Source organism: Python bivittatus, unplaced genomic scaffold, assembly GCF_059951505.1.
Source record: "Python bivittatus isolate LINGU-HERP-01145 unplaced genomic scaffold, Pbiv_v1 ctg000350_np1212, whole genome shotgun sequence".
In the NCBI taxonomy this organism is placed as follows: Eukaryota; Metazoa; Chordata; class Lepidosauria; order Squamata; family Pythonidae; genus Python; species Python bivittatus.
The window spans coordinates 42,762,501-42,867,962 of record NW_028277074.1 but is presented as its reverse complement, the minus strand read 5'-3'; the positions used below and the strand labels follow the sequence as shown (position 1 = coordinate 42,867,962).

Genomic DNA, 105,462 nt, shown 5'->3' with positions numbered 1-105,462 from the left:
ACAACTGTGTAGGGCAGTTTGAGCAAACCAGCTAGTCATGAATTGGTCTTAGTCTTCCATGGATGATCTTTTCCCCCAGCATGCCAATGCTGTTAAATATTCAGGAATTCTTCATAAAAAGCAGCTACTCCTGAAATTTTTGTTTAACTACAAGCAGAGTTTCCAGGAGCCCTTGTAATGAGATGGCCAGGACATCCTTCAATAGCTCTCCCCATCCTCTGCCACCAAGGACAAGGACTTCTGAGGCCTGTCTGGGAAACTACCATTTGTGATTAGTTCTGATGACGGCAGCGAATGTCTTTGACTCTAGAGCCAGAGATGCAGGGAGGACTCTTTCTGAAGTAAAGCAGGTGGCTACCAGAAGAGGCCTGCACGCCGCTTCCTGTGATTAAAATGTTTCCTGTGACTAAAGCTATATAGAAAAATAAAAGAGCTTGTTTGCCCAAAGTTTTCTTTTACAATCTCAGCAGAGTCCAGAGAGTGGGTACGTGGTTAGAGTGTCTTTAGGAGCAAAAGTAACGGTGAGGTGCCTGGGCAGAATGGACCCGTTCCGGCCTAGAATGGAGCCCTGCCGCGAAAAAAGGTTAAACAAGCAAAGGCGCAGAAGGAGGGCAAACCGCAAGAGTCGCGCGCAGAGTCTTAAAGCTGTAGAGCCTCCGCACCTTTACCCTGCCAGAGCCCGCCCATCCCGCCTTAGCAACCGCGCCGTCTCCAGCGTCAACGAAAATGGGGCGGCTGCCTTCAGCAGGACGAATAGCGGCAGCGCGCTGGAATTCGCCGGGCTTGGTCGTCACAATGGGACCGAAGCGGCCTGATGGCCCGAACCAGGTGAGGCGGGGCGCCCGCGGAGAGCCGCGCAGGGGTGCTGGCAGCCGCCTCTGGCCTTGCATGGAGGATTCCCAGGATGGGTGGAAAGCGGGCGACCCGGCTGGCCGGCTAATTCCATGATCCGCTTCCAGTCGATGCACCCCGGGGACTGAGTTCCCCCCCTTCTATGGCTACGGGGCCTCGGGGTGCGAATGCCAAAGAGCAGCTTGATCTAACGGAGCAAAAATGAGTGAGAACACCCGCTTTTCTTATTACGTTTTCGTAGGTGCTGCACTTTTTGGTTGTGTAATCCTTTGATTTTGGGAGAAAATGCAAACATTCTTCGTTGGAAGTTACAGCATCCCAAAAATGTAGCTAAGGAATTTTAGAGGTAAGATAATCGATAGTTCCACGTGCTCTCCATTGCCTTCTTGCCAATCCCTACAACATGCAACAAAGGGCAGGAAACTACCAAACCATGACTTGCACGCATGCTTTCCTCCTGTCCTGTTTCTGAAATGGCTGAAGGTAAACAAGATAATTTCTCTCAGCATAATTCTGCAGCTACTGGACATTTGCTTTTAGGGGAGACTTTTTTTCAGAACAGCCTGAATCTGTGTATCCGAATTCAAAATTTTTGCTCTATATTTATTAGACCTTACTCCCATGTTAATTTGCATAGACTTTCTCCTGAAAGATCTTGCAGTTCTGTCAGGATTTTGACCTGCTGATGACAGCAACGGCAAAAGCCTTTGGATCAGACTTTTGAGAGTCCATCCAGTCTAGTCTTATGCGTCCACAGAGTCAACCAGAGGTACTCAGCAGCATGACAGAAGGTTGATGGCCCTTTTCTGCTGTCACTTTTCATCAGAAATGATGTCAAAGGCAGAACAAGACTTGCACCCAGGGCTACTCCAAGACATCTTAGTATCCGAGGCAGAAGTTGATATTCAGCAAGCAAAGTGTATAGTACCAGGGCTAGTGACCATCTATTTACAGTGACCATATTTTCTTGGAAAAAAATAAAGGACAAACCTGAAAAAGGGGCAAATCTGAAAGAGGTTGATAAGGATAAAAAAATTTAATTGTTTTTGTTCATAACTTTGGTTTACAAAGGAAAATTCAAGAGCAAAACCAAAAAAAACTTTACAAAAATGCATATTTTAATAAAAAAATATCTAAAATCAAATAGAATATGTAGATTTATTTTAAAAAAGACAATTCGATTTCCACATTTTTCACATGATGTGAACGACTATGCATTAAGTGGTACCATTTGTACAGTAAAAGTTAAATGACCAGAATAAAGGACAAAAGTGAGTTTTTGAAAAATAAATCTAAGGGACAGCTTTCTGAAATAAAGGACTGTCCTGTATAATAAAGAATGTATGGTCACTGTACCCCTATGGCATATGAAGGGGAGTTCCCACAAACATTGTATTCTTTGTTCCAGCTCAAAATCAGGTGCCTCACTCTATTTAATATAACAAAGGGTTGATCATGTGCAAACTTCCTGTTCAAATACATTCAGAGCCTTCTTGCAAGAGAGAGAAAAGAAAGTTCCAGTGTTTTTCTCACTTTATGCCATTTGTTAATTTCAATTTAGTGTGAAGATCAGGGAATCTAGTGTGTTGAACAACAACTATGCAGAAATCTTAGTTTCAGTTTTTTTTCAAGTAGGTTTTCCATGCTTAGGTTTGTGCTTTCCCCCAAGAAATATAGTCATAGATTGCATGTGTTGATTTAGACTGGATTCAAATATTGCAACAAGCCATGATTTGTATAACATGGTTTGTGAATTAACCACAACTGGCTAGATTCCCAGAAAATTATTAAATACAAGATATTTTAACTTAGAATCATATGCAGTCCAGGTTGTGGGCTGTATGTAAGATGAATGGGAGTGGTTTTTTCATCATCATCTGCACATGGAAGTTAGTTATCTACCTTAGAAGGTCACTTCCCACTGGAGGACTCCGTTCCTTTTGGAACCCTGGAATATCAGAATTCTAAAATATACAGAGATCATCCACAGATAAGGAGGCTGTCCACTGCAGACAGTCATGCTTTGTAAATATTTACATGGAACTGAATGCTACATTATTTTCACAACTGTTTCCAGATTTGATAATAGCCTCTTTCTTCGCTTAAAAATATAAAACTCTGTGGTTACAGAACAGTTTCTTTCCTGAACAGCTCAGAAAAAGTATATGTAAATGGAAGAATAACATGTATCGAGTGGCTCTAAAAGAAAAAAAGAAAGTGATTAGAAATTGTAAAACCATCAAAATCACTGCAGCTTGAGGAAAGGCAAAGATACCTAGATAAATAACCATGAAATGGTTTGTTTTGAGTTCAGTATTTTCAGGTTCATTTCAAAAGTTTATAAAGAGTTCACTCAGCCATTTTTTCTTTCACAGGGGTGGGGAATATATAAGAACGTCCTTTCTTGAGCTGTAGCTTATCCTGATTGTTAAGATTTTAACAGATACAACCATTTGTGCACACCATACACTTTAATTATACAAATATAGAAAGGATTCCGCGCATAAAGCTGCAACAGCCCCCACCCCAAAACACTGTAAAACTTGTGGAGTTACCTATGTGTAGCTTTTTGCATTTACAGGTAGTCCTTGCTTAACGACCATTTGTTCAGCAACCGTTCAAAGTTACTACAGTGCTGAAAAAATGGACTTACAACCAGTCCTCGCATGATCGTAGCAGTCTGTCCATGCTCATGTGATAAAAATTTGGGCTTTTGGTGACTGGCCTTCATTTATGATGGTCACAGTGTCTTGCGATCACAAGATCGCCATTTGTGACCTTCCTGCCAGCTTTCAATAAGCAAAGTCAATGGGGAAGCTGGCAGGAAGTCGCAGGTCACGGTCATATGAGGTCCTTGCTTAATGACCTCATCCAGTTAGGGTTGTTAAGTGAGGACTACCTATATCATCATCATCATCATCATCATCATCATCATCCTGTCTTTTTTATATATAACTCAAGATGGCAAACATACCTAATACTCCTACCTCCCATTTTCCTCATAACAACAATCCTGTAAGGTGGGTTGGGCTGAGGGAGAGTGACGAACCCAAAGTCACCCAGCCAACTTTCATGCCTAAGGCAGGCCTAGAACTCACAATCTCCTGGTTTCTAGGCCAGCAGTAATATATTTTTCTATGTACAGCCAAGTCTGTAATTCATTAGTTAAATCTGTTTCTCAGTAGTAATTTCACATTCTGTGTTAAAGCAGGGCTGAAAAGGATTCACAATGTACCTAGTACAACCCTCTGCCATAAGGTTAGGTCCTTTGTCTATTTAATGCTAGCTCTAATGACACAGACAGTTTAATGCAAAACGGGACTTGAACAGAACTGATTTCTAGCTTCCTACTATTCCCAAATTTTTGTTTGAACAGTAAAATCCATCACAATTTCTAGAAGTGATACTTTTCACCATTGGCTGTCATGATCTGTTTGAGTGAAGGATGTAGGGAGGCCAGAATAAACAATGGTCCTTAAGAAAACCCAAAGACCTAGTAGCCCAAGAAGAAAAAACAGGAGTCATCTACAACATACAGTGTAAGGACTGTAACAGCCCCTGTGTAGGACAGACAGGCAGAAGACTAGCAGAGTGCATCCATGAATACCAACTAGCAGTCAGAAGACATGATGAAAATTCCTTAATCTCACCACACATGGACAGACTCAACCATAGTTTCAACTGGAAAACTGCGAGCATCCTAGACCAAGCTAAATCCAAAAACATTGGGGAATCCCTGGACGTTTGTCATTCAGACACATACGCCATCAGTAGACACATAGAGATAAACCACATTTACATACCATTCAAAGAGACAATAAGAAAGCTAAGAAGGAAACAAAAAGACCAGAACACATCCTCTCTAGCAGCTTACACTCAGATAAGCAGGGATTAACACCAGACAAACAGTCAAGCAGAAAACAATACCCTAATCAAGGAACTACCAAGGAGAAAACCACACCCCCACCAACACTGGCAGGGCAAGCTAGGAGCAAACACCTCACTCACTGACATTGATGATGTTACCTAGCTGGGTAATGAAATGTCTGCAATCAAACAACCAAGCTCAGAGAGCACCAAGGACTCTATAAACAATGGTCTTGTTTCATGCATTTGCCAAATCATACAATGTTTGGTTTGAGCTTAGCATATAGTGTGCAAATTGTTGTTTATAGAGCATTGTTTATGACTTAGTGTGTTGTATGAGTCTAGTCAATTGTCATTTGTTCAGTATGGTCCCATGCAACACGAAGCATAGTTTAGCATTCACTATTGATGAGATTAATTCTTGGAATGGTGCATGGCAGCAAGCATTGCTGGTAGCAGTTTGCATATTCCTCATTTTCCTGCCTGGCAACTCAGCCCCACATTTGTTTTTGCCAGGAGACAAATTATTTGGTGCTAAACCAAAGAGTAAATGTTTGCATGTGCCCTTTATTGTATATATACATTGAGTTTTTTGTGTATTAACTTGTTAGCACATCAGCCGCTGTATTGTAAATGGTTGTCAAGGTGACTGTTGTGATCTGGATATATAACAGATGCCATATAATTGAAAAAGTAGGATAGAAATGAAAAGGTTGACAGGCTGAGTGATTGAAGGATTAACAAATAGGGAGCAGAAAGCCAACAAGAGTTTTTGAGTTCTAGTCATTTATTAGCAAAATGATTTTTCCCACTTAGGCTACTGAAATGCAAACAACTGGGCTGAGCTTTTGTGTAAGCTCAATCTAGATGTGGCACTGAAAACAAATTCCTAGGTTTGAAATGGGCTTGGATACATCCTCCCCCATTTTTTATTTTTTTAATTATTTTGTACCCGACTGTGGTAGATACTGGGCTTCTGGTGAAGCCATAATCCAGGACTGAAGTCTGCCATCTCTGACATGGAGCAATTGTGAACAATAAATAAGTAGAGGCCAATCATTTCTTTTGAATATGGCACCCATAATCCCTGCTTGGAGTTCTGCCTCCTGTTTCCCTGTGGTTGGATTTCCAAAATATACATCCTAAAATGTGGTTTACTAATTAGTGTTGTGAAAACTCAGAGAACTGGATTTAGCAAACTATAGCTTGGTTAACCATGCTATAATTAGCATGCTATAGCTTTAATTAACCAAATTAAATGATTAGGAGATGATTCAGTTTAAGATGGGTTAGAATTTTGCTGGAATCCAGCCAATATGTCTGAAGGTCGAACCTGAAGGAGGCTTGGATTGGGGGCCTTTTGGCTCTGATGAAGGATAACTTTTGATCACTGCTTTCAGTTATATGTATTGTTCTGTTGGAGTCACAGTCTTGGAATTTTTTTACTGCTACCGTTATCTGAATTAACCAGTTCTTTATTGGTTTAATTCATCTTGTTGATATCATTTCCTAAAAGTTAAAGAGACTCTATCTTTGGCTGGTGTGGGTCTTCCGGGCTGTGTGGCCGTGGTCTTGAAGTTTTGTTTCCTAACGTTTCGCCAGCACCTGTGACCGGCATCTTCAGAGTGCAGGAGCATAGACAGGAGCAGTTCTCTCTGTGCCCAGGGTGATGTGACCCTTTTGTGGGCACAAAAGGGTCACATCACCCTGGGCACAGAGAGAACTGCTCCTGTCTGTGCTCCTGCACTCTGAAGATGCCGGTCACAGGTGCTGGCGAAACGTTAGGTATTTATACCCACAAAAGGGTCACATCACCCTGGGCACAGAGAGAACTGCTCCTGTCTGTGCTCCTGCACTCTGAAGATGCCGGTCACAGGTGCTGGCGAAACGTTAGGAAACAAAACTTCAAGACCATGGCCACACAGCCCGGAAGACCCACACCAGCCATCGTATGCCGGCCGTGAAAGCCTTCGACAAGACTCTATCTTTGTTGATGTCAGTAAAGGACAGTGAAGACTATAGACAAAATTATTAGCTAAAATTGCCAGTTTCTCTGCTCCCAGAAGGCAGGCAATGTGGTTAGCACAGAACAGATATAACATAATTCAAATATCCACCTTCTACATAAAAATCTTGTGGCACCTTAAAAATTAGTAAAAATTACAGCATAAGCTTTTATGGTCTGCAAAAGTGGATTGTAATTTGTGAAAGCTGATGGCATAATCAATTTGTGAGATTTGAGGGAGTCTTTCCATTTATTGTTATAGAAATCAATAAATGTATAAATACTCTTTTAAGTCTAAATTTGCTGAGGTAGCCTTGAATGAATGGTATCAATATAATAAATTATATTTATTTTTATTGGTGATTTAAGAGGAATGGAAGCACAAACAAAAAATCAGTGTGATTAGAATGACGGGCAACGTGGGTAATTAGCTTGCTTGGAGTGAACGTGAGTATCCATTAAATACCTTATTCCTGAAATTCCTACTAGACATGTTTAGTATTTTTTGACATGCTTGAAATAGCATTATATAATAGTGTCTTACAGCAATGGCTTTGCAAAGAAATTATTTTACATGCATGGCTGTTTGGATATCCATGTAAATAGCAAGTCATGTTAGCAACAGTGCAATAGGGTAATGTCTGTCTCCTACTATGGCTGGAGGGTATCCTTGGCAGAATTACTCATTCCATTCATTCCAACAGGCAGGACCAAAGAATATCTTTGGCAATCCTTGCAGGGTAGTAAAGATTAAGCTCCCCAACAGTTCTTCCATCCTTCCTGCTCCAGGAAGCAGGCCACTTGCAGGCGCTCCCAGCTGATCTTGGCTTTTCTTTCTCTGCATAGAGTGCCATGGCCTCTGAAGACCAGGAAGTCCTTCATTATTCCTGAAAATATTGGACGAGCTTTCAGATGTTTAGGGCCATCGTTCTCAGGGCTCTTGGGCTCTTTGAACAAATGGCTTTACCAGGAGGCAAACCATCCACTCACGTGGCCTATCACCCCAAGGACTATCCTCAATGACTAATTAGTTTGTTAATGGGAGAAGTTCCCTGTGCTGCTTTGCCTGGGTTGGTGAAGTCTTCCTTAATTTATTTGAGGAGCTAAGGGACCCAGAGTCAGAGAGGTTGGAGCAACAGAGGAGAACAGCATTTTTCTCTTCCTTCTTAATCAAGGCGATCACCCTCCATCTGTATTTTTACTATAGGGAAGAGATGTAGTGCTTGTCAAACACTCTCCCTTCATTCCCAGGGATCACTTGACTACAGAATGTCCCAGGAGGGTCTGCCCTCAAAAGAACCCAGAGATAGCAGTGGAAATCCTCCTTTGAATCTTCACTCTCTTCCCCATGAAGGCCCAAAAGAAAAAGAAGCACCAACACATGCAATCAGTTGAGGCAGGGAAGAACATTACCTTGGCTGGTAGATGGATTCCCTGGATGCCAATGTTACCAATGACTCTGACTCCTCCAGGCTTTTAGAGAGGAGGGAGAACCATTGGAGGACGATGACAACAAAGAAATGGCCCTCTTGGACTCTTACTGTATATAGCACTTCTTGTGCAACTGTTTCACATTTTGGAGAAGGCCCACAAGATTCACAGTCACAGGGGAAACCAATCCCAGCGTCCCACCAACCGGTGGTTAGACTCACAAATGTCCAGAGTCTTCTGTATAGTGTCACATCAAGCAGTGGGAGTCAGGCGGCATACAAATTTAAGAAATAAATGAGTATCTCTTTGCCAGGCACACTGAGCAAGAATAATCAAGACCCAGCTATAAATATAGCCCTTCCACTGCAGCCAAATGCTACTATATTCCCTCTCCACAGGCTCTGAGACCTTAAATGTCCCACTAGTAGATGTTCCAGTAGCTTCCTTGATTTCAAGCACCGCTTCAAGGAATCCACTTCTTAAAATTAATGGAAATCTTACCTTTTTTTTCAGGCTTGTGCTGAAGCCTGTCAAACTTGCTTTAATGAATAGCAGATGAATGTTGTCCTGCACAGGGACAAAAAACACTTCTTTCTACTCATTTTTGAAGAATGCACAGTCTTACCTTTTAGTCCCCAAACTGGCTGGGAAGTTGTTCTCTACTGCTACCAAGAGGCTCCCCCCAAATCTTGGTTCTGCTTGCCAGAGGGAGTAGAGGTACAACCCAGCTAAGAATATCCTTCATTCACAGTAGATGTGTCATAGTCCAGTCTCTGTGAAAAAAGCAATATTGGCCTGTTTTGTTGGAATCAATCAAGGATAGAAAGTATTGCATGGTGACAGAAAGAACTAGGAGAGGAACAAGAAGTGTGAAAGACGAGAAGACGATGCAATAAAAGGAAGTAGGGAAAAAGGAATTTTGGACACAGAAGGGCAGAAAAGAGGAGTACATGAGGAAAGGGGATAATCAAGATTGTTAGAAATACCTTATCTTATTTAAAGGGAAGCTGTATGTGTGGATGGGTAAAACCAACGAGAGAAAATAGACAGAAAGTTTCTGGCTAATGCAAGTGGAGCAAAATAGACAGAAAGCTTGAAAGCAAGGAACTAAGGAAACAGTGAATGCAAATGCAAGGAATTTAAAAGACAAGTCTTTGAGAAGGCAAGACTGAGCGGAAACCTTCTGTGTACTGTAAGCCCAAAAGAACAAGTCGGTGTGCTTCTGGCCAGAAGGAAGTGGATAGGGGAGGAAGTCTTGGATGGTAAAGGACTGTTTCCTAGAAAGTAAGGAGAGATTCTTTCATAGAACAGCACAATTTCTGCAGAAATCTGGGGACAATATGTGGAAGAAAATGTATATGTATGGCGATACTTCAGGATAGCACAATGGACTGATCTGGTATATATACATACAAGAACACTTCCATGTGTAAGGATACCTCTACATATATGGAAAAGAGGTTGGGTGGTTTTCCACTAAGATATGTTAACCAAAGTCCTTGTCCTTTATTCCAGTAAAAATAAAATTATTTTTGTATCTTCTGTACCATAATCTCTAAGATTCCTACTATCATTCCCTCATTTCAGTTTCATCCCAAATAATTTCATCTTTTTTATTTTTCATCCCACTCAGTCTGCCAGGGGTCTCCTGGTTTAGCCCTTCCCTACCTACTTTTGAAACCATCTTTTCCCATCAATATTGTTTTGTATTTTCCTAGCCTCTTTTAAATGTCCCTTGCTCTCTTTGACTACCTACGTACTTTGCAACTATATTTTTTCCTTCTGTACATGTTTTACAGTATCATTTTCTCACCCTCATTACTGCAGCACTCATGCATTTTTTCTCACCCACAGCCTCTTTTATTTCATAAGCCAACCAAGCTTCCTTTTTTATGATTCTCATTAGCAAACTCTGAGGTACTCTGTAACATAAGCAGCTTCTCTTTCCTTATGTCTCTTTGCCATTCGATTAATCTGTTGTGTTATACTTCTTCATACAGGAGTTGTACTTTTGCTTCCTCTTGTTTTTTAATTTTTACTCTATTTTTTTTCATGTCTGTCTTTCTTCCCAAGGTCCACTCTTGACCTTCCAAAAAATTGTCCCATACCCTGAATCACTCAACTTTCTCTCAGTCCCCCATCATAATCATTTAAATCATGCTTATCAATGCTTTATTTCTCCAACTGTATGTAGGAATAGACCAATCCTTAAACCACAAATTAAAAAACAACAGGACTTTTTCTGAGCAGATACACAACAGTCAACACTTTAATTCATTCTTTGGTCTTTGGAAGGCCCAATCACTTTTTCTTTACTCTCTCACATCGTTCCCATCCATTTGTGTCACCTAACAGAATATTCCCCCCGACTTCATTCAGAATGTTGCACAATTTCCCCTCAAACTCATTATTTCATTATTACTATTCACTGAATTGTAATATGAATCTATCACCACCCTATAAATTCCCATTTTCATTTGCATCAGCAACAATCTAGATGACATGAATTCATACTTTCTGATATATATTTTAGCCCTTTCATTCATAACTAAATCTACATCTTCATTTCCCTGCATGTATTAATCAGTTGCACAAGATCTGAGGTAATGCTGATCAACAAATATTAAGTTGTCCAAATAAAGTATATCACAATTAATTTACTCCTATATTGCATTAATTAGATGTTATTGTTTTGGCAGATTGGCTATTCAGTAGTTTTACTTAATCAAATTGCATAGAAGTTTCAGCAGTTTTCAAAAACTTACGTTGGAGGAATGGAACAATCAGCCATTAATATGATGGCTGAAAGTTCTACGATTTATAGTATGTTGCAGGGATATTACTACTTTTACTACTGAGTACTTTGTATATTAGTGACAGCTTTTAAAAAAGAAAAGATAAATTAATAGCTAGGGGACATCTAAATAACTTTGCTATAGATAAAGCTTATTTCCCTTTACAGAGGCTGTTTTTGATGGAAAGTCTAAAAAAGAGCATGAAAAATCTCATTCACTTGTTGCTTTTGAGAAAGCCATGGAAGCAAAACAAAGGAGGACAGATGATGTTCCGTGGGACTTGAATGTGCAACTTCTCATTTCCTCTGCTAAATGGCTTCAACTTCATGGGCTCAAGAAGAACAAGCTGACCTTTACTCAGATTTTTTCCCAAATTGGATTCCAACACAAAGAAGGTATTTCCAAAACATGACCATGGAAAGCTATCTCATTTGTCTTTTGCTTGTTGAGATGTTCACCTGTTCCTTTTGTTAATAAGCAGCAACATGTATATGGGCTTGCAGCCGTATTCTTATTGCAACGTCTTACTTAGGAGTTACTACTAAGTAAACTTGTGACAGACTGGGGTGCAGAAAGAATATACATGATGTAAATTATACATGAACTTCACTTTTATATTGTAGATTATGTCTCCATCTTGGGGAAGCTTGTGTCTTCACGATATGCAAATGGTCTGTATCGTCAGTACAGGGCAGTATCCGATGGCAAGCTCTATAATGTAAGTGTGATATATTTATATTTTATTAGGGTAACTAATTTCTTCCTTTTCTGAAAGAGAATACGCAGGCAGAATGAAGTGGCTTAAGCATAGAACTAACTTGTGTCTAGCATGTCTGTTGCTTGCAAACATCTGAGGAATCTTTGAATTATGGACTCGGGAAAGGCCATCTCCTAAAGTAGAGCCTAAGGCACCAGAGCAAGATGTAGCTTCCCAAACTTTTCCCAAATTCCTTGGCTCTATCTATCTATGTGATTGGTAGGAGTCAAAACAACTTGATAGCACATAATAAATCATTCAAATCTAAATAAAAACAGGGGAAGCTCTCCAAAATAGCTTGGTCTTTAGCAGCTTTCAAAAGACCAGAAAAGAGGGAGTTATCCTGATCTCCATAGACAGACTGTTCCACAATGTTTGTGCAGCAGAAAAGCAGCAGCTCCTTGCCCCCAAACTCCTGAAAATATGGGATTTGTAGCACTTCTCCCTGCTAGATCTAATTTGGTTGGGCTGAAGCGGGATAGTGAAGGTGGTCCTGAAAATATCTGGGTGTCAAGTCACGGAAGTATGGGGGCTCCTGCATTTTGAACCAACTGCAGTTTCCAAATATTCTTTATTGGCAGTCCCAACTAGAGTGCATTACAGTAATCTAGATGGGTGATCATAAGGGCATAAGTTACTGTTGCCAGTTCCTCTTTGGCAGCATTATGGCTGGCATTAGTTTGATCCTGTGTACAATTATTCAGCAGATAATACTGTTACAAATTCTTTTCTAAATCAGCAGTTCCTCTTTCGATTACATAAATTCAAAGGATGACTGTGCTGGAAAATACTTTTGACATATTTTCACAAAAACAAACACTCTTTGGCCATTCTTGGTCTATATCTAAATGTTGATTGGGCAGTAAATGCATGTAAGTTAAAGGGCATTATAATTCCAAACATTTGCACAGCTTATTGCCCACACTAGTCCTGAATAATATTTCTTTGTTTTGGGCAATGTGACTAAATACTTCTTGCAGAAGAGTGTCTCCAATTTGGCTCCTTATTGGAGAACTCAGTTTAATATGTCTTCAGCAAACATGGAGCATGATAGGCCCTTATTGATTGGAAGGAAGGAAGGAAGGAAGGAAGGAAGGAAGGAAGGAAGGAAGGAAGGAAGGAAGGAAGGAAGGAAGGAAGGAAGGAAGGGCTTTTACATTTCTTAGCTTTTCCGGTCACTATCTTGAAATGTAGTATTCTTTTTATTTAAATACAGCTGACAGCCGAAAAGAGCCTTCTGCTTCATTTTACAAATTGTCTAACTAGAATGATTGAACTGTACAAACAAAGAATGGAGTGGCTAACTACTGAAAGTCGGCAGATATTTGGAGTAATACAGGAACCGAATATCACTATTGCTCTGGATTTTGGAACTGCTTCTATAAATGAGTTTACTCTCTGCCGAGAAGCACTTTCTATGGTCTTAAAGCAGCAAGTGGCCCAAATTGATAAATTTAACTTAATCCGGTAAGTTTTCTGTGCTTTATTAGTGAGATATGCTAAAATTCTTTACCACTGTGCTTTAAATGGCAACCAGCTATTTGGAAAGACATGTAAAGTATAAATAGCTGAGGAAGAGAGTTGCACGTTCTTTATGTATCTTTTAAACTATTTCTGAAATGAGAAGAGATTCTCGTCTGTTAATTAGGCATAATAAAGGTGAGCAACTCTTTGCCTGTGATGGGAAAGTGACCAAGAAAACTAGCTGGAGAGGGGGGCAGCTCCCAGAAGTTGGATTACTGCCTTCTTCTTCATTTGTACAGTGCTTTCTCAAAGACAGGTGCCAGACCGTGTGAATGAGCAGAACTTTGTCACTAATGTGCAATTCTATCTGAGAGTCTGAGGACATGCTCTGGACATTTGGCACCCCGATCATATGTCCGTCTAGACATCAGAGAATATCCTTGTCTCTTCTGCTCCTAGGAATTCCCAGACTGAAAGCTGGACGGGGACAATATATGTATTGCTTTCTCTTGGTCCTCATAAGAGGATAATGGAGCATTTCCTCCAAATATTTTAGTTACTTCCTTTGCAGGGGGGCTCAGGATCTCATGAAATGGCAAGAGAAAGCTGTTCCTGTTACAAAGGACTCTATAGAAGCCGCTGTTGAATGGCTCTGGACGATGGAATACCTACCAGCTGTTTGCCACACCGGATCTACAGAAGCAATCTTGGAAGCATTGTTGGATCATACGGTAATTTCCTATTTCCAGAAGTCTTCAGTTAGGACTAAGGATACCCCACTGAGAGTTGAACTGCAAGAACTACAGGAATGAATTATGAAGGGCCCAAGTACTAATAAAAGAACACGGGGTTTATTTAAAAGGAATTTCTTTCAAGTTGGTCTGCAGGCTGAAGTTTACCAATAACAGATGTACATGACAGTATCCTGTTCTGACAGCAGAAGCTTTGTTTCTAACTTCCCATGGAATAAGGGTGGGGGGAGGGGAGAAATATTTCTATGACACCAAGGAGCTTTGAAATATATAGCCCTGGTTGGAATGATCCCTTTTGGTATATTACGTGGAAATATGCACAAACATTTTTTCTGTGCATGCAGTCTTTCATGGGAACATCAGTTTTCCTAGAAAGTCTAATTAGAGTGGTGCATAAAAGATTGTGAACCTTTTGAATGTTCAATATTACTGCATAAATATGACCTAAAATGTGATCTGTTCTCCACCCAAGTCCTAAAACTACAGAGATAAAGAGAACTTCATTAAACAAATTAGTGAAAACCTTGTTTGTTAATTTATTTATTGAGTGAACCAAAGCTACATATTTGTGTGTGGCAAAAGTATGTGAACCTTTGCTTTCAGGAATTGGTGTTCCCCCCTTGGGCAGCAATACCTGCAACTGAATGTTTTCTATAACTGTTGATCAATGCTGCACTTCGGCTTGGAGGAATTTTAGTCCATTCCTCCCTACAGAGCAGCTTCAACTCAGGGATGTTGATGGGCTTCCTGGCATGAACTGCTTGCTTCAGGTCCTTCAACAACATTTTTATAGGATTAAGGTCAGGGTTTTGACATGGCCATTCCAAAACATTAACTTTCTTCTGCTTTAACCATTCTTTGGTCATGCTACTTGAGTGTTTTGGATCACCATCTTGCTGCATGACCCAATTTCTCTTGAGCTTCAATCACAGACGGATACCCTGACATTTTTTGGTAACATTTGTTGGTACAATTCAGAATTCATAGTTCTACCAATGGTGGCAAGCCGTCCTAGTCCAGAGGCAGTAAAGCAGGCCCAAACCATGATACTGACACCACCATGTTTCACAGATGGGATAAGGTTCTTATGCTGGAATACAGTGTTTGCCTTTCACCAAACATAACACTTTTCATTCAAGCCAAAAAGTTCTCTTTTGGCCTCAGCCGTCCACAGAACATTCTTCCAGTAGCCTTCTGGCTTATCCATGTGGTCTTTTGCAAACTGTAGATGGGCAGCAATGTTCTTTATTGGAGAGTAGTAACTCTCCTTGCAACCCTGCCATGTACACCATTGTTGTTCAGCATTCTCCTGATGGTGGTCTAATGAACAGTGACATTCGCCAGTGCAAGAGAGAACTTTAGTTCCTTAGACGTTACTCCTGGGCTCCATGAGAATTACATGCCTTGCTATTGGTGTGATCTTGATTGGACAACCACTCCTGGGGAGAGTAACATTGGTATTGAATTGCCTCCATTTGTACACGATCTCCCTGACAGTAGACCGGTGGAGTCCAAACTTCTTGGAAATAGTTTTATAACCTATTCCAGCCTGGTGAGCAGCGACAACTGTTTTTCAGAGGTCCTCAGAAATCTCCTTTGTTCGAGCTGTGACACACTTCCACATACCTGTGTTGTGAAGATCAGACTTTGATAGAAAGCAGCCCTCTTCCCTGTTAAGTATGGAGGCTATAAATTCAGCACCAGTGGGGTTACTGGAGATTAGTTCATTGAGCACTGGCATCCATTCCTAACCACAATGAAGCCAAAATCAGAAAGCATGCATTGTAATGACATGACGCAGGTTCACATTTGGGTGATAACACTTGCATGCAAGTATGCAAGGGCTGGTGTTTGCATCACAGCATTGTGACACGTATTTTCTTATTTGCCCCTCTTTGCCCCTCTGCAGATGTCTATGCCATAGATTGCTGACACAAAGAAGCCAAGAATTACATTAAAGCTGAGGATCACACAAAATTATATTACAGACAGGGAGATCACTTTGTTCAGACAATATCCAACCCGAAAGAGGAAATAGCTTGCTGTACTTCTTCCACAGAATTATAAGCATAGTAAGTCCAGAAATTGTAAAACACTCTGGTAACTCAGCATAAGGGAGAAACATAAAAAGAACTGAAAGTTCTCTTTTCTAGGAAATGGAAGAATTAATTAATTAATTAATTAAATTTATCAGGCCACCCAACTTCATTGTGACCCTAATGGTGCACAATATAAAAACCATTTAAAAACATAAACCAAGGAACAACAGGCATCTGGGGAAAAAAAGTCTTTAAAAAGACCAACATAATATGAATCTTCTCATATAAGGCCATGTGCTCCATATCAGTCAGTGAAACTGGTTTCCTAGATAGAACATGACAAAAAAATTATCACTGTGTCTAGAGCCTAGAACCTAATCACTCTTGCAACACTGGTTGTTGTAAATGTGCACTTCTGTAGGCATAGGATACAGTTCCTGCATTGTCTGTTGTAATGGAATTTGTTGCCAAACTTCTAGAGGGCACCTGGTTGAAGAAGTTGACAAAAAGACAATTCATTCTGTGGAGAAAGAAATAACTATAAGTATCATATAAAAGAGCAGCTGATAAATCATCGGAAGTAGTGCTTTGTGAAGTGAGTAAAGTCACCTTCTGAACTTACTGCTTGAGCAATGAAGCAGATGCAGCTCTCAAAGACCCAGAAAAACCACTTCAAGCCCCTTTCCCAGGCCTCCAGGCGTATGTGTACATGCTGAGAAGACACTCCCACTAGGACTGCTGCTGAAATAAAGGATAGTGATCCTCAGAAAACTAGGCTAAGGCCTTGAAACTTCAGAATGTCTTCCTCGATGCTTCAAACAATGAGTTCAGAGGAAATTTTTCAATTGCTTTGCAAAATACCTCTCCAAATGGTTCTCACAGTCCTTGTATGTAATATTGATGCCATGCAGATGTCAGGAGCTATTCGTTTATGCAACAGGATCCAGCCAATCTTGAGTTAATTCCAATTCCTTCAAGTGACAGGATCTTCAAACAGCTCATACAAGGGGCAATGCGGCCACAGAATAGTCATTCTTCATCCTTAGTCATAAAAGCGTTAACTCATATTCCATGTAACTTTATCTTCCTAAAACTGATCTTAGCCATCATGAACAGTTATTTGTGTTCCTAAGCCTGTTTTTTCCTGAGAATAGATGTCCTGGGGATGTATTATTTCAGTCCACAAGTGATATCACTTGACTGAATGTTCCCTTTTAGAAAATAGTTATCTGCTTTCAGAATGCTACAGCCCATTTTTCTTTGTTGCCTAGTTTTAATATAAAGTAATTCAGTAATGTGAGCCCTTACCTTCAGTCTGCAGTAGTATGTCCAGCCCCCTCAATAATAATACCCCCTACAAGAAAATGTATGCTGGAACTGTGGATATAGTTTATAAAATCAGTACAGTTCTGTTACAAGACAACCTAGATGTTTCAATTAGAATTTTTTGGTAGTTAGGAATAAATATTTTTGCACACTTCTGCTTCTTTTAGCTAAATAGTGGTGCACCAGAATCCTGTTCCATGACTATTGTAAACTTTATTTCTTCATTTTTAAATAAAAAGTGAATTTTCCCACAGGCCAATTTCAACACTTGTGGGGGCAGTGCAGCTAGAGAACACACACTATCTTAGCCTCAGTCGTTATAGAAGTAAATGTGAGCCTAAATTACCTGCATAAACTAAGTACCGGTGATGAGGCATATCTTTTAACATCTCTTTTCAGAGACAGAGTTATTTCTTTAGTTGGGAAAAGCTGAGATTATTTCCTATTAACTTTTCCTCTGTTCTGCCTTCATTCCTTTTCCAGTGCTGGGTAAACTGCATTGCAACCGTGTCTAAGAATGTTAAGGGCTTTTTGTAAAGAGTAGCCAGGTAAAGGGACCAGAAAAACCTGCACACTACCTTTAATTGCTAGCAATTAGAAACAAATACCAATAGTGTACTATTTTTGTATGAATTATTCCTTGCACAATGGATGTTGGACAATAAGCATCCTGCATATGAGTGTGTCCTTGAATGGAACATGTTAAAACTGTGGAAAAAATGGAGATAGAAATCTTACGTGATGGCAGATATCAACGGGACATCTGAAGTTAGAGGAATGTATTTCTGATTTACCAGAAACTAGAAGAATCGCCCATTTCTAACCCAATACTGGGTCTTTTCCTAACGTTACACTGCACCTCATTGTGAACATGCTTTCCAAACAATGAGGGGCAAACATAGCTAACATGTAGTCACAACTCCAACCTTGCAGAAAGATTGAATGTGTTCTTCATTCTGACTGGTAGTGAACAGATGCATAAGGCTTTTGTTCAGCCTATGATGATCTCATCACTACAGTCAGGATGGTGAATGATTTTCTATCCTGAGTAGAAAAACAAGAACAACTCTGTTGGATCAGACTAAGGTGCCTTCCCTTTCGCATAATGACTAGGCAGGTCCCATTGGAAAGGAAGCTAGGAGAGCAATAGATTCTTCTCATAGAAGGTCCTCAATGATTGACAATTGGCAATATATGGCGTTTCAGACCAGGGGCATATAGACATCCTGATGTTTTGTTGAGAAACTTTAATATTTCATTCCTACTTCCAATTTAATGCCAGACAGGGATAAACAAGAGCTCTTGCATGAATTTGCAGCTAGGATAATGTTTCACACTATTTAAAATCAGTGCTGGTTACAATATAAGTCCACATATGAATTGAGCATGAAGATCCATATTGGCAATGTGAAGACTGTTGCATATCTAGCTTTTGCTGACTTTTCAGTGTGCTAGGGTCACTCCTATAATTTTAACAGGTTTTGTCAGTCAAAAAGTACAAAGGCAGTATAGCTGTGCTGGGCATATGGAGCACGTGTAGGCCTTTGGCCTGGAGGTCTATAACTGTTTTTGCTGAATGACTTCAATGGTTTGTCTACCACAGACAGAAGCTGTATACTATTTTGTTGTGGGCGATATGCCAGAATGCACGAAGCACTTGCTCCTACAGAAGATCTCAAGAAGCCCATGTCCAGTCCATACCGTATCTTTCAATGCGAGAGAAGAAGAAACAGTTGCTTTCTTAAAGGAGCTGAGTCAGCTAACCATGGGCAGGTATGAGGTAAATGTGATATCTAATGATGTCAGCTCTATAAATCCATACGAGAATAGGTCCCTCTGTAGTTGCTTAAACTGATGCTTTCTGGATAGATTAGACCACATTCTCCACGTTGTTTTGGGATGATGGAAGCTGTAGTCCAACACAACTGGAATGTATCAAGTTGGAGAAAACTAGAATATACAAATTCTTGGGATAGCACTCATTTCTCTGTAATTGTTTGACCTCCGTGACAGAGCCGATGCTGTGGTTTGCTAGAAAGCCATATTCGCTGACAAGATAATACCGATTGCAAACAATAATTGACTAAGTTCACATATCTCATTAAGCTAAAGTCATACAAACCCCATTATGGCTTAGCATGATGTGTGAAACCAGCCCTAGATAAAAAATAATTATGGCGAGGAGTGGCTTGGTAGTCATTTCAGGGAGGCAATAATGGTGAAGGCTCAACCTGTATTTAGCTTGCTATTGAAGCAATAACTGTCAGATTGTGTTGGAATAATTGTAAGGGTTGTATCTCCTTGGTGCTCTGAGGGCATATCTGTACAGTTATTTCATCTTTCCAGATAAAAACACTTAGAATGGCTTCTCCAATTGGTTCCCTCAGATGTGCTAAGCTGCACTTTCCTGAATTTTCAGGCATGATGGCCTGAGGAGTTGCTACGCTGGCAAGGATTTATTTATTTATTAAATTTATGTGTAGCCGCCCATCTCATGAATGTGACTCTGGCTGGCATACAATAAAAACAAAACAATAAAGACGCATCTTAAAAGAACCATAAAAAAACAATAAGCATGCATATAACAAGACCTTGGGAGAGTGTTTAAAAACTCATACATAATAGAGCCATCTTGCAGGCTCCCTGTTTTCAACGGATCCCCAGGTCTGCTGGAAAAACCGTGTCTTGAGAGATCCCTGGAAGGCCAATAGGGTTGGGGCTAATAAAAAAAATTTTAAAAAGTGGTTGTAAAGCTATGGTTTTGTGGAGAAATGTTAGCAGCTGACTATGCAGTTCTGCAGTTAGAAAGGTGATGTCAATGAACTAACTATGGTTGGTAAAAAAGATCAGAAATTTTCTGTTAAATACTATGGCAAATGCCCTGATTAGCTAGCATATGATAAAGAAAATGAATAATGCAAAAGTGTTGAGTTATATAACTTGATTTTTGAATGACTGTTTTGGCATCCTCTTCTAAATGATGTTCCAGAACAGATTTTATTAACTAGCTGATAAAGGCATGAGGGTACAACATCATGTTGCCCATGTCTGTTTACCAGCTGCTTTGGAATTTTAATTACATTTTTATCTCCCCAAGGAGCTTAAATTGGCATAGACTGTTCTCTCTCTCCTCTATTATACGAACTATGTGAGGTAGGCAGGATGGGAAAAGGAAAGATCCAAGGTCATCCAGAATAACAACAGCAGCAACAGAACACTATTGTTTTATTTTTAACACCTTTCCTCTTAAAGGAGGCTGCACTGTGATTTTGGGTGCATATTGATGTCCTATGATTACAAATTAATATGCTTTATACTTCAGGTTCCATGCATTTGCTGAGAGGACTGATGATGTGTTTGTGATGGATACTTCACTCAATAATAAGAATGAGAAAGCTACCCTGAATTCAAGAAAGCTGAAAGGAAGACTCCCTTTAGGTAAAAATAAACAAAATCAGTGCTACCCATTGTCCTTAAAATCTTCAAAATAGCATTTTTATCAGAGATTGTAGAGGTATATTGAATGAGGAAGAATGTTTGTTTCAACAAACTACTAAGGGAGAAAATGCCAGAATCATGGTTGTTTAACAAGAGAAGAATAACATGCTAGATTAGATGATGTGTGTGTTTGCCCATTTGAACATGAAAAAAACTGACAGATGATGGCCCTTCACCTGTGGAATTTAACCTGACCTCCAAACATTAAGTGATCTAAGTAATTTAAAGCTGAAGTTGAAAAGTATATGAGATAAAATGAACCAAGGCAGGGCTCAATATTAAATAGGATTCTCCTAGAATTATCACCAGGAGCTATGAAAACATAGTCTTCCATCTTACAGCTTTTCCAAGCTAATGCTAAGGTCATTGTATTAAAAGCTATTGAAAGATCCTCAAGAATTTTCAAGGCCACGTTCTTCTGTCTTCATCTAGATGCAAGTCATCCAAGTCAGTTTCTGTGCCAAAACCAGATTTTACATAAGCTCCATTATATTTGCATCTAACACTACCTAGAATTGCTGGCCACTTACTTGCTTTAACTGTTTGCTCATGAATAGAATATTTGCAACCAGTTACATTATCATATAGTCTTCACCTGAAGTGGTCTCACTACTGCCCTGTCTTGTAATAAGATAGGACACTCCATCTTGCCATGAGACATTTATTATCAACTGTAGGGAGTATTGATAACTACTGTAAGCGAGGGTTGAGCAAACTATTAATATACTACACTTCTTACAGCTCCTTAACCATGTCCTCACATCACAATAAGTGGAATTCAGCTCATAACCCAGATTTGCAGAGTCCTCTTAAGTGGAATGGTGGTAGATTTATGAGACTAAGAATTCTCTGAAGATAACCAGGATATTTAATGGGAAAATGAACCACTAGCACACTTCAGATCCAAAGAAAGGTATCAAATGTCATTGAAAACTTGATCAGGAAATTTGATGAACTTTTGATGAAATATTTGGGGAAGAGAAGAAATCAGAAATATTGGGGAAGACTGAGATCTCTTCCATACCACCTTGTTTTCACTCCCCAAACTCTTGAACAGTTTAAAGCTTATCTATATTTCTCCTTACTATGGTAGGTCTTAGTAAGAGCCCCATAACTCCAGCTAACCAGTTGGAGAGCTCTAAGACCCTACTTCCTGTGTTAAATTTATTAAAAAAAAAAAAAAAACATAGTGGGTGAAGCTGACAAACTGCTGTCTGTCCTCTGCTCACTTAAAAAAAAACAACTGTTACTAAAAACTGGAAGTCAGGGGTGGAGAGTCCAGGAAGAGGTGTTCTCGTTATTAGGAAAATGGGTCACTCCAAACTGTATGGAATTTCAGCATTTCAAGTGGAAAGTTGCCCTTGCAGCAAGTTCTGATGCACCACAGCTGAACCAAAATCAATTGGCTCAGTTCCTCAATGTAGATGAGGCACAGGACCTAATGGAGCTTATTCTGGGAGTGTTGCAAATGTTATCTGCAAAAGTACCTGAGAAAAACCACACAAGAGTCAAAAAGAGAGAACTGGGGAAAACACTGAGTGGGTGCACGCTTTCAGTTGAGAGACAGTGTTGGAGATGAACTACAGTTCATACCAAAATGTTTGGATTTTTTTCTAAGGATATGAAGATAAGATCATAAGGTAGCAAATTAAGCCACTGTTCCTCATCCAACAGGAGAGACTCTTGAGTGCCTTGATATGATGTTCTTGCTATGGGCATGTGATTGGTATTAGCCTTCAAACTCCCTAAGGACAGCTTTGCTCAGTTATGGTGATTCCAACAGCAGGAACTTTTCAGATTCATATTATGTGTCTGTAACGTGTATGCACTCAGTACATGGAATACGATGACTTCACACTGATTCTCGTTACGTATTCCAAACTCTCTTCCCACACCCCAGCTGTATCTTTCCTGCATCTTCTGGGGAGAGCTGACCAGGTGTGCTGCCACGGGTCACTTTAAAAGAAATCCTCTCTGCCACTGATTTACCATGGAAGAGGTAAATGACATCCCCTTCCTTCTGTATTCTGACTTTGCGAGAAGGCATTGCTAAAGGCAAGATCACCTTCCAGAATGAGCCCTGCTGATTCATTAAGAACTTTAAATCTTTATTATACAGAGGCAGGTCACAGACTTACAGCTGAAAAGGAAAAGAAAAGAGAGAAGGAATGACAATGATTTTTTGAAGAGGATGGTCTCAGCCAATGGCTTTCTGCAGCCCAAGATCTCACACAAGCACGCACACCAGAAGAAATTTACAAAGCTCCCACTCCATAAAATAAAACAGAAACGCCACAGCAGATGCTAGCTGTTCAAGTTTACTAGATTCCAACCTGGTTGCTTTGGTTGTGACTTTGCAGCCAGCCTCTGAAAAGCAGCAAACAGAAAAGGTGAAAAGGTTCTTGAATTGAACTCAACTTCCAGTGACTGCATTCATGCAGGTTTCTTGGCAACATTTGTGAAGTGATTAGCCATTGCTTTCTCTAGGACATTTTTCAACTTCCCAGTCTAGCCAGCAACCCTAGAATTACCAGATCCAAGAAATAACCAGGACCAACCTTTCTTAGCTTCTAAAATTAGCCAAGGCTGGTCAGGTACTACTACTAACTGAAGCTCCAAAAATTAAACTTGAGCCCTTATGAATGTGAAGCTTGTTAGCTATCACTAATTCACACTCTCTATTATTTATATTTGCAAGAGCACCTTAAATAGTATTTAGTACACAACTATGTCATCATGGTCTGGATTGTAACAGCTCTCTTACAATGGTAGAGCACACAAAATTTTGAAATTTTCTCTAGTTTTTTCTTCTTCCTCTAATGTGATATATGCCATCATTCGCTAACAAAGCCCCTCCAGATTCTATGTAATGGGGGAACCTTTGCACAAAGAATTAATGGACACAAATTTGATATCAGGACTCAAAACAAGGACAAAGTAGCATCAAAGCATTTCAGTATCCCAGGATACTCTATAGCAGACAGTGATTGTTTTGGAAAAACAGGACTTCAGTTCTACCATTGAGTGAGAGGTTGCTGAACTCACATATTTCAAAAGATTTCAGGCAATCCCAGAGGGTCTCCACAAACACAATGAACTTTTAACACATTCAAATTCTTAATTGATGAGGTATTGATAATCTGTCTCACATGCATAACCAAATTATATCCCCCCTCTCTTTTCCTCCTGCTGCCTCACCCCAACTTAAATCCTACATCTGTTTAGCTACTCGGTGCATTTAATGAAGTGAATTGCAGCTCACGAAAGCTTATGCCTTTTAATAAAATTGTAGTTGGAAAATGTGCTACCAGACTTCTTCTGATTTTCAGATGCTTTCCTATTTATTGATACCCTATAAGGGAGAAATAAAAAAATATATTGGAAAAGATTGCAGCACGTTATGTTACCTACCACTTTTGAAATGAATGTAGGACATTCACAAAGCAATTCACTTTGCTGTATGGGAAGAAAAATATGTTATTTCAGTACTGCTTTCAGTTATTTGAGCCAAACGCCCCCTATTTCCTGTGTTTTAGGGAAGAGCGAAATTAATATTTTTTTTCTGAGAAAGTGAAGTGGGGAAGATCACCTGTTTCAAAATAGAGATCATTTGTATATTCTCTAGGTCTGTTTTAAGTGAACATGTAAAAGTTTCCAGAAGAAGAAAGAATTGTCTGTCAAATTGTATATTAATAATAATAATAATAATTAAAAAAGAATTATTAAGAGTGAAGAACAATAAGCAGTTCCTGTTATAAACACTATAATTTCACACAGATAATTTGCAAATGCTACTTATTTAACAACTCAGGCAACTGAATTAGGACTGCATGCTCTTCCCAATTTATTTGGAAGAAGTGATTTGGAGTTTGTGCAAAAACAATACCTCTCTGGAATTCATTAAAGCAGCCCATCTTTTTTTTTTTTTTTGATCAACCAAGTGATCCTGAATAAAAATTACAGCAGCTTTTAAGAGTCCTATTAACTTTAACGAGTGGACTATTTAAAGAGTAGCATCTTTTTTCAAGCTCCTGCCTTGATGTTGTAGCTTCTCCTCATGGAAAGAAAAGCTACTTTATCCCCTAATTATTTTGCCTATCTATTTCTGTACTATTTCCATCTCTACAGTATCATTTCTGGGGGGTATTGTGGCCAGAATTTGTACTACCGATACATCAGGGAACTATTATATAGACTATTTTATTTTTAACTCCCTAGTGATTCAAAGCATGAAATTTGCTTTGTTTTACACATAGCAGCTGCAAGTGGTGTCACAACAGCAGCATTTGGCAGTGGCTTGAAACAGATGCAGTAGAAGCTGGAGAGGAACTAGCTGTGGGGCAGCAAATTTCATGCCAGTATAGTTTGGATAGGTACCCGCAATGGGGAAAGGCCCTAAGAAAGTGGGGTGGAGTGATACTATGAATTGAACATGCAAAGGCAGTGCCTGAGCTAAGCAAGATGAGTGCCCCCTTGATTGATTTATTCATTTTGGAAGGCGGCCCAATTCTCAAATTACTCTGGGCAGCTGACATAATTAAAAGGGAAGAAAAAAGGGGGCAACATTAAAAGAGAAAAGGGTAAGTATTTTATGTATTTATGTATTTACACAATTTATTCGCCGCCCATCTCACTTTTCCAAGCGACTCTGGGCAGCGTACAACAAGGTTAAAAAACAGTCAATAAATGCATTAAAAAGTATGAAAAAGATAAAAACCCAAGCTAAAAGAAAAAATAATAGGCAAAAGGATGTTAAAAATCATGGAGCCACCTCACTAGATCAACCAGGCCTGCTGGCACAACCAAATCTTGAGGGACCTCTAGACGTATGCTACTATCTGTCTCCAAAAGGCCCTTTTATAGGTTCAGAGGTCCATTTCAAATTCTGGTCTGATTCTGACAACCCAGCTGTAGATAGTGTTTCTCTGTAGGTTAAGAATGGCAGAATTCCGCACAAATATTTGAATTCTGGTAGGGATACTGCATAATCCACCATTCTGAGAATAAAAGACTTGGACAAATAGACTAGAACCGGCCAGCTTATATGCAGGGTTGTTGTTGTTGTTGTTTTGGTGCCCTCAAGTCAGCTTTGACTCCTGGCAACTGCCTGGAGAAGTTCCTGAAATTTTCTTGGCAAGATTTCAAAAGTGGCTTGCCACTGTCTTCTTCCTAGGGTAGAGAGAGAGTGACTGGCCCAAGATCACCCAGCTGGCTTTGTGCCTAGGGTGGGACTAGAACTTACGGACTTTGGGTTTTAGCTCGGTGCCTTAACCACTACACCAAACACTATACTCCTATATGCAGTACCTTTCTGTGGCCCCGTTTTTTTGGAATCCAAGAAGCACTTACTTTTCTCAGTTGGCAAAAAGATGGAGCATAATTTCTGGTTGTTCTGAAATGGCTATCACAGGAAAATTATGGATGATTTGAAACTGATACAGAGACAAGAAACTTTGAATAAAAGAGTTGGATGTGCAGTAACATTGCAGTTCTTTGGGAGAAAGCTTTTCAAAGGAGGGTTCCATTTTAACTTTTGTTCAGACGTGGATATGTCTAGGTCTGAACAGTCCTCACTTTCCTTCCCCAGGAAGGAAGGAAACTAAGGAATACATTTTATGGACCTTTGCTGTTTGAACATGGGCTGCACTGTGTGATTCTGATTAGATGAAGTTGCTATTTTTATGTATTGTGGTGTAATAGTTGTAGATGGGTACCCCTTCACCTTTGTGCCTTTGTTTCCCTTGTAACTTTGCTGATGTGGACTTCAAGCGATCCCCAATGACCTTTTCTTCTTTTAAAAAAAAGTCTCCAAATATTGTTTTGATTTATTGCTAACCCCTAAGTTGATGCTATTTTTACTACATGTATTCATCTTTGTTATCCCTTTTATCATCAGCTGTCTTGTGGATGCTTGCTCTCAAAGGTGGAGTCAAAATCCATTTGATAAATAAGCCAATTAAAGCTTTCCCACCCAAGTGGGGAGAAATTAACTCTGCATGTTTGGTTGATTTCCTCCAACCCCCAGATCACAAGGCTAAATTGCAGATCTCAGGAAGGTGAGAATAAAAGAAAATTACATACCATTGACCTAAGAAGAAAGGATATGAATTTCTCATTCTTTTATTTCAAAATCATTTTGGACTGTGAAGCTCCTGACAGGAATAACTTCCTAATTCCCCTTAATTTTGATTCAGCAGCTGTTTAATGATTTCCTACATCTAACAAAGTTTCTCTGTTGGCTTTCACTGTTAGAGGGAAGTTTTTACATCTGCTTCTCTCTGGGCATCCAGTTTATATTTCAATAGTTGGGCTAAGAATTCTTAAAATTATGTCTGTGCCTTTTTTTTTATGAGTGAATTGCAGTGTGGATTCAATCATCCCCAAAGCGTAATAATCTTCTAGAAATGCTCAGTATGCTGCATCTTATTAACACATTAAATGGGAATACAAATAATCCTGGCCATTTAGCTGGCATTATCGCTGTACTTATGATGTCATTCCTAGCTATTACTGTGTGAGAGAGCTTTTCGTCAGCAGAAAAGAGAGCGCAACAATGCTTTTGTTTTAATGTTACCTTTTTTTTTTCCTGTGTACTTAAAAAGAACAGCATTTACATGCTAACATACTTTGTTTAAAGTGTGGGGAATAAATAACAAAAGCTGGTATAAAATATTTAAATTGAGAGAGTGAGTGCATAGCAAGTTGAGTGTATCCATGCTAATAGATAGAGATGTCATGGTCTGTCGCTCTGAAAAGTTTATGAGGGTGTTGGGAGTACGGCTTTAGCAAAGTAAGATGGAGGAACAAGGTGTAGGAATTTTGGGTCAGTGTGGCTGCAGAGAGGAAAAAGGTGGGTGGATTGAGGACTTTGAGTCCCATTCAGCTTAATTTGGGTATACTCGACTGTCTGCCTGTTTGTTCTCTCTGACACATTGGAAGAAAATGATTGGGTGATGCAATCAGACCAGAGCAGCACCAACATATAACTGCTAAAATAAGGTGTGGATTTAGAAGGATGGAAATGGAGAGGCCTCCGAAGGAATGGTACAGTACAGGCACATCTGCCTCCAATCGTCCACTTGGGACAGCATTGGGATAGAAACATCAGTCTGTGTAATGGCCCAGCTGGTCCTGAAAATTACATAATTTTGAAATGCTTCTCGCCATATGTTTTGTTTCTGCTGTATGTAATTTCTGCAGATATTTGGAGTGACCTATTTGAACAGGATAGTAAGGTCATTTTAAACAATTTACCTCCTATTCACAGCATCAGTTGGAAAAAGGACTTTTTGTCAGTCTGCCACTGCCTCTAAGTACAAATTCTTAAGAAAAGCTGGGAAATGTATACCACCAGATTGTAAATAAACCTTTCTGTTTCTATTATCATGCTTGCTCTGCTCCAAGACTGGAATAAAATAGTCATCATAATTAAGAATGGAGTATTATTATCCTTTTCTTTTCTCTCTGTTTGAGACCTGCCTAAATCATACAGTTATAGAACCATAGATGGCTAAATATCTAACACAGAAGTTTGGTTTACACATTCTACAAAGAAGTTAAAGATGCTATTTTGTACACAGAAGTGTCCCGGGCAACTTCATATATTTATTGCTGAATTTCTGATTTCCAAAGGAAATCAGTAATTTCCTTTCACCGGTGCTCTTGATCCTGTCGTTTTCAATAATACCATGATGGGCAGCGAGGGAAAAGACAGTTTGGTATATGTTTTTAATGTATTTATTCTTTTGAATTGTTGTACGCCGCCCAGAGTCACCTTGTGTGAGATGAGCAGTTATATAACTATGATAGATAAATAAATAGCAGCCTAGCAGCCATCAGTTGAATCAGCTTGGATCAATCTGCAGGGACAGTTGCAGCTCACGTGACTATATTGTGGGCAAGCACAACCATAGTCCTGATCCCATCTAAGGAAGCCGATTTCCCAGAAGTTGTTTCCAAGGGAAAAAGGGTTTAGGATTGGATGTGAACCTACTGGCAGCAAAATGATGCGGAAGGCCTTTTCTATTCATTTATGTGTGGGAATTGACATGGGTTCCTATATCAAGACAGATAAGGGAATTGAATAAAATTTTCCAGAGGTTTGGTGCCCTTCCAATACATAGAAGCTTAAGCTAAATGTTGAATAGATAACTTCTAAAGTGAAAGAAACTAGTTAAAGCCACTATTGAAAAGGTCCAGACTTTATTCAGGTGGAAGAAATAGGAATTACAACTTTCATTTTTAATGTGTATTATTCACACATCCTTAGATCTGTGTGGTCCAACTGCTTCAAAGGCAACCTTCCTAGAAAGTGTATACCCTTTATGTTCCTCTCTTTTTCAAAATCTGGTTCTTAGTTTACTGCCATTGATACAAAATCTTAATTCTTTTAGTGGCCATTACTGCATTGTTGGAGAGCGAATCCCATTAATCAAGTATGCATTGTGAGAGAAAATGGTTTATACTGTTGTGTTTTCCATTGGGATAATTCTGTGTTCTGTTATTGGGGTGGGGTGGGGGTCAAAAAATTCCTTTTCTTTGATAGAACTCTAGGTAGATCTCAGAGGCAATTAAGCTGTCAGTGACAGCAGTGCTCATTTCCCACAACTTTTTGTAGCAGCTGTGGAGTGGCAATCAGGGAGTACTCATTGGGTGAAATACATACCTTTGATGACTTATTATGAAATAGAGGTATCCTGAGATGAGTCTACAGAGGATCCAAACTTGGAAAAGTATTGGTGAGAGGAAAGTTGATCCAAGTCTCTTGGGAGGCTATGGGTTTAGGTGGCAAATGTTGGTATTTTGGGATTTGTTTTCTGGGATAGAAATGATGGCATGCAAACATTGGCTTTGACATGTTCTTATGTTTTCTTTCAGAGAAATATATATTTCAAAGTTTCCAAGCTTAGGTTTAAGGGAGAAAAACGTATATGATCAGTCAAGGTTGGGAAATTTGGGCAGGAAACTATTGTGCAATTCATTCAGTTTCAATAAGGAAATGTAAGTCTTGGGAATGTATATTTGCTGTATGTAAATGCTTAGACTATGATAGCCTATCCATCTTCGCTTTTAAGGACTATTTTCACACTTGTTCAATATCAAGATTGGCTCAGAATTTATCTTGTTGAAAAATGCAGTTCTTTTCAATCCCATCCAATTCTCAAAGTATTTGTAAAAGCCTTAACCATTTATGCCTTGCAGGCATTCATGCAGAGTTAATAGGATTTAAGAGGCACAAATGCAATGATCACAGCCATTGTCAGGAAGCTATGATGATAAGAATAAAAAGATACGCACCGTGACACCACAATGCAAATGCTGCGTTTCATATTTGCATCCCAGTGTCAGGTGCAAATATATCAGTTGCAGGATGTGCATGCTTGTTGGAAGCCCTCTGGGAAGATCGCAAATGGCAATCACGTGACTCGGATGCTGCAGCTGTCATAAATACATGCGCGGTTGCCAAGTTCCCAAATTTTGATCATGTGACTGTGGGGATGCTGCAATGGTTGTAAGTGCAAGGTCCGGTTATAAGTCACTTTTTTAGCACCCTTGTAACTTTGAACGGTTGTTAAATGAATGGTCATAAGTCAAGGACTACCTGTATTTTTATGAAAAAAGAATCTACAATACAAAGGCTCTTGCAGAAAAGAAGTTGTTAAAAATGTGGATTAATCATCAAAACATTCTTATGGAAGAAAGACAATTATGTGTAATATTAATAATGATGATTATGAAATCCAGTAGAAACAGGTTTTATTAATTTAAAATAAATATTAAAAATCTTTTTGCTGAAAATCTTGAGTATAATTGCTTAAACTCAGTTGATTGCTTTGGGATTTAAATGATCAAAGTGTGTGCAAGATTGCAATTCTTGTCTTTGCTGCTGATAATTAAGTCCACCTAAAAAAGGGAAGAACAAAGCTTTTACAAAAGAGAATTTAAAAGATTGTAATAGGCTTTAACACTGTTACTTGATTTCAGCCCAAACAAATCTGTACCCTTTTAGTTAAGACAATAATTTTTAGAAAATGTTGCTTAAGAAGCCAGGCAGGAGAATTTCTCTCTTGAATATTGTTTTTCAGCATAATTAAACTCCTTGAAACTTGGCATTCTGTCTTCTGTGATAAATATATATTCTCCCCTGGGTATCTTTGTTTCTCTAGAAATGCTTTGTGCACGGGAATAAGTGTGATCAGCTCTTTTTTCATTGTTGAAAGACAAATTTAGGACCACCTAAACTTGCCTGAACAGTAAGATCTTCCTCATGGGCCTTCCGAAGCCCCTTTGTCTGAAACACACAGGTAGCAATTAAGGAAGAGTCTTTTCTGTGTCCTGCATATGTTTCTGCTCATCTTGCCAGATCTACATGAGAGAGCATGCTCTGGGTCCCCTCTATGAAACAGTATCATCTTGTTGGACTCAGGAGTTACGTCTTCTCAGTGGCAGTGTCTGTCCTATGGAACAGTATCCTCCCCAGAGAGCTGGATGGCCCTGACCCTCTTAGCTTTTCTCAAGGCTCTGAAGACCTGGCTGTTTCCCCAAGCATTTGGGTCAGGAGGTTAGGCAAGTTCTGCTGCTGATGTGGTTTTATGACTGAGATGTATTGTTTTACCTTGGGTGCTATGGATTATTGTTTGTAACTCTGGGTTTTAATCTTTATACACCACTCAGACTCACTGTTTTGAGATGAGCGGCCATAGAAATTACATATACGTATATGTATATGTATATGTATATGTATGTGTGTGTATATATATATATATATATATATATATATGGGGAATGCAGTGTCTAGCAATGCTTGTGTGGGACCAGCTCATTCCTTCAGAATAAGAATTCCATTCCTGTGTATTGTGTAATCTCACCCGTGTTTTTTCAGAACCAAGTCTTGTTGAATTCTGTGGGCTTTATTCTAGGTCAGGTGGTATAGGACTGCAGGCAAAGTGATTCTAATGGCTTTGCCTTTTTCTTTTAAACATGAGACGTTTAAAAAACGGATGCTTTGTAAATTATCCTTTGGGCTTCAGAATTGAAAGACGTATAAATATAATGATCATGGTACTTATTTTCATTTATTGTTATTAATAAAAATCATAATAAATGGAATGGAGCAGAGTCCTCTCATTTTTTTAAAATGTATAGAATTGGCTTTTGCTCATTTCAGTAAGCTTTTTTTTAATTCAGATGAAGGAAATATAGGAGAGTCCCAGGAGATGGCAGTATACAATAACATATAAAATAGCACAATGAAAAGTGAGAAACGAGACTGAGAATAGCTTTACTACTTCTCTTAGAATTGCGCTGCAGTTTATGGAAATTATGCATACATTATTTTTATTGACTTATATTAATGACGGCAAGAACCCATTGCTGCCAGATTTCTGACATATGGCCCTCTCTGAAGATCTGCTGTGCTAGCAAATCAGCTCATGAAATGGTTCACACCAACTGTGGTGCCACTGCGGCATCATAAAACTTGACATTATTCTGGCACCGAAGGGAAAAAAATGGTTCTTGCACCAAGTAAAGCTGGTGCTGATATTTAATAATGGAGAGGTAGGCTCTAATTGGTTTACAAAGCCCATTGAGTAGCATACTCTAAGGTGTATTTAATTGAAAATTGGATATGCTTTCTAATAGACGTTCTGTCCTTGTTCCTAGTTCATCTGTACATATTAGTGAAACATTCTTTCCCAACATGTTTTTTTAAATAAATTGTTATAGTTTCACAACAAAATGCTCACCATGATGATAAGATTTGTCTCTTTCAATTCCCATAAGGCAAGTCCTCTTAGTCTCATGTGTTAAAAGAGAGAGAAGGAGAGGAAAAAAAGAAAACCAGCAGAGTTTTACAGCATTATATTGACTGGCAGGTTTATGGCACGAGCATTTGTGGAATAGTATTCGCCTGCATTAGACATACTTAATTATATTGCATTCTTGATTCCTGCAAGCCGGTCACTTTTCTGTGGTGTGTGTGCTGATGAGGGCTAGATGTTCATTCATCGCAGTAATACTTCCATGTGTGGGAGAGTTTGAGGCTTGAGCCATTGGAATGAATTGTGGTAATTCATTTATGTAAAGAGAAAGCAGAAGTGTTCGCTAAGAGACACCATTAAGGTAAAGGTATAGGGCTAACTTCCTAATTCCTGCTAAGCCTGGACATTTCAGAATTGACCCTGGAGGGACTCCTTTTCTTCATAGAAAGGACTCTTCTGTGGTGGAAGCTGTGTGAAGGAATCTTGGAGAGGACCGTTTTTATTGATTTCTCTTCTTGGCACACAGCCACTTTCCATACTGTCTTGAAAAGCTGCATGACCTACCAACACAGTTTCCCTAAGCTTATATGGTTGTGCAGGGGAAAAGAAGAAGAAACAGTGACACTTCCTCCTTTTTCCTCACTTGGTTCTGTTCCCAGTTCTGTTCTTTTTAATAGAGTATGCCTGAATAACCTGGATGCCTGGATAGCTTCATCAATTTTCTAAATACATGTTAAAATAATGTTTGATTTAAAAAAAAAGGCTCAGGGCACAATCCAGAGAAAGGTGTACATGCTTTAATTACTCTGAAATTAATGATTGATTATGTACCATTAAATCAGTGTTGACTCTTAGTGACCATATAGATTTTCTCCATGACAATCTGTCCCTAACCTGATTCTGAAGGTCTTCAACCCATCACCATTGTAACTGAGTTCATCCACCTTGCTGCTGGTTGTCTTCTTCTCTTTCCTTCCACCTTTCCCAGCATTAGAGCCTTCTCCAGAGAGCTAGGTCTTTGCATACAGGTAGTCCTCAACTTATGACCACAGTTGGGACTGGAACATCAGTCGCTGAGCGATGTGATCATTAAGCAAGTCACGCCTGATTTTACGACCTGTTTTACTGCAGTTGTTAAGCAAATCATGTGGTCGTTAAGTGAATTCAGCTTCCTCCATTGACTGCTTGTCGCAAACCCTTGGGAAGGTTGCAAATGGTGATCACGTGACCCCGGGATGCTGCAACCGTCGTAATACATGCTGGTTACTAAGCGCCCAGATTTTGATCATGTGACTGCGGGGATGCTGCAATGGTCGGTGTGAGGAAAGGTCGTAAGTCACTTTTTTCAGCACCATCGTAACTTTGAATGGTCGTTAAACAAATGGTCGTAAGTTGAGGACTACCTGTAATGTGCTGAGGTATGATAATTCTGAAATTAATAAATTAATCATATTTTATGAAAATATTTATTTTCATAAAATATGAATCCAGCATAGAATTGGTTCCCCAGAATTACATAGCCATGAATAAACTCTTTTAAAAAAGGGTAGTGATTTGTCATAGCTGCCCTAGGGTTATCAAATGCAACAATATTTAAAGATTATGAAAGGCTGGAGAAACTCTTTTGTCAGTATTACCTAATCTTTTCTCTATGTCTTTACCTTCCCTCAAATGCAGGAACAGGGGTCAGAGAAGATGTCTACCTGATTTGGAAGGAACTAGAGGAAGCCAGGAATATCTTAACCCACATACAGAGAATTCTCATAGAGTTTGAGAAGTCTGAAACAGTGACAGGTATTTTATAAATGCATAGTTGCAAAGGGCTTGATTTATGAATAGTATGAGTTAAGTTTTACTGGAAAGCACTCTCAGTAAGTGCCATCCATGAGAGAGCAATCTGCAAATTGTAAATCTGTAAAAATGTCTAAATACTAGAATAAAACTTCCCATGACTTGGCTGGTTTTACTTCTGATTTACTGCTGAACTTGGGAACAGGTAGCAGAGCCGTACTGGAGAAGTTAAGAAGATCTAGCCTATCAGTCCCTCAGCGTACATGCATGTATATTCATTGACTGATGCTGATAGCTACTGATGGTTCAAATTATTTTCAAGATTTTCACCTTCCCTTGTTCATGTGCTGCAGCTTGTCTCAGAAGATCTGGGTTCAATATAAGCTCTCTCTCCTGTGGAAGAAGATGTTATAAAAATAAATGCTTTATTTGTGACCTTAGCAGACTTACTTCCCATGATAAAGGACATTGTTGGTCCTTTTGGGAATGGACTGGGATTATTAAGGAATGGACTGGGATTATTGGAGCATATTCAGCATTACTTGGCTTTCTCCAGCTTAGCCAAAACACCTTCCACTTGTGTAGGGGGAATAACCTCTCTCAAAGTCTTCTGCCCAGTTTTTCCCCCAAAACCAAAGCTTCCCTACCAATAGCCAATTCCCTCTGTCCCCTCTATAATCTTGGGTGAGCCTGCAACCAGCTGGATTCCTCCTAGCCCTCTTGGGTTTTGGGTGGAGCTCATCCCTCTGGGTCTTCGCTTCCCATCTGCCAGGGAAGCCACTCCTGGACCGTTCTTCTCCTCTCCCCAAACAAGAACCAACACTTGCCCTGCACACTTCACTTCACTTCACTCTCCAACTCCTCTCCAGCCTTTTGTCTCCAGCTTCTCCATTCACAACAGATGCATACTTTTAGTCTCCTCTCCTCTCCTCTCCTTCTCTCCCTCTCTTCAAATGTTGGTTTTGCCCTTCCAGGCCAAAACTGATCTGCTTTTTCTTCTTTTCCTCACTCCAGTGTCTGGCTCATGTCAGCAGCCATACCAGGCCACAAAATCCATATGCCACAATCCCAGAAGAAGGCAATTGCAAACCATTACAAGTTGTTGCCTAAGAGAGTTACATAGACCTGCACAAGTCCATGGTGAACAAAAACTGAGTTCAGTTCAAAGGAGGCTTACCTGTAAAGTAATAATGTTTCTAAGGAAAGAAGAATGTATTGATTAGTCAGGTACCATTAATAAATAGGTGCATACAAATATATCTATTTAAAATTAAGTCTTATATTAGCTTCAGACTGAAATTAGCACATGCTCATTCATTAATATTTTTATACAGAATGTGAGCCAAAAGCAAAGGATTTTGTGAATTCCAGAGAGTGGCTTCAGAAGAATGGTTTGAAAGCACAGAAGCTGACCATATCTAAAGCTTTTGCTGATGGTGCTTTTCGTCATATAGATGGAGTTGTTGATATAAAAACCAAACCAGAGGATGAATCTTTTCAGACAAATGCTGTAAGTAATCTTCCCATTGTGGTCTAATAATTTTTCTCCTTTTTTGTGGAGTGGGGGGCATGGGGAGGATCCATCCATCCATCCATCCATCCATCCATCCATCCATCCATCCATCCATCCAGGTTATGTTAGTTCTATGGTAGGCGGCTTCATTTGCACTTTTGGCCGCCACCATGTTGATAGCCTTACAGGATCCCATTGCTTGTCTAGCAAGATTTCCTGCTATTATTAAAACTAGTTAGGGACTGTGACTGAACAGGGTAAAGAGTATGGCTGCTGTCTTCTTAATCTTCTAGGAAGTAACAGGAGTGCAACATGTGCACATACTTAGCCAAACTGATTCTGGGGTTTTCAAAGAAAAAGCATCCCAAGCATCACATCTGGAATGACTTTGTGCTACTGTTCTCAAGAAATACATTGGATTCAGTCTGATCACAATAGCTAAATGTAGTGCTCATTGAAATAAAGGAAGCTAAGTTAAGTACAGGTAGACTTCATTTAGCAACTGCCTCATTTATCATCTGTTTGCAGTTACGACAGAGATGAAAAAGTGCCTTTGTGACCAATCCTCACATTTACAACCTTTGCAGGTCTATAAAGTAAAGTAAAGTTGAATACATTAATCAGTTGATTTGGATCCTCCAATTCATGTTATTGAAATGCATTGGGAGGTAGGTTTTATTTGCTTCCTTCAGGTGGAGGCTGCATACAGGTAGTCCTCGCTTAACAACTCTAATTGGGACCAGCAACTCCGCCGTTAAGCGAAGTGGTCACTAAGTGGGAAATCATGTGATCGTGACTGTGCTTTCCAGCTGGAAAGAGACAAAACTACTCAGTTTCACACCTTTGGTTTTCGTTTGCCTCCTAACCACTCCCCTCCCCTTTGGAATGCTCAAGTGGCTGCTTACTGTCTTGTACACATCAAAAGCAATGCAATCGTGTTGCAGCCCAGGGCTGGGAGCTGCAGGTGTGCTATGCAAACAGCTTACTCTCTTGAAATCCCTTTCTGTCCAATCTCTCCTGTCTGCAGGGGGGGGGGGGGCGGAGAAAAAAAGTGAGTGATTTCTGTAGGCAATCTCTCCTTTGCCTGACCCTTTCCCGCTGCTGGTGTGATTGCATTGCTCTCAGTGTGTAGAAGAGCAAACAGCTTTCTCTCTTTCAATCCCTTTCTATCCAATCAATCTGCTCTGCAAGGAGGGAAAAAAAGAAAAAAACCACAGGTCAAGTACAGGACACTGTATACTGACTGTAATGGCAATTACATGACTGAGGGATGCTGCAAAGGTTGTAAATGGGTCATAAAATTATTTTTTCAGCACCATAGTAACTTTGAACAGTCACTGAACCAATGGTCAGTAAGCGAGGACTACCTGTACTCAAAAGACATCAAAATGCATTGTAAGGATGAAAGTTAGAGAGAAATAGTACTTTCCTATTTTCAACTCCCTTTTAGTGTAGAAATGCAAATAACTTGATTCATAATAATCATTTCAGCAACAAAGGAAGTGATTTCTTTTTTCTTTTTTTCCCACAGCAAACTGCAAAAGTTTTGCAGCAGGACTTTTAAAATGTATTTCAAGCTCATCGATCTGTGTGGGCCTTTCTCCAATATGCTAGATTGTAGTTCACCGCATCCTAGTCAAGGAACTTTCTGTAGGGATTATAGTTTAATATATTTGAAGCGCGTTGGCTCAGAGAAGGCTGATCAAAAGTGTACAAGGCCTCTAATTCTCTTATCCTGTTGCAAAACACTTATTCAGTTCATTCAAAGCCCATTTACATATATTGATGTTAAAACTTGAGCAGATTTAGGGAAGCTTAAGAAATTAGACTTCCAAAGATCACAGAGGAAATCTTTGTTCTTTTAGGAGTCGAATAAGAAAGTAATCCATGCCAAATATTGCAACAATTTTATACATACTGTCTTGGAAGATGGGTCTATATTTCATGTACATTTGGATAAAGACCGATGCAAAAAGTTTGAACATAAGGTGAAGAATGCTCTTCATCACATGGAAGAAAGGTCAGTTTGCTTCCTGATATATCTTTTCCAAAGACAGGTCTTGTGATGGAGAAAGGACCGAAGTACACTATTAAAAAGAGTTTGAAATGCCCAAGGACTGTAATTGTTTAAAAATTGAGCATGGGCAATGTTAAGAGTTCCTAACTGCAATATGAGGTGCCCATGTACTGTATTCATTTATGAAGATTCATCTGACCAGCACAATTGCATGCCATGACCCTCAAACTTAATCTAACTTTTAGATTTAACTGAATTCACCTGTAAAAACATCTCTTTTATTCTGTAATACCCCATATTCTATATATATTTCACTAAAAAATGGCCAAGGTTCTGGAAGTAGAGACCCCAGCATATTCATAAATCTTTAAGACATTTGCATCATGTTGAAATAATGACCGTTCAAGTCCAAATTTATTTTTTATCTATGAGATTTTGAATAAAACAGCTCATAAGAGTTACTAGGGACCTTCTAAAAGCACAGAGCAGCTATTATTTCTTTAATATTGAATATTTATTTTATACTATCAGTTTTCAGTATTTATGGGATGAATGTTAATAATGTAATAATAATACTGAAACACTGAATAGTGTCTCGTTAAAACTGCCATCTTGAGCTCTGTGCTATGTTAAGATTTATTTATTTATTTAGTTTATATTCCACTTTTGTTCAGAGATAGAAAGCGAAGTCCAATTTCAATTTACGCTCACAACAACCCTGTAAAGTAGATTAGGATAAGGGAATGTTTTGGCACAGTTACATGGTAGTATGGAGACTACAGTCTGATTGTTCCTAGTCCTCATTCAATACTTCAGGTCTTGTTTGCTGGGAATAATGGGACCTGTATTCCCAATTCAATGATACCAGATTTTGACAGCTGCTTTAACTCACTACTCATGACTAACACAGATAGAATTTATAGAGCCTAGAAACTATATTCCTGCAAATTAGCCAATAATCTTTAGTACATTTTCCTATTTAAAAGTACTTTTAATTAGTAATATTTATTGTTTTTCTGAAACAAAGTGATTTAATTGAGGTTCTTTTGTCCTGTATATTAAATGAGTAATAAAAATAAAATCATTTAGGAGAGTTAAGACACTGGGAAGTGAGCATTTAAGACATTATTCTTGCTATGCCTTTCATTTTGTGTAAAAAGTATTCTTCTATAGACTTCAGGAGCTTAAGAAAGGAAGCCGAGCCCTCTTTGGAGATATTACAGAAGACCGCTTTTATATCCTCATTGATGTGTCTCAGTCTATGATATACAAACTGCCCGTGGTGAAGGAGAAAATATATCAGCTCATAAGAGTGAGTGACAGCTGTTTTGGCAAAGACAAGGGTTCTAATGTAGAATGACTGTATTTTCTTCCAAAAGGGATCTAGGAAGTTACCTTGTTGGCTTCTCTAGCTGAATATGTGCTGCCTGGAATGAGTTCTGAGTGGAATCTTTTCCAATCTTCCCTGGAGATGTTAAGGACTGAGCCAGAACCTTATTCTTCCACACCAATGTTCTAGTAGTTTTCTCCAAATGGAAGGTGGGGTGGTGGACAATAAATGAGGACATTCCCCATCTCATTGTTCTCCAGTGATGGTGTGATCATTCACTATGCTGGGTGGGAATTCTGGCAATTATAGTTCCCAGACTTCTTTTGAGTACCCCACAAGGAAAACTGGATTACAGGTAGATCTAGTATTTCTAAGAGATAGTGAGCATTTCCAAAAATCTTTAATACATATTTTCTAGAGAAATGAAACATTCTCCTATAACTGACTGCTTGTCAAATATGGTGGCTGAGTGGAAGGGTGGGCGGGCAAGGGAATATAATGTTTCTCATTCAGAGAAATCATTCAACAGAGGATTTCTTGCAGGAACAATTTCAAAACAAAACCCGATTTAACTTTGTTAAATTTGATGCTGAAGCTATAGCCTGGAAAGACAGACTTGCTGAAGTTAATGAAGAAAATATAGAAGATGCTATAGTTTGGATAAAAGGACTTCAGGTAAATATAGAAAAGACTTTAAGCAAATGGAAGTGAGCTAAACTATTGCTGGAGCTCTCCTTCCCTTCTTCCACACTGTGTAAATGTATTTGGGTTACAGTAAAACTTTGTATGAAGGGAATCCTTGCAAGTAGACAAATAGAATTTAGGCTACCTTCATGATTACATGGTAATCAGTGTTTTCATAAACACTGTTATATTTCTATTATATTAATTATATTAGTTTCTATTACATTAATACACTATCCATGCTTACCAGAATGTAGATTTGATTTAAAATAACTTTCCTCAACCTTCTGTTCTATAGTAATATTCATATGTGTAGGTAAATAATGAGAAAGAAACTTGGTTCAGAAGGACATTCTTGGTCCAACAAATGATTTTGAGGGATATTGGGAATGTTCATTTCCTCGCAACAGGATAGTGTAGACCAGGGTTTCTCAACCTTGGCAACTTTAAGATGTGTAGACTTCAACTCCCAGAATTTCCCACCCAGCATGCTCACTGGTGTAGATACCCTCAGTAACTTAAAGCAGGGCAGACAAAGGGCATGGTCTGAAGATAATTATTAGGTCTGGATTGAGGGGCCCAGTATCTACTGTACATTTGCCTCACCTACCAGAGATTCCCCAGCCCTGTTGTAGAGGAAGAGAGAGAACTCAGGAATATGTTAATCTTATCTGGAAAGATAATTTCTGAAGCGGCTTCCAGAATACCGCCATATAAATATGATGTATAAATAAAATAAATAAAATAAATAATGCAGTGCCAGTAGTCTCATTTAATTCAAATAGCTAGCTGGTTTCCATTTAACAGTTCTTTTCCCTTCCAGCAAGCTACAGAAATGTATTTTTGTAGCCTTTCATTAAAGTACTGTTACTTCCAGCTATAGAGCATATAAATGTTTATGTATTACTCTGAAAAGAATAATGGGATTTTAAATACTAGATTATCAATATAACCATTATCCACCATATGAATTAGATTATATAAAGAGTTAAAAAACATGCCTCACCAACATAGGTGAGAAGTAATTTTTATAAACCATTTCATAAATCTGGCCACATTAACCTCTCCATTTTCCACCGATTGCCTAGGTTGGGACTACTACAAACATACTGAGAGCACTTCAGATTGCCTTTGCTGATCATGACACTCAAGCCATTTATCTTCTTACTGATGGGAGACCTGATCAGGTATCTATGAAGAAGCAAATCATGTCAGGACAATATGATGATGTAACACTGGCCACATGACAAAGCAGAGCAATGATGTACACCAAGGATGGCCAAACTGACTACAGACAGTTCAAGGAAGGCATACGTGCCTGTCTCCTCCTGGTCTTTTGTTCCAGCCACACACTGGAACCATGAGAGATTGGGAGGTGGACATGGTGACAGAGGACACAGACAAAGAAGCATTTCCGTATCAAAAGTAGGGCATTCCAAAATGTGATGTCTAGGGAAAAATGGGGTTATGTTTAGGAGGGGAAGCAGCCATTTTGGAGGCTGCTAATTGAACAAGAGTCTTTCTCTGTGATGGACTGACCAGGGAGAAGAAGTGGGGCAGGCTGCTGAGGTGGCAATATTCTTAGGAGGATGAAACTGCAGTGGAAAAGTGTCAATAGCCACACTGTGAAAGGAGGGTTTAGCTTGTACTAAACAGAGATAACTTTAATGGGTACAAGAGACAGAAACAGGATGATGGCAAAAATGGAAACTCTCAATCTAAGCATAAAATACAGAAGTGCTGCCAGAAACAGCAGTTGTACATTTAGCTTTGCCTCTCTTAACAACTAGTAAAACTGATGCCCTGTTGTTATGTGATGGTGTTGGTTACTTCTTTGCATATACCACTAGCAGTCAGTGGTATGTGTTGGAGAACATACACCATCAGAACCTGAGCTTCAGGTGAACAATGATGTTGAGACTTTGAACTTTTGGAAAATGTATAGTTCGTTCTGTGGAATTTTGGTTTCCTCATTACCCTGCAGAGTAGCACTATTGTAAATCAAGGTTAGAGAAGATTTAGTCTGTAAGTAAGTTGTAGTCCTCTAAATCTAGCCTCTTCCCCAGGTCACATTCCCTCACAGGTTCAGCTCATGCAACTGTTGTTTTTTATGTTGTCTCGTCCCTCAGATGTAAAATTGAGGGACAGGATGGGGGAGGGAGTCTCTCTAAATATATTTTTTGTTTGTTTGTTTCTTTTTAATTATGTATTCAACAGAAATAGGAAATATATCTGTAAATCTGGCAACTTGTATATTGGGTCAACAACTTTCAGATTGTTTATGGCCACTATTGGAAAGTGAACCTCAACAGATTTTTGACTGAGGTCTGGCTACCAGGTGTGGGCTTCAGAAGTCTGGACAACCACTGGATGGCAGCAAAGATTTATGTATCCATTTGCTGCCATCTAGTAGTCATCTGGATTTTTGCAGCCAGTTCTGTTAGGCTGAGATACTCTGGCATTCATCAAGAGGAAACAGGCTTCTGGCCCTGGTCTAGTTACAAGAAGCAAAGAACAAAAAGCAAATTAGACTTTGTTCAACCCTCTATTTTAAAAATATAACCTTAAAAGTATTGACTATTTTGGGGGGAAGTAAGAGGATTCTGTAGGAGGTAGAAGATCAGCATATTAAATGTAATGTTATAAAATTTGATATAGTGTAAATATGTGTTTTATGTATGTAGCCACAGTAGGAATGTGAAAGGTAGTTGACCTATAGCTTGATTTCTGTTTTTTTTGGGGGGGGGGAGAGGTTGCAAATATCAGTATTTTGCTACACTACATGCAGGTGGCTACTATCTTTGGCACCAGGATGAAAAGTTCCAAACTATAGTAGAGAGCATAAGCTCTCTCCAAAATGGCACTGACTTTTAGTTTTATATTCACTTACAGGATTATAGATACACTTCTTGTACCTAGACCAGGATTATAGATATAATGTTAATGTAAATAAAGAAAAATGGAAAAGAAATATGGAGTTGGATCCCAAGTTGGGTGCCCCTGAAATCATGATTAGCTTTAATGATTTCCTGGGAATTAACTGGAAGTAACGTAGTTTGGAATCTATCCCAGTGAGACTTTAACAATTTAAGATTTGATCTGGACAAACTTTCTTTGTTCATTTAGTGAACTTCTATAAAGATATATCTAAGGTTTATATATCTAAATTGTCCTGTATAGGCCAGAACTGATGGATTGTGACTCTTCTGGATTTTTCTTCATTTTGCTGTATGTCCTGGAGTAGACATTCCCTTCATTCAAATTTGCTTTGCCACTGAACAATTGTTGCTCCTAAACTTTAACCCATGTCACCATTGATATGGTGATGTATTATGTTTCCTATTTAGCACTGAGGTGTATAACTAATTTTACTGGAATTGTCCTGGAGGGAAAAGATAATGTTTTCTTCTGGGGAGTAACAACAATAGATGGGGAAGCTTGTAGTAAACAGTGCAGTGCTTAGTTGGGTTTTGGTAGCCATGTAGACCAAGCAAGGCCAGGTAAATCTGAAACTTCTTAGTTAACTAAATTATTGACTGGAAATACCTCAAAATAGAAATTAGAGCCACTTTTACGAGACCTTTTATGCTAGAATGTAATGTTCATCCACTGGAATTTGGCTTCTGATTTAAGAAAGTCCCAGTCAGTGAGTGCTATGGTAATAATGGTTAAAGGTTTCTATACTACCTGATTTACTGTTAAGGATAGTTAATCTTTTAAGTTCTTATTATTTGGCTATCTTTGGATTTGCACATTTCCCTTTCCTTTCTCTTTGGACAGCACCCCAATAGAATTTTAGATGAACTCAAACTTCAGCGAAACATTCCAGTTCACACTATTTCATTTAACTGTGATGATACTGGAGCCAATAAATTTTTGCATGAGCTGGCCAATAGGACAGGTGGACGATTTCACTACTACCATATTTGTCTGACAGATCCTGATTCCCCCAAACCTTCTGAGGTAAGTCTTTAAAGGTGAAAACTGAAACTTTGGGAGTGTCCCCTTTTCACATTAAGAAGCTTGAGAATTATTTCTGTCAAAGCCTGTAAGTGCTCCAAATACTTTAAAAGGATGTATTTAGACATAAAAAGCATTTTTATAAAAAGATAAAGCTAAGTGCTTCCTCAAAATAATCAGTTGACAGTATATTCCCATCTCCTTTTAGTCTGTGAGAAAATAATCCAGGCCCAAATTAAAGGACAGAACTGTAACAGTGTAATATCACAGTTGGCACCAGATTTTGAGCAAGATATCCTTCATTCACCCCCCAGCCTGAGTGGGCCCACTGGGCAAAAACTCAGCACGGTTGGGCTTGCTTAGTACCTTAGTACCTGGATTAGAAATCCAGAGCGAAACTCAGCACTCGAGGATGACTGTGGAATATCGGGGTTGTAGATTAGACTGAGAAATTGAAAAACATTCAGGAAGAAGAAAGTGGCAAATAATGTCTGTATTTTTCCCGAGTAAGCTACATGATGTGTTGTGAAATGACTAGGAGTTGAGCTCAACTTGGAGGAGACTTTTATAAGAAATAACAATAATAGATACTTTAGCTGTATCCCAGGGTCACCACAAAATGTAACCCTATTATTCTTCATCATAGTTGGATGACCAAAATAATAGCTTTAACGAAGGTAAATGTCATATGAATTTCAGGTAAGAGTCTTCTGCTCTGGTTATTTTGTATCGGTGAAATTTTAAACAGTTGAAAATTACACTTGGGGAAGAGCCCTCAGAATTATGAGTAAAGTACAGAAAAGGTTAGGTATGAAGAGAAAAGAAGAGTTCTTAAAAATCAAAAGAACAAGTATTTTAACCCACCTAGAGAGCTTTGGCTATTGGGTAGTGTAAAACAAACAAAAAAGATTACAACAAACCAACATTAAGAGTCAAGATGAAGTCTTTTTCTTTTGCATTGATTGTGTAAGTGTATTAACTGGTTCAAAAGTAGATCAGCTCAGTAAAGCAATGTTGAATTGAGCCATACATTTTCATTTTGATACCATTTTTAGTTTCTGGCTCAAATCATCATATTTTCTCCACTGAATGTGTGACACTTCAGGATAATTGTTACTCTGTGCAAGGCAAAATAGTGGGAGAAAAAGTTACACTAGGCTTTTGGTTTGGCCTGGAGGTTGTGACACTTTGGGGATTCATGAAAGCCAGGAAGTTGTTTAATTAACATATGGGAAGTGTTGATATCCAAACCAACAGGAATATGGTGATAATCAAAATAAGGGCATTTATTTTAGGGACTAACCCCACTAAAATAAGTCAGAAAGGAGTATTCATGTGTGCATATTGGACTATATGGTGCCTACAGGACTAATTAGTAGCACCTGGGCTATTTTGGAGATAAAATTATAGAAATCTCTGGCTAGAAAATTTTACATTCTTATAGTTAAGGCAAAAAAGGCTGAGGAATGCTATAGATCAGTGTTTCTTAAACTTTTTGCTCTCAGGATCTTTTTTCCACTCTTAAGAATTATGGAGGACCCCAAAAGAGCTTTTATTTGTATGCGTTATATTTATCAATGTTTACTATTAAAAATTAAAATTGACACATCCATCGAATATTTATTGAAACTTGTAAAAATAACAATATTAAACCCATTAGATATTAATATAAATAAAATATTGTTCATAAAAAACCATATTTGTGAACAAGTAAAAATAAGAGGAGTGACATTGTTTTAAATTTTTGCAAATATCTTTAATATCTGGCAAATAATGTTGATATTGTGGGCCTCTGAGAGGGTCTTGGGGGCCCCCCAGGGGTCCTAGGACCACAGTTTAAGAAACACTATAGATTATTCTTCTTGGGAAATCAGTGCTCAGAAAGAATAGGGGAAGCAATGAATTTTTACCTCAAAGCCTGCTTAATACACGAAGCAGTTGTACTGTATATAGATGATGCCTTGTAAACATTTGCTATTTTTTTAAAAAAAATATTCTGTGCTGTTTGTGCTGTGCAACAATCATAATAAATGGCTTACCTTTTGGCAGTGTGAGGAAATATATTTGGTTAGAAGAGAGATTGAACAAGGAGAAAAACAACTGAAGAAAGTACAATCCTTTCGCACTGGCAGCGTATTGATGGATTTGTTTAATGGAGCAAAAGACCTTCACAATAAGTATGTGCATTTGCTGCCTTCCTTTGGTTCTTCATTCTTTGGCTATTTATTTCATGATTTGACTTGTCTACAATGTGCCTATGAAGACTTTTGTTACAGTGATTTCTATTTTGAACCGATGACGGTAAGGAAAAAAAAATCATTGGGGTCAATGAAATCAAGCACTCCAGGAGAAGAAAGAAATGACCAGAAAAAGCCAGTGCTCTTATTGCTTAAAATAATAATGAACTGGAAAACATAATGCTCCTCTGGAAAACTTCAAGGCCTCTTTATTCTAAAGGCCGCCTGGCATAAATATGCCGTACTTCTCTATAGGCTTGTCAGTTTCACTCCTTGGATCTCAGGGTTCTCTCCTTTCCTCTGACAGCAGCGTGGGCTTTCCCCTTTTTCTGCTCCAGGGCAGTGTTTTTCAAACTTGGCAAGATATAAGATGTGCAGACTTCAACTCCCAGAATTCCCCAGCCGACTTACAATTGTGACGTGTGGTAGTTTTCCCACAGCTGTCCTATCCTGCTCATTACTTGGCAACTTGCTTTAGCTTCCTTCTTTGTTTGGGTATCCAGCTGTCATGAATGTATTTGACACCCTTGTCACATTGTGACCTAGATGCTTCATTAGGACTATTATCTTTTTTTTTTTTTTAAATAAAGCAAGTAGTTCACTTTTGTTCTCTTTTATTTCAGTTCCAAGATAGTGGCTAATACTTTCCAGATGTTTTATTTCCACTTTCTTATTTAAATTGTTTGCTGTTTCCAAGCTCTCTTCTCTTCCGCATGTGCAATTAGATTATCAGTACAACAGAGAATGTATGCATGTCCTCCGTTTTTAACTCTTGTGTATAAACATGGATCACCTTTTTTCAGTTCAAAGCCAATGCTTTGGGATATTTGATTGAATTCATTAGACCAGGCTTTGGCTTTGCTTTAGTCTATATATTGAGTTGTGCAATTTACATACCAGTTTTTCTTTCCTTGACTCTTCAAAGCCTGGTGGTTGATACATGTAGATCTCCTCTTTCAGAGCACCGTGTAGAAAGGCTGTCTTAATATCTAAGTGTTCTGCCTGCAGTTTTCTAAATCCTGTTACTCTAAGTAGAATTCTGAGGCTTGCATGTTTAACTACTGGTGCAAAAACTTCATCATAAACCTTGCCATATTTATACGTATAGCCCTTTGCTAGTAACCTAGCATCATAGCATTGGACATTTCCACTAGCAACATGGTTTGTTTTGAAAACTCCCTTCCAGCCTATGGCTTTCTTGCCCTTTCATAGTTCTATTAGAACCCATGTTTTTGTGCAAAGATTCCCATTCCTATGCCTCAGCTGCTGTAGTTCCCGTGCTTTCTTCCCCCATGAATGGGCGTCAGACACATCCTTTGCTCTAGCTATGCCGTACATTCTCTCAAGTGGGATTCCTTTATTAGATCTTTGACAGCTTCTTAACTCTAATATTGAGTCTACTTCTGGTGTGTCAGTACCCCCTTCTGAATCTGATACTATTTCAGATTCTTCAGACTTATTTTCAGGAAATTTTGACTCTGCTTAAGATGCTACTGGTAAAACTAGGCTGTTGTGTCTATCTAAATATTGTATCTAGATATTGCAGTTTATCTGGGGTTATCCTTTCTTCTTCGTTAAAATAAGCAATGCTGCCTGGGTTTACTTTTCCATTTTTTAAAGTCCAAAATCCTGTGGCCTTTTATTGCTATTTGATAGCCCAGCATTACTTCTAATCGGCTTCTATAATTAATTCCTTTTTTTCTCTAGGGTTATATGCATCAACTTTGCATCCAAATATCTTTAGGTGTGACATGTTTAGTTTGCTCCCCTTCCATAACTCTTATGGGGTTTTATCTGCATCTTTTGTTGGTAAAATATTTTGTAGATAAGTAGCTGTGTTAAGTACTTCTCATTGGGTAACCAAGCAAAAGACATCATGTTTAGCAGGCTTTGATTCCTTCTTTCAGCAGCCCTGTTGTGCTCAGGTGTGTTATTATACATGCATCCTGCTACTCTGGTTGCTCTAGGTTGCATAAATTCCAGCAAATTAACTTCACTGTATTTTCTTTATATCATGTCCATTCTTAAGTACAATCTCACACCTACACTACATAACATAAGCCTTATGTAATTTGCATCCAATTCCACTACATACATCCTTCTTGGAATATTATGTTCCTGCTGTCATTATAATTTATTAGGCATTTCAGTTGAATACTGCCTTTTCCACATTTATCGACATTCCATTAGCTAAATTAGCTTCTTCTTGGTGAGATTAATCGGGGCTTATAAATATACCTTTGTTGCAGATATATTGAGAATGCACTTCTAACCAGCAAAAATCTGTTTTTCATTTCAAACTCATAATCATATCCAATTTCAAGGAATTATTTGCTAACATATATTCTTTGTCTGTACCTCATTGTTTTTAAGTCCCTATGCAGACTTGACTTTTCTTTTAGGATATTTGATCTCACTATCTCTTTCTGTTGTGTGAGTTTTAGTTCTTTAAAGTCCATATTCCCTTTAATATGTTCATTTCTATTACAGTAATGTTGGAGTACATTTTCCCCTTTTATCTTGCTTAGAGGAATCCCTTCAGTTGCATCATTCAGAGCATGCTGCTATGCCTCTAATTGCCAGACGTTCTCAAGGGAAATTTTATCATGAAGTCTGGTTAAACAACATACAATATATATCTACAATATATTTACAGTTTTTTGGTAACAATCTTAATAACAATTCATTGATTAAATCATTAGAAAAGTTCATGCTGTTTAATTTTAGTATCTTCTAAATAGAAAGGTACTCATTGTCCATTAAACTTCCATCCCCTGATAATTTCAGATTTATGAGTTTTTTTAATATTAAAGTATTATTGTTCATTCCATAGTGTGCCTATATCTATCTTAGCTTGTCCTAGATCTCCTATCCTAAAGCACAATTTTGAATCTACCATATGTCAAATTCAACTTCAGAATTATTTTAAACTTAAGTAATATATCCTCTTTCATCCAAGTTGTTCTAGCTTGGCTTCTGGACATGGCATCTCCAAAACGTCAGAGAGGTCCAACTTTTCAAATAGTGTCTCCATCTTCGTGCTCCAGATGCTGTTCTCCTTCCCATCTATATGACATTTTCTGGTTCCAGTGTAATCATTTTCAAAACATTGCTAGCTTTGTAGGAGGTAAAAAATGCTCCTCAGTTAGGGCATTTTAAGTCTTAATGAGTTTGTGAGCTCTGGATGCTGGCTCAGCTGTATGTTTGACCAAGTACCTGGAATAAATGAGGATTATTATTTTTAAATGACTGGAATGCACCCAGTTCTCATTGTTTAGTTATGGCTCATAGTCCTTTTCTTGGAAAATGACTGTTGGTAATTTCCAGTTCAGTTTACACCCAGTACACTCCCAATTAATCCTGTATCCCAATCACAGCAAGCACATATGCAACACAGTTCAGCTAGCAAAAATATAGGTTGAAGTGTATTTATTAAACATCAGCAAATATCAAAATAATTAACTAGCAAAATGGGACAAAAGGCAGACAAAACTGGGAAAGGGAGACACAAACAACAAGCAAGAGATACAAAGGGAACTTAATACCAGCAATCAATATTATCAATATTTCTCTGTTTGTGTATTTCAGAAGGCATAGAACTTTCTAGAGCCACTGAAAGCAATATTATGGATAAATAGCATGGACAGTGCCAGAGGGAGGGGCTTTTGGTTATTCCAGCTTTAACTCTTTTATATATATATAACAGCAGCAGAAGAGAGATGAACGGTAGGAGAGTAGGTGATCCTGCTATTTTGTGCTATGAAAGAAACAGTATGGTGGATGGGGACGATGTGTCCAACAAAAACCTGATCTGTGGATTCGTTTTAATGCAGTTCACCTTTCTCAGAGTACTTTCACCCAAATATATGTGTGTGTGAGCTGTGGCCTACGTAGTGACTTGTCTGTTTCTTAAACAGACATCGCAAGCAGACTTTTGCTACAAGCCCAGTAACCACACAAGTTGAGGGACTGAATCCCCCATCTCCAGATAGGCCCCATTGTGCCTCTGAAGATCCTGCATCAGCTTCATCAGAACCTGGTATGGATGGATTTCAGGCATTCTCTCAGAGTCCAACCACAAAGAAGACAGTTTTATATGCAGGTAAAGGAGACTACAGAGATTATTCAGTTGAAACATGTCTCATTCCTTGAGATATTTTGAGCATAAATTTTCTCTTACTTCACACTGCTTCATATTGATGCTCACTGTAACAGCCCTTGAGATTCCCAGGCACTTGCAACCTACATTAACCAGACAAGTCAAGGATCTGAAAAACCACTACTGCCTAGGTGATTTAATAATGCCAGAGCTGCTTGTGGCAAAATGGTTTTAATTATTAGATCCCTTTTCCTTACTTCATGGTATGAAGTCTACCAGGCAAAGCTTGTACTATGCAATTATACATTATACAAGGAAGACAAATTCCTTGTATATATTTTATACTTGGTCATTAAAGTATTTGTATTTGTATTATATCTCATTCAGAGCAGCTTACTGGGTGAGGTGGGGTTGGAGTATAGAGAGTGCTTCCAGATGGGAAAAGTCCCACTTGTAAACATTTATTTTTTTCTACGGCTTTTTCTGACCAGTTTCTTTACACATGTGCACAAACCCCTCCCCCTGCAATCTTAAGAAATAAAGAAAAAAGGGAACAGCCACATACTGTAATGTTCTTTAGGAGATAATGCTAAAAGTCAACTGTCTAGAAGCATCCTTGGGCTTGTGTTTTAAGATTGGGCTTGGTTTTAAGACCAAGTTTTGCCTTGCTTTTAAAAAGAGGATTTACCCTTAACTTGGAATTTAAAGTACCAATTCTTTTTTTACAATAATTTTTATTAAAGTTCAAAAATACGAAGATAAAAAACTAATACTAAGAAAAATATAAAAAATAAATGTGATTGGGAAAACGTTTGCCTGGGACAATTCTTGCCTAAAAGATGTTAAGAATGATTGGTCATTTTGAGACTCCTTTGCCATCACTCATTTAAGCATGTGTGTGAATGTCTTTCTGTAGAGCCAACAAAGAGTAGCATGCTTAGGACTCAACGCTATGCAGCCAAACCTTCTGAGCAAAGTCAAAATGGAAGAACTTCACCTGAAAGAAAAGGTAAGTTCTTCAGGTGAGGTGAACATCTTTCGGCACCAACAGCTTTAACAGTTGCCTTTTCATGCTTTTTTTTTTTTAGATTTTTTATCCCACCTTTATTGTTTTTATAAGTAACTCAAGGTGGCGAGCATACCTAATACTCCTTCCTCCTCCTGTTTTTCCCACAACAACCACCTGTGAGGTGAGTTGGGCTGAGAGAGAGGGACTGGCCCAAAGTCACCCCGCCGGCTTTCATGCCTAAGGTGGGACTAGAACTCATTGTCTCCTGCTTTCTAGTCTGGGGCTTTAACCACTAGACCAAACTGGGTTACTTGCATCCCTCCTGTGCTCATTTTCCACTGATTCTTGGGCAACCATTTGGTTCATTTTGTTCTCTCCATACAGACTGGCTAACGTAACTGGGTAGTAAATGGCACCTGATGTTCATCCCTGGGTGAAATTTTTTTAATACACTACATTTTTATCTAATCTTTCTTCCGCTGAGTTCTAGGAATTGAGCATGTTCATTTCCATTCATTTTATCCTTGCAACAGTGCCATGAGAGATTTAAGATGAGAGATGATGGCTGACTTAAGGGCACCCTTGAATGAATATCTGAACCTGCTTTAAGCCAGGAAAACCTACATTCTAACCCAATATCATGTTTATTCTCTTTTAAAGTTGTAGTCTTGGTGTGTGGTACTCTGCACACCCCAGGAGTTGAGTTGCTTCCTCTGGCCTGACTTGCTATAAATGCATCTGGGTTTGCCCTGGATCTTTCCCCTAAACATAGTTGGTGTGATTTGCCTAAGTGTATTCCAGCTGTCACACACTGTAGCTTTCTCACCTATTCAACTTGTTTTCAGTTCTCTTTAGTCTTTATATTCAACCTTCTAGTCTGGATCTTATTCTGCTGAACTTCTATCTTTAGCATCCTGTCTTCCTGATCATCCAAGCAAACTTCACTGACGTGTGCAAACTGTAAAACAGCTTTTTTTTTTCCCCCCTACAGAACAGAAGGCCCCAAAAGGTGAACAAAAGATAAATGAAGAGTAAGTATATATGCAATAAAAAGGGTAGGTTCCTTCTTTAGAGAATTAACCATCATTATTGGATTGGTCACTACGTGCTTCTCTCATTCTCTCTTTTAAAAGCTCTTTAGATATCTCTTCAACTCAGTGGCTAAAGACTCACAGCTTGGTTGCTAGGAGACTCACCATAATGGATGCCTTAGCCCCAACAGCAGTTCCTCGCACAACTACTTACGTTCCAATTATAGATAAACATGTCGTTTCCAAAGTATTTGATGATGTAAGTCTCTCTTTATGCTTTTTTGCGGCTTTTAAAACATTGCACTCTCTATTAGTCCAGTCACAGGATGCAATTAGATCTGTGCTGCCTATTTTCTCATTTTAATTGTGGGGGAAGGTAGGACATAGCAGAATCTAGGAATATTTTCTCATAAATCCCTTTGTTGTGAGGCTGCTGTGATTGGGGCTACCCTTTTGGTTTCCCCAGAATAATGGTAGGTCATCCTAAGAAGATGGTAATATAGTGGCTGGTAGAGAAGAGTACGCAGGGAATTGGTGAAGTTATGTCTCAGAAGAAGTGCCATAGGCACACAGCTGGGCCTGCGGTTTTCCCTTTACCAGTAGGTGGCGCTGTGCAGCACTGAAGGTTAAGAATGATGGCCAGAAATGGCATTCCCCCTTTGCATGTAACAAGCTAGCTAGAAAAGAGATGATGAAATGTATAAGGTTTGAATATGATCTCTGAGAGCTTTAAATAGCAAAAATAATAACCATACACTGCTTCGATGGAAGCTAAACAATAGCACGGGTAAATGCTGTCTCTGAGATTTGCCAGAGATCTACAGCATTCTTTTTCTGCCAATGTTCTCAGAGTGCTCCATAATTTGAGATAGTAGCTTATATCTTATTGTTGCTCCAGTTATGCTACTGCTACATCAGCTTAGCTGATGCTCACTTTGTTGCCACAAAGTGAATACCAGGCAAATTTTGAATACCAGGTTAAATGTTGGGTTTTTTTGTTAAATAAGCGGGTCGTGTCCTTTATGCTGCTTGAAGTTGTCAGTTTTATTAGTTATTAATATTAATTACTTTTAGCTGCTTTTAATATCATTTTAAACCATACTGAGAATTTTATTAAAGGGGAATATGTAATACCCGTAATAGTCAAATAAATTTTAGATTGCATGGGAGGGAGCAAGGGGATTAGATTCCAGGCCTTTATGTACAGGAATATTAAAATGTTTTGCTTGTGTTATGCTGCAGATTTTCCCTTTCGCCCATGTGAGCAGTGATAAGAAATGTGTCACCCTGCTTAATCCTCAAGCATTAGATCTTGCTATCTACAAAAAGAAGCTGCAAGAAGCAATAAAAACATATGAAAGGCAAGTCTGATGACAGGATTTAACCTAGTGGATATTTTTCTGGTCTGAGAACTCAAGATCGCCTATTGTTGGGTTTTCACGTTATGTTTTATTGATGCTTTTATTATAAAATGAGTTAATAATGAGGTGTTATTATTGTAGGGTGCATCTTTTAAGTTAATGTTCTATGCTACACTGCCCAGAATTTTTTGAGTGGATGCTGTACATTTTTTTTATAGATACTGATCGATCAGGGTGATTCTTATACTCAGCAAGAGGAAATGCCTCCGTATAGCGTCTTTAATTCTGACAGACAGCTTGATATCAGATCAGTGTTTGTTGTGGCTCTGTTGTATTATGAATCTAGTGGACTTTTTTAGCAAAAATATTTTTGAGAGAGGCAGCTGTGTTAGCTGTTTAGCAAAACCAAAAGAGTTTTGTGATTTCTGAAAGATCAATATTTTTATTTTCCTGTGAAATTTGAGGATCACAGTCCATATCAATTGGAATAATAAATGTGTTTTTTTTAAGATGCCACAATGTCCTGTTTTGCTTTCATTATTCATCGATAGTTGGAAAGCCTAGGGCATAAATCAATGTAATTTGCAACATGTCCTTAGCTTTTATATATATTAATTATCTATGGAATTGGTTTTAGGGGCTTGGAAATACTGTATTTTTTTCCGGAATTTTTAACTCCGGAAGGATGAGGATGAAAAAAGCATTTTTAAATTCCACTTTAAAAATCTTGGCTTAATGTCATAGGGATTTCTTTATGACTAAAATAGAACCAGGATTCCTACTGTTAATATTTTTTAAATGGATCACTTCTTTAATATGAATAATCCCTCCAGCCACAAAATAACTCTTTTAAAAACTGAAACCTATCTCAATAAGCTGAAATATAAAAAAAGATGGGGTTCAATATGGGGTAGTTTATAAATGACCAAGCATTAACACCCAATTTATTTCTGGGAATTGAATTTGCAAGGGATGCAAAATGCATTTCTAAATTGCCATTGGTTAAAAGTTTAGTTGACATCTGCTAAATTGTGCAGTTTGTCTTTATATGCAAAAAACTTACACGCAAAATGAAATTTTGCAAGCGGGATGATCTTAACTTGCTCTCTAGTTAAATATTTTAAATGTGATTAGCAGGAAATCTCAATGAAGCAAAACATGGTAATATGAGTTTACGTCTTCTAGTAGGAAGGAATGTTTCTGTCTGGCATTGAATGGAAAGGAAGAGCACTGGAAACAAATGATGCAAATTGATCACATGCATATAAACATAAATAGGGGCAGCATGTGCCTATCAGAAATAGATGTCTCAACTGTCCCAGATTTTATTTTTGTTAAAAAAAATTGGAACGTGACACAACAATTATCCTGGACTAATTACAGTGCATAAGTGTAACTGGCATGCAATAGTAGCTTTAATTCCACACTGCCAGTGGGAGACATTTGTGGTTATAATGTTAAAATTATAAAATTACAAATTTTCTAATAACTTTCTAATAGCCCTCTGATAGTTGCTTGCGTAGATCCTGTCAATAGGGTTAGACCTGAGTGGTTGCCAGTTTCCAGGATGAATGCTTATTTGCTCCTAAAGTCTCTGGCGACCTAACTAGGGTTACTTTCTAAGAATGGATCATCTGAATCTTCTGTTCTACAGTTGTGGTTCTCTGCTTCCTTCGCTCGAACCCTTAGTGAATGGCATGATCTTGATTAACTTACAAGGTGATTCTTCTTGTTGCAGAAATGGCTATAATTGAGGCAGATCTGTCTAGCACATGCTTAAGATTCAGAAAGCCACAAGGACAATCCTTTGGCATCTCCTTTTAAACAGTTGGGTGATGGGAAGACCTCATTCAGAGACCTTGGAGAGCCATTGCCAGGCCCAGAGAGGACCCAATGGCGGCAAGATGGCCAGAGAGGACAATCCTGGAACCTGTTTCTATATATAATGGAATTCATAAACTCATTCTTATGAATAGTTTATTCATTGCCTTTGAACAAGTGGGTTGCACTCTGAAAGATTGTTTTGTTTATCTTTATAGGCGCCTTGATCAACTTATTTGGAGAGCATTACCACAGGAGGAAAAAGAGAAGTAAGATGCCACATTCTGTTTCCTTTATCAGATGTTAATTTTTAAAAAGTGTTAATGGGATGGATGTTGCTAATGGTTGGCTTGTTTGGAACACACTATAGGTATTAAGCTTGACAGACCTTTTGTATATATTCAGCAGTTCCCACATTCATACTGGATTGGGTAATGAATCTGGAGATTTTCCATTTTGAGTTCTACTAGAGTTATACTCCTCCAGGTGAAACTGGGCACAATTTGGGGGGTCCACTTGTGGCTTCTGCTTTGAGGAGAATCTGGCAGCTGTGGCCAAGAAGCCTTTGCATAACTCCATCTTGTGTGCCAGTTGTACACATTCCTGGATTGGGAGGCCTTTCTCATAGTCACTCATATTTTAGTCACTTCCTGCTTGGAGTATGGCAACATGCTGTACTATTGGATCACCGTGTACGAATGGGCTGCCATTGAAGACCCTCTAGAAGCTACAGTTGGTCCAGAATGCAGCAGCATGGATAGTTGTATGTGCAGCACGGTACACCCATGCAATACCACTACTTTGTGAGTTGCACTGGCTTCCCATAGACCTCTAGTGCTGGTAATAATGTATAAAGCCCTTCATAGCTTAGAGCTGAGTTTGCAGGACTAATGATTTCCAGTTATGTTGGCCTGTCCCAGAATGGGCATACTTTGGGTTTCCACTTTGAAGATGTCATCTAATGGGACCCAGGTTTACCTTCTCTGTCACAACACCTGCGCCTTGGAATAGCATATCTTCCTGAGATTCAGATGACCCTGATCCTGTTGGCCTGCAGACTTAGCTTTTCCCTCAAGCATTAGGCTAGGATGTTGGATGACCCTGCCTAGTAAAACATTTGGGATCTTGAAGATGTTATGTTCTAGCCTTGGTTTGTGTTTTATATTGTGCTTTTCTGTTGTGTGTATGTGTTTATTTCCTACTTTATTTTGCATCTTAATCCTATGTTAGTTGCCCAGTTGCAATTTATGAGTTGAGCAGCCATATATATTGTATAAATCAATCAATCAATCCCTACCCTGTGAACACAGAAGTGAATATCCTTATATTAATGCCCAGGAAACAGATATATTCTTTCTTGCATTGCTCAGAGCAAGTCATATGAAATCCCCAGTGATTCAGTTACTAATCAGGGCCACATCCACTTAAATTCAGGCATACTATAAATTCAAATCCCATGAAAATAATTCTGCTCCCCAAATTGGTGGATGGGGAGAGGCTCCTAACAGAAGAATGTCAATGGCTTTTGCCTAAAGAGAACATATTTTAGGCTCAGAAGGGATATTTTCCCCATTTTACATTAGCTTGGAATCCAATGACTTTTCTCTATTTCTAAGAACTGTATCAGAACTGTTTTCTAAGATTATTCCTGGAATATTAGTGATATTTCTTCCATGGGGTAATATTTATTCTGGTTATATGAAAGTATAGTAATAGAATTAGACTAAAAATAAGATCTGTTGAGATGGATTGGGCAACAGGACCATTTTGTACCATCTGGACAATTTATCATGCATAGAGGAGAAAGCTTGAGGTTGATGTGGTTGGTGGCAGTGATCTGTGTGGTAAAATCCCTTGTAGACAGAGAGGTGGGAAGCTGACTTGTGAGTAATAGCAAACACTGGACTCCAAAGATGTAGCAAACATTAAGGTCAGGTTGAAAACAAAAACAGACTCGTTGAATCAAATCAAATCAAACCTTTATTACGGTCATAGACCAGCATAAGGAGGGTGGGGTACAGTCAATTAAAAAGTATAGAAGATACATCAGAGTCTAAAAATAAAGATTATGAAAAGACAGAAGATATAAAAAATATATTAAAACAGAAAGCATATATAAAAAACAAGAGTCTGAAAAAATCTAAAAGGGGGGTAGGAGCATTAGATGGGTGTAGGGGAATATAAAGATTAGTATGTCAAAGACTAAATCTATCAAATTACAGAGCACTCTAGTATGTGAACTAGATGGTCATTAAGTCTAGTTTATGGCACAGGTCATCATCTGACAAATTTTAAGTGCTGCTCTGCAGAACATGGCAACATTGTTTGTTGTAGCAAGGTTGATGTTTGAAAGAAGCAGGGAGGTGTAAAATTGTCCTGTGCGCCCTGGGTGTTAATGCAGTAATGGTGAGATGAGGCTAGTATGAATGTCTCCAAGTTTTGGGGAGTGAAAGTTTGTGTTGAGGAGATGACCCACCATGGAGTTTATACAGAAACTGAATAAGAGTGGGGCCAATATGCAGCCTTGCTTGATGCCTTTCTCAGTTCCAGTGGCACTAGTGAGAGTTATATCTTACTTTGAGTGGTGTCCCTTCATGTAGCATCTGTATTAAATGAAGTAGATGTCAGTCAGTCAAGGAGGCCTCCAGTTTTTCCCACAATTTAGCTCAGGATATGGAATCAAATGATGCTTTGAAGTCTTCCTTTTTTTCTGGGTGCTAATAATAAACTAAAAACCAAAATAAACCATAAGGGAGGTTGCAGGAGGAGTATTTTTCAATGAGATGATGGAGTACTAGGCACTGACCGACTAGGCCTTCTCTAAAGTCAGCTTGCTCTTCTGCAAGTATGTTTTCTTGTTCCAGCCAGCCTGGGAATTTCCATTGTAGGTGTCTTATATAGAGTTTGCTGATTGTGTTGAGGAGGCTGATTGGTCTATGATTAGTAGGATCATCCTTTTCCCCTTTTTTATATATAGGGACAATGATCCCATGCCCCCAATCCTTGGGGACACAGCCATAGTTGTCAGTGCAGATAAAGAGTGAGGCCAGAGTGGGGGCCAAGAAGTCCAAGTTGTTTTTAATGGCCTCTGCACTCTTTGAAGTGTCAGCAGTCCAAACCAAGAACTCAAAAGGAATTTCTCAAAATAAAATGGTGGGGGAGTCTGTTCATACAGGCCTTGATAAGGATAATACCAGCAGGTATTTCCTCCGCAGACTTCTCTTTGCTGTTGTCCTTTGATATCTGCTGTCTCCCACCACCTTTTTCTCCAACCCCATGCCTGCCTTTAAGCTTAGCCAGCCCTGAGTCTGCAGGCTCTTACAGTTAGAAGCTGTGGCTTACTTACAAGGAGGCTGGTGTTTCCCCTTCACCACAATCTGCTTGACTGAAATTGGCCAGGGAGGTCTGTGGAGTTATTCTCTTCTGCTGGTCCCTGAATCTGACACCTGCTCAGCAGGGCTGTCTTGGCTGTGAGAAGACTGGAAGCCCAGTATCCACAGCCATTTCCTTTTTTTTTTTTTTTTCAAGGCTAGTGGAGTTAGAAGTTGTGAAGTCCTAAAGCTGAGTAGCCCTGCAAGGGCTTATGCTTATGCTTCTGCTACTCATCAGGGAATTCTCTTCCTAGTGGCCACTGATCAATTCTTTTCCTCAGAGCACGTCCATCATAGAGTGTAACCTGATACAGATACAACTGTCAATTTTTGTCAATAAAAATGTCAATTTTTATTTCTCTTCTCTTCTTTTGAATGATCAGAACTGTGTATGTGTATGTATGTATGTATGTATGTATGTATGTATGTATGTATATACATACACTATATATATAGTGTCATTTGACAGAAGGATCATTGAAGTGGTTCCTCAGACTCCAGTTTATCAACACTTATCCAGTGGCTGCACTCAGCTGCATAAATCTGGACAACTACAGTACTAGATGGAACCCAAGAGATAGAAAATATTGTAACTCTTTGCTGCCACCTAGTGGTTGATAGGCCAACTGGTCAACAAGTCAGTAATCATTTTGGAGAAAATACAGATGAATTTGAGAGGTCCACGCAATTCAACATGTCTCTCTCACACACCAAAACTCCTTTCTTGAGCTCGGAAATACTGATGCAGTGGCTGCATCTGGGCTGCACAAGTCGTGGTGGCTACTGTGTTGCCATTAACAGAGATGAATTGTTTGCTGTCATCAAGTGGTTGTTAGGTCAGCCGTCCTTGGAAAACAAATAAGAAAAGAAAAAGGTTGACTAGAGAACTTGGGCCTTACAAGTACCTCTTTGTTTGGTGTTTGGCAGTTGGTGGCAGCTTCTCATACTGTTGGTGACCTCACTTCAGCCAGGTGAGACAACAACAATTGTTGTCCTTACATGGAGGAGCCATATGGACAGCAGAACAGCATGCTCCCATTCCAAATGCCTGCTAACAGCACACTGTGGGGTAGCATGATTTATGCCATTGTGATTTCCTTCCAACTCTGGGTTGGATAGAAAACATAGCAATGGTGCGATGGAGATGAGCCCCAGAACACATCTGGAGCAGATGTGGGAGAGTAAGCATGGGAGCGGTAGGAATCTTTTTTCCCCACAGATGCTTTCCTCTCAATGAAGAACACGTTTGGTAAAATTAATAGATATAATTGGTAGCAATGGAGGCGAATATGTGTAGCTCAGGGTTGAACTGTGGAGTCCTTGGGGTTCTCTGAGCTTGGTTCTTTTCCTGCAAACGTTTCAGTGCACTGAGGATGTTACCTAGCTGGGTAATGAAATGTTTGCAAGAAAAGAACCAAGCTCAGAGAACCCCAAGGACTCCACAGATATAATTGGTTTTGGAATGTTAGTAGCATAATATGTATAAATAATAATGATACACAATTAAGACATAACCTTTGTTACTAGGTTTGGACAGGATCGGCCAGTGTCCTATGTGGAACATAAAGAATCTTTGCTTGAAGCCTTAGCCAATTCAAACTGGCCTGTTGCCAATGAGGACATTGTGTTGTTGGAAGATGAGATTCTAACAGGGTTATCATACCTACAACAGGCTACTGAACTTCAAATAACGTCCAAAGAGGAACCCCAGAGAATTTGCCCGCTCCATATCTGCCCCAGTAAAGAGGTTGGTGGTTACTATTACTTATAATTGCTGCTTTTGAAGAAGTTTCCAAGGCAGCCTTCACAGAACTCGTTCTTAAACGTATTGAAATGGTACAACAAGCATTAAGAATGAAAAGAAAACATGGCACCTGATAAGCAAACTGGTACTGAAGCTAGTTTTCCAAGATGACCCATCTTGTGAATATACTAGTAGCAGGGCTTATTTTAATTTTATTGACAATTTTTGTAGCCCACCCCAATTTGGAGATGTTGGGTAGTTTTCCACAGAATAAAAACATCAGGTAATATAAGATCACAAACACACACACCAGGCACCACAAAACATTCAATAAACGTTAATCTTGGCAAAATAAAGTTGCTTTGATCAACCTGAAAGACTAGGAGGGGGGAACTGCTCAAACCATGGGGGGTAGAGAGTTCCAGGACATGTGGGCCACAACAGAAAAGGCCACACTCCTCTAACCTTGTGTGGTGGATGGACTTTCAGCAACATCTGTTGAGTGACCCTGTCTAGAGTAACTACCCGGGCTAATGTTCCTGGATGTTTATTGTATACAGCAACTTGGAGGGATTTAATCTGAATTTATTTTGCTCAATTCAGATACTGGTTCAGGCTTTCCAGAGCATTTACACCTCAGCCTGGACTAGTGATGTGTGCCTGAATATCATCAGCATACTGATGACATTTCACCCCAGACCAATGGATGACCTCTCCCAGAGAGCTCATATATATGTTAAACAAAATAGGCAAGAGCTCCAAACCTTGTGGTACCCCACACAGGAGCAACAACAGCTGTGAGGCTAGCCCTCCATGACTACAGACTAACATTGCCTACTCTATTTGGAGTACACTGTCATACCATACTGCCCCCTTCTGGATGGTCAAGCAAGATGCCATATTTAATGGTATTGAATGCCACTGAAAGATCTAATAGGACTAAGAGAGGTGCACTTCCCCACCAGAGTCCCCATGAAAATCTTTGACTGGGACAACCAATCTATTTCCATTCCATAACTTGGTCTGACTTGACAGGGATCCAGATAATCCATTTGTTTTAGGATGGTATCAGCTTCTCCGGGAATACTGGAGACCAGGTAAAATTTATCAAAAATAGCCAGGTCCAAGGAGGGCTTCTTAATGAGAGGATGCACAACCACCTCTTTTAAGGCAAGTGGCACAACTCCCTACCCCAAAGAAGCATCAATAATTTCTGTGATCTGGCTTCACGTCTGGCTGCCTATGGCCCACTGGTGTCAGAGCTCATACCAAGAGCTCATATCCATTTTCTCAGGCCCAATAAGCTCTAAGGAATACCATTTAACAACACAGGATCCAACTTCACTCACCACAGTGGATTATATTTTCTGACAAGTTTGTGAACAATTAGTTTATGATGGACAAAATGAAGACAAAACGTAATCAGTAAGTGGCATTGCTTCCTAGAGTTTCATACTTATGTACAGATTTAAACTTAGATTTTTTTCCATTGCCCAACATCATTTGACAGACTGGAACTCGTTATCCACATCCTGCTCAGTGCAATATTTGTTGCTTTATAACAGGATTAACCTATGGCCCTGTAGATGTTGAACTAAAACTTCCAGCACACTGGGAGTTGTAGTTCAAAGACATCTCTAGGGCAACAGGTTTCTTACCCCTGCTCTAAGAGACAAAGTATGCATAACACTACAACATTTTATTATGAAACCTCCTGAAACTCTCCCTAGTTTATTTCCTGAGGAACCTGAACTACTTATCCTGTAAAGCTTTTGAGGGCACTTTGAAAGAGACTGGACGTTAACATAGCAATGCTTTGTTAAAACATGGCTGCAATGTAATGTGTAGTTTGGCCCTAACATTTCTAGTCCTGAGATGTATTCTCCCTGTTTTTTTCTCCTACCTACAGTTCAATTCATTGCAGTAAGTAGGGAGGCACCACTGTCATTTTTGTATCAGATATTGCCTCTTACACAAGCAGGCATTGTGCTTACATAGAGTCTCTTGATTGTGGCAAGTAAAAAAAAAAAAGAATGAAAGAATCAATAAATGAATGTGTGAGTAATATTGGAAATAGCTGTTAAGGTTGCCTAAAGAGGTTCTAGTATGGTCTTTGGCCAAGTCTCCAAGATCTGTGCTATTTAAACAGCTCTGAGAATGTTTTATGGTGATATTTCCCTGAGAAACCAAGGCCAAATAATGAGAACAGTGAAATTCCAAAGATATGATGGCTATTTGTAGTATTACTAGCATTACTTCAGATTTGAATAATGCTTTTCCTGCAATCTCGTGTGTATGGATATATCCAAACACTGAGTATCATGCAAGCTCTTTATTCAGAAGGTGCCTGCGGTTACTAAGGTAAGGATTTGGGAAACTAAGCCACACAGTTAGTTTGACTGGAGGAGCTTATAAGCCCTGTAAATGAATGAACGAGTGGATAAATTTGTTGATCCCTTAACCTTTGCTAAAATTATAAAATTGGTGACTTTATGTGCATAATGGAGGTACTCTTGGATTTTTCAAATAAAATAGAGATGTGTTGATTTCCTAAATTATTATATTTGGGGTGCAAGGGACATGAAGCATCTTTAGGTAGCTTTCAGAAGACTTTAAATATTTATTTCAAGGAAATAGGCACCTTTTATTTGGGTAGGAATGATGCTTTGCTTTTTGATTGATTGATGTAATATGTAATTGAAATGGACAGATGATAAATGAAAACTTTTGCCTAGCAGGATTATGGTAAATCAACCATTCAGTCAGAGAAATAGGAATTATTGACAGGAAGGTTATTAAAATGCTAATAAAGACTTTTTAAAGAGGTCTTTGGCAGGCATAATATAGGGAGCTTATCTAGCAGAAAAAAACCAGACCTCTGGGAGATTTCCAATTATGTGTTTCTTCAGATCCTTAAAAAAAATAAATTTGAAAAGCTTTCTTTTTGCTTGCTTGTTTTTTGCTGCTATTCAATCAGCTTCTTCTGTTCCAGTTGTGTTAATGTGCCATACCCTGTTCCAAAGATCAGTGTACATAAGATTTTAGTTTTAATAGTTGTGCACAGAAATGATCAACCCATAAACAACGCAAAAGCAAGATACAAGAGTTTGGGTATTAGACTTTATTTAAGAGTCTTGTTCCTAGTCTGATGTGTAGGGACAGCAATCATATCTACCAAGGCAAATCCTTTATTTCACCCACAAGTATCTATACAATTATTTTGATAATGGAGATATTGGCAGGAAATCTCAAATTTTGGGGTACTGTGGTCCTTCAAACAATAAACACATTTGTTTGGTCCCTCTTCTGCCTCCCCCTCTCCCCAGTGAATAGCTTAGGAAGTTCAATCCCATCTGTCCCTCTAGCCTTACATCTAGGGTTGGTGGAAGAAAAGGTTGCAAACAAGATTCTGAGAACAAACAAGCTCATCCTGGCTGTTGGAAGCAGGGTGGTGCAAATGAAATAAGTGTAACAGACAGATTGGACATAGGCAGAGCTCTCCCATATAGTCCTCTGCTCTGCCTGGATATGCACTTGTTCAAGCAGGGGGACAATCAGTTTTGGCAGCCGCCCTGCTTTGCCTGGACAAGCCTCCCAAAACGAATTACCCTCCTCAAAGTTGTTTATGTCCCCAAGGGTTCATGACCCACCTTTTGAGAATCCCTGCATTGAGGTTATTGCTGTCTATACTTGCTTAAATATTTGATGTATATTTCTTCTCAGATACGCCAGATTGAAAAATTAGACAATAATAACATTGCTGCGACCTTGATTAGTACCAACTCATCATCAGCTGAAATGTTTCCATAGTTCACTGGCTTATTCTGGCTCTTTTCTTCCTCCCTCCTCTCCTAACTACCAACATATGCTATAGACATGATGTGATTAACGCAGAGCAATCACTTATCCTGAGACAACCTTATTATAGCAGACCAGTCAGAACATCATCCTTAGTCATTGTTAATCTGCATCCTTAAAGCCTTAAGAACTGAAGGGCAGAAATGTAGGCAGCATTCAAAATTTCATTTTGCTACAAGAAAAAAATAAAAAGCTTTAGTCTTTTGAATTCTATCCTCCTAAATGAACATATAATTTCTCTTTCCCTGGAAAAATAGTTATTTAAAAATGTGATTAGCAGACATTAGTTATTGCCTGTGTATATTAGCAAATAGGTATCCAGGGTAATATTCTTGAAATGATGATGATGATGATGATGATGATGATGATGATGGTTGGTCACAGTCAGCCAGATGTTTAGACTGGATTTGGCGTTTTTATCCATCTATCGAGTCCTTCCCAAGGGCCTGGGATAGGCAGATGTTTTTTTGATGGTGTTAAAGTTATTCTTGCAGGATGTAAGCTGTTCCAAGTAAAGCCACCTTTTGCAATTGACTGATGGTGATTTTGTCAATGCCAATGTTTTGTTGTTGTTGTTGTTGCTATTATTTTTATTTTTAGTGTGAATAAGTTTCTTAAGAACCCCTAACCTTATTACCTATCAAAGAGAAGTTAGTCTTTTATGGATGCCCTCAGTGATCAACTTTTTGATTATTGCTTTATTCATGTGGATTATTAAATAGGTTAAAGAATTGCATGAATAAATCTATAGATAAGGCTGTATTATTGCCATTATAGTATATAAGTAGATGGTTGTGAAAAGATTGGTTTCCAAATCTGGATTTTGAAGGTCTATGTGTCTTAAGATGGAAACATATAATTCAATTTTGAACAAAATTCAGTGAAAAGTATATTTGGCAAATTAAAATCAGTTCATTTTAGTAATTTTGGAGAAAATGAAGCACAATTGCAAAGTCGTAGCAAAAATAAAAGAGAGAGAGAGAGAAAGAAAGAGAGAAGAATGCTTCATATTTATAAAGTACATACAAAATGTTTTATGTACTTTATGCTTATCTCAGGACGAAGAGGTCATGTTTTGTACTACATTAATTTAAATGGATCTGCAAAGTAAAAGGCGATCCAAAAGATATATGTTCCTTGGCAACAATCAGATTTCTGTTTAAGCAACATTCAACTGATTGACCTGTTCACTTATAGTTTCCCTATAACTACTTTACATACCCTAAGAAATTTTGATTTTTAACTGTCTTTCCAATCTCCCAAGATCCTTTCTTCCAAATGTAAATTGTCCCATGATCATCTCTTTCATTTTCCCACCAATTTTATTTTCTGGACTGATTCATTACTTGCATTACAAGCATAAAATATCTTACTATCCATCAGGACAGTTAGGCCTCAGGTAGGATGATCCCAGGAAGCAAAATATTACTTAACTGTTTTTAATTCTCCAAAAGAATATTGATGTAACGATCTGCCACCTGCTGATCCCAAATCCAGTAACTTTCCTTGCAACCAATATTGATTCAAAAGAAAGTTCATTTATTGAGAACAAGTGTACAGTTCCAAAGCATTGCTAAGACTCAGCCTGAGCGCGCCAAAAGTTGTTTTTCTTACTTTTCCCTCCTTCACCCCCCTTACCTCCTGGTCTCCTGATTCCCTTGCTGGTACGACCTTGAGCATGCCAGTGCCTGTGATAAGGAGCCATCTGCTTCTAACAGTTTCCCATTCCTTCTCTCGCCCCTCCTTTTACAATGGCAGAACTGCAGCATATAAAAAGCAATTGCTAAACTAGCCAACCTAACAATCTACTATTAAATCTTGCGAGGATTCTGACAATTGATAGTTTTAGAATATAGAAACAGAAGAAACTCCTTTGTATTGAGTCAAACATTCTGTTAATGGGAGAGATTTGGTTTTCTGGGAGCCTGCTGTGAGTTATCTCAGTAACAGACTGGAGGTATAAGATAAGTTGCACATCACAAGGACTGGTAAAAATGTGCTTGGCCAAACTATGGTGAGCTTGATTAGGAAAATTTTAAAGTATGGTAAATAAGCTTGAGTTCTTAGTAAAGAAAGGCAAATATTTAATAGGTAGGATGACCTCTTGACCTCATGAAATATAACAATTGAAGGATATTTATTTATATATTAACTAATGTCTATGCTGCCCCATCCAATGGTTCTGGGAAGTACACAAGGCCACATCTAAAGGATGCAATTTGTTCAAAAGGAACAGAAGTAGTAATCAAGAAGGATGAGTTGAACTGTGTGTTAAAAACATAAAGTCCTGCCCAGATATCCAAATAAATGAACTTAGTGATGCTGTAGAGAGCATTTAGATTAAAACAAATGAAGGGATAAGAAAAATAATGTTGAGGTCTATTATCACCCACCCAAACAACAAGGATGAGATGCAGATAATGCTTTTCATAAGCAAATTAATGATCTTCAAAGAGGCATGAAGCTGTATTGACTGAAAACTTCAATTACAATGATATTTGTTGGTCAGGTATGGTCTTCTAGGAAAATTCCTCATTTGTCTTGCTGAGAGTTTTTTCTTTCTGGAAGTGGGAAAGAATAGGAAAGACTTTAAAGAAGTGGAAGTAGCAGGAACATTTGAGGAAAGTGACCATGCTGGAGTTTAAGGGAATCTAAAACTTAGTGTAGTGAAATACCTATCTTGGTCTTCCAGAAGTGGATTTTAATACATTCAGGGAAAGGCAGGACAAGCTAATGAGAAAAGGAGCTCAAGATGCATTAGGTTGGGGTTAGCCCCCCTGCCCCGAAGAAGGGGATTTCAGAAGCAAAACTGCAAACAATTCCAGTGAGGAAAAAAAAAAAGGGACAGCAGAATAAGCCGATACAGCTACAGAAAGAGCTTAGTAAAGAACCAAGATTGAAAAAAGGACATACATAGGAAATGGAAAGAAACTGACTCATAAAGGAAGAGTACAGACAGGTAGCCTGGAACTTTAGAGAGTGTCAGAAAAACAAAAATTGATCCAAGGTTAGCAAAGGATGCTAGAAATAACAAAAAGGCTTCTTTAGGTGTGTTCAAAATAAAATGAAAAGGAAGGAATCAATGTACTAACTGCTCAATGAAGACGACAAAATGTTATTAGATAAAAAAGACAAAGCAGCTTTAGCTCTGGTTTCTCCATCAAAAAGTGTGAGTTCCACAAGGACATTGTGAAGCTGAGAATGGAAAACTACAGTTGATAATTCTGGTCAAGAATTTCCTTGAATGAATAAACGGAGGTTTAACTGACCATGATTGACCATCTGAAGTATGGAATGAATGTACTGATGGTCTAGTTCAACCTTGTGTCTTACCTTCAAGAAATTCTGGAGAATGGATTATTCCAGATGACCTGAGGAGAGCAAATGTTGTATATTCAAAAAAGAAGAAAAAGGAAGATTCTTAGTCATTCGTCATCAAATTAGAGAAGGGTTTTGAGTAGACTACCACAAAATTCAACGCTGTATCCTTTCCTCTTCAATATTTATATTTACTTAAAGAGATGAAGTAAATGCATATCAGAATTGTAGATGACAGAAAACTGGGTGAGAGCATTTACAGAAATAAAATAATCATGACATGTTAGAGAAATGGACTGAAAGTAACAAAATGAAATTTAACAGAGATAAACCCAAAGCTCTTTTCTTGGGAAAAAATTAAGCACACAGGATGGGGGATATTTGGTTTGTACTTGTGAAAAAGACTTGGAATAGTAGTTGATTGCAATCTGAATATGAGCCAGGATTGTGACACAGCTACCAAAAAAAAAAAAGGCAAATAGAGTTTTAGGCTGCATCATCAGACATATTGTTTATAAATCACAGGAAGAAATCTTTCCAGTTTATTTTGCATTGATCATCTTGAGTGCAGTGTCCAGTTCTGACCACCAAACTTTACAAGGTATTTCAAAAATTAGATCAGAGAAGGGCAACAAAGACATTAGGGACATAGAAACTATTAAATCCTATGAAGAGAATTTGAAGGATCTGCGTATGTTTAGCATTGAGGAAAGTTGATTGAGGGGGAATATGATAGCATGCTTCAAATATCTGGAAGGATGTCGGATAGAACATGGTCCAGGCCTGTTTTCTTCATTACAGAATAATGGATTTAAGTTACAGGAACGCAGATGCAGATTCTGATTAACTATCAGGAAAAAAAAATCCTAACAGTAAGAGCAGTTTGATGGTGGTACCAATTACTTAGAGAGGTGGGAGCTCCCTTCAGCAGTTCAAGTGAAAGATGTACAGCTATCTGCCTGATATGCTTTCATTTGGATTTCAGTACTGAGCAAATGTTGGACTTGATAGTCTAAACCAGGCTTTCTCAACCTTAGCAACTTCAAGATGTGTGGACTTCAATTCCCAGAAATCTGGGAATTGAAATCCACACATCTTAAAGTTGCCACGGTTGAGAAACACTGGCCTAAGTGGTCCTTCCAACCTTATGATTCTGTGGTGTTTGTTTGTTTGTTTGTTTATTTATTTATTAAATTTATATGCCGCCTATCTCCCTCAGAGGGCGACTAATCATATTGTATGATGTAGTTGGCAAAAACTGTCTGAGGCTGAAGTTGGAGGTTTTTTTCCTAGCATTGTGACCTGACGTCTTTAGGGACTGAAAGTGCAAATCTCTTATGTGTTTATCCCAAAGTCTGTGAAGAACTTTGGAAATGTTGTGTCTGGAATGTTATGAAAAAGGTGATTAGGCTCTCTTGGAAGGATGACCATGCACCAGACTCTACATAAAAGCTTTCAGCCTTTGCATGGGCTTTATATTGTTGAAGAGACAAGATCAGACAATGTGACTCTTTATAGCTTTGGTTTAATTTATTTTTCAAAAATTGTTGGTCAAGTTTTCTATAAGCCCCATTTTATTACTTTTTTGATATTGTAGAAAACAGAGAAATTTAATTTGTCCTGTATTATATTGCATTTTGTTCTCTTTTCTTTTGTTTAGAATGATATTTATAACTTTTGGATTCAATTGTTATCATTTGTACTGTTCAAAAAACCTCATCAATAACAATTATAATAATGGAAAGTGCTTAGCTAGAAACTTTATTGAGTTCAGTAGGATTTACTTCTAAGGAGACATAGGATGGTGGCCTGAACCAAGTCTGTGTATCTGTGTATCTATATTGCCAGTGTTATACTGCTGAATCCTAATTCTTTGGTTCATTATAAATATCGAAGTTATTATAGAGGACCAAATTTTTGTTAAGTCCATTCTACTTAAGTTTTAAAGGTTTTGTGCATATTGCCCCAACTATCTGTCCTTTGTTTTCTGTTGACTCTGTTATGATACATTAGAAAAAGAAAATATCTGGTATAAAAAAAAAAGATGTTCCCTATATAATGCAGACCTTTTCATTAACTGCAGGCAAAGAAACAACCAAAAACAAAAATATTTGATTATCTCAAAGGTCAAAAGGTCATTGCAAGATCAGAATGCACAGGATTTTATTATCCAGGTAAGTACTGTCTCCAGGAATATATTGGGGATAGAATTCTATCCGAAAGACACCAGTTAAAAAGTTTGGTCTCGAGGCCCGGTATGTGTTTTGAATGGGAAGTACAACTAGTAGCACAAGCACAATTTATCCAGGTGTACCAACATTCAGCTGGCCCTGCTAAGAGCAGGCATGCATAACAGAGTTGATTACCACTTTTAGGATTTAAACACAAAAAAGAATGTTGGCCGTAATAGTAAAGATTTAAAAGAACAGGCTTGGATGATTGTAGGGCCTTGCCTGCTTTGAACATGGGAAGAAACGCTTCCCATCTCACACAGGTATGGCACGTCTTAGGTATGTATTAAAGTGGTCTGTTTTTTTCAAGCTTCCCTGCAAATGTGAAAAAAATATGCCACTACTTCTGTTACCTTTCATGAGTGGATTCCTTAACGCAACAGCACCTTTTTCTAGGCACACAGCTTTAATGAATAACAAAGTGCTTGATCCTTGCTTGTGGTCTAAACCGTTTTTAAAGCATCCACAGTATGAGAGTTAGTTCTCACACAGGTAGTAAAGACAAGATAAGAGCAAATCTGATCATTTCAAAAACACAGGACAGAGGGAAAGAGGCCAGCCTGTTCAAATGAGACAAATCGTCTCTTACATATGGCAGGTAGGACAATGGAAGGGGGTTGGATAATTGTATCTTTACCTAGGGCTAGTTCTTGAACCCCAGTAGTTGGTTCTGGCTTCCTAGCTTTCTTCAGTGAATATTCCTATGCTCTTAGAGTTCTTGTAACCTTGCCTGAGGAGTTTCCATTCCTGCTTGATTGAATGAAGTCTAATATCCAGCCGTAGGTTTCAGAATTGGAGAAACAAAAATTCGGGTATGCCAGGAGAAAGGGTGGGAATATGTCATTATGAAGGTTGGGAGTTGTGCCGACTTTTTATAGTTGGGATTGCCAGTGAGACTACCTTTGGTTCCCAAATCTTAGTATAGTTGCATTTTCTTGACTTTCATTTCATGACCTACAGCTCAATTTTCCAGAGTGTTTCCAAAAGAGAGAATGCCTTAAAACAGGCTTTTTCAAACTTGATGGGATTCCGTAAGACTAAGGACCCCCCTCCCAAAAAAAATCACTCAAACACAGCCAGTTTTCTATCACTAGAGTTTTGCCTCTTGATCAGAGGTTCCAAGAATTTCTTTTTTTACATAACAGAGTTCGTGGCCTGAAAAAGTTTGAAAACCCCTGTCTTAAAAGATCCAGTACAGTTGACTCAATGTGAACATATATACTGGTACACTTTCAGTTGTTTGCCATTGATAAATTATGGATATGAAATTTGAAGTACATCAATATTGTAGGACCAGCCAACCTTATGTACATTTTCTGAGCATGAAAAGAGATTCTAGGGGTGTTTTGGATTATGGGCAGTTAATTGTTTGTATTTATTTTCATACATTTAAAAACACCCAACTCCAAACAAGAAGATCTGCCAGCATGGAAGAATGTGCATACAGGTACATGCATACAGACCCTTTCAGTTTTGCCAGATATGTGGTTGGAGAGGGAACTTGCTCCTTCAGTCCTGCTGATGAATTCCTTAAACATGTTGAAGGCTTCATCTGAGCATTCTTCAAGGTTCAGTTGGTGGTGGGGCCACAATAATGATTTATCATATTGAATCAACTCAATATGAGATCATATTGTTTAATCCCATATTATCTTCTTTTGAGTGGCAGTACTTCTTTTGCACTTTCTTCAGGTGGGGCCTTTTTCAGTTCCATTATACATGAATTGCTTTTAAACAGAGAGGATGGTGATGAAATGTGAAGATGTATTTGGATGTTCTGCATGTAATTTGAATTGTGGAGGTTTCACCACATTTTTGTTTCAGGAATAGTGATAAGAAGCATCACATCATTTTATGCACTTGTTGATTTTCTTAATGGGCAGACTGAGATTGTTCCCTTGAAGTTCATTATGCCTATAGGAGGTGCAACACCTTGTCCACCTTTGCAAGTAAGTAACATGCTGTTTCTCAAGATAACTTAAATTCTTTGTTAAGTTTAGGTTGCATGGGGCTTTTTTAAGGCAATATGCTTTTTATTTTAATATATTTGAAAGTTCTGTATGAATGCAAATGAGATCAGAGCAGCTGGTTTACTGTATCTGTATGCTAAAAGGCCAATTTTGATGCAGGGAATTCCTCATTCCTGTGAAAATGACTAGGTCTAGAGAATTCATGAAAGCCAGCTGTCTTCCCTAAAAAGAAATAGTTCTCCTTAATTTGCTGAGTGAAAGGGGTACTCATTATATACTTTGGGTTGTGTTCCATTTATTGTACCATATTGTTTAACATTTGTTTCTTTAATAAATCATAATAGCTATATAAGCAATATGTGAAAAGGGTGAATGTCTTTACAGTAGACAGGGGTGGGGAAGAGATCAAGATTTGGATGTGGAGCATGGGAGAGGAAGTTATCCTATTTTTCTCCCACATTGCAGTCTTGATCAAAATCAACTCTGCATTGCTGTTCACCTTGGGAAAGGAATTGCTATTGACATCATTGCCTGTTTTCTTCCTGGGACTAAAAGTTGTTTCTTCTTGGGTTGCTGAACATACAGTATAAAGCACAAATTATTAGATGAAAATTATTGCAGAGTTGAGAGAGAAAGAGCCTTCTGTGGAACAGCAATTCCATGCAAGTTTCAGTAGTTGTTTTTTTTTTAATTTTATGGCTCGTGTCAATCAACAGTCTTGATTTGTGATTTGATGTAGTTCATTTTCAATTTATACACATAGCTCTTTGTCAGATGCAGCTCATCGAATCAAATTAGAAGTGCGCCCTATTAGATTCTGTAGTGTTTATTTGCAGGTAAGTATCAGAGTTGGGCAATGTTTTGTGAAAAAACATGAGATAAAATAAACTGACCCTTGATTTTTTTTTCTGTTTTTTCAAAAATGAAAACAAAAATGCCAGAACTAATATGGGCCCCATGCAGAATTCTAAACCCTTTTTTAAAATAGAGGTTATAGTCTAATAATGATCGGGTTATTTCCAATTTCCATAATTTATGAAGGATGAGGGAAACTCTAGGTTCAGATGGCATCTTTTAAGAGGTTTCCTAATGCTTTATATATTTGATAAGAATGGTTTATTTATTTATTGGCCTTTATGCAAAATCTCAGGAGGCTCCTGAAAATGAAAGACCACAAAACTCATGAAACTGCTCAGTTGTAAAAACCACAAATCATATTTAAATACAGCAGCATCAAATGGCACCAGAAGTCTAAAAGTGCATATTAAGAATAGCTGGCAAGGCTGAACTTCCATAATGCTCGATACACCTCAAGATCAATGAGCGTTGTAGTGAAAGAACCGCGGTAGCCAGATAGCTAGAGCTACCGTTAGATGGCAGCATGGAGAAGAAGAAAAAAATTAATTCTTTGCTGCCATCCTATGCGCGTCTGGATTTTTGCAGCCTATATCTGGCAGTGCTAGAATAACTATTCCTGTGCATTTTCCATCAAGGACACCTGAAGGAAGTCCTTTGCATCAGCCTTAAAGGCTGACATGGTATATACTGTGAAGGGAGTATCTTGACCTTGAAGTGGGTTTAGAAGAGAATTAGCAGCCGGTGCAGATCACTACAGTACAATGCAGAGAACAGCTGTGGTGTGGCATCTGGTAACTAGGTTTTAGCATTTAAATCAGTTGAGGCCTGTGTCTTCGAAAGCAGAACCCTGTAAAGTACATTACAGTAGACAAGACATGAGGTTACGAAGACAAGATCATTGTGGCTAAGCTATCCGAGTTCAGGACATACTATAGCTAACAAACCAGATGGAGCTGAAACTAAACACGTCTTGCCATTTTGGCTACTGAGTGTCTGTTAAGCACTCCCAGACTATATTTCTATTTTTACTTTTAAGGGGATGAAGTGTGCGTTCATCTCTGTTCAGTTTTTTGGGTGGAGTAGAATTTAACTGCAGAGAAGAGTCAGGCATGGGTTGAATTTTTTAACTAAAAATCTGTATATATGTTTGATTACTCTTATTGTGTTGTCGTCTTTCTTAATATTCAGAAGATAAAAGCTCAGGACAATTACATTTAAGATGGGTGTGTTCAACCCAACTTTATAATTATTCAACAGGTTGGAGATTATGTATTCACCAGAATAAGGAAGCAATTGGGTGAAGAGTATTATGTCCCTGGTGTTGTCATAGCAACACCAAATAAAGCTAGTTCAGATGATAAACTCTACACAGTTGTGAAATACAACAATAAAAAGGTAAGTAGGCGATGAGAAAATTACTTCTGGTTGGAATGGCAATGCACTGAATGTACCAACTCAACCTCTACCAGGTTAGGAACTATTTCCTCATCTTTTGACTGGTTAACTTAGTGTTTCTCATCCTCAGCTACTTTAAGATGCTGGCTGGGGAATTCTGGAAGTTGAAGTCCACACATCTTAAAGTTGCTGAGGTTGAGGAACACTGGGTTAACTGATTAAATGGGAAGCATATAACTTCTTTCATCTTTTCTTAATTTAAATTCCTGCTCTGTGGTGCATGAAAAGTGCCACAAGCACTAATTTGACTGATATATGGCAACCTCTGAAACTTTCACAGCAAGAATATGCTTTTTTCCTCACCCCAGATTTGTTCCAGATGATTATTTTAGTATCTCAGTCATTAAATAGATCAGATAGATAAGCTAGGTCCTATTGTAATATCCAGTTATATTCCAAAAATAATGAGGAGGAGAAAAAAGTCTTACTTGTTTTTCCCAGATGGTGTTTAAATACATTATTATTAAAGCCTAAAGTTTTTATAAAAGACATGAGAATTATATTGAAGAATTCCTTTTTAAAAAAACAGACAACTGCATACTTAATGGTTGTTTGGGATGCTTTTAACGCTTATATTCATGGTTTTATTATTGCATATCCTTCACTGAAAAAAAATAAAATCTATAAACAAGAAAAATTGGAAAATAAGAATCTCTAAGTACATATACAGCACAACCTACACTAAAATTATAAAAAGTGTTTATATCTGCTAAATGGGAACTTAATTCCCTCTGTGCACTTAATGCAGAATATTCATTTAATTACATAAACAAGGATATTGGAACAAGGGAATGCTGGGTTAATTATTGGCCTCTCAACTCAGCTACCACAAACCAGTATTATTTCTACTAAGGATGCTCAGGGCAGAGTATAATAACTATGATCTAATAAATTAGCAATTCGCAAAATTAGCAATGCTCAACTTTATAATGCTGAGTCAAAGATTACCAAGGAATTAAAATTTTTTTTTTTTTAATATTATGGTTCTTCCAAAAGCTACACATGACCAAGCTGTTTGTTTAGCTGCACTTTTATCATTTTCAGGAAATAATAGATACTATTAAATCTATGAAAACAGGAAAATCTCCTGGTCCTAGTTGCTATCTTATTGACTGGTATATATTGACTTTTTTTGCTTCAGCCTCTTTTGTTAGAGGTTTAGAATTATGCTTTCTTGAATATGGTTTTTCTAACTTCCTTTAATTAGATTTATATAACTGCAGTTGTGGTTGGTAAAGGTTCTGCTGATTGTGCAAGCTATCATTTGATTTCTTGCTAAACGTTGATGCCAAAATTTTGGTAGCAATCCTGGGCCATTTGCTACAGACAGTAATATTGTCCATCCTTAAAAAAGATTATTATTCACCTTCAAGCCAGTGTTGACTCTTAGCAACTACATAGATAGACCTTCTTCATGACGCTGTTGCCCCAATGTGGCACTTCAAGTTTTGTTTTAATATCCACACATTTCCTAATATGGTTTTGGAAAGAGTAATATGGTTTAAAGATGAGCATTTTTAAGATTTTAAGTTATGTATGAAAAGTTTGAAATTTATCATTATATGAACAAAGATGGAGCATGGGCATAGCAAAAAGATGACTCTTATGAAGGAAAGACAGTTCTACTTCAGATTTATAATCCTGGATTGATGTATAAGTTTACTCTCTGTTTATAACCAGCTCTTTGCTGGTGTAATGGAAAGACAATAATCAAGGTTTAATAATGTGCTTTTTAATATGCGTAATTTTTTTCTTTTTCTTTTTTGTATCTTTATTTCTTGGAAATAAAAAGAGCAGGCAATTTGTAAAATGGCTATATATTTTACTGTTGACACCAATTTGTCCCTAAAACAGAGTAGTGAGGTTAGCATGGTGTTTTCTGCTTCAGCTCCCCAGATAGATAAATCAGTATCTAGCATGAGAAACATACATAATTAATAACATTAATAATATAATTAAAAACAATAATAATAACAATAACATAGAGTAATTATTCAATATCATTTTGTTTTAACAATCTTCTCCTTGACATTACTTTGAAGAAGTCTAGTGATTGATCTTTCTTGTGGAAGTTTGAAGTATAGCCAACTATTTTTCAGTAAATAATGCTTATCTTTTAAAATATTCTGGGACCTCATTGTGTACTACAGTTAACCAATTTATCACTTTTTGTGACTGTGTAACAAGTTTCTTTAATTTGAATGATCTGTAATTTGTTAGGTTAAAAATCAAAATTTCATTTTTTAATTTTTTTTTTACTGTAGGATCATTGTGTACGAAATGGGCTTATTAAAATAAGTCATAGAAGGTACACCTGTTCCTGCTGCTACATCAACATGACCAAGATGATGGATTACCTCATGTGAGCATGAATGAATGCTTTTCATTTTATAAATTAAATGCATGTATGCATACAGTCAGATATCTGTTAAACCGGGCTCCTGTTAAAACTGCTAGTGTGACTATCAATAATGCTGACAGATTCTTAGTTTTAGAAAGTATGAAGACTGTTCCCCAATGACTTCTGTCTTCTGTGGATACTGTTAGCAATGGAAAGTAAATCGTTACTGACCATCCTCCTGCTGCAAATAACAACTGAGGATGATACTTGTTGGAAATGAAACAGGGGAAAAAAAATTAATCTTCCCTTCACATCTCCCCACTCCCCACTCACTAAGATCCCAGTGCCACACAGGTAGTGTCCATGTTTAGTTTGCCCCTTAAGTACAGTAGGTGATAATGAAATTTGCCAGTGCAAATTAAACTTTTAGTGTGGCAGTAGAACCATGAGTGAGGTGTCAAAGCCTTTGCAATCAAGACCTGCCAAAAATGCAGAGCTTTGATATAGGCAGATGAAAGAAAGTGCTTTATGTTATTTTTCAAGAGCTATCAGAAACTATCATGTAATGCTCTGCACTAACAGAAAAATACCTTTGCATTTCAGTTCTATTTTATTGAGCAAGGATCTTGCCATTGCAGAAGGGCATCTCTGCCTAATGTATTATGGCTGGCATCTAATCTGCTTAAAAAATAATTGTATTGTCTAATAATTGAATCCTTTTAAAGCTATTATCTGGAAGAGGTTTTTTTTTTATCAAAATGAACCTCCTCATTTTCTGAATTGCAGTGATATCAGCGGAACGTATTTGCTAAAATTTAGCTAACTGCCGTAGGCATCTGCAGCAAGTCATGATAACCAAAAAATGAGGGCATGTGTGCAGTGATGTCTCAAAGCAAACCTTGGTCTTCCCTGCTGGTGTCCTGATTCTGGTACACTAATGAATGACAGAGTTTACATCATGATGTCATGACACAGGTTTCATCACCCACTCCTTCTCCCCGCCCCTGTAGACACCTATCCTAACAACAAAAGAGACCTAGAAAAGGGTTGTGTGATAATGGTACAAAGGAGAATCATGACAGGATTATTATAGCAAGGACTCTTAAAGTAACATAAGAGTCCTTGCTATAATAATCCTGTCATGATTCTCCTTTGTACCATTATGCTATATGCTAATATATGAAGAATGCAAAGCTGATCTGGTCTGGTCTGGTCTGATCTGATCTGTCACTCTACTGATCACGAGGGTTCATTCAGCTGATCTGGCTGGCTAGGCACGTACCCCATTCTTCCCTCAGCTCTCCATGTGTGCCCCTCCTGAAGCTGTGCGCTCAGTGGAAGAGGAAGACCATCCCAGATGGGATTGTACCATTCTTCAGTCAAGAGTTTACAATAGTTAATGTATGAATGGCAATGTGAATACCATAAATGGAAAGTATTTTTGATGGGGATTATCAGTAATATATGGGAGAATAGATACAGTAATGAATGGAATGTATATAGAGAACAGATATAAATATATTGAGAGCTGCTATAGTTCTCTCTTTGTCATTCCATATATAAAATGATGGCTGAAATTTTAGATGCACCATACCTACCTTCATCCTGTCTCCTCCTTTGAATTATAGACCAAATGTAAAGGTCCCGAAGCACTTCCATAGACCAATTCTAGATGTTGAGAGAGAGAAAAAATCTATCTCTGTAGGAGGGGATTGGAAGAAAAGGAATGGAAGAGGAAGAGTTAAGAGCAAAAAGGAGCGCTGTAAAGAATGGTCTTCATCTGACTCTGATGAGATGTTATTCATCCCCAGAATTAAACGAAGAGAAAATAGTTCATCACCATGTTTTCGTCTCAAAGAAGAAAGTTCAGGTACAATAAGTGAACAGGATAAAAATGTAAGACAGGTTGTAAATTCAGAAGTACCTAAGATGGAATTGCTCCATTAGGTCTTTTCATCCATTACCACTTGATATTTTTCTTTGCCTTATTAGCGTATGTACATTTGGAATTTTGCCATTTATTTCATAGACTCTTAGATGGCCCAAAAGGATAGACTGTCCAGATACTATTTCATGTATATGTGCACATACATACACATTCTACATGCACACAGATCTAAAAGGCTCAACCACTGTTCCATTGATAAGATGGCTGTCCTTCTACAACAAGGATATTCCAGTCATTCCTTTTATCACTTCCATCTACCATATCTGTTGCTTTTCTCTTCTTCACTAAACCTTGTGAAACAGAATCATTTGTTCTAATCCATCATCTGCTCACATCACATGCCCACAATATGCTATTTTCTGCTTGTTGAACAGTCACCTTTTATCTGGTCCAGAACTGATTGATTGGTTCTTCTTGCATTCCATGGTAACCCATAATTCAGAGGTCTGTTCTCTTAATGTCCAACTTTCACAGCCATACTTTAACACTTGGAAGACTGTTGCTTTAACTGTTCTGATCTTTGTTGTTACTGAAATCTCCTTCAAGATATTTTCTAAGTTTGTCATTGCCTTCCTCCCTAAGACGAATCTCCTTTTTACTTCTCCAGCATATTGTCTGGTGCCCAAGAATGTAAAACAGTCTACCACCTTTATTTCTTTACTAACAGCTGAATACACCCACTCCTCGTTTAGTGATTGAGTTATGTTCCAACAACCAGATTGTTAAGTGAAATGGTCCCTAAGCAAACACGAGAAAGAGAAAGAGAGAGAGACTGAGAAGATCACTGGTTGCTGCTGACTCATTCAGATAAGTTCTCATACAGCTATGCCAGCATTAGTCTCACTCCAGTGTGCATTTTTGTCAGGTGTACAAAATTTGGTCATAAATGTGCGCATTGGTCAGAAAATGAATTTTTTATTACCATTGTATTTGTGAATGATTGCTAACCAAGGTAGTTGCTAAATGAGGAGTGGGTGTATTTACAAATCATATAGGTTGATATTACCTTTGTCGTCTTTAAGATTTTACATTAACCTAGATTTGTCAGTTTCCGTATTTTACTTCCATAATGAATAGTTCTAAGTACAGTATTTTTAAGATTTTCAGCTAGCGTATGTCAGATTGTTGTATTTCTACCTCCAATTTTTATTCTGTCACCTTTTCTAATCCTTCCATTTTTATAATGTATTCCTTGTATAAATTAAACAGATAAGGATATATTTCTTGCTTCACTCACTTCCCTATTCTGAATATTATTTCTCCAGACTGAATTATTACTATAATTTTTTGTTCATTGTAAAATTTGATCAGAAGGATATCTAGGTGTTCTGGCACACCCGCTAACCTTAATATAGTCCACATTCTGGCATGATTTATACACTCAAAAGACCAGCTGTAATCAGTGAAGCAGAGGTAAACCTTATTATATATTATTTTCCTCTCCATTATCTATTTTTTATTAGCTGTTTGATCTTGTGTTTCCTTTTAAATCTGCCTGCTCATTTGGCATTTCCCTCTACCTGTACAGCTCTTTTTCTTTGTAGTATCTTAAGCAAAACTTTGCTTGTGAGAGGAATTAGTGCAGTGGTTCACTAATTTGCAAATTTCTTTGCATCCCATTTTTTCAGTACAGACATATACATTGTTTTTTGCCAGTCCTTGCTCTCACACTGCCTGTTCTGTAGCTTAAATGGGTCATGGATATTTATCTGTACCTGGTGCTTTCCTGATTAATAGCTGATCTGTTGCCTGTTGTAACTCACTTTCTTTTGGAATTGATTTCTAAATTTAATCCCACTGTACAAGTGTTTTGTCTATAATAGTCTATAATCCTGTTTGAAAAAGATTTCAGTGATCGGCATCCATGGAGGTTGTGTGTGTGTGTGTGTGTGCACACAAATGACAGAGCATACACTGTGACACAAATTCTGCCCCTTTCATGTCATATCACGGACAAGTACATCATTATTTTGATGAAATCTTGGCTTGCTGTCAGTATAGTATTTCCGTCTTTCTTTCATCTCATTTGCCTACATCAGATATCATCCATATTCTTTAATATTCCTTTTTGTTTTTCTGTCCGTTCAATCATGTCCGATTCTCAGAGACAGCCTGGACAAGTCCCTGCAGTTTTCTTGGCAAGGTTTTTCAGAAGTGGTTTGCCATTGCCTTCTTCCTAGGGCTGAGAGAGAGTGACTGGCCGAGGTCACCCAGGTGATTTTGTGCCTAAGATGGGGCTAGAACTCATGGTCTCCCAGTTTCTAGCCTGATGCCTTAACCACTACATCAAATTGGCTCTTGAATATTCCTACCTTAAGCATACATTTTCTTGTGATTTGCCTGGTCTTTGTAAAAAGATCTCTCATCTTTCTTTTCTTGTTATATTCCTCCATTGATTGAAATAGCTTTCCTTGTTCTTGCTTGATATTAGAATCTACCTGCCCACTGTATGTCCATGGCTTCCATCCTCCTTGTTTCCCTGCTTATAGCTGGTTCAGAAAGCTTGTTCAGAAAGCCACTTATAGCTTGTTCAGAAGGCCACTTTGATCTGTTCCTCTTTGAAATTTTGTGATTTTTTTCCCTACTGGTTTTCAAAGTATCTCTTATCTCTTGCTGAGAGGTGCTATATTCATATTCAGTTGAACTCCAGAGTAACTTTTCAGAATCAAACCTGAAACACTGTGCAGCAATTCTGGATATCTGCTAATTCTAATAGATATGATTCTGTACTATATTCAGTTATAGCCAAAAAAAATCTAATGAAGTCCTTCTTTAATATCATTGCCACTTCATTTCTTAATATGGACATCCCTTGAATGGTATATTATATAATCATCTTTTTTAAATTGGCCCATTCTGATCAACTTTAAGTACACTTATTCTTGGAACACTCATTCTTAAAAAACATGGAATGCAGTATACCTCATTTCAACTTCGGAAATTTCAAGTTTTCTTGATTCATACTTCTCACAGTCCATGTTCCAATGGTATGTACTCTGTTAAATGAGGAACTTTTCTTTCAGTACTGGCCCCATCACTGATCACACTTCATTCTGGCTTTGCCTTGACCACCTCATGATCTCCAAATCTACTTAGGAAAGTTTGATGCTGTCCTCCAGTAATTAAATGAGTGACTTCTGAGCTGATATCATCATCTGGCACCCAACTCATCTAAATGTCATAGGGTTATGCTCCTGCCAGCATCACTCTCAGGGTCATTGATCTGGTAGGAGGGCTGAGAAACTCCAAAATACTAAACCTTAGAAGAGACCGGAGGATGGCATTTTTCCCTACTGAAGATGCAGATACCAACATTCACCTCCCATGTCACATTTAACCTTTGATGTCAGTATAGCATTAAGATTTTTAGGGACTGATGTTTTTAATCAGACATACTCTAGTGGATCCTGCACTGAAAAGGGGATTGGACTATGTAACTTTCCCATTCTATGATTCGAATCAATGGGGGCTGATGTCTGCTCCTGGCAAGAACTCAGAGACTGTCCTTATTTTCTTCTGCCTAGCGATATAAACAACTTGCTTGTTTTAGATTTATGCTTTAATTTTTTTAACGCAATAAAAAGCAATATAAATGTTAAAAAATTCCCCAGGCTTTCAATATAATGAAAATTACTATGGTATGGAACTTTAAAAGAAAAGCATTTGTTTTTTCTCTCCTGTGGCTGAGTAGGTTTCTTTTTTATGTTGATGTATTATCTTTAGAGTACAGAGTCAGAACCCAGTCTGATTTTATGTGAATGTTAATGAGACAATGCTGTCAAATGACTACTGGATTTTTGAAAAGCAGCAATGACGTGCCAGGAAGGCTTTATCCAGCATTTGATTTGTGAGAGCTCTTTTGTTCATGTCAGTTAAGGTAGTCGCAAAGCATAACATTGATATGAATGCTTTGAATGTATGGCTCTTTTTCCCCTTTTGAGAATATTCCACAGAGAGCAGCATAAATCCATTGACTATGGGGCCTGGATGTAAAAAGTAGAATAAAATCAGAAGGTGTATATTCTTTGTTAAATATCTTTTTACTGTCATGATTTAGGCATTAAAACTCAATATATGTTTAAGGTAAGCAAACATACTCCATTCAACAGAAAATTCCTGCAGTACTTTAGACATTTTAAGGGTCAATCGGTAAAAAACTAGATAAAGAAAATTAAATGCACGGCCTATACTACCAGCTACAAAACTAACTCTGTGATATTCAAAATACTTATATACAGTACTTACATAAGTATGCTCATATGTTTGTAATTTTGCTTCACAAAAATGACTTAGTTCGTACACAATCTCACCAAGACTTTTTTAACCAAGGTTTGTAGAAAAAGCTGTAGTCACCACGTTATGACTGGATTCACTTTTCACACTAAACCAAAATGCACTAACCACATTAGCCTTAGTGCAAGGTACAAACCAAACTATTCTGGTTTGTAAACCATGGATTATGGATTGTGGCTTGCATGATGAAAGAACCCAGCCTTTTACATTGTATTCCATTTGAAGTAGGCAAATAATTTTTGTATGGTTTAATTTAGGAGCTAGCCAGAGTTATTCTGCTGAAGAACGATAGCACCTGACTCACAATAAATATTAGTTTTTAGTATTTAGTTCTGTATGTTTTGTGGAACTGCAGAAGACAATAGAATTCTAAACAGTAAATTCTGAAATGAGTGAATTATTGAAATTTGGTTTCTTAATAGAATGTGTGCACCTTCTATTTCCTAGAATGACTGGCTATCTCTTGTCTAAAGTATAATATTCTTACTTTACTATTGTATTACTATATTTTTCTTGGCCTTTGTTTCATTAACTGTACTTCCCTTTATTGATACAATGTATTCTCATGAGTCTTCTTTTAGTGTATATTGTACATTAAAATCATAGGACATGACATCAATAAAACACATAATATGAATAAATATTTTATGGTGCATTTGGTAGTATGATCTTTAAAAAGTTATTATTCGTAGCTGGGCTTACAAGTATAATTTATCCAAATTCCAGGTAGACTGGCTTCTCTTTTTCTAGTTTTCATATGATATCCCTTTTTACAGTACTGTACTCGTTTTGTAGCCTTAATTAGATAATTCATTATTTGTGTTCATACGATATTCTTACCATAGCTTTCTCAATTAAACCAATTTTGGGGAATTTGCATGACACATTGAACCATAATTTGGCCATGTGAATTGAGTTTGCACATGATGGAAGACTAAAATATGATCGACTAGTTTGTGATTCAGTGTATTGTGGGAATGTAGCCATTATTTGGGGGTAGGAGTAGGTGGGTTGTAAATTCAGTAAACAACCCAGTAAACCATTGGTGGAATAAATAAAAATACTAAGCCATCATTTATACATAATAATGACTGAGTTTACACATTGCATTAAGTCAAATTCAAACATACCACATACTGAATGGGGTCACACAGCACACTAGATTAGGATAAAGTAGGGCTGGGCAGTTTATGGGAACTCAACAATTGTCTCAGCATGTTGTCTGAATCAGCCATCGTATGGCATGTTTCTTATATAGCTGTGCATTTTATAAACCTGGGTTTAGGATTTAAAATTGACTTTAGCATGATCAGTGAACCCTATTATTAACATTCAAGACAGACACAAGAGTTACTTCAAAAAAGTACTGTATGTCTAAGAACATTTGAAGTCAGGTCTGACAAGTTTGACTTTGGGACTTTAAGGGAAATGTAGAACTTTCCTGTGCACAAACAAAAGCTTCTATAAAACACCCGGGCAGTGCAAACATATACATAGAGTTAGAAACAGTCTTCATGAAATTGCTGTAAAACAAATGCTTGATTGCTAAGAAGTACACAAATTTTATTGTCAAGTCACAGATTCCATGGTATTCTAATCTTCATGATAGTACCACCTTGATCCTTAATACATTAACAAAAATCTTACTAAAACCAACAATACCCATTGACTTCAAGAATGGGGAATCTTATGGCTCCCCCAAAGTTGGGGAGCAATTTTCTCAGTGTCCCTCACCATTAGCTATGGCTGTTGGAAATGTAATCTAACATTTGAGAGCTATTTGGCTTCCCATTCCTGGCTGAAGCTTTGGTTAGGGGATTTTTAAACAAACAGTCTTAAAGGTGTACTAACATCATGATGCTCTGCTTCCACATTTCCATATATACATCCATCACATTGCTATACATGACAGTGGAGTTCCACACATGCATTCTTTGGCCCACAACAACATGCTTACAATTACATCATTTCAAAAGTTATTGCTGATGGAGGAGCTCTATATTTATTTCAGCCAGTGACTGGGACAGCTTGGCCCTTTTCTCCCCTTTATCCTCTCTTTTATAGAACAGTTTGCTTTATTGCTAATGGTGTATTTTGTTGTTTTTTCTGTCTAAGAGGCAGCAAATCTGTTTCAATTGATCTCACTCAACTCTTTCTCCCTTAATCTTCTTCTTTTGTGCCAGCAGCTGCTTGCAAAAGCTTGCCACTTCGTTATGCCTCAAGTGCTGAAAAGACCTGTCTGTCTTCAAAGGCAACTGTGTGTATCCCACCTAATGGTCTTCAGAGCTCTCACTATGCTTCTGTGTACCAGCAGTGTGTCTCTGAGGAGCTTAGCAGCTACAACAGTAGCAGCAGCAGCAGCAGCAATGCCTCCCTCTCCAGCATTGAGAAGGTTGAAGAGTTGGCGAGACGGCTTCAGCAATACCACATAGCTCAAAGGAAAGACAGTCCTGCCAGTTGCAAATAAATAGCATGCAGATGGAAAACAGGGAAAGGGAAGTAGTCACCACTTTCGAAGCTGTATTATATCAATACTGAATAAACCATTTAATTTGATATTAAACTGTTTATATTAAAATTATATAGCATGACAAGATCTCTGTAAGGAGATCTTTTCAATCCTGGCCATCCAGTTGCCTGATATACTGACACAGAATAAAGCATAGATGCATAATCTATTTTGTGCCACACTCCTCTATATAGGAGACCTGTGTGCAGGTATTAATGGGAGAGTATGGCAAAGAACTTTGAGAAGGATTCAGACAACAGGTTCAGAGAAGATAATGGGAATGATCAAGGAATTAGAAACATAATTTTTATAAAGAGATTGAAAGAACTGGATATGTTTATCCTGGAAAAGAGAAGATTAAATGTGGATATGATAGCATTCTTCAAAAACTTAAAAAGACATCCCATAGAAGGTCAGGTGTTGTTCTCTACTGAGCCAGAGTGCAAGGCACAGAAGAATGGATTTGCATTATGAAAAATAGAATCCAATCGAATATTAGAAAAATCTTATCAGTGGGAGTAGTTACACAGTGAAACCAGATAGAGATGGTAGGATTCCAGATAGAGAAGGTGGGATTCCTAACACTGAAGGGAGATGGACTACATAGTCTATGTAACCTCTTTCAATTATATGCTTTTAATTGAGATGAGATCAAAATCACTATATATTTAATCTTTGACCTCCACTCATTTTCTAAACCTTTATTATCTGACCCTGCCCCCTTTTGTAGCAAGCCTCCAACCTACTATTCAAAAGCTGGTATGGCCCTTGTCTCAATCAAAATGGCATTGTGCATGAGTAAAGTAACTAGGTCAACATGCTGACAAATCTTCATGGATCTTCTTGATCCCTCTTCCATCATTATGGCTAATATATGAGAAAATTGTGATTCTGTTTCCAATTTACAGGCCTGAGTGTTGATGTTTATGAAACCAAAATAACACTGCACTACTTAATCACAAAAATTTGATAGCAGCATCCTTGGGAAATGAAAAACAGAAATGAAAGTGCAGAGAAACGAGAGGGAGAGCAGATAGAATATAGAAGAAGAAATAATTGCTGATTGGCTGACTGAACAGGTTCTACTGTTTTATCATAATGCCACTGATATCTCTGAAAACTTACATCTGTATGTCAAGTCAGGCAAAATTGATATTTTAAAATTCTCCACAAAATATGTAGGCAGAACAACAGAAAGGAAAATGTCATTGAATTTCTCCACGGGAAGGAGAAATAGCCAGAGCTCTCTCATGCTGCAGTGTGTTTCATAAAGAATTCTTCAAAATAAAACTTCTCATAAAAAATATTTCAACCAATTCCCACTGATACTTTGCTGTACTCCCCTCCCACTGTGGAGCTGGAAGAAAGCATGCCACCCTACATCTTGCTGCCCCCATAGCACCCTTTATTGCACACCTGCAAATCGTCCACACTATGCTGCTATTCATACAGCTTTAACGCCAACATTCCAAAAGCTATGAATGGTGATTTCCCCAGCTGAAATTTCAGCCTTGCCTAGGGTCATCCATCATGTGAGAAGTCTCCATCAGGTGACATACACACCACTCTGGTTACTCTTTGCACTGCATTTTTTTTCTTTCCCATTGTATAATTCACTGAATTATTTTTTTTTAACCCTACGATGGCTCATCATTCAATCTTTCAACCACTAGAAGGCAGCAACTTTTTTTTTTTTTTTTTTGGTATCCCTTGGTTGCCATGTAGTGGTTATTTGGAATTGTGCAGGTAAGATGTAGCCACTGGATAAAGACTATCGAAGAACTGGAGTTTGAGAAGGGGATTTGCTACGGAGGTAACAAGCTTCCCTAAGAACATTGTGAGAGAAGAGAAAGTGAGGAGTTAGAGCTTCCTTGGCTGTAGTGGCCACTGGAGAGAGACTTACTTTTTGGATTAAATAGCAAAAGGGTGCTCAGAATATGGACTTCAGAAAGTTTAACAACGGATTAAGGGCTTAGATGGACTTGGAATTATAATTTTAAATGCCCACAAAGAGCTTTGAATTCACTAGAAGAAATTTTCCCATGGGAAAAATGGTGATTGTTTTGTGTTTTTTCATGATAAGGGGACTTTGAAGGTTGGACACTAGAAGGAGCTAGAGGATAAAGAAAATGGAGCAGAAATTTATAATACAAACTTGGGAATATATGTCTGCCAAGCTTCTTGACAAAATAGATGAATTTCTTGACAAGATTGACAGAGCATGTTGTAATGAAGTTACAGAACAAGAACAAGTTGATTTTGAAATTCCTTTGAAGGGGGACTTAAATGTAACAAGTAATGAGAAAGATATGGAGAAAGATATGGGTGCACCAATGGATGACTTATTCCCAAAGGAAATATCCAGATATTGAACCAGGAAACTGACTTGGATATTTTTTTTTTTTTACTGGATATACAAAAGAGCTCTGTTAAGGTTCTGAAGGACTTTATTAGAGATGACAAACAAAAGGACAAACTTATTGGATCTACAAAGGAAATTTGCTAAAGTTCTGAAATATTTTTGGCTTGAAACACAGATGAACAGAAAACTAGCTCTGGGATTCTTTCTGAAGGGGTTAAAAGCTGTTGGCTACCTGCTTATTCAGAACTTCCTTGAACAAGGGATGAATGAGAAAACTGGGAGTCTAATTTAGATAAGGAAGAAGAAAGCTCTTGGTGTGGTATTCTCTAAAACTGCCCCTTTATCGAAAAATGAAAAGCTGGGATAAATATAATATTAAAACAACACACAGGATTAACATACAATAACACTGAGACAAGCAAAACAAGGTGAGTGTACAATAATTTCAACTGCTACAATTTAGAAATGTTTTAACTTAGCAATAAAGGGGAAATGGTGTTAGAACTAAGCATACCTCCTTTGGGAGAGCATTTCAAAGTTAGAGCACCAATAAACTCTGTCTTGTATAAACATATAATTTGCTTCTCTGTAGATTGTACCATAGAGAAAATCTAACGATCATGATGCACAGGTAGTTTATATAGTAGGAGGTGTTCCTTCATATATGTGGATCCTAACCCCTTTAGAACTTCAATAAATGCTTTGAACAGGCAGTTTTCAATATAGATCCTTCAGAATGTATGGCATATACTCCATTAATATTAGGGGTATAGGCCTTTATGGGCTGTAGGACAAACTGGTTACTATCTTAGCCTTTATGTTCCTATCCCTAAGAATAGGCAGGGCTGATGATAGAACAGCAGTGGGTGGAGCTATGACATGCACACGGAGGCATGGCATAACTTCAGTATTTCTCTGCTCTGCGAGCTTAAGGGAAGGTAGATTATGTATATCATTCAGATAGCTTCTATGTATCCCTTTCTGCAACTGTTGAGCACCAGGACCTCGATAGCTCCTAAAGCCCATGTATCTTATATAGTCATCTCAAGTGTGAAGGTCCATGAGTTTAATTCCCAGTAGAGGATTTTAACCCCAAAGAATAACATCTGGCTATCCACATCTGACAAAGGATGAAACTAGTCACCTAGTGCATCCTGGTGGTCAGGAATTTCTCCAAATTTCTAGACCCAGAAACCATTAAACCACAGTGTCTCCCTCACGTATGATTCAGCTTTTTTTTATTTTGGCATCTCAGTCCAAATCCCAAAGACTTCACCCAGTGGTTTTATGTAATTAATTAAAAGTAGGGAGAACAAGTTGGAACGAGATGAAACTTCCAGTTCAAATAATATGAGGTTGAAAGAAATCTCCAAGTGCTCTGTTGGCGTAACCATAATTGTTTCAGTGTCAAACTTCAGCCTGAATCTTAATTGAAGTAAATATAACAATTCATTTAATACATGATCACTTGTATTTGTTCCACTACCACTCTCTCAAGCTTTTCCCCAAAACTTCAGAAGTGACCAATAAATTGTTATAGTAATCCTTATGATCCAGTGAGGATTGCTTAAAACGTGATCTGGCATTCAACCACTTCAAAGCAGTGGGGGCCATAGGATGGGCTCAAGAAATTAGAGGAAGTAATGGCCCTTGCTGCTTTGAAGTCAATCTCTTTTGGGCTGATTGGAGAAATCAGAATTAGAATGGGATGAGGTTATAGTGGTTGGCTGAACCTCTCCAAACAATTTGACCACATTGCCAGGTAACATGAAAGTAATACTATGAAACTAGATTAGACAGTAATTTGGACAGTTTCTCTGGAACAGGATCCATGCTGGTATTTTAGAGAAAGTAATCTCCAAAAGTGTGTAACAAATCCTCTTTTATTTTCTTGGGCTACATGTCTTCATAGGAGTCTAAAAAGGCTTGTTGGAGACTGTGAGACCATAGATTTGGTTCACAGACAGGCCATCTGGTAAAACTGATGAACAGGAAAACCTCAAGGAACTTCTGGTATATGCTATCATTTGGTAGGCAGCCTGGAGCAATATCTGGAAACCATAGAGTAAAAGAACATAAAACTATGCTGAATACTTTGAAATTGCATAAGAAAACAATTCAGGTGAAACCAGGTGATGGCAGTGTAAACCTATAATAGAAGTTAATTTGGTCCATCACCAAATTGCCCAGTAAGCTATGTTCACTGATAGAATTTTTAAAAATCTATATGGTGGATTAACTTAATCAGTCCTTAATTATGTAGAGAAGAATTCAAACTCATTCTAAGCTTGAATACAAATTATACACGTACAGCCACATGATGGTATGTTACCATCTTGTGCATATTTACTCTGAAGAAGATTCTACTGAATTCATAAGGCTACAGCCTTAAGCAAAAGAAGTTCAGACTGAAAAGACATTTTCCCACATGGGAAATGTGAGCGGGGGACGGGGGGAGGGGAAATGTATTTTTCTGCAGCCACTATTCAAGTCAATGTATTGTGTTGTACAGGATTGATTCCTGGGAAGCTGTGAGCAGTTGAATTTCCAAATAAAGCATTAGCTGAATAAGAATTCTTTTTTCCCTTTTCCTATTATCACAGAATGTAAATGTTGAAGGTCTAAGGGTGGTATTCCATCTAGTTTCTTCTTTCATCCAAAATCATGTTATCGTTCTAGCTGTTTGTCACGGAGGTAGTCATATTTGGAAAGCACCCATTTTCTATTGCCTTTCACAAAAGGACTCTGGAGCCCAGCAATTATTGCCTACGGTGATTTCATGTGGTTAAAACGAAGTACGAAGTGTGCCTTCTAATTTGCTGCCTTTAAATATCACACAGAGTTCGTCATGGGATATTCTTTATGTGAGCAACTGCAATTTATTATTCCTGAACATTGTTATTCGGTAGCCAATGTCTTAGAAAAAGTAATTGCATTTAATTTTTTTAAAATTGCACTGAAGGAAAACAAAAGTCCTATACATTGCATGTATACAGATCCCTATTTACAGTATTATTAGTGAACAACATAGAAAAATATTGTAGGGTAAATGGATAGATTTTACAGTTCAGCATCCATGGTCAAATTGTTCCTGATAGGGAAAAACATATGCGTAAGAAGTGCCAGTTGTTCTCCCCAGTAGAGACTGCATCCTTTTGCTTAATGGATAGCAGGGGAACAGATGTTGAGAGCTTTATTATATCAGTTCCATAGAGGCAAAGTTATATAACTCTTTGTCACTAAATCTGCCAGGATACAGGAGTCTGCTCTGATCATGATCATTCAGAGGAACAACCAGAGTATCTTGATAAAATCTGCAAGTCACAGGGATTATCTCTTGGTCTACATCAGCCTTTCTCAACCTTTAAGATGCATGGACTTCAACTCCCAGAATTCCCCAGCCAGCATGGGGAATTGGTCTACATGGAACTGGGTTCAGAATGGATCCTATATTTGAAGCTCCTAAACTCTGCCCTTCCAACATGTCCGTGCAATGAGTATGGATCCTGTATCAAGGAAGCCTTTGCATCCCACTGAGTTATTCTCTCTCTCTCTCTCTCTCTCTCTCTCTCTCTCTCTCTCTCTCTCTCTCTCTCTCTCTCTCTCTCCATACATACATTATCTGCACTCAATCGTAACCGATTCTGCAGCGATTGCCTGGACGAGTCCCTGCAGTTTTCAAGGCAAGGTGTTTCAGAAGTGGTTTGCCATTGCCTCCTTCCTAGAGCGGAGCCCAGCTGGCGAGTGCAGGAGGCGGGGTTTCCGTTGCTTTGCACCTTTTTTGGGCGTGCGCGGCTTCCGCGTTACTGGCAACTGGTTCCGTCTCCCGTGCAAGGCGCCACCAGCATTTTTCCTCCCACTGGGGTGAGAGTACCCATTTATCTACTCGCGGATGCTTTTGAACTGTTGGGTTGGCAGAAGCTGGGGAGGAGACAGCTCACTCTGCCACGTGGAGCTGGGCTTGAACCGCTGAAGTGTCGACCATTTCTGGCTGGCAACTTTCAGCGTACATACAGTACATACATATACTGTATATATGTTCCTTCAAGTCAGTGTTGACTCCTGGCAACTGTCTGGACAAGTCCCTGCAGTTTTCTTAGCAAGATTTCAAACTACTTTATTAAGATTTTAAACAAGAAGGATAAAAACTAACAGAAACTAATATTTAGAAGAAAGAAAAGAAAGAAGTAAAGAAAGAAAAAAAAAGATAAAGCCAAAAGAGCAGAAAAAGAAAATATAAAGAAATAACTTCTGATTTTCTTTTACAGCAGTTATAGATGTAAATTAACCTCTTACTCTATGATTACATCATGACTTTCGTTTTTGTTATCATCTGTTTTTTTACCCATAATGGAGGAATGGATGGTGAAGATGATGGAACTTGCTGGGATGACCAAACTGACATCTTTGATCAGAGAAAAAACATTAAGTTTAATGCTGACTGGAAACCTTTTATAGACTTTTTGAATGAAACAGAAAAAAATGAACTTATGATATATCGTTTTGATGATTAGAAAAAAAATAGATTACAGTTTCCCTTTCAAGATTTCAGAAGTGGTTTGCCATTGCCATCTTCTGTCTACATATATGCCATGTGTGTGTGTGTGTATTCTAATTTCTGTTAAATTATTTAAAAATATCATTCCCAGAACTTGTTGTGCAGAGTACAGCAATGCTCCCAGAAAAACTTGGCCAGGGAAAAAATACACATCAGCATGAGAGGTTTGCAAATGGCAATGTCCATATCTTGTTCTCCAAAGAAACTCATCCAGAAAATATATACTATCTGGTTGTTTATTGATAAAAATGCAAAATTTCATAAAATACAAGTTGTATACAAAATATAGGAAAAAACACATCTTCTCATAAATTCAGCATCCAAGACTTATCTACAAACATAAAGTCTCTAGCCAAAAACTCTCAGAGAAGAGGTACACTACTTGGTTATTAGTTACAACTACATAACCCATAAAACTACATAACTACATGGTGGCTAACGCTAAAACAACTGCGAGGCTGGGCATACAATGCTCCAGTTATATTGCCACTCCATACCCCCCCACTGGGTAACTAGCATAGACACGCCAATAGGTGGCAGTAAATAGCAATATATGTGCACAACACACAATAACAAGTTTTTTCACATGATCCATGTAGCCATAATATTGTTGTACAGATAACGGGATGAATTTCTTCCCATGAGAAACTCCTGACAGAACTGGTCATACAAATGTGGCCTGATCAATGTAAAACAAAAGTATTCTTTTCTTATAGATTTGGAAACTATACTTCTATTGATCTAAAATCTCATTTGCCTTTTTAGCAGACACTTCACATTGCTGACTCATATTCAGCTTGTGATCAACTACAATTGCAAATTCCATACTATTACCAACCCAGTTATCTCCCATCCTATGCCTGGGATCACAGCTGTAAGCAAAACTATATGACCGATGGGCTTTTGGGGAGTACTGGATCATAGGTTGTGTATATCTGAACTAGAAAGCCAACTTTCCCTTAAGATACATTTTTCCTTGTGAGGCTTTAGGTAAATAATGATTTTAGTTTCCCACCATAAAATAAATCATCCTATTCTAGAATCAAAGTCCCTAAAAGCCAATCATCTCAATCTGGAGAATATCTAATAGACAGCGGACCTATTATTCTGCTCATTCCCCACTCATTTAAGAGAATGCACAGGGAGACTCCATTTCCTCTTTCCACAGGCAAGCACTGTATTGAAGTTAAAGAGTCTAAAACTATTGACATATTTAAAAAACACAGTCTATGGCAACAAGCATGAGAAAGGAACCACAAAGCATTTTGTTCATTGGGAGTGCTGGAAATGCAGGTGCCAGAACATTATCCTTGAAAAAGGAACTATTGCTCTGTCCTAAGAGAATTTCCTTCAGAATTTTATCAGCGGCATTTTCTTTAAAACATTCTTTGCCCATCAAATACAAGCCCATCTCTTTTGAGGTAAGGCTTTTTGCCATTATTCATCCAGTTCCACTATTAATAATATGCCTTGTAATAACCCGGAGTGATGCGTGCCTCTGTGCTGCTATCACTGCAGTTAGAATGCTTTATTTCTGACTGCTGATGGATTGCATATGAATGTCTATTCCTGAAACATTTTTATGTTAATCTGCTTGTCAGCTGCATTCATCAGCCCATAAGCAATTCCCCTTTATCTTTAGAGATGCATCCATTTGACTTGCAAGTAGCTTGTCAGGTAACTCTTGTTTTTTCCTGCAAAGAGGATAGTTAACTCTTGCCATTGCAAGCGGTATATTTTTCAGGCACAGTACATTTTTCCTCTCCTGTTTTCACATCATTGAATCAAGGAGCCATGCTTTATGATCATCAGGAAGCAAATGTGACTTTCAGTGGAGTCTATTAACTGAACAAGAGCAGGTTTGCAGAGCAAGAGGGCAGATAATTACGTCAAAATGCATTCAGAAATCCTGTGTGGCAAGGCTTGCATGCAACTAGTTATTTATCGTGTTTTGCACCTTAATGTGTGATGAGCTATATTGAAACCCATCCCCTTATTCTGCCCCACAGAGTTGTCCACTTCTGGAATTCTTTCTTCTCTCATGCAAAATGATCATCACTATTTTTCCCCTAGCTACCTCTCTTTTTACACATTTTCTCCACTTTCAGAACTTTTGCCTCTTTTCTGCCTCTTGAAAAACACACCAGAATCGCCTCCTTATGCATGTTTACTCAGAAGTAACCCTCTTAACAGGACCGCTACTTAAGAACAATCTAAGAACAATCTCCCGTCTATACCAGCTTATTGGATCCTCAGTGGCGTGGGCTTCATTAAGACTTCTGGGCCTGGAGGCCTTTCAGATTGTCACCCATGCCTTAATCACGTCACTAAATGGACTACTGCAATGAGATCTACAAGAGGCTGCCCCTGAAGACTATCCAGAAGTACAGCTGGTCAGAAAGCAGTGGTCTACTGGGTTTTGGGTGCAATTCAAGGTGGTGGTAACTGCCTACAAAGCCTTTCATAGCACATGGCTTGGTTATTTGAGGGTCCACCTATCTTCAATAGTTTCTGCACATCGAGTAAGATCTGGCAGAGCGGGTACACTCTAGGTTCCCTCAATGAACAAATCTATTGACTTTTGGGATCTCAGAAGTGTGCCTTTTCTGTTGTGGCAATTGCCCTCTGGAATAACATTCCCCCCTGAGATTCATACGTCCCCCACCTGATGATGTTCAACAAGCTATTGAAAATGTGGTTATTCTACCAGGCCTGGTGGTTGGGTCCCAGTAGGATTTCTTGTTTGTTATGTATAGCTTTTCTTCTGAATGTGAATAATTTGTTTCTTTTATTTTATTGTTTCTTGCTTTTAAATTGTAAACCATCTAGAGTAATCTGGAGTCAGATAGTCTCTCAATCTTATAGTAAACAATAAGAATAATGTTATACACATGAATAAGGCCGGGATTTTTTTGTTTTTCTTGGATTTTGGTGGGGTTCCTTGGAGTGCTTTGTGGTCTTATAATTACAGTAAGCCTATTTTCAGTATTACAGGAGTTATTCTTATGCTTCCTTTCTAAAAATATAAGGAACCCCTCACTGAATCTTTGGCAGTGTTGACAGAAAGGGGCTCCAGGGGTCTCAAAAAAGGAGTTGAGGAATACAGAGCAGCTCTCAGGCCTCAAACTGCCCACTTGTGACATAAAAATAATAATAACAAAAATCACTACTAGGGAGCAGTAGATGATACTGTTACTATAGAAGAAAACTTCATATGGAATAGGTAGATCTAGTCTGGGAAAAAGTAAGGGTTGTAGAGGATTTTGTCTATTAACTAAAAAAAAATGGAGTGTTCTGGGTGTACATGTGTGTGTATGTGCATGTGTGTGTATGAGGGCCAGCTAAATAATTATACTAAAAGAACAACTACACACAAAATATATTTAGGAAAAGAAGTTAATAAAACATCAATCCAGCTTTATTATATGTGATTATAGTTTAGCTTTCCTCACATACAGTTATGTTCAGTGACAGACTTCATTATTTTATATAGTTAATAAGTTCTCCATTTATAACTTAATAAGTTAAAACAGCTATAGTGTTTAGACTCAGGAAAGAATGGCCTTCACAGCTTCAGAAATAATTGCATAACCGAGTTGTATTGATTTTTACATGGATATTAGCTTCTATGTTTCTGATAGTATTGAAAATAAAGAATCAGTTGACATAAAATAAAGTATAACTTGCTAGATCCAAAAACATATCATTTAGCAAAGAGCATATTTTGCTGCTGGATCATATTGGTGTTTATCCAGAGGTAAGTATCAACGTGTCCTATGTGGCTAACTCCCTATTAAATATTCTTTCAGTTGTAGCCCTAGTAAATAAAAAGTATGCGATAAATAGTCAAGAGGATTACTTTCAAAAGGAGAAACATCTAGTAGATTTAGGGGATAAACAGATTGTTCTAAGAGACAAGCTCAAGATCCTTTCTGCCTGTTCAGTTCTCTTCTCTCCTCTTCCCCTAAGAGTCATGCTGAGTTTGGAGAAAACAGAAAATTGCAGTTTGCAGTTCCAAAAAGGAGTCCAAATGAGATGCTTGCTTTCTGTGAGAATCAGTGTCCTGATGTTGGGAAGTTCTACTATAACAATAATTCTTAGAATGAATGGTGTGAACTCAATATTATGTACAGCAGGTATACCTGGGTTCAAATAACAAAAATACGGTAAGCCTATGTAGACCTACTTTGAAACCAACTACAGTAAGCCATTGGCCAGTGCTGAAGTCTTGGAGAACTGAGAAGGTTTGTATGTCTAATTTTTATTATAAAGATGCTGATTGCAAGGAAGGGAAGCCTACTTCAATAACCAGCAGATAATGGATTGTTTGTGAAAGGATCAGGTTTATAATAATATTTACATAATTATATTTTATATGTACTATATTGTATGTGATTCTCTGACCATTTTTCAGCCCTTTACAACCATGTGAGATAGACTAGACCAGCCTTCCTGAATTGGTGCCTTTCAGATATTCTGGGACTACAGTATAGCTCTTGTTATAAGAACGGAAGTGACACCATATTTGGGAGAAACAGAAGTGAGAAAATAATTGAAAATAACCCCACACAGTTATTAAATAACCCCAGCATACAAATACAGGAGTAAGCAAGTGAAAACCAGCTGAAGCCAGACAAGACTGAATGACAGCCAACCAGGAATGATACATATACTCATTTATTATATCAGTGTATATGACTGCCCATCTCACTAATGGGACTCCCTGGGCAGCTAACAGAAATTAAAATTCAATATACAAAAAATACAATGTATATTAAAAATAATTAAAAACAACCCCATTCCCAGGCACAGAGTGGTTCCTGAACATATTTATTCACCAATAGCATGGGCTTGATTGCTCACTTGGCCCCTGTACCTGTGAAAAATGAAAGTGACCACCAAGCAGGAAGTCTTACTTAACTCAGGCCCAACAACAGCCAATGAACATAAAGGAAATGACAGTTGAGTCGTGACCTATGATAGAGGGGTGCTGGACAAGAAAAAAAAAGCTGCACAGGGTTTTGTCAGAAGGTCTCAACTATGTACGCAATCAACTATTGAGTGCGCTGCCTTCTCCAACGCTCCTTGCGGTATTTGGCCAGCATTTAGTGGAACTTGGTGAGTATGAATGTGTGAATGTGTGTAGCTTAAGCTGTTGTAATCAGTAAATAAATCAATAAAGCTAAGAAGTTGGCAGAGACTCTTGTGTGCTGAGTTCTCCTGAGTTCTCCATTACTGCATAAGATCCCAAAGTTCAAATCTGCAACACTTCTGTAATTTCCCAAGCAACATGACTCTTGACCATTCTGGCTGGAGGATTCTGGTAGCAGTAGTCCCAAAAGCATGAAAGAAAATGATGTCCTATGCAAATAATATCATAATCTTGAAGGGATCAAAAAGTCAAGATAGTGGGGCTGCAACTATGTGGTCATAACCTTGCCCCCTTTTATATGGGATGCACATAAAAAATGGACAGGGCTTAATTGTGTGGTCATGGCTGCCATCTTGACTGTCCCTTTCCTGTGGACACTTTTAAATTTGAGTCTTTTTTTCCTCTTTGTAGTGCTAAACTGTGTGACTACTACTGTGTTTTTGTTCATTAGCATCTCTGATCATGTTTTAATAAGAAATCGTCATGTATTTCAGGTATTTCTAATGCAAACAGGATTTTTGCAAGATAACTGGAAGGTTGCAGGGAGCTTATATTATTAATTTATCCTTGTATGCTTGACAAGTATATATGTAAAAAGTATTAGGTGATGATGATGATGAAGATGATGATGATGATTTGTTAAAAATTATTATCCATTGTTAAAAATTATTTTTTTTAATACTGTGATGCCTCAAGCTTCTTGCAGCTCAGGACGTTATCAGGCCTTAATCCAGCTCTGATTCTTTGTCTATATGACCAATGTTGAATGACTCTGGGAATTGTAATAATCTTTGGAGTGCCACAAGTTCCAATCCATGAGGAACAGCATTTCATAGCTATAGATACTTTTATTAGCTGAGATTCTGTGAGATTTCACATTCTGTGTGAAAGGCAAAAGTAGCATCTTGAAAAATCTTGAGATTATTTTATTTTCCTAACCAGCAAATACATTTGTTTTACAATGCAACTTCAACAAATTATGTCTTATTCATACCACTATTTTGGGGGAGTAACCTGAAAGATCATAAACAAAGATCCATGAATTTCCAATTGTCAGTGATAACAAGAAGGCAATAGAAGAATCTGATACATTTGTTCCAGCAATAATGGGATTTATTTTGATTGTCATGTTACTGGTTGTGCTTGTAAAAATGAATTTAGTATATGCTAAATATGTTTTCAGAAACTGAATTTATGAATTTGTGTTAGAGATAAAATATAGTCAGCTGTTCATTTCCAGAATTTTAAATAATCTTTAGTATATTTACTGTTTTATTATTTATAGTAGGCTGAAATCCCAAAATACTTATCAGGGAATAAATTTCACTGAGCTTAGTATGCCTGATTTATTTTTGAGTAAACATGATCAGAACATAGACAATAGCCCCATCTAGACATTACAAAGAAGTTGACAACTCACTACACAAGTAGCGTGATTAGTCCCTTCCCTCTATAAAATCATGGTGTCTATGAAGAGCCAGTCTCCATAACGAGTGTCTTTCCTTGACTTAGAGGTAAGCAGTGAGCTAGCTATGTTTGAGGATGACATTAAACTATTCAGATTAAAACCCCCCAAAATGGCCTTGAGGAGCTCCAGAAAAATCTCCTTAAACTGGATCCAAGGTCAACCAAATGGCAAATACAATTCAATTCAAGTAAGTGTAATGTGGTCTGTATTTGTGTGTTTTAATCCATTCAATCATGCCTGATTCTCAGAGACTGCCTGGACAGGTCCCTGCAGTTTTCTTGGCAAGCTTTTTCAGAAGTGGTTTGCTATTGCCTCCTTCCTAGGGCTGAGAGAGAGTGGCTGGCCCAGAGTCACCCAGCTGGCTTTGTGCCTAGGCAGGACTAGAAGTCACGGTTTCCCAGTTTCTACCTTGATGCCTTAACCATTACACCAAACTGGCTCTGTACAATGTACAGTGTGGTGTACATTGAGGCAAAATGCTCAAAATGTTAAGAGCAAAATGCTCTAACTTTACATACACACTGCTGGGTCTGAACTGTCTCTAGTCAGGAAAAAGATCTTGAGCATCACAATGCACAACTTAATCAAGTTATCAACTTAGTGTGTAGCAGCTGTGAAAAAGGCAAATTCCACACTAGGGATCACTAGGAAAGGGACTGAATGTAAAAATGCCAACATTGCTATAAAGTCTTTATATAAATCTATGGTATGTCTACACCTGGAGCACCATGTATAGGTCTGGTCACAATTATTGAAAAGAAATACATAATAGAAGAGGACAATGAAAATGATCAAGGAGCTTGAACACCTTCTCTCACCTACCTACAACCGAGGTAGATGAAATCATGCATGGCATGGAGGAAGAAGTTTTTCTTCCTTTCCCAAAATATTAAGTCCAGGGACCATCCAATGAAGCTGATTGGACAGAGATTTAAAACAGACAAAAGAAAACACTTTTTCCTGCATAACAAATCTTTGGAATTCATTGTCACAGCACATGGTGATGGCTACTAAGTTGGATACCTTTCAAAGGGGATAAATTCATGGAGGACAAGTTGATCAAGGGCTATGCATCCAGAAGGATCAGTATTACCTTTGGCTTGAGGACAGCGTGCAGAGGAATAATGGTGAGCATCCCAGGGACATCTATGATTATTCTATGCCTCTGAAGGGGACAACTATTGTAGGCATAGTACAGAGAAGTGCTGGAATTTAGATGCAGGCCGGAAATAGCTTACTAGTGTAACTTTATCACTGTCATTTTTCTAGTTCCTCCTCCTCAGTTTGTGATGAGTCTGAGAGAGTTGTTCCCAATATGAAAAGTGAATGGGGAGAAATTTGACGAACAAATTATTGTGCTGCCTGGAATTCATTACAGGGATTAAAAAAAAAAAACCCTCCAGCAGAATTGCAAAAGTTGTGGCATCATCATAACCAATTGCTTCAGCAAGAAAAGTAAATGCACCTCAGGTAGTAAGCCAATTCCCTGAAAGGCCGGATTGCTTTCCTTGAAACGAAAAGGATAAGTGGGGATTATTGCTTCTTTCAACAGCAGGTTATGCCTTTTCCCTGATTGCACCCTCTGTTCCACTGAGGAACTGCTGAGCTGTTTGCAAGAAGGCAAGGTGAAGCAATGTTAAAGCTCGGATTGAAGCATCGGTGGAAAGCGTCCATCTCTGCTGTACCCTGAAATAGCTAGACAGTTCACTTAGTAGCTGCACTTGCAGGGGGCTTAGAGAGAAAGCCCTTGACTGCTCTTAGCATGCTACACCTCCTTCTGACATGGAAGATCAGCATTAGCTAGTCAGATTTTTGTTGCTGGGCTAACTCCTTTTTGCAAGAGAAGTAAATAGGTTTTGCTCCAAGGAGCTCTCCATTCTGCGGTGCAAACTCAAAGGCCAAAAATAGCAGCAGCTACAACTGAAGAGGTTCAAGCAGCTATTTTGTGTCTGCCATTTTGACTTTTTTGAGCCCCCTGTGGGCCCCCCAACCATGAATGTTTTAGTGTTTATTTATTGTGGATGTTTTATTGTTTATTGGTACATGCCATGTAGGCTTTATATGTATACAATGTTGTTAATGCTGGGAATCCTATGGGATTTGTCAGTATACCAGTTGACTAACAAAGAGACAAACAGTCAAACCAGGAATCTGTTATCACTTCCAAGAGAGAGGTTCACTAAAGCAACATAGTGTCAATGGGATGCAAGCTCCACCCTTTTCTTGCATGCACATTGTGACATCACATGCACATATGACAGGGGTGGTGCTCATGTCTTGATGGTGCGATGCTGCTTTCATCATTTTGAAAGGCACATATATTTAGAAGGCCTTTCAAATGAGAACCCACTCCCATTTTTTCTATATGTCTTCTTCAGCTAACTTATTTTTGTTGAAGCTATTTATACGTTGCTATTATTAAATAAGTGACAGTTAGAAAACTTGTGCATCTACGGATAATTACCCAGAGATCTGTAACTAGACTCCAATGAACCTTTTGCCTAATCCTTGTAGCCAATGCTAGTTGTTCAAACGGCCAACTGGCCCTTCTCCCCCTTTCTGCGCTCCGGATGAAAAGGATCAGACCTTTTGTAGAGACAGACTTGGCCAACTCACACCTGGAAGCTTCAGCAATGCCCTTCGGGAAGTGGCCGCAACAGATGTGGAGCAGAGCTGTGCTGCTTGAAGGTGGGAGATATTGCTGGGCTCAGCTCTGAGCGTTTCCGTTGCCCAGTCCGCTGGACTCCTGAAGCAGACTAAAACACGGAGGAAGAGGAAGGAAGGAGGGCTTAAAGGACCGGAGAGAGAGAAAGAGCGGGAAGCAGGGCGAGGGAGCGGCTGCCGCGGGCGCCTCCGCAAAACCCCGTTCCTCCTTGCGCTTCCGCTGGGTGCTGTCCGCGGCCACTGGTGCTGAACTGCTGCGGAGCCAAGCCCCTTAAAGGACCGGAGCAAGCGACTGGCCGTTTGCGCCCCTTTTCTGCTAAAAGGCAGCAGGGAAGGGCGAAGAGCAGAAGAGCAAATTGAAGCTTTGCTTTTAGAAGGCAGCCTCTGAAAACGAGGACTTGGTGTTACCTGAAAGGGCAGAGGAGCACGCTTGGGGGACTGTGAGCTGGGAAGATTCGTCTCCGGATGGATCCAGCGGGTTGTGCTCCCTCAGGGCGAGTCTGAAGGCTGCCCTCGGATTATAGCTGGCGGCTTGTTTTTTGCTGAATGTGTTTTGCTGGTTTTCCGCCTTACCTCCAGAGCTCCGGGAGGGTACGCCATGCTGTCCCTGCAGCCAGCACCCATTGGACCAGAGCAGGTAGGAAACTCGCGGACAACTCCGGCAAAGTAATCACTTTTACAAAGGAGCATCAAGGGAGTGGGACATACCCACCTATGGGGGCCGTTATGAAACCTGAAGGTCTCTCAGCTGCCTTGCACACATATAACTACAATGGGGCATCCGCACCTTGTTCACTTACAAAGGAAAAGATGGTCCACACAGTAATTACTGTTATTGGAAAGACTCTGGTTCTCACTATTTTGGCTCAGATCAGGAAAAAAAATGTTCCTCTAAGCAGGGGCCAACTGCCTTTGTGCTCATCGCTAAATCGATACATTCAGAATCCAGGTTTGTAGGAATAACATGGAAGGGCTTCTGTGGCATGATTCCTGTGGGGGCTGAGGTTCTCTCTCTCTGATAAACCTCCATATGCAAGCCTCTCAAACCACCCCAGCATTTCTTCAGGCAGGGAGAGCATTTGAACCTATTGCTTTGAGGTGGCTAGAAATGCACTCAGAGCAAGCTAACGGCTTGACTGTTTGATCCTTGAAAAGTCCTTAACAAGATAGTCAAAGCCAAAAGCTGCTTTTCCTTTTAGCTGGTTTTAACCCACCTCTCTCTCTCTCTCTCTCTCTCTTTTTCTCCCCCTCCCTCCCTCTCTCTCTCTCTCGCTCTCTCTCCATAATGTGACAATCAGAGGGACTTTCCTGCAGAGTTCAGAGCTCTTTTTGCCTCCACGCTCTCTCCAGGTAAGGGAGCTCCACTGGTATCTCTTCTGTTTTCTCAATTCTCACCCTGAAATGTACTTTCTGATTTTCCTCTTCCTTCTGCACCCAGTTGTGGCAATTCCACCCGCCCCCCCGCCCCCCAGGTATCTATGCCCTGAGTAGTTGTGCACATGCTACCATATCAGCTTCTTTCTTGCAGATTCTTTTACTTTTTTGATGGCACCTGTTTCCTTTTCTCTGAAGATACATGAAAAACTATTAATTGTACTTCATTCTTTTCTGAGAAGTGGTACATTACTTCTGAGCCATGTTTAATTTTTCATGCATAACTAGGCAGGAATAGGGTAACAAGTAAAACTAGTAGAAAATGCAAACTTTCTTAAGACAAAAATCGGGCACATAAAGCTAGTAGAACCAGTGGAAGGGGATCAAATAGTTATTCTGTGATTGACAGATTCCCCCTCCTCTCAGTCTTCTTCATACATATTTAGGATCGCATTTAGCTGCATGGCCAAAAGCCTAATTTGAGAAGACCTTTTGAGTTCTATTCTGTTATACATGTGTAAAAAAATGGAACCCAAAATGAGGTTATCCCAATGAAAGGATGGAATTATGCTGATAAGAATTGACCTCATCTAAAATAATCTCTTCTGAATTATAACAGAGCTGTGAATTCTATGGCACATCCATCCAGACTGAGACCATTTCACATGCACTTAAACAAAGGCCAGGTGCAACAGACCAGACTGGCTATCAAATGAATAGGTTGTGTCCAAGGAGTGGAATTAGCTACTGCTTGGTCAGCTGAACAAAGTTGCTGACAATATGCAAATTAGTGATCTGTGCTTATGACACACTGATCAGTTCTCTACCCCCTGTATGTTTCCTTCCGGATGCTACGCACCATATTGTAATGACAGTAAAAGCCCCTATTAGGTGTCTCCTCATGTTAGGATCTAAACAGTACAAGTGGAAAATCTGTTCTCATAGGTGTGTTTCTGCTCAGAGATCCAGTCACTTAAACATGCCCTCTTCAAGGATATGCCATTTCAGTTTTCTCTAGTGCCTCTTAACAAATATTCATACTTTGCATTCAAGGGTTATGCTTTATTTTCATTTGGATCTTCAGGTTTTGCCCTCTTATGTCTCTCTCTCACCCTACAGTTCTGTTGTCCTAAAGGATCCTCCCCCAACCAAAATCAAATAAACACGGAGAGAGAGAAAAGGAGGAGAATCTCCTGGAAGGAGGAACAAGCAAGCATAATATCAAATGAAGGACATAGAGGTTAGTCAGTATATAAGAGTAAAATTCAACTCTGTTGTTTGGTTTTTTAAGCTTGAAAAAATGGCAATGTCAAAAATCACTGCCAAATTCCTGTAAAGCATTCCTGGGGTCCCCAGAGGGGAGAGGAAGGCTATAAAATTTGGGTAAGTGGGACACATATACAGTTGGGATCCTCAGTGGATTACTTACTGGTTTATATTAAAGAAATGTCTGTATGTTAATGAGATTTTCAAAGATGTGTGTATACACTGAAGACATTAACAAGAGGCACACTGGTGCAAAAAAGGGCTATCAGATCTTCTTCCATTGGTGTGTAGAGAGCTGATTATTGGTTTTTCCAATATCATAATATGAACCTTTTAGTTCTAAAGGAGGTAAAAGGTACTGCTTCCACTTCCATTTTTATCTGATAAACTTGGAATCTTTGTTCAAATTAATATTGTCTTAAATAGGTTTTACTTAGCTTGAAAACCCTCAAAGCCACTGAGTGCATATTGGACCTGCAAAATGTATTTAGGTTGTAAAATTGACTGCTTTGGTAAGTTGGATTTAATTTGTTAAAAGAAATAAGTGAATCATCTTATCCAATGAGTTGCTTCAAAGTAAATAAAGGTTTTTCCCCCTGCCTGCCACAAGAATAATCTACCTCTTAAAATATGGACTGCCTCAAAGAATGAGTGGTTTGATTTACAATTCTTATTTAGGGAGAACAGGGATTTCTTTTTAACCCAGGCTGAGTGATAATTTCCAGATCCTCCTACAGATTTCAAACCAATCCATCAATTCTGATTGACCCACAAAGCTGACAAAAGTCTTTGACTAGGGTTGTCAAATAGGTGGAACGGTGTTTTCCTTTTGCTGCTCAGTGGCCCTATTTAACCCCTGACCCTGAATAAGCTGATAAAGGGAATGATCTTTAGGAATTCCATTCCTGACTCTTCTCTCACCAAGCCCCGTAGCTCATGTTCTCCATTCTTCCATCCATGCTGCCATATGGCTCAGATCCAACCATACTTTTGCGATTGGGGTGCATAGATTGAAATACATCCATTTCATTTTCTATTTCATGCGAGTAAGGCATGATTTAACAAGATTTTAAAAAGAGAACGATCCATAAAAATGCCATCTTTTTATTTTTATTCCAAATTAAAATTTGGAATTTTCTCAATATATGTGTTTTTAAAGATAAAACCCTCTGACATAGCTCTTAAGTCAAATTTCTCTTATGTCTTTTTTTTATGTAAAATTCTCAGAGGCAGTCTCTCTAAAGAATACATTTCTCCAATATATACTTTAATATATCCTTAAAAATGGTGGTGGTGGCGGGAAAACCCCGATCTATGCTTC

General features: G+C 38.4%; 1 protein-coding gene across 1 annotated transcript; it reads left to right on the top strand.

The window, feature by feature from the left end:
* The first annotated feature begins 539 nt into the window (after positions 1-539).
* Positions 540-85,255, top strand: VWA3B (von Willebrand factor A domain containing 3B). The gene is given in 32 exon segments (XM_088144466.1): positions 540-786; positions 7,094-7,171; positions 11,118-11,345; positions 11,574-11,668; positions 12,924-13,174; positions 13,743-13,902; positions 18,892-19,061; positions 20,611-20,726; positions 34,226-34,342; positions 34,901-34,918; positions 35,674-35,849; positions 37,718-37,872; positions 39,043-39,181; positions 39,743-39,874; positions 40,972-41,070; positions 43,664-43,846; positions 45,893-46,020; positions 49,998-50,182; positions 51,096-51,188; positions 52,180-52,219; positions 52,322-52,478; positions 53,462-53,580; positions 55,620-55,670; positions 60,300-60,519; positions 69,776-69,866; positions 71,748-71,872; positions 74,009-74,146; positions 76,471-76,568; positions 78,176-78,417; positions 80,617-80,624; positions 83,565-83,574; positions 84,975-85,255. Coding segments are annotated over 32 exon segments (4,350 nt in total).
* Positions 85,256-105,462: the final 20,207 nt, after the last annotated feature.